At 38.1% G+C, this 144,179-nt stretch overlaps 3 protein-coding genes across 3 annotated transcripts in view; 2 read left to right on the forward strand and 1 right to left on the reverse strand.

The window, feature by feature from the left end:
- The first annotated feature begins 42,321 nt into the window (after window positions 1–42,321).
- LOC149298910 (sorbin and SH3 domain-containing protein 1-like) lies at window positions 42,322–100,171 on the forward strand. Its single transcript, XM_089486768.1, has 33 exons — window positions 42,322–42,370; window positions 42,986–43,081; window positions 47,083–47,196; window positions 48,627–48,739; window positions 50,454–51,233; window positions 51,636–51,926; window positions 53,250–53,388; window positions 54,546–54,575; window positions 57,228–57,376; window positions 57,978–58,041; window positions 61,404–61,478; window positions 61,869–61,931; window positions 63,203–63,256; window positions 64,623–64,752; window positions 65,938–66,052; window positions 69,800–69,883; window positions 75,647–75,712; window positions 77,579–77,671; window positions 80,121–80,158; window positions 83,257–83,432; window positions 83,903–85,273; window positions 86,174–86,259; window positions 89,075–89,242; window positions 90,642–90,688; window positions 90,947–91,061; window positions 91,142–91,267; window positions 91,993–92,187; window positions 92,572–93,264; window positions 95,598–95,696; window positions 97,329–97,388; window positions 97,837–98,027; window positions 99,725–99,837; window positions 100,104–100,171. Exons 1-33 carry the CDS (start codon window positions 42,322–42,324, stop codon window positions 100,169–100,171), a joined length of 6,051 nt encoding a protein of 2,016 aa, XP_089342894.1.
- Window positions 100,172–108,685: 8,514 nt separating this feature from the next.
- Window positions 108,686–137,340, forward strand: LOC149298911 (PDZ and LIM domain protein 1-like). The gene is made up of 7 exons (XM_089486923.1): window positions 108,686–108,781; window positions 122,067–122,218; window positions 123,662–123,746; window positions 127,652–127,845; window positions 132,456–132,601; window positions 135,640–135,751; window positions 137,154–137,340. Exons 1-7 carry the CDS (start codon window positions 108,686–108,688, stop codon window positions 137,338–137,340), a joined length of 972 nt encoding a protein of 323 aa, XP_089343049.1.
- Window positions 137,341–142,290: 4,950 nt separating this feature from the next.
- The window catches only part of LOC149298912 (lymphoid-specific helicase), an 8,569-nt gene continuing 6,680 nt past the window's right edge, over window positions 142,291–144,179 (reverse strand). The window contains exons 16-21 of the mRNA XM_089486769.1: window positions 144,053–144,172; window positions 143,854–143,970; window positions 143,445–143,604; window positions 143,022–143,118; window positions 142,702–142,778; window positions 142,291–142,373 (exon numbers count right to left, since the gene is read on the reverse strand). Coding sequence (XP_089342895.1) covers window positions 142,291–142,373; window positions 142,702–142,778; window positions 143,022–143,118; window positions 143,445–143,604; window positions 143,854–143,970; window positions 144,053–144,172 — 654 coding nt within the window. The remainder of the gene's footprint in view (window positions 142,374–142,701; window positions 142,779–143,021; window positions 143,119–143,444; window positions 143,605–143,853; window positions 143,971–144,052; window positions 144,173–144,179) is intronic.

Here is a 144,179-nt window from a genome sequence, read left to right on the forward strand (position 1 = left end):
ATCTAAATTTGATTACTTTTTATATGTGCATTTTATTCTTATGGATATAAAGTCTAAACATTCTTGAAAATGTATTAAACGCACTCCTTGTTTAACGTCCTGGAGCCTCAAACACCTATTTATATTATCTTAACATTTATTAAATAAACATTATTAAAAAAAAACTGGTTTCACATCCACAGGTCATATTGTTGTGATAATAGCTTTAATTGCCTTAAAGGGACACTTTAATGCATATGATAGCTGTGTGTTAAATTTACATTGTGCCCCCCTTGCAAATGCATGTTGGGATTTTGCAGGAACCCCCATAGGCATTTTTTCCATTTGTAAAGTACTTTAATATGCATTCTTGTTTGGTAATGCTGTCGGGGACATCTTAAACCTTTACCTTGGGAACAATACACTAAAAATTCATCCAAACATTAGGATATTAATACATATACTCAAGATGTTTTCAAGTCAATGCTAAGGATGCATTTATGATAAGTTATTGCTGCTGTTCGTGACTGGAGTATTTAGAATTGAATCTCCCTGAGATGATGATTTATTAGAGGAAAAGGAAAAGGTGTATTTGTATGTCTGGTCTTCTCTTAGTATGTCACGTGTTAGAATATGGAGCGACATGCTCATATCGGCAGAATCTGTTAGAAACAAACAAAAACATTTACAGATGTCTGGCTCAGTGTATTAGAATCAGTGTTTCCATCATTCTTAATTTTTACTGTCATTTTTTAATGTTATTGATGTAACCTCTAAAATGAGAAGTACGGCAAGTGTCAAAGGGGGCTTTTTATTTATCCGAGTTTTTGTATAAGGTGTTCTTTCTTAGCCTTGCCGTCGACTAACTTCTCACTTCTGTGAGAGTCTGTATTCTGTGAGAGGATTGCTATTATCCAGTAATTACTACAAACTGTATATTAAGGCATTTCATTCATTGGCAGGGTAGCCAAAATGTTTTTTTTCTATGGATAGGGTGAGAATAGAAAAAAATGACTTGTCTACTGTTCATGTTGAAAGTAGTTCTGATGTCAAACAGAAAAATCAAATCTAAAGCTGGAGCTCTCTTCTCAGACGTATGGAACTAATTTACTGATTTCCGTACCACGCACATCATGTCTGTAAACTGGACATGAGCCTTAATGCTATGTGAACAAAACCTTATGCAGATGCTGAAAAAGTCGGGGTTTTGTTTGCCTAAAGTTTCCGATTTGAAGGGCTACCCTTTTTGCCAAAACTCTACACACCTCTGGTAGCCTAACATTTCATGAAAAGCTCCTTAAATCAGCAGAATTATATAATTTTATTCCCCCCCCCCCCTCTCAGGTCAGGGTAGGTCAAGAATCAAAGGAAAGTCGAAAGGTCATTCAATTTGTGTCCTAGACAGGACTGATCCACAGACAGGAACGATTCTTAGACATGTACACGTAGCTCTGGCTATTGCTCTGTGTACAGATGCTAGCACACATTGTGGGCCATCTGCAAGTAACTAATGCTACATGTTCTACAAAATTAGGGATCTGTGCTCTGCTGATCCTCAAGCTGTAATGTAGTTCTATGCATATATTTTTGACAGTTCCTAAAACATATTTCATGCAGATTGCAAAGGGGGAAACATGATACATTTCACCCTAATATCATTAGGCAGTGCAAATATATATATATATATATATATATATATATATATATATATATATGTGTGTGTGTATGTATATATATATATATATATATATGTGTGTGTGTGTAATTAAAAATAAAAATAAAGGGTAGAGGGGAGCAGACAGTAGATTGAGTGGAATTTGTACACCATACTGGATTATTCCATGCTGTCACCCAGCTGGAGCTGCCATGTTATAAGGTCTTGAAGTGGCTGTGAAAGGATAGGAATTTTGGAGATAGGACACTGGAAAAGATCACACAAAGCCTGTGAGGAACACAGTTCTTTCACTAATGGTAAGAAGAGATAACAAACACAAACAATGAAACCATAAATACCTCTGTGCCAAACAAAGAACTAATTCCTCTCAATAACCCATGAAGGCCTTGGCAGGCCTGTCTTTGTGTTATTAGCACCATGTGCATAAAGAAATGAAGGATGTTTTATCATCTTATTGTCATTCCTGAACTCCATTTCTTTAAGATGAACTAAATGAATTCATCACCTTAGCTGTGATTATCTCTCACATGTCCTTCCAGGCTTCTGTCACACAGTTCTGAAACTTTACAACTTTCTTGTTAACATTTCAGTCTTAAAGGGGTAATATTGTATCTGCTACCATAAAGATAACTCAACCCACCCATTACTTTAATTATCCATATAGTTTACTCTGACAAAAGCACCATAGCCATAGAATTATATTTTATAGTTTTGCCCATTTTAAAAAACATACAATTTGACGGCAGTAAAGAACCATTCGGTTCTTTCTAATGGAAAGACTCCAACCTTAATAGGTCCTTGATCATGTTATTCATTCAGCATAGCCTCATGCCTGTCCCATGCATGTTTAAATTCCCTTACTAAATTAGCCTCTACCACTTCTTCTGGGAAGCTGTTTAACTTGTATACCACCCTCCCAGTAAAGTAAATCTTTCTTACATTACACTTTTATTTGTTTTCGCTTCATTTAATGTGATCTGAAAAAACATACTGTATAATGACCATGCAAGAATAACACGCAGGCTTAATTTAAAACGACTATTATGTGTTCCAAAAAGATTTACATAGGTATTATGTTGTTCTGACTATAATACACACCTTCTTTCTAAATGTGTTGAAAATGGTGGTGGCGTCTATGGCAAACCTTTATAATAAAAACTTTTTATAAAAAATAATAATAATCCAGGCAGTGTTGGTGCAGTCATACTAGTTTGCGTGTGTAAATTGTAAATTACTTGTAAATAGCAGTACACACGTATTATGGGCAAACAATATTTAATGCCCCGCACATTATTAGAGTATAAACAGGCAAGCGGTCTACTCGTCTAGCATATACCTACCTGTTTTACCTCCTTTTCTAATAATGTCATAACCTTTGCACACACAGAGTAAAGTAATGAAAAGCTAACTATAGTACAAAGCACAATAGAAGTGTATCAACCATGGAAAAAAAAAAAGTATTTTTCTTTTGTTATTTCATGGGTTATTTTTGGTCGGCTGGCAAAGTGACACAAAGTCGCACATTTCTTCTCTTGTATATGTTGCATAAGCACAGCCAGCTCCCATCCAGCTTTTTTTCCTTCTGCCCTGTATTCTAATGAGTAGGCTGAGCTGAGTGATCTGGGAGGGATCCCTCAATGAAATCTCTACGTGGTTTCTGTGTCAGGCTATTAGTCTGTGTTCAAATGAACAAATGCCTGGCTGTTTCATAGTAAAGGACTACACAGAAGGATCTTGTTACGCTGGATTTCTGAAGTTCTACACTCAGGAAGCCAAAGTAAGTTGTTGGAATCCGTGTAGCGTTCTGGGATGCAAATATGTGCTTGCTCTTTATGATAATGGAGGTTTTTTTATTTTCGAACCAAACTTTTGTGCGAATGGGATCCTTAAACGTGTGGCAGTATGACATTATTTAGTGGATTTTTTTTTTTTGCTGGGTTGCTTTTAAAAACCAGTCCATGAGAGTCTTACACTTTTAAAGTAGGTAAGCTGCATGTTTCCTGCTAATGTAGACTTTGTCCCTGCGCTGTTTAACTAACATAGCTGCAGTAGAGTATGCTGCCTATCTAAGATGATATGCTTTTTTTTAATGCACGTGACTAAACTGTTTATTTACTTATTGCTCATTTTTGTGTGCTTTAGAGATCAATGGTCCATTTTCCCGCAATCCATCTGTCTACAGTTGCTTTATTGGCATCTAATAGATGCGTAGCCATTGACCTGTCTGAAACTCTGTATCAGCCAAGGGATAATTATCCTACAAGACAAAAATATCTTATTTTTAATTGTCTTTATTTAGTACCAGTCCCTTTCCGGATGTCGGTTATGTTTATTTAGTTTACTGTTTTACTTTACAATGTTCTATTGTATTGTGTCCTACGCTTTTTTCCTCCTGTTTGTTTTTTTTCTTTTTTTTTTAACATCTGAACCATGCGACATTTGCTAAACTCAGCAAATAATAGAAATCCCCTATGTATCCTGGAAAACTGCCCAAACCCCATTAAACTACACTTCGCAGCATGTTCTATTCTTTACTCTAACACAATACAGTTTGTTTGTGCGTACATGTGTTTCTTTTTTTCGATCAAAAAATAAACATCTTTGAAAAAATGTGAGACCTATAGTCAGATGGCAACTGTGACATTTTTATTGTTCACCGTATGACATGTATTAACGTTTGACATCATACACAAAAATACAAAGATTAAGGATGGATGTGCAACACTGGGAGTCTCCTTTTTGGCACTGAAAGTGTTAAGTGATGGGTGATTCTTATAGAACTGATATGTTTTGTGTGTTTGTGCATTTAAACTTTTTTTTTTTGTACAGAATCCAGGGTTTTTTGCTAGATTTTTCAGATTGGTGGCATTGGTGCTTGCCATTTTTAATATTCCCAGTTTAGCAGCTTTTTTTCCCATAAAAAGCTTTGCAGTTCTCAGAGCCTTATTAGGCGCAGTGTGAGGAATTCAGTGGTGTAATCCTAGAACATGTTTAAATGAGTGACGTGTTCATGATTCCATCTCTAGGCCATGCCTTGAGTTTTACATGGGCTCTTTTAGTGACTTTAGTGCAGGCTTTAAGAGACTTAACCCACTGAGTGCCGGGGAGGGGAGCAATGCCATATTGACCTGTCAGACACTTGAAGTTTCCTCTTGATAAAAACAAATAGTGTTTCAAAAGACTAAAAAAGAAACAAAAAAAAAAGAAATGACAGTAAATAATAATAATAAAAAAACCCACCAAGGAATATTGTACTTATTGTGTTGGCAAATTCAAAGTACTAAGGAACACTATATTTATCAAAGAGAGGGCATTGAGTTTTAATAGTCTGTATGCTCTTAGTTTGCTATATTTTATCACTAAAAAGACTTACTAACCTTAAAGAAGCTTTGGTACTAGCCTGGAAAGTATATTTGTATCTACTCTATCAAGTAGATACACTAATTTTCCCTTTTGTGCCAGTCAGTGAGGAGTCAGGAGAGGACTTGTGTGGGCTGAGGGGTCAACATGACTCGAGTCAATAGAAAATTGAGCCCATCGGCCACAGAGTTTAAGTGTACATGTCTAACCCTTCGTGAATCAGGCGACTGGAGCTAAAAAAAACTACTTTATCCAGAGGTTATAGATCCAAGCTTGGTCATAAATCAAAACCTTCTTAACCTTAGTCATGCTTGTGTAAGAGGGCAGAGAAGCAAATTAGAACGACCCGCTTATTGAATTATTAGTATTAGCGTTTATATAGCGCCAACAGTTTACACAGCAATTCTTACATGCATACATGCAAATGATGTGACCGTCTAAGACAAGCCGATACATAAGGTAGAGAGGGCCTTGCTTGCAAGCGTCCGGTTTAACTAGTCTGTTAGTGTGTAATTACATTTATAAAATCTGCCAGTCTACCATATGACAGACATGTGATGAGAAGTAGGCAAACACGCAAAGGATGGAACTTATGAAGCTCCATTACTGCAATCCAAATAAAAGCCGACCTGTCACACGTTAGTCCTTGACAAGAGCCATGTAACTCATTATTCCTCAATTATTCCATGCAGCAGATGTTAGGATATCATCCGGATGAGCCATACTTCCATGCAGTCATGCAACAGGCGTGATATGGTAAAGACAGAGCATGTTAATGTGAGATGGACCATTAAAGCCCATCGTTACACCAGACCTTGTAATCTGATTTAGATGAATGAATGGTTTCCTTTCTTTATAGGGTGGAGATTCTTCTACAGCAATTTAGGGGTTTTGGTTCAATACCCAAAGATGATTTGGGCATATGCAAGTTCACACATCTGAGGTCTTCATAGTAAGTTATAGGCACAACCAATTATCATTCAACTATAAGGCACTAAAATCCAGATTCATTTACTTCCTAAGAAGGAGATAAAACAGGGGGACAGAGAGGGTAAGGCACCTAGTCCATCAGCATACTCCAGCAGCCTGAAAAAAACATGCACAGGTAATAATATAAGGTGGGCTACGCTTCATAAGGTGTCATTATTTTTGCCTTTAGTTGGTAACCCATGATATAAAAATATCCAGAATGTGTGAAAACAAAAAATCTAAATATTACTATAGGAAACAATGGAATTACGTAAAAACATTACTACAGGAAAAAAATGAATTATGTTATTGTCTTTTAAAAACATCTTTCAGTTGAACTGGAATGCTGCTCATACATTGAATTTTTTTATTTTTTTTAACTCATTTACTAGATTTTTCTAAAGACAGCTTTCTTTTCTATTAATCTTTTGGTTAATGGCATGTTTACCTTTTTTAGGAACGGTGTTGCTGACTCTGATTGACTGTGCTTCATGGATTAAACAACGGGCCAATAAATATTCCAATTTAACACAGAGTAACTACTGTTTATGTTGGGGGGAAAATCCATGTTAAGTGACGTCATCCTGTCTGCAAATGAACTATGGGTCACTGCCACCTGGGAATGATGGGGCCAGCAATATTCCTTTTAATAGAGCTTGACTCCCCCCTATTTGAGCCTGAGTTATTGTCAATGAAGAACATGTGGATAGATTACAGCTGCTGTGCTGTAGAGTGGAATAAAGCAGCAGATGGGCCCAAGACTAAACATTTTGTCCTTGTAAGGGTGGTCCATGTGATCCAGTGGCAATGGTCCATAGAGTGACCGATTTGCTCAAATTGTTTGCATGTGGCGTTGGCGAACTGTGCTGGTGTGCCAATCGATAGCTGTGGGGGAATAGTAAAATGTCCAGAATCCGCAAAGAGGTTATGATAGACCTAATAATCGGATATCTTCTGAATGTGTTGTATTGAAGTCCCAAACTAAATGTTTGAGATGCTGTTTATTGCCCCCTCCCGCTTGTTCAAACACAACGCTGTGGCCCATTTGACAGCCAGGAGCTAAAAGGCAGGGGTAGCAGAAACATCAGTATTTTGTTCAAGATCACAAGTTGGTATTTTGTTTTGGGAGACATTCTTTTTGTTGCAGAAACTATTCAAAGACGTTTTCAGACAGAAAATTATAAGCAAAACAGTTTTTTCTTGAAATGGAAATGGTGGTCTATCCATCAAAATTCTTCTTTTTTCTTGTAACATAATAACCTAAATGATTCTATAGAGCTTGTTCATCAGACCTCGAGAAACCAGATACGCTTGTTAATAAATGAGTTCCATTGAAAAATGCATGAAAATGTCTTGTGTCTCATATGAGATTAAGATTAAAACATTGAATACATTCCTGTGTTTAGAACAATCAAACAATTATTAAGTGTCCTTGGATAGAGTTGCAGTGCTTTTCATATATTACATGTTCTGCTTTATTTTGAGGTTACATTTTATTTCCAAATTATATTAATATATTTGCATCCCACCATATCCCAGCTTTTGTTGCTTCCCTTTCCTTCTGATCCCAGCTTTTCGGCAGCGAGCCTTATAACCGAATTATTTGCGGTCCTCATCACATACCTCCACCTCTTCTGCGATTTGGCTGCAGCAAAATACACCTGGAATATTAAATCATAGCAGATAGGTAACTGCATTTTATGATAGAAAAAATTAGTCTTAAATTATTTTTTCCTGGGTGATTGCTCATTATGAAAGATTGGTAACCTTTTTGTGTGTAGAAAACAAGATCTAGAGATAGCATAGATAAATGCCAAAAATGATAAAATCACTAAGGGTTTCACAACAGACAGATTGAAATTGTTTACTCAAACTACCCAAAAACTCTCCTAGTGGCAAATGTTTGTATGCTTTAGGTATAAGTATGTATTTTTCTGTTTTCACAGACTAAATGATGTTGTTATATATTACATTACTTAGCAGGGTTCCTGAAATGTAAAGGACAGCATTTGTGAACAGAATGCACATCCTCTCCACTGATTGGAGGAATGGGGGAGAGGCTGCGGTGCGCGCTGCTGCTCCACACATTTGCGGATGTATACCAAGAGGCCAGAATAATGCACATGGATCTGCGGAGAAAGAGAAGCGTTTCTGCACCTCTTTCTCTGGGAATCTGTTCGCATTATCCTGGTCTCTTAGAGTATTTCTGCAACTTTGCATTGCTGTGATGACCCCATGAGGACAACCTCTCCGCTATTCCTCCAATCAGGAGGGAGGGTGTGAGCAGAGGCTCTGCTCTTTTGTGGAAGCGCTCTGGGAGGCCAGGTTCAATAGAGCAGATAACATGGAGAAGCGGACCAAGAAAGAAGATAGGACAAGAAGCGAAGGTGCAGAAAAGCAAATGGGGACACTGAAACAGTTGGAGAAAAAATTCACATACCTCCATTTCAGCTCTACCTCAAGACACTTGTTGCAAGGTAGCTGTTTTGGGTAAAGTCACACCTGCCATTCATCCCACTTAAGGGACCAGCCTTGCCCCTCATTGCCTCTTGCCACAGCCCCCCAACACAGGTGTCCTGATGTGGAAACCTGAAATATTGGGCATTGTGCATGCTCATGCTCTTATTGAGTAATGTTTAAATTAGGTGTTAACTGGATTTGACCCCCTGCAAAAAATTGAAAGGCATTAATATGGTTTTATTTAAATGATATTTTCCCTATAAACATTTTTTCCTACTGTTTGCGTTTTGATTGCCCTAATATCACTGGAACATGTATTGTTGTAATACATTCCTCTTGGATGGCCTTTCCTTAACACAGACTTGATGACCCAGGGCAGGAAATGGATTTGTTTAGTCCAGCAGTGCATTCACTGGAGGCAGTGATGTAATGTCCTTTTGAGTTGCTTTCCCACATGTTTCAAACATCCTGGAGACTCCTTTTAAGTTTTTAAGGGTGATACTGTTATCTCATTTAATGTTTGTGTTTAGAATATGCCACAGTGTGCTCTGACTTCCTTGCGTCAAGGATGTAGCAGGCCATTCGGCTTTCTTCTTAATACCGTTGGGGTGTGGAAGCAAAAGGGTTAAATGCTATCCGTGTTAAGTGCAACTGAAGATTAGAAGATCACTGGCTAGGGAAATCCCTCCAGAGATAAAAAGTACATAGCTGATTCTCGGTATGTTGCTTATAATCACTTTAAAGAAAGTTGGCCCATAGAGATTGTCTTGTTTTTGTGTATTTTTGTTGATGTTTTTGTGTCATCAAGTATTTGTTACGACTTTTGACCTGTAAATGTTTCTTTTTGTAAATTATATGTTTCATGTGTGACGCCTCCCAAACACATTGGAATATGTTCCTTCTACTAAGCTCTTACATGTGTATGAAAATGAAATTAATATTAAAAGGGGTACAGTCTTTTAAATGCATATTTAAATCATGCTGAAAATGCAGTTAGGTTATTTTGTCGCTATACGTGATTGAAAATAGCATTGGTGGCCAGTTGCTGAATGAAACCACCAAGTTCCTGCTTCCCCTGGGCGGAACAAGCGACATTGCTCACACAGCAATTGCCCCCCCTGCCCCTGGATTTTTGGCAGTTTTTTTTTTATTCCGGCATTTTGCCGATAATGCCGTTTTCGGCCGATATGTTTCGGCCAGTTGTTATTTCGGTGCTTCCCTAATGGTTTTCAGCAATGAGGCAGAAGTATAAGAAAATCTGACTTAGGATCATTTAAAATGGTATTTTAAAGAATTATGCAGCATTATGCAGGTTACGCTTTCTTTCTACAGAAGCTTACCAAGGGTTAACCCTTCATAGTGTGTAGCGTCATCTGAGAGATGTCTGTCGCTTTATTTGACCTGCAGACTTGTAGTTGGGTAAATAACCCTCATTAGGCCTGGACTGCCCATATGGCACACTGGGCAAATGTCCCAGCAGCGGATCTGGTGCTGCAATGTGTGGCCGATGGCTGTATACGAGCGAAAACCACAATGCACGGCTATGCATATCGGTTCTCACATCAGGCGACCGCTGGCCTTGATATGTCAGAAACGCCTCGCCATCGCTGGTCTGGGCCTGGCCCTCATACACTTTCTATTCATTCCTATTATGACCACAGCTACTTATTTAGTGCTCCAATAAGGATGTCTATTCTAGTGGTTGTTCTTATGAAAAGTACACTATTGAACTTGGCACCAGAATCCAATATTTATATATAACCTAAATTGTTTATTAGTACCCTACATTACTTACACTAGCTTCATTTGAATTGCTCACAAATACATATTTATCTTGCAGTTTTGGAGAACAATTGCATGGTGTTATTCTGCTGTGTTAAGCTTTGTTTGGATCTTTTTTATTAATTTTGTTAATTTTCCTAAACTAACAAATACTGATCAGAGAATATCTGTGCTGAATGTAAATATATGTAAATGCATGTGTATGAGAAACTGATTTTCTTGAATTGCTTGAATTTAACAGTTTTCTAAATAAATGCTGCATTGAAGGCACAGTTTACTGTCCTTTACAGTCCCACTAATGAATGCATATTAAAGTGCTCTGTCAGTACTTCAATGTGCATTCTTGAAAGATGAAAAATAATAAAATAAAATATCTACCTGAGATAGAAGCTGCAGCCCTGCAGCTGCCCTCCTCCTACATGGTCAGACAATTTGTGCCATTTGTGAACAGACCCAAACCCTCAGCCTTCACCGAAGCGACCGCTGACGCTGGCTGGGCGTAATTTGTAGGGTGGGCAAAGGGGCAAATCCGCATATGGGGATTCTGCAGAATCTGCATTTGGAAGAAGGCCAGCATGAAAATTTAAAGGGACCCCATAGCTATCACATGCATTAGAGTGCATATGATGGCTGGAGTAATGTTTTAAAAGCAGCTGGAAGCATAGGTACCTTCAAGGGAAATACTAAAAGTTACATCTGCTAAACTTTCTTTGCGTAACATGACAGAGTACAATTAATATTTTGCCTATGTTGAACAGCACATTTAAATTATCTAGACTCTGATTTTTGCTAAAAACAAAACAAAAGGTGTCCTTTTTAATGGAAACCACTGCTGTCCAGCTGGTTCCGGGCCAAACAAAAAAATCCTTGACTCCAAAGCAGTTGGACTCTAGATCAACATTACCTTATCTACTTTTACTTGTGAAAACTTTTCATGACTACAAAACATCCAAACATGTTATAATATAATATATTGGTTGAGTTGGACAAAACAACTTCAGATGTCAATCTGTTCCACAATTTAACCACCTAACATTAAAGAATGTAGCACTTCTTCTTTTACCTTTTCTCTTTTTTGTCACTGGGATTCAAAAAAGTTGAGCTGGCAGGTGTGATCTGTGTCATAACCAGATAACATAATGAGATAATCTGATACTATCAGAGGCACAAACTCCTCATGTCCCCTGATTTCTATCTACCTATCTATCTATCTTGGCTAGTGCATCTTTATACTCTGCTGGACCAATACATTGCAGTGGTAGGAGCTTTGTCTACACAGCTCATCTGTACAAGCTCATTGCTTGAATCAGCTGTTTAAATACACTGGAGTTTTGTTAGAAACATACAATTTAACAATTGAGAAGAACCATTCAGCCCATCTAGTCTGCCTTTTTTTTCCTGATGTAAAGACTTGGACCGTTTATCAGTTCTTGGTCTTTTATTACATTTAGGATAACTTATGCCCATTCAATGCATGTTTCATTTGCTTTACTGCATTGGCGTCTTAAACTTCTGATGGTAGAGTAAATAAAAACTTCCTTATATTACATCTAAGACTCTGACCCTTGAGTTTTAGATTATGACCACTAGTGCTAACATTTGCTTCTATACTTTATATCCCTGTAAGTATTTAAATGTTTCTAGCACATGTCCCCTTTCTCTTCCTTCCTACAAGCCATACATACTGAGCTCCCATAGTCTAATACTTTGTATCCTGCAAACCATTCACCACATTACTAGTGTTTCTCTGAACGTTCTCTAATATGCCAATATCCTTCTGGAGATGGGGTCTCCACGACTGCACACAATACTGAGATCTGTATAGTGGCAGAACCTCTTCTCTCTTTCTGTTACTTATGCCTCTAGCTATACAACCCGGCACCCTATTGGCTTTTTTCGAGGCTTTATTGCTTTCCTTGCTTACCTTTTAACCATGTTGTATACTAGTGAATAATTATATACATTGCATTTTAGTACTAACTAGTCTCTTTTATCTTCCATTTTTTATAGCATGAGTTGCATATCTTTTTATTGGCTTATATATCTCAGGGTTAGAAAGTTAGGAAACTTCAAAGAGCAACAGGGCTCATAGCAGAAGGAAAGTTACATTTTTTTGTTTGTTTGTCGAGTTAAATGTTCTCCCAAGGATTTCAATGAATCATTATCTCACAGTTTTCCATAACATACTTAACCACATATGGGAAACTTCATTGCTGGGCTTGAAATGTCAGGCATTGCTGAAATAAATTTCCTATTATAGATGACATAGAGGGTGCTGGAATACTCTTAGTATATTATACAGTACAGAAGCATACATGCTAGTATGACTGTATGTGTGGAATTCACATCAATATTTTGCTAATGGAACATGGTGACATTGCGCAACTAATGAATATGTAAAGAGGATATTGGTGTACAAACATTAATACACTAATTAATGACTGGTGTTTATTTTCATTAAAACTGGTTTGGTCATGGATTCTGCTTTTTTGCATTTAAAGTGAAGTGTTGACGGCATTAGAACTAAACTTTTTTTAAACTATATAAAAAATATTTCCCTAATAAGATTAGTATTATGTATTATAATTATTATACAAGTCAAATGTTCTTTGCAGCCTGAGAAAATGAGGAACGAATGTTGACGCTGTAGTACAACTTAACAATGCATTGGAAAAGCTAAGACTTTTGTTGGACTCCGGTGATCAGGTAATAGTTATGATTGCTGTTAGTAATATAGACCTAGCTATATCTGCTGATGCACTCCAGTGAGGGATCAGGAAACCATTATAGTTGCTTTTGATGCCAAGCGAGGGTCTGTGAGAAGGTTATGGGTTCTACTGGATTAGAAAATAGTTTTGGCTGCTATTGGACACCACTGAAGAATTGTTAAAAAGTTATGGCCTCTGTTGGTCTCCACCGAGCAAACAAGAAGTAGTTGTTTCTGCCATTGGACTCCATGGAGGGTTGTGGAATTAGTTATGGTGTCTACTTGACTCCCGTGCACGATCTGGAAATCGTCATGGTAATTATTTGACTACATGGGGGCATCAGGAAGTATCAGGGTTTGCCATAATGCTCTAGATGTGGAATTATCATTGATGGTCAATTTAACACCTATAGGGAAACTAATTTTACAAAACATACTTTGTGCATGATGAACGTTGTTGTAAACCATGAAACATGCAGTACCAGAATGTGTTGTCTATCTTTCTGTTTTTTACATAATGCTGTGTTGTCGCTACCCTGCCTCTTTCAATAAACAATAAACAGCTGTTGATCTGAATTATTTGTGTTCTGATAACAAGTGCTCGGTGCGCAGGCAAATAAGATTATCTCACTTACCCGGAATGGTCAGAAACATAATGAGGAAAGGAAAGAGACATCGTGTGTTGTCAGACACTAGGAATGCACTTTTACATGTGCAGCAATTAAGTTACATTTACTGTACTTCTACAATATTTGTGACTAGTGCTAGAAAGTGGAGGACTTCCATTAAAGACATTCTAAAAAGCTAATGCTGGTAATCGACTATAGTCCTTGGATCGTCAAAATGGAAGTCAAAATGAAAGCTCTGGCTGTGGCTTTCAGAGGTAGGGGTAGATGTAATGTCCGAGCTGTGATTGCAAACACAAACAGAACATTAAAACCAAAATAATTTATATAAGTGATGTGTGGCCTTGGTTTAAGTCTGTCTTATGCTATAGGCTGCAACCCTACAAATCTGCTGTAGGCAAATGGTTGTTCCACTGACCTCTGGAAACTGCTTAATACAGCTTAATTTTCCAACTAAGAGTTACCTAAAGACATGATAACCATGTCATCAGCAGATGGGTTTTTAGCAGAACCTTCAGCCTTGGTGGCTGCAAAGTCCTGCGGGGTTACTTTTGATTATACTCTTTTACTTTCATTAATTTAGCAGGATCTAAATGAAGTTGGTATGAAGAGCACATCAACCAACTCTATACATAGAAGAGATAACAAAATCTAAGTAGTGGCTCTTCAAATAACACCACCATACAAGTGACATTAGACAGGCGGTCCATTCCTGATGCATGATCTTAAGCTTTGAGCTGTATCAGAACCGTTTTTTGTGCTTCCAGGAATGTAATCATCTCTTAAGTATGAAGATATGCAGACTATACATGAACTCTGCTCCCAGTATATATATGAAATACCTTCCATTATGATGCACGCATGCATTTCCTTTTACAGTTGACATGTTTAGCTTATATGATACATGTTTCCACTTCTGCATGAGTAACCCTTTCACTAAAAATAAAGAAATGAATCGGGTTTCTAAACCAAATGGAATAAGATTGTTTCTTTTAAAACAGATGACATTACGAGAAAAGTTCATTAAGGGGAATATAGAAATATTGTTTGTTAATACATTTTCACTGGAATACAGTTATCACAATGGTATAGTGTTTCATAGAAAGCCAATTTGCAGAACATGTTTTTTTCTAATCTTATTATAATGTCCTCTGTTTAGTGTTTTTTCAGGTTTTATTTCACAAATGGATATACAAAGACTATGTGGGTTATTTTTCTCCTTTTTCCATAGTCATATTAAAAGCTTTTCTTGTAGGTTAGAGTAATGTTGCAAGGGCTTCTATAAAGCAGAAGTCAATTACTAACTGGCTGGTGACATCAGGCATGTTCATCTTCAGGTGTGTGTCCAGGTTGTGTTGGTTATTAATCCATTTGAAGTGTAAAATGTAACAGTGCTCCAGAGGTGTGCTCATCTTGTATACTTCAATGATCCTTGTTAAAATTTTGGCATGGGCAACGTCTTCTAACAAACAAACTGTATGAATGACAATAATAATAATAATGGCTGTATTGGCCCGATGTATAGGCCGCACCCTTATGGTTTGGTGCTATGTTTAAAGAAAAAATACTTTAAACAAAAAATACACATTAGTGTAATGGTAAAACAGTGTTTTTCCTAATACACAGGAATACATGTATTTTAACATTTTTGGTCTCTATTATGCTTCCCATATATGCCACTCTGCTCCCCAGATCTGCCAATCTGTGCCAAAAAAGTGCGGCCTATAATGGGGCCAATACGGTACTGCAATGTTGATGTGAAAATTAAGTTATGGATTTTAGTTTGCTAATATTCCACTTGGATGCTCATGACCCGTTCTAATGTATTTGTTTTGCCCAATGTCAGTTAGTTTAGACCACATATAGATCTCTACAGCATATGCTATGTGTATTTACATCATGTTACAAACAGCCTTCCCTTATGTTACGACTTTTTGTTTATTAGGTTTATGATCAATTTTACTTGTTTAAACATTTTTATTTGTAAAAGTGCGTATAGACCTTTAAGGCCTAAGAGTATATTGATTTGTCTCTGCCTAAGGTCACTTTGTTTAGCTGTGCTCCTAAATAAGTTTTTTATTAGATTTTATTTGTCTGGTATAAAAGTGCGAAACGCGTCAAAGCGTGGACCTTACTCTTGCTGGATTCTCTGTAATGTTGTTATTTTTCTATTGTCCAAGCACATCAAAAACTTTGGTTGATTTAATTTACCTCGCCCGGTTATTTTCCAGAGCCAGCATCTTCGTTTTGGTAAACATTTTTAGCCTCGCTATGTTATCCCCTTCGCGACCTTTGCCGGTTCAGGACCGTCATAACAAGAAGGTCACTAAATGACCTTTGACGGTCCTGAACCGTCAAAAAATTAAATAAGCTTAGAAAGTGATCAAGGATCACTTTCTTCGCTTAAACGGCCTTGCTGCAATGCCTCGATGTCGAGGCATTCAGCAAGGCCGAGATCGGCATCGGGGGCCATGTCTGGCCCCTCCCCGGGGCGTCAACAGCCGCCATACATTGTATGGCGGCGGACGCCCGTTTTAAAAGCGTTTAGGAGGCGATCAATGATCGCCTCCTAAACTTAAATGGTGTCGCTGGAATGCCTCGATCAGGAGGCATCCAGCGACACCAAACACTTACCTCTAGGTGGGCTGTGACCGCTCCGGAGAGCGGTCACAGCCGCCGCTGCCGGTGATCTTCGCCATCAAGCAAGATGGCGGCGGCCCGGGAAATAAAACAATAGAGACGAAAAAGTTCGCTAGAGGGTCTCCAGACCCTCTAGAGAACTGGCTCCACTTGCTGGTTGAATACAGGTACTGCATTCAACCATGCAAGTCAATGGAGCCCAGCTTTCTAATCACTATGTGATTAGTAAAATATTCCAAAAAAAAAAAAATGGAAAAAAAAAATAAAAAAAAATGTGCTAACATTTAAAAATAATTATGCAGTGATGTCACTAGATGAACCATCCAGTACCAGCAAAATGTGTAAAAAAAAAATATAAAAAAAGTATTAAAAAAATAAAATAAAATTAAAAAATAAAGTTTATTATTTTGAGCAAGTGCTAAAATTTCTCAAAAATCTCAACAAAGAGTTAAAATAAAAGCACTTCAAATACCCAAGGGGTGTCTAATATATAAAAAAAATGGCTGATGGGGTAAATTGGAGTGGCCTAGCTCAAAGATAGGGCATAGGTACAGACTGACCAAAATGGAGAAAAAAAGCGCACTTCCCAAATGTGGCATTTTAAATCTGAAACAACCCGACAAACTCATGCATGTCGGGTATCACTGCACTCAGGAGATGTTCCTGAACACACATTGGGGGGGTGTTTGACAGTGGCATATACCAGAACCTGTATATCTATACCTAAAGTACAATTTGTGTGAAAAAAAAAATAAAAAAATTACTATTACAAAGTTTGACAAAGTGTAGTTCTATAATTGGTGCATGGAAAGGGTTAAAATAACAGCATTTGGAATACCCTGGGGTGTCTAGTTTTCAAAAATATATGGTTTGAATGGGTTAAATTGAGTTAACCGGCTTCAAAGATATTCCAAAGAGGAGAGGGAGGCACAATGACCAAATGACCACCTGAATTACGCATGCCCCAAAAGTAGCCTTTTACCAGCCAAACAATCTGACAAACCCATGCATGTGGGGTATCGCTGTACTCAGGAGATGTTCCTGAACACACATTGGGGTGTTGTTTGACAGTGACATATACCAGAACCTGTATATCTATAACTAAAATACAATTTGTGTGGAAAAAAAAATAAAAAAATTTACTATTACAAAGTTTGACAAAGTGTAGTTGTATAATTGGTGCATGGAAAGGGTTAAAATAACAGCATTTGGAATACCCTGGGGTGTCTAGTTTTCAAAAATATATGGTTTGAGGGGGTTAAATTGAGTTAACCGGCTTCAAAGATGTTCCAAAGAGGAGATGGAGGCAGACTGAGCAGATTTGTTAAAAAAGATTTGGAAATCATAAAACGCTGCTTGTACTTATTGCCCTATAACTTACAAAAAACAGCAAAAAAACATAAAAACATTGGGTATTTCTAAACTCAGGACAAGTAGTAGAATCTATTTAGCTAGTTTTTTTACTTGCTTTTTTAGGTGAGTAAAAGATTTTTCAAATAAAAGTCATAAAATGTGGTTTTTTTCAATTTTTCACCATGTTTTTTTAATTTTTTTTATAGTAAATAAGATGATACGATCAAAATAATGGTATCTGAAGAAAGCCCATCTTGTCCTGAAAAAAACAATATATAACTTATGTGGGTACACTAAATGGGTGAGGAGAAAATTACAGCTGAACACAAGCACCACAAAAGTGTCAAAACAGCCTCGGTCCCACAGGGTACAAAACGAAAAATGAGCCCGGTCCTTAAGGGGTTAAATACGATTGCTGAGTCTCTTTATGTTGTTATTTATTGTGTTTTCCCTGCTACGCAAATATGCCAGTTTTCCTGCATTAACAGTATTTCAATTGGTTATCTCAAGCAGTAGCTGCAACACATAAGCCAGCTTATTATATCAATAAATATAACAGAATCCAGTCCACACGTCTGTGTGCTTATATTTTTTTATAAAGTATAGACCCAAAAAATACCCATTATCAGGTTGTAATAAACCGATCCGATTTATTATTTTTATTAATAAATGTTGCTGGTGAGCCTTTATTTAATGTGGATTCGTTCAGTTTACAAATATGGCAGTGGTCATCACATTCCCTCTGTTTGGGTAGCTTTTATATTATCATTGGATAATTATGTTAAAATCCTTTGTTTTCATAACCCTTTTCTCTGGTGCTGTTGCTAAAAGTTTATTATTGGGTCACATAGTATCTCCAGTGTCCTCCCAGCCCATATGAGCTTATGTCAGCGTCACAATACTTTTCTGAACAGGAATAGGTTAGATTATTTTAACTGTCCAAGTTGCATTTAAATTAAGAATGTCTTGTGTGTATTAAATAAGCCCAGAAGATATAACCAGTGGGGCCCTTTGGAATAACATTTTGCCAACAATATGATAAGTATTTCTTTTCTAGCTAGGTCTCTTTTGATGTCCATGTTTATGGGCTTCATGTACTGATGAGACTTAGTCCTACTACTCAGGGCTACCCATCTGTGCCTGGTTTCATTTTAACTACAATATTACATTTCTGTCGATAGGATTGCTACAAAAGCATGCTGGGTAAGTGCTTTGTCTTGGGATTTGGAAGCTGCTCTCCTTGCAAATCCCCCAACATTTCAAAAAAAAGGGACATTTAAGGGATGTGGGTAAAGCCATGGCCAAGAGGCAAGACATTCTATCTATTAATAGTTATTGATCTAATTGAAAAAGGTTTCTATAAGAATAAAAATGCACTTTTTTTTGCATCCATTTACATTTCTAAGCTGTAGGTTACTGTGATACACTCATACCCACCAAACACACTCTAAAAGTTGAGTGTTAAGGGAGGAATTAGGTCCAAAGGAATACGGGTCTCAGAGACGGGTCACTGTAACTCCTAAAATGGGGCTCGTGGGAAGTATGTCTTAGTTTCACAACTGCAGCTTTGGAAACTAAAAAAAGTTTAGCAATGTGTAACATGCATCATTAATGGAGAAATGTGCGAAATTGTGAAATTTAGATTTTATACACAATAATAGTTTTGTGAGCCTCATTGAATGAATGTGGTATGGAGGTCAGTGATAAGCTGCAAGTGCACACTTTTCTATTTTATCCCCTTAATGACAAAGCCTGTACATGTACACGCTCAAAATGCATTGTTTTCAATCGGTTTTGGGACTGCCCATTGTCCTTAAGGGGTTAATAAAGATGTTTTGTTTTTTTTAGTTCTTTTACTGCAACCGAACATATCAATGCTAGACTTCCATGGTGGTAAACTCACTAAATTATTCATCAAGGGTAAAATAATGCCATGTTAAATTGGATTCTGTCTGGAAATTAATTTAATATTTAATTTGACATTAACTTGATTCAGAGTGTAAAGCCAAATATAGTACATCATTAGTTACATTGAATTGCCATTAACAGCAAAAGTATTTGGGGTAACCCAATGATGTTCCTCTAATTCCCTTATTACATTTCTGTAAAGCAGGTTTGCTGGCTTGTTGTTATCTTCAGTGCTGCCCTAGGCATGACCAGGGCAAGCCCCAAGCCCCCCCATTTACAACCATCATCCAATGAGGGCTAGGATATGACATCATATCCCAGCGGTCCACCTATAAAGGACACAGGATGTCTAGGACCGACTTGCTACGAAGGCTATGCTGCTCTGTACAGTCCTCCATAGTGTAAATAGGACATTATGCTTTAATTCATAGAACCCTGTACAGACCCTGATGCCAGACTGTCCAAGAAGAATCTGGATGTGCAATCTGGATACATTTACTGATCTCCAGAATTATAGAAATGCCACATATTGATTAATCGATACATAAGAATGGAGAAGGTCATTGCCCCAGTTATTTAGACATTAGATGCTTGGTGTCTTTTTTGATAACACACAGAGGTATTAGAGAATGAAGTTAATAGAGAAATAAGGTATTACATGTTTTGTGATATAAGGTGATGGCTTTTGTTGGTGTTAACAACCCAAATCATTAAGTGGGAAACTTTGATGTTCTTCTGAGACTTTATGTATGCCATATTTTTCCTACAACAGTGACAATGTTTGCCCAGGTTAAATATAAAATGGAATAATCTCTGTGCTTTAAATTGATTTCATGTTTTTTTTTTTTTTAAAAGACATTTTATCCTTTTGCTGAACAGGCTCTTTGACAAAATATGTGTTAAGGTGATACTAAAGCCTCACGCTGGCAGGGTGCTGTTACTTGGGTCATGCTAGGGTCAAAGGTTGGACTGTGGTCTGCTCCACTCTAGTCGCCATTCTCCTTTCTTGAGGTGTACGTGTTACAGTGTTGTGTGTTGTTAGAAAACACTATGTATAATTTTAGTGGACCCTCATAGATCTTGTGTAAATTCTTTGTGAATGACTTTGTCTCTAGAATCAAGATTATATTCTGAATGAGCTTTAGACAGCGATCTTTAGAGTGCCGTGGTGTCCAGGGTATTCTGGTGCAGCAAGAAGTACCCACTACTAAAATCCCAGTATGTTGTAGCAAAGGGTCATATCTTGGTCTGTGGGTTTTTTGGGCATTCTTAGGGAACTAGCAGAGCGCTGGTAGCTTCTTTCACGTGTCACTATTTTCTCCACTTGTCCAAGAGCACTAAAAGCCACAAGAAACACGACCACAACAACTAGATGAACCAAAAAGTCTTTGGTGGTTGTACTTTCTCCAAGAGTTAAAAGAAGACAACAAACCTTAACTGTAAGACATCTGCAGAACCTTTAAAAAAAAATGTTCTTTTGGTTAGAAGCAACTGGGGAAAAAAAGTCCCACTGCAGTTGAATCAATAGAAGGTGGTGGCTGTTTAATTTTCCGTGTTTCAGCAGTAGGGAGTGGATATCTTTATCTACCTAAAGTATGCAGTTAAAATCTATAGCTAAATGAATATATTGCTGGAAAATGCAGGTATTTTGCACATCTTCTTTCAGGTATAGGTCCCATTAACCTTCCCTTTAAATCACAATGTTTTTACTTTATGTATTGTAATATTGTGAAAACATCACAATACATGTTTCACTACCATGTAATAAATACCATTGTTTATTTATAGCCATTAAATGAACAGACACCATAGGTTGATGGCATCTATTACATTTCCGTGAACTAACCGGTAGACATGTCCAGCTCATAAACATTATAGTTAAACATCTATCGTTATTATTGTATGTTAGTGTTAACATCGTCCTATTCCCTAGAGGTTTCCAGCTGAATAGGATAATATAAATTATAAATCATATAAACGGGAACATAGAGACAGTGTTAGAGGCATACATTCTTCCTGTCCTAGTGGTGAGGGTAACTTTATAGTAAATGGGGTCGGTCTGGCTTCAACTTCAACCAATATTGCAAAGGAGTTAGGCAAGTGGTACCTGTACTTTTATATCATGTAATATTGGAGCTTCACATAATTCCATAGGTGTGCCTTGTGTTAAAGGGACCGTTGCATCACATCTCATGGAGTCTAATCGCCCACCTGCTATGATATAGAGTGCTGGTACCACCCTGGACCAGCTACCCTAGGCTACAATACCAAAGAGGCACTCCATTTTAGTGGAGAGGTTTATGCTGGAAGCTGACATCCACTTTCACTCTAATATAATTGGGCCTGGCCTGATTTTTGTTTTATTGTGTTAATAAGATGCTTGATTAATAATGTAATGCATGATTTACTGAAAATTTTAGGTTTTGTTTTTTTATTTCCTTTTTTTCTTTACTTTTTTCATTTGATTTTGTGTGATTAGTAATGTAGGTCAGATGTCTAACCAGGACAATGCTGTGATAATTTGTGTCATTTATTGTATGCTTGTCTGAACTGAAATAATGTTGTATACAGTATGCTTATTAGAGGAAACCCTCCTGCACAATGGCCTTTATTCATTAGAATTAGCTATCCCCACCCCCAAAACAAAGCCATCAGCTCATATTCTTGGGTCGTACTAATTGGATGAGCAAAGAAACGTTTTGTTACCAACCGCATGTCTACAATGGTTTACTTCCATGGTTTAGAAATCCAGCTATGGCCACCAGACATCCAATGTTTTATTTGTGTATAAACATATATTGGCTACAAGTCCAGTTGGCATGTTGAGAGGGACATCTCACAGGCATGGCTCTGTGCAACTGTTATGGTCCCCTCCTTTTTCTGGATGATGTCACAATTCGTTTTAGCTGTTAAAACTTCTCCAAATATTTTGATGAATGTGTCAATATGTGTGTACAGAATGAAAATAGCTTTTATTTGCCTTTTCTTGTTATTACCACAAAGGTTGAGGCTGTTGATTCTAAGGCTGTTAAAAGACATTAAAAGACAAGTGAAGTTCATAGTCATCGGGGCTCTTTATCTCCATGTATGCTTCCCTTTTAGATGACATACAACAAATAAATTAACTTCAAACTATCTGCAAGATTTATGGTTATGTTACAGGCTGCCAGCCCCCATTCTTTAATCACTTTATCACGTCTGGAACATTTAATAAAATGCATCCCCTATTAACTTGTATGATTGAGCACGAGTTTCATGGTCAGTGCTTGGCAAGAAGAGTCAAAGTGTGACACAGCTGTACAAATTAATGTCCTGTGGTACAGAGGGCAAAGACGTTGCCATCATTTATTATACTCAGAATCACTCGTAGAGATTCTACAAGGAATAAACTGCCATTGATTTTAATAGAACATCTATATATAGAAACACAAACATCCTGGTGTTCTCCAAGAACATGTTTTTTGGAGAATGGAGAAATGTATCAACTTGCTTCAGCTACTACATTTTTCCATAGTATATATGTATGCTCCAGGGGACACTATTATGGAGTTTCTCTTTTAAATTATGGTATTTTAAGCTATTTTAATATTTGTTGCTTATTTCTATTCATGTTGGCCAATTACTTGACTATATTCACTAATCCACAAATGTAAACATACCTGGGAACTTTCCAGGTTTGACCTGGAGACTCCAGGTGAAATGTTGGTTTGCTTGGTCTTTGTCCCATTTTTCTCTTTTCTCCATTTCTCCAAAGTTACTACCCTCTCACTTTCTCTCCTACCACCCCATCTCATACACCTAGCCCCACCTACATGGTGGATAGCCCTGCCCCCAGCAAAGCCACTCCCCCTCAATTACACCTATTAAAAGAAGGGCTAAGCTGGCCTTGTGCAATGCATATTGAAATGACTTACCATATCAACTAATTTAACCTTTCATAGGAAACTCAACGGGGTTTAGAGATAAGATGATTGCATCTAGTGATTTCAGGTTGTTTTTTTTTTGAAAGGGGATTAATTGCTACAGATATTAAAATCTCTATTGGTAAAATAATTGCATATTGAATATTCATACATAGTAACAAGTCATCTTTTTATTTTTTTTTTATTCCGTATAACAGAATCTAAACTAGAATGGTGTCTAAACTAGAATCAAGTAACCATACAATGAAGGCCTACTATTAAAACGGCTTATCTGTGCTGTGGTAATGACTGTGTCTTCTTGCAGCATCGTTGTTGCTATTTTAGGTTCCTTTATCTGAGGTTATTGAAAAGATATCTGAAACAGCTGTAGAATCCTTCCCAACATTTTAACTGGCTAAAGAGGAACATAATTGATTTAGGGGCTGTGGCTGGAGGCCAGGCATAACCAGACTCCATAGAAGTATTTTTACTGTGTTTTTTTATCATGATATAGGTAAAGTGTAATTTGTGCACTGCATTGGGCATCACATCTGCATTGCTATGCCTAATACAACCAAAATATACTGTCTAGGATAAAAATGCCAAATATCTGAAAACTGAGTTTAAAATAAGAAACCTGGTAGTTGACGCTTTCAGTGCTGCCTGGCAATCAAAAATATGGGGGGAGGATGTACAAAATTACTACTAATGTATTACTAATAACTGGTAGGAATAAAAATTTCCAAATGACGACAAGTTTAAGGTTTTAGCAAAGTTGGAATACTAATACTATCAGTATAATTATTTCCAAACACTTTGCCAGTATAATGTTCCTGACACCCCAACTGTAGAAGAATGCATATTAAAGTAACCTGTGAGTACTTTAATATGCATTAGTACTAGGACTGATGTCTATAATGCTGTTTAGTTATAAACGTGTACAATTCAGTACAGGAAGTGGAACAGCAACTTTAACACAATCAATACACGCAACTGTTCTATTCTCAGTATTGTTGATAAAAAGAAAAGGTGCTTTTTATACTTAGTACTTGTTATATAACTATTCTGTGTATGATTTATGTGTCTGATCGCTTGGAATAACCTTGTTCCCGAACTAGTTTCTGGCTACATATTTGTGTCGGAACTTTCTTTTTTGTGTGTGTGTGTGTGTGTTGAAAGCGAAAACAGATGGACAAAAGATCAGAGCCACCGAGGAAGTTGGATTAGGTTTGACAGCAGGAGGATATGCATGAGAACACAGAAACAATGGTGGAACCACTCCCAGTGTCAGTACAGAATGGGCAGGGATGACATATGTACTTTTAATTCCAAGTTAGGATCAGTAAACCATTACTGCATTCACAACAAAAGCATCACGTGCAAAAAAAAAAGAAAGAAAAAAACAAACGGTGTGGGGGGGTTTAATTAACCATTTAAATACCAACTGGCCTGCATCGGAAGGCTTAAAAAATTTTAGAACCATAAACTATTTTAACAAGTTGGAAAAATTAATATTGTAAATAATAATAAATAGTAATAGCAAAGTCTCCAGGCATCTTATACATGTTAATACTTACGTCCCTTTAACTTTTCATGCTGTCACCTTTACTAATGAATGAGGGGATTCTTTCTTATTTGGAAGAAGACATCAGGTGTGTAACCCCTTGTTGGAGATTGTATTTTAACAAACTAGTTTAGATTGGTGACCCGTGCTGTACATTCAAGCGGACAAACATTAATTCCCTGTTCCGCTACATACCGATTGGTTTCTTCCTAATAGTGGGGGAATTATGAGACATTTTCCATATTCCAAGGGAATGCCAGTGACATTCAGTATGTAATAGGAATGTGCTACACAGTAAAAAAAAAATAGCAGAGGCTGAAATTTCTCATGCAACGCGACTCGTGACTCATCTGCTGTCTCTCTGCATATTTCAATAGCTGCATCATTCAGACGCAAAAATAATGTTAGTAATTTTTTTGTAACTGAACCAGCTATATTTTCCCAGCGTTGGATCTCTTGGATACTGTGTTACTACGTCTAATGTGCATTCAACTTTTCCATAGAAAACCGATTCTTTACTCGATTTGTTTTTACCTCTTCTTACAAGAGAGGGAAAGCTATGTGGGGCAGACCTAGAAAGTTCCCAAGTATGATAATACACTGCAACAAGTTTACTTATTGAATACTTTATCAAGCTACTGCAAAAGCTATACATAGCTTATATTACTATTTATTATTTTTATAGCACCATCAACAGTAGCATTGTACTATATACTCAACTTTTAGTATATAACTTTTCAAAACGGCACAAAATTATGTTCACCAACTAACATCTGCAAGACATATGAGTATATGCCCCAAGTGTTTTGACAATCTTTGCTACCTCTGTTATTTATTTTTGTTTCTTACTATCAAGCAGTAAAATTGTATATATTTGTAAACTGGCAGATACTTTGTAGTGTTTAGTTTTCAAATGAAACTATAAATATCTGTTACATTGAGCGTTCCCTAAATCTAAACAAAAACATCAATTTGTATAGCATGTTTAGCATTCAACTTTGCTTTTTGTCTAGGTCACTATTAATACAGCTTTTCAGATTTTGCTGGGAAGTCTCACCAAACTTACTGAATTACTACAATTGTATTGGTTTAGACGATTTGTAGATCTAGTAAATATATTATCCTTATACCAAAGTCGCTTCCTAGCTTCTGGGATGTATTTCATTTTAATTGGTTTTCAAGTGGGGTGCATTTTTGTTTTTGTGAGCCTATCATCATATACATGTACATATACAGGTCGACTTTAGAAACAGAATGTTGGAAACCTTTATTTTCTCTATGGTCCTGATGAGTGCTTGTATCTCAGGATCTGCTGGTGGCAACTGGATTTTTACAATATGTACTTGGTGGCCATCCATTGTGGCTCCTGCATGAGACTCACAGTTGGCTGTGAATCTGGAAGAACATATGAACATGGAAGAAAAAAGTCTGAGAAGTCCCTTACCAAGGAATGGTGTAAGACGTGTCCACCTGCTATGCTTAGTACATTGGTAAATATGGCAAGTGTAAAATCATGGGCTAAATTTACATAACAGCCTAGCTTGATCACAAATTTGTCTGAGTTAGTGGTAAAGCATGCTTGGAATGAGTGGCATTTTGACACGTAAAAAAAAATAAAAAACCCACTGTAATTAGTCTATTTTTATAGTTTCAGTGCTGAGCACTCTTTGATGTACTCCTGTAAATCTTTTCCGCCTAGTGATATACCGCAGTACTTTCCCTTGTTCTGACTACTGAGGGATGGCTGCTCTCTCTGGATTTGCATTCTTATGCCATATTAGGCAATCTTATTAAACATTTCAGTAAATTGCTTCACGGACTTAACAGGAGCTAAAATCATTGTGTTAATGTCAGAGGATTTATAAACTCTGCTGATGGGCTAACAAATTCACAGGACAAGTGCCGTGAAATGACAGTTGTGTCCAAAACAAGCTGTATGTTTTTTTTTTCCTCTTTTGTTTTAATAGTTTCCCGCTGCCTGCATTGTACCCGAGTTGTATATTTTTTCTTTAAGGTAATTTCGTAATTTATGAATGCATTGGATGACGTATGTGCTAAAGACTCTAAGGACAAATGTATGAAAAGCCGAGTTAGAAAGAGGTTTCATTGCCTGTTTGAATAGCCTTGTTGAGTAGCAAAGTGAGTGCGTTAAAACCATCACTCTTGTTTTAATGAATTAACCCCAATGGGTTGTGCTGAGAAATCTGTCCTACAGCATTAAAGGTACAGTTTAGTGTCCCATGTAGCCTTACCCACAAAGAATGCAGATCCAAGTACCTTGTAATATGCATTAATCAACCTGTTAAAATAATTTACTCGCCTAAAGGAGAAGCTGCAACTTCAAAGCTACTGATTGACGGCACAAATCGGCAAGTACATTTGCAGAAGATGTGTGTGCGTGTGCGTGTGCGTGTGTGTGTGTGTGTGTGTGTGTGTAGAGAGAGAGGGGGGTTGCAAGGGGAAAAACAATTATTTAAAGTAGCCACCGAGTCATTATATGCGTTAAGATGGATATGATGGCCAGAATGCATTATGTAAGTTCAATGCAGCCCTTAATGCCCTACATCTCACTCATGAATAAACCCCATTCACTTCAGATGGTCTTACATGATGATGATGTCATGTTTACCACTTTGTTTGGCTATGAGTCATCCCTGAGCTTCTCAACCATGAAAGCACCACACTTGGTTGTTCTCTGTTGACATCATGTGTTCTTTTTCCTTGGTAAAACCAATTTGACTGGAAATTGCCTCACCCAGAAAACAAACAGAACTCTTTTTTTTCTACAGAAACAAGGCAAAATGTGTAGCATTTGTTATGTCTGCAAATGCACTTCAGATTGGTACTTCTTGAATATATTATAGGCCAATGTGTTCTAATAGTGCAGCAAAAATACATATTACAATATACACTACCGTTCAAAAGTTTGGGGTCACAAACATTTTTTCCCCATTAAAATAACATCAAATGGATCAGAAATACAGTGTAGACATTGTTAATGTTGTAAATGACTATTGTAGCTGGAAACAGCTGGTTTTGAAGGGAATATCTTCACAGGTGTACAGAGGGCTCCACTAGGCCCAACCTAGGCCAGTGCTCGGCCTTCTGTGTCCGGCCTCTCTGGCACAATAAAAGGTGCCCTGCGCCGACGCACTGTGTCCTAAAGGCACACATGGGGCATGTGAATACTCATTCACGTATAGTTGTCACTGGAGCCTGACTGACATCAGGAAGAAGCAGAAAAATTGGGTGAACCCCCAAGCGACGCGAGGAGGTTATCCTGCAATATTTTGGAAAGAGCCAAAGATTAAGTGGCATTAAAGGTTTTATAGATGCTGAATCAAGTGCCGCTTGTCTGCTGCCAATTAAAGGGCCAACTTCTAAAAGACACAAAATATTCCAATTTAAATGATTTATTTTGTTATGGTGATTTATAGTTTCTACTTAAGGCTTTTCTACAAAGGTTATACTTTTATTCCTGGTGAATATTACCGTATTTGCTCGATTATAAGACGAGGTTTTTTTCAGAGCAAATGCTCTGAAAAATACCCCTCGTCTTCTAATCGGGGTCGTCTTCTAATCAGACCTCAAATAGAGGTCTGATTAGGAGACTAAGATCCAGATCCCCCGCACCGCTGCAGGGGACCTGGATCCCCTTGTCTCCCCCCCCCACACACACACACTTACCGGTGCTTCCTGCTGTATTGCCGGGGCAGCGGGTTGACGTCTACGCGATTCGCGTAGACAACGTCCGCTGCAGCCGGAAGGAGGCGTGGCTAGCAGCGGGGGTTGTCTGCGTCCGTCGCGTAGACCTTCCCCGACTGTCAGAGATCAGAGTTCCCCGCACCGGTGCCGCACCGGTGCGGGGAACTCTGATCTCTGACAGCCGGGGAAAGTATACGCGACGGACGCATACAAACCCCCGCTGCCAACTCCACCTCCTTCCGGCTGCAGCGGAAGGCGACGTCAACCCGCTGCCCCGGCTGGAAGCACCGGTAAGAGAGGGGAGGGAGGGGGGAGAGAGTGTGTGTGTGTGTATTAGTTAAATGGGGGTATAGGGTGTGTGTGTGTGTGTGTGTTAAATGGGGGCATAGGGCATTTCTGGAGTGGCGTTAAGGGGGCATTTAATAGAGCACTCTGCCTCCTGAAATGCCTTATACCTCCCTATATGCCACCCTGCCCCATAATATGCCTTTTAACCCCCTAAATGCCAGAGTGGCATATAGGGGTATAAGGCATTTCTGGAGGCAGAGTGCTCTATACAATGCCTTTTAACTCCCTTAATGCCACTCTGCCTCCTGGAATGCCTTATACCTCCCTATATGCCACTCTGCCCCACAATATGCATTTTAACCCCCTAAATGCCAGAATGGGATATAGGGGTATAAGGCATTTCTGGAGGCAGAGTGGCACATAGGGGGTCAAAAGGCATACCATGGGGCACAGTGGCATATAGAGAGTTAAAAGGCATATCATGAGCCACAGTGCCATATTGGTGTGGCAAGCCTGGGGGCAGATGTGCGTAACTGGGGGACAGGTTGGAAAATACAAGGAAATAAAAACAAAAAAAATATTTTTCTCAATCATAGCTTTTATTTTAAAAAAATAGTTTACATGAATTAACATTTACTGGTAAAACTTTTTTCCTTTGGGGTCGTCTTATATTCAGGCTTTTTCTTTTTTTCCTAAGTTAATATTCAGATTTTGGGGGGTCGTCTTATAATCAGGGTCGTCTTATAATCGAGCAAATACGGTATGTGTATATGGCATATGTGTGTGTCTCCCCTCAACTATTATATTACTAGTCCTCCATTATAGCATCCAATTATTTTGTGCCCTACATCTGAAATCCACTGCCTTCTTCCATCTAAACGGCTTTTTCTTCTACCTTAGTCCATCTGAATGACTTTCCTTGAAGCTTAGTTCATCTGAACCCCTTTGCTTTCTTCCTTAGTCAGGTTTAGGCTCAGGGCCCTGAAAGTGAAATCTGTTTCAAGGTCTTAGAAAGCCCACGATTGACAGCTACATTCCTTTTTGGCTTAGCAAACTTCATGGCTCAGATGCTAATCTCTGAGAGTTGGAAGAATTATAGTCCCAGAAAGCTCTTGTCCCTTTCAGATGCTTAAGGAAGTTGTCAGTTAACTTACCGTTAAATGCCAAAGAGTCCCAAGTTCAGCTGTCAGGTCCTCCCAAGCTGGAACTATGTTTACGTTGCTAAATGACACAGATGCTTATTCTCGGTTTGCTATCAGATAGCACGTGTATGTATAGAAGTTTTTGGTGTTTTTACATACTCTGCGTCAAGATTTTTACTCGCCTGATTCAGTACATGAACGTAATCAAGGAAATTGACCATATTCACAATTTCCTTGATTATTTTGATAATAATCGTTGATTATTATTGAATCTTAGAAGAACTGTTTTGTATTTACATTGTCCTCTCTAACTTCTCAGTCCCATCCAAGCCCAAGGTGCGCTTTTTTAAAATGCCAATTATTGATGGTCATGGGTTACAGCAGATGAAACTTGATAAAATAAAAATGTTCCCAAAATAATTTCTTTTTCCATTGTTTTTAGGTATTCGTGATGTAATAAAAATAAACTTCATTCAATAGCAACGCTTGATCTAAGGGCACCTGATTTGTTTCCACAGCATTGAGTGAAAAAGTGAGTATCATTATCAAAAATTGTACTGTTAAGTGACTCGTCCGTGACTGGCCCTGGAGTGTGAGTACTGCTGTTATGTGCCACTAGAGGTGGCAATGTATAATTTACTGCCATATAGAGTGGCCTCATTAGCCTTTTAAGACAATTATTTGTACATCCCACATACTGCATGGTTGCACTTTACATGCATACCTCTCAAGTGTCCCTCTTTAGAGGTGACAGTCATTCTTGTTGAGTCACTCTCCTCTCTCTTGTTGTCCTTGTTTTGAAGGAGCTCATATGTATGTGAATTACAGAAATGTGTTTACATGTGAATTACTTTGTAAACAGCCATTTATATGTAACAAAGGCACCAAAGAAGTCTTAATAAAGCCACCCCAGCAACAAATTGCCAGTGGTCAACGCAAAGATAGGGAGACCTGCTTTTGGAGGTCCAGATCTCTTGTCTCCCACTTACGGAACCACCAGAAGATAGGATGGTGCAGGTGCTGAGCAGATGGGCACCTTTTATTCAGGGAGTCTTATGGAAATCTTCCTCCCCAATGTATTATTAAGCCACAGACTGATGTTATAGATTAGTAGGATTTCCGGTGCTCTAATCCACCAAGTTAGAAACGACATAAAAAACAGAACTCAATCATTTAGAAGAACATGCACAAACTTCAGTATGAACCATCACATCACAGTGTGAATAAATGCAGTGAGTGTTTCTCAAAGACTCTACCAGCATACCTTTCCGAGCGTGCATCTTTTATGTTATAGATTTATTTTATATTATATTATAAGTGATGTTGTTTGGCTGCTCTATAGCACCATACATTATGTTTTAGACACCTTGGCTTCTTTATTCTTCAGAAAACAACCATAATTTGATTGCCAATCTTGCTGCATACTCCTCTGCTTCTTAAAGGGTTAAGCCCAGTGACCACATCTCTGTTGTCTTCCCACTTCTGTACGAGAATCGTCCAGTTGTGGCTATTTCAGTAATGTCAACAGAGGCATGAACATATCTGGGAAGTGAGCCGAACTCATAAAGGATCATGTGGCAGACTCCTTTACTACAAAATGGGGGCTGCTTGTCTGCATGCCACCTGCCAGACCTGACAGTTAGACGCTATATCATAAATAATACATGCTTTTAATTTCACAAGCTGTGTATAGTCGGTGAGGTCATTTTTGTAGGGGAGGAATGGAGGATAGAGGCATGTATTAAATGTACTAAGCAGCCCAATGGATTATTTTTTACACAGTGTACCCTGGTTTTAAAAAAACCAAAACAATTATTTATACATTATGAAAGACTTATCTAAGCACAGTCTTCTCGATAAGCATACTGAGTGTTTATCATATTGCCTTCCGGACAGACCTTCCGGAGCACTTCCGCAAAAGGCAGATTTGATGAATGAGAGGCTGTCTCCTTGGCTCTAGGATGGACTCCAAGAAGCCACAATAATGCAGACAGATTCATGGAGAAAAAGAGGTACAGAATTGCTTCTCTTTCTCCTTGAATCAGTCTCCAATCGGGGGAGAGGATTTCCCTGGAGGCTGCGCTCTTTTGGAGAAGTGCTCGGAGATGCCTGGTTCTCGGAGATGCGGACATTTTGTTGTCCAAAAACAAATGGAACAAAAACAAAACAAAAAAACTTGTCCGAATAGTTTTTGGTTCATTTGCATAAGTCTGATGCTCAAAGAAAAATATTTATTTTAAATAAATTAGGGTAACTGATTTTGGTAACGCCTAAAACCGGACTAAGAATAAAAACGAGTAGGAACAAGTAATTAGAGAGAGTTAGATAAATTATACGCTTGCTGGCACTCTTGCTGATTTAATGGAGAGTTTTATAATTCAAGAACATGAGAAATTATAAATGATCACAAAAAGGTTTACATTTTACAAGCGTTTTATGTCTTAGATGGTCCCTTAGATTGTAAGCTCAAGAGCGGGGCCCTCATAAGCACACAATTCCTGCCAGGAACTTAGCATATATCTGCCATAGATAGCAAGCTCACGGGCAGGGTTCTTATATCCCGATGTGTCTGTATGTAGTAATGTATGTTTGTTAAGTACTGTATGTGTTAACGGTCACAATTAAATGTAACAAATTAAAGCTAATATTATTTATTAATAATAATAATGTAATTATGTTCCTTTATAGAAACAATGTTTACATTTTGGCATGCACTTTGACATTTTAGTCCTCCATTATAGAAACCTGATGTAATTTGAACTTGTATACTGATGGTTTTATAGACTGTACAAGTGAACAAGCATTGCCCTGTGATTCTTTCCAGTGCTAATTATTCTGCTGTCAACAAGTGTTCATTCTCTCAGGGCCACAACAAAGTCAAACATTTATGTGTTCTTTAAATGGTTAAATGAGCACTAAATCTAGATTATGTCAATAAAACAAACACTTTCAATTTTGTGGAGCCACTACAGACATGGTAGTTCTTAAACCAAATCGGTGTAAGTATGACTTTTCGGCTGGGAGTATGACTTTTCGGCTAACACAGATGAGGTAATAGTAAGGATAAGCCCAGGTATCACTTATGGATAATCTGCCTTGTCCAAGCCACTGGTTATACTAGTTTCCCTGCCCACAACATATAGAAAATAAAATATAACCTTTATAAAACGTATTTAAAATATATTAAAGCGGTATACTAAGAAAATAATATTAAAAAATAAGTTTACGCTCTAATCCCTTTCAGTTAAATAGGGAGAGAAAAGCCATTAAATGTGTGACATCATGCTCACCATGTAGTAAACTATAGTCTGTTGCTGTGATGTAATTCAGGTCGGTTAATTTCTGTGATTAATGATTTATTTATTTTTTTAGATTTTTTTTTTCTTCTCTGGCCAGCTTTCCATCAGGTATCTTGGGCGACTGCACATCTGTCTGCCAGAAGCTTCTCTGTTTTTAAAGAAGTTTATTGGAAAAAGTCACAGTAATGTATAAAGTCAAGTGCAGCTTCTTCTACCCTTTTTATTTTCCCATTAATTTTGGCTACACTATAGTCATGTGATAGCTATTTAGTTGAAGCTTTCTATTTCACCCAATGCGTTTCTCCTAATATCTAAAAGTGCTACATTGTAATGAGATACGTTTTTATACATGCATTGTGTTTGCCAGGTGTTTTTATTTTTAATATACTGATCTTGTGGCATTTATTTCTGGGTCCATAAAAGAGTGCATGGGTCTGTCCCAGCATTGATCATAACCTCAATTTATTATATAAGGACCATGTGTGTTGCCTTACCTATCAAGTATGCTTGCTTGGGAGGGACAGTGTATCTTTGGGACCCAAATCCCTGTATTGCCCTGGCTTCTACTGCTGGTCCTCTTTTTCTGAGAGTGTTTGCTGGCTTAGAGCATTATATATATATATATATTTATTTATTTTTTATACTAATTTATAATACTAAGTGACATAAATAAATTCAGGCCTGTGTCTCGATACATTTCTTGAATTAAAGACGCTTGGAAACTCAGCAAGTTGCAAAATTATTACATAGCTTGGCCATCCACACTTCATTTATAATACAGGGTGATTGATTATCATGGCCCACGCCATGTGCCCTAGAGAGTATTTTGTGCTGCCCTGTGGATATGTGCCTTCTGAAGCGATTAGTGGAGTCACTGCAGAATATATATTACAGAAGAAATACATCCTGTAACAGAGGAAATAACTACATATTTGACTAGGTTGGTTAGAGTATACTATATTATCTAATCTTACTTTCAGTGACTGTACAATGAGTTAAAGAAGAATCTGAATAGCTCCGTATCATATTTTGTATGAGTTTACCTTAAAACATTATAATCCCAGCACTTCCATAAATCCAAACTATTTCAATAACATCTTGTTCACAAATCCCACTTGATCTGACTTAATGGGTCTCTAATCTCATTGCCTATGGTGCTAGAGTTATTTATACTTGCAGCGTGGCATATGGCTCTGTGACATCTGAATGGGCTCGTTTTTATCTCTCGGGGTAGAGCTGTCATAAGCTTGTTTACAAATTCAAGACATGCAATTCTCTTAAGGAACTGACACCACCTTCTGTAGACGTTATCAACCATGAACTCTTTCTTCCTCAATAATGATATTTAAATACCTTCTCAGACTATAAGTGCATACTTTGACTGTCTGTTAAAGCGATCTACTGTATCTACATCAATAAATGTTCCATGAATGCATATATACATGTACTGTATGTATGTCTGTATACATATTGAGCTTTGCAGTATATGGTTATACCTTTATTATTGGAGTAAAATTAGTTTTTCTTATCAACCTCTTTTTAGTCTGAAGCAATCCTCTGGAGGGTGAGCGTTGAGGTTGATGAACATTTGTTGGCGAGGAACACTTCGTCCATCTTAATTCATTTGCAGCTGTGGCTAGTATGGCGGCACCACAGGCCCTGTACCGGAAAAACTGCATTCTCCTTTAGTGCAGAAAGGTCTGATATTTACATGCAGAATGATTGAGTATCATTTCCGCATCCATGTACAGATTGCTACACTGGTATCCTAATAATAGATATCCCTACACATTATATGTGATCCAGATGGACCCCAAGGTTGTTTGATTTGTACAAATGGCACATAGTCCACTGTATTCTGCATGGAGTGTTGGAAAAACATAAGATTTCTTCCTTTCAGTTATTTCTGTTCGTAAATCATTTAGTTTTTAATGGTGATCTGTAGTGTGTTCATTCTGTTAGACCTGTGTGTCGTAAGCATCAATGGTCGTGTGCATTATCAACGGTAAAGCATTCCACGGCAGCCAAAGGTCCTTTAAACCCAGATTGTGATTATGGCATAAATCGAACCTATCGATTATGTGAATCTAGAGTCTAGGTGATATTGATGAAGGGTACGTCAAAGGGGTCAAATTAAGGTGAATCATTTTCTCCTGCAAGGAGGGCTGTGTTGGCCTTCCATAGTGTGTAGATGACACAGTAAGGTGGAACATTTCAACTCGCATCATCTGAAGAAAAACTCTTAAAACTAAAAAAACAAAACAAGTAATAGTGTAGTTTGAAGGTTATATCTACTCAGATCATTGAGCCATTCAAAGTGAAACCAGAAACTGAGGGCCAAAGTTTAGGTGAAGGGGCCACATGTTTTGCATGCTTTATGTACGTTTGCTGCTTTGGGTCAGAAGGGCGCCCTTGTGATTAGTAACACAGCATATCCACAAACTGCAGGGGGTATAGGATATGTGGAGAAGCTTAAAGGCGCTGTTACTCGTACAATGTTGAATTTAACATTTTTATAAATGAACTCGCCATTAGAAATATAATTCCTGGTATTGTTGAATGCACATGTAAGGTGCCAAGAACCACACTGCATGATTTCGCAATGCATTAAGACTATTTAGGAATATTTCATATGCTAGACTTTTGGAATTTCTCGATTTAGGCACATAACCAAGTATTCTACATTATATGTCAACGGTGTGGCTTTTTAACTGCATGTGGCTAATAAACAGCTAGTATTCTTTCAGATGGCGTACTTTTAAATAAAATATATACTCTCAAGACTATAGGATAATTTGAGGTGTCCGGTCTTGATTACTGGTGTACAGACACGTATACTATCGGTGGTGTCAGTGTCCAGCTACTTTGGAATCTGTCCATTGAAACATAACCTTTTGTGTGTCGATCCCCTTCTCACTGATGAACATATTCCTTTGATGCTGTCGAGTGGGCATTTTTTCCGTGTTTACTTTGTTATGTGTAGCCAGTATCTTTCTTGCTGACAGTTTCCATGTTGGAAATAAGGGGTGAATCGGCTACATTAGAGAGCTTGTTGCCCCTAGACATTTCAGATATGTTTTATTGTGGTTGATGTCCAAGTCATAGAATGTCAGGCCGCTGAAAGTAATAGCTGATCGTGACTGAATGACATCACTAAGAAACCCAGCTAATTTAAGCACAGAGGAGGGTGGGGATCGACAAGGTACTTAAATCAACTGAATTGAGAGGCTTTTCTCAACACCCAGGTCATTTGTGAACATCAAGCTTCCTCTTTAATCTCTTTCTAAATAAATTGAAAGATGCATGAAAAACCAATAGCGGCGTTCACGGAAAGGGATAGCGACAGGTAAGAGAATTCTATTTCTGTTCCGCAATTCACAACCTTGCAAACATATTTTATATTTCTCTTTTTGTTTACGTTCTTTTCAGGTTTCTGTATTTAATTTGTTACAAGCCAGGGCATTGCTAGGTTCCAGAAAAAACAGGGTTAATACCCAATCGTTAATGAGCTCAATTTTTTACCCTTTGGCAATTTACATGCATGTACAACCATACTTGTTGGATAAGTAAACTAATTGGAGTGGTGACAATTAGGAAAATTATTTTGTGACCTTTTAGTTTTACTGTTTGGTTTGGCATTTATAGGGAGTTTGCTAATCATATCATAAACTGCATATATAACTACTTATGAGTATTTCCACTAAGCATTCATTTTTATTAGTAGAAGGATTATATTTACAAAAAAGCTGTACTTTTTTCTTTATCATTGTTTTCATATTGCAAAATTATTATTTTGATACTTAAAATTAAAATTATCTGTAAGACCAAATATATTTTACATTCAATATTATTGAAAAACAGCCTGCTATACATTATTATATTATAAATAGTCCCTGGAGATGCCCAGCACTTGCTTCTTCAATTAAAAAATGTTTCCGGGCTCGTAATTTATTTTTTTTAAGTTAAGCGGCACTTAGACTCTGGTGTTGGCCTACCGCTCGTCGCGCCTCACCCTGTATCGCGCACCGTTGCTCATAGTACAGACGGGTCATGTGACGGCGTAATACGAGCAGCATGGCGTGATACAGGAAAGGAGCCATGTGCCAAATTAATTTGATATGGTATCTGCCAAGAATGGGCAGTGATGTCAGTTGTTGAAGAAACATTATTATGAAAATGCTATACATAACAGAAAATGTGTTGTCTTGGTTTTGCCATGCTCTAGGGGATAATTGAGCCTAATATAGAACTTGTTAGCAGAGTGGGCTGCCCTATAACAAATTATTTAAACCTTTTTAAGTACCGATTACATTTTGTCACAAAAGAAAGGGAATCAGAACGTGCTATACAATGTTCCACTGCAGTACATTGCTCAGTCTTGTAGGATAGCATGCCTGCGCTCCATTGACTTTTTTTATGTCTTAACATCATGCCATTTGAACAGATTAATGAAATTTAACGCCTACAACAATGTGCATATTAGCGGGAAGCTAAAGTTTTTCCCAAGATAACAACTTTATTTGTGAGTGTTTTGCCTGTAAAGCAATAATCCCCCATAGTTAGTGTATTAAATGGAATAAAGCTTTTGTGCTTATATAGTACCAATTTAACGGGTTTAACAGGTTTAATGAGAAGGAAAGAAACATATGACACACAACTTATTTTTTTTTTTTAAATGATTTATCCTTTTAACAAACAGTTACAAAGCTGAACAGATTAGAGAGCATATGATGTACAATCAAGATGTTCCAATTATTTCTGTAGTAGTAGTTTAATGAAGTAAAAAATGTACACCATACAAGCTTAACTTTTGAGTAATTTTACAAGATTTTATAATACAGTGGTATTGCATAATAACATAATAAGAATAAATAACATCATAGGAAATATCTGGTTTCTGCAGTAGGGGGGTAAAATAATTTTTCATACACCTTTAATTTGCATTTACTGTACTATAATCCTGACACTAGTTAATTTGGCAAGGTAATGGAATGATGAAACCACATTGGCAATTTGTTACTAGGTTCTGAAACCAGAGACAAAGTGCTTTCAAACATATGTGACTACATGGACTGGGTTAGACAGAACAGTTGTCAAAGAGAATGCAAGACATCAGGACTGTTTATTGACACCGTGTGACATCATTGCTGGGTCGCAGTAACCCTTCACTAGAGTTGGGAGATTAGAAGAAGGTGATTGTATCATGTGCAGTTTAGGGCATCCTAATGCATTGGGTTTTATGGGGTGTTTAACGTTTGTTAAACTTGTGATTTTCTGGTTATACACTACACCATAATAATTTGCCACTCTGCCCCCCTGATATGCCTTATACCCCCTTTATGCCACTCTGCCCCCACCAGACTTACCAGTACATACCCAGACTGGTCCCCCCTGCTTCAGACTGCCTGGTGGGGGGGCAGCCGGTGAACGTCTGCGCATCCTCTGCTGCTACCCGGCACTTCCGGGCTTCTATGACTGAGCAACGGAAGGTCATATCAAGCCAGCCCTCCGTCATAGAAGCCCCGGCGGAAGTGCCGGGCAGCGGAGGGTGTCTGCGTGCATTGTGCTGCCGTTCACCGGCTGCCAGAGAGGAGGGTCCAGGTCCCCTGCAGATCTGGATCGTAGTCTTATAGTCAGACCTCTATTTGAAGTCAAATTATAAGACAACCTTGAATATAAGACGAGGGGTATTTCTCAGAGCATTTGCTCTGAAAAAAACAGTGTCTTATATTCAAGCAAATACGGTACTTTGGCTGCTCTGAGCGGGTGCAGAATCAGAGTTTCTGTTTTCATGTACAAAGTATACCTTTCTAATATAAAACAAAACACCTCTGCTCTACAAAAGACTTTTCAGTTTTTCAAAAATGTATTTTAGTGAAGTACAATGCTATTGCTCTGGTTAAAGATATTGTGTTTTGTTTAGACGGTGTAATTAAGTACACTTTAAAATATAACATTTATATTATGACTGCTTGCTGTACAAAACAATACTACAACTAAAACGAAGGTAAAATCACTCATTCTAAATTATTATTTCCGCCCCCTTTGTTACATCACCTAACCTGGTGCCTCCTAAAAGCAGGGTATACTCCTGTAATCACAGGGTCTTGATCCATAAGTCATATATATATTGTGGGAAGTAGTCTGTTAAAAGAATCCTATCGTCACTGATACTCTATTGATACAAGTAATTGGCTGCCACCTTCATGTTGTTTAATGTTATTTTATACCGCAAGCTGTGTTTTGCTAAATTTAGCTTAGATTCCCTTAAATAGCAAACTGAAAATATCGGTGCATAATTTTACATTTTATTCTCTAACCCACGCTTTGTGTCTCCTCTGTAAACAACCAGGGTATTTCTGTATGACTTCATCTCCCTTGATATTGAATAAGCAGGGATAGAATTTTATGAGTCAAAGCCGGAGGAGTGAAGGACACCATACATGGGAATGAGTGCGGAATGAGGCCCGGGATGTTCTGCTACTCGATGTGTTGCATAGCTCCTGACTGAATAGTGACAAAAACCAACATCATGTACAGTACTAGTTAAACCTTTTATTTATTTATTTTTTAACAGAAACCAAAGCAAGAAAAACTCTAACACATACAAGATGAGTTCTGGTAAGCAAAAACACAAAAAAACTGTATACATACAAATGTACGTGAGTGCATGCACTTCAGGTAACTGTTTGAGTCCATCTGGTCCATGATTTTCCATGCATAGGTTTTGGGGTAGCCAACAGATAGGTAGGTAGCTGTTTTAGGACTACAACTGTCAATCATAGTCCACAATTATTATAGTGTTTTGGCTACCCATGACACTAATCACCATTTTCACCCTTTAAGTAGATATATACTCATATAAAATACATATTTTTAGTTCTTTGAATGCATGGAAATCTGTGCAATATGTTTTTTGTTGTTGTTTTTTTTGCTACTGAATTAACAAATGAGACGTCTGTATCATTTTCTTCCTCGTTATTATTGATGTGACTGTCTTGCAGTCTCTTGACTGATCTGCAGACCCCCATTCTACTACATATTATTGTTAGCAGGTACTAAAATATACTTTTTGTTATTGTACAGTACATTCCTTTAATGGTTTGCACTTCAGTAAAAAATATTTTCAATGTGCATTGAGGATGAAATATTTTTTATGCTCTTTTTCTTGTTATTTCAGAAAATGAAGTTAGCCTATCCAACAACGTTGTGAATGGGATAACCCCAATCTGCAACATGCAAGATAAAGGTATGCTTGTTTTATGCTTACTTGGTTGCCTTTAACCTTTTAATCTTCTATCACCGTTAAAGCACTAAGGTCCATGATGTTATTCACTGTTATTCCCTGCAGTCCTGTGTTTGGTTTCAAGGGATTTGCACAGCTTTGCAAAAGCAGATCTAAACCAGCTTCATACTTTTCATGTTTTGTGGTTTCAAACCTTGGATCTACATTAAATATTATCATGATACAGCCTAACACTAGCAAAAAAACCCTAAAACTTTGTCTTGGTGGTTGAAATGACCTCTGCATCCTGCTTGACGAGAAGACACATCCCGGGGCGCAAGCATAAGAATCGTGCTTTCTGGTATACTAATGCTTTCATTTAATTTTGCTGTCTACGACACCCTGGTGTAATTTTTCAATAGCGCATTTCACGTATTGAATTGAGTTCTAGGGAGATGTAACCCTGAGTTTAAGAGACAGTGATACAAACATACCGTATTGGCTCGATTATAGGCCGCACCCTTAAAGTTTGGTGCTATTTTTTATTTATTTTTTAAGATTTTTATTGACAAAAAGGCACAGCATGTAATAAATGCAGATGTTTCATTACATACACAGTCTGTCTTGTCGAAAGTTTGGTGCTATTTTAAAGAAGAAAAAAAAATTCGAGGAAAAAAATACACAAGTGGAATGGTAAAGCAATATTTTATCATTTTTGGTATCTATTATGCAGTTAGCATAGGTTATATACAAACAGAAATTTGGAAAGCCAAAAGCCATTTTAAGGTCCCCCCCTTAATTCATAATGCACCTTACTTATAGATATTCCTCTCTGCTCCCAAGATATGCCACTCTGCCCCCTAATATGCTTTATAACCCCTGATATGCCACTGTGCCCTCTGGGTATGCTTTATGCCACCCTGATATGCCGCTCTGCCCCCTCCCCAGACTTACCAATGTATCCCCAGACTTCATGGTGTCTAGCGGGGCGTCTGCTGCTTCTCGCCACTTCCGCCAGGGCTTTTATGCTGATGCTCAGTCAAAGAAGCCCTGGCGGAAGTGCCGGCAGCAGCGGAGGTTATCTGCAAGTGCCAGCCGGTGAACGTCTTCGCAGTGCGCTCAGACAGCCTCTGCTGCTGCTGACCAGTGGTTCCTCCGGGGTTTCTTTGACGGAGGACCGGAAGGTCATATCACGAGGTTGCTCCGTCGTAGAAGCCCCGGCGGAAGGGCCGGCAGCAGCTGGGGTTGTCTGCACGCAGACGCCCACCAGCTGCCAAAGAGGATGATCCAGGTCCCCGGCATCGCTGCGATGAATGATAAAGAAAAGAAAAAACACCTGTTCCGCATGTCACCAGCGTGGCGCATGCGAATTGCGCATCCCTGCGCTAAACCCCGATTATAGGCCGCACCCCCACTTTGAAGACTTAAAGTGGGGGGAAAAGTGCGGCCTATAATCGGGCCGATACGGTATATTCTCCTTACTGAAGCCAATATATATTGAGCAGCAAGGCTATCATGTTGAATATTTAAAAATGCTCATCCCAAAATATGTGATCTGTGATATGTGAGCATTTTGCCTCATATTCCCTCTAACCTGAGACATCTGGCTGACATAAAGGAGGGAGATGGTATTAAAAAGGTTCGAATTTTCTCCAGGTCTCGCTTAAAAACTGCAGTTCTACACATGGTTGGCACAGGCTGGGACCATTTAAAATATATAGTATAGGTGTGCTACGCATGAGGCTCCCTGTCACGCAATACCATTTACGCGTGTTCTTTGAAGAAGGTAAAACATATAAAAAGTCCAGAGTAAGAAATTCCAAGAGATGCATATAGTTCTCCTGCCATACATGTGGAATTGTATGATGTTTGTTCTTGTGTCTACCACGGTGCCTATTACAATATTAAGGTTTGTTTTACTCATTAACTGTTTCTAGCCAGTCGAAAATAGATGAAATGGATAGAGAACATTATAATTTTTATAGGAAATGGGTGAGACTGGATGGGCTTTTTCTGGAGGTGATTGTGCGGAGTTGAGCCTTACTCCTTTCGCATTTTTGGGGTAAATCTCATCCTTTGCAGCTCCAGTTCCAATGTGGACTAGTTCAACCAAGCAGAGAATAGTTTGGGGAAAACTAAAACTATTCATTGAATAAACCAGTTCTGTTTCTATATAATGAATATAGCGGAGCAAAAATGCATTTGCTATAGACTTGGCAGTCATAATAATTGTACAGCCGGCTTATGCTATCAAACTCAACATTAACTAAATGTGTCACAACCAAGATCGGTTGCTAACCCATCATTCCACGGTCAAGTATTCCGATTCTGTTAGGTGTTTGACTGTATATTTTGGAATGTGTGTGTTCTGTATACACTTTCTATCCTTTTCTGTTTACAGCAAACCAATCTACTTTAAGTGTACGCTCGGTTTCTGCTGTACAAATTATTCCCGTGAAGACGGTGAACAGTTTTCCTGATCTTGTGCCAGTTCCAGGTACCCTATGGAACCAAATTAAGGAATGCGTTTTCTCCATTTTTGCTTGGCTCTTTCACATGTTAAGCACATCAAATTATTTGTTTGAATGCTTGTGTTCTCATATTTGTAAATGATTACTTATGCGCCACTGCAGTAAGCCATATGAAATCGCATTCTTATTTAAGTTTGTGAACAGCTGCTTACGTTGCGCCTGCTGCATATCTGGCTGGTATTTCTGTAACCCCATTTCATAAATTAAAATGCAATTGTTTTATAATTTTCATTTGGCAGTTGAAATGCATTGCGCTGTATTTTGTACTTACTAGCATGATGTTGCAAAGTTATAAAATCTTAACACGTACAAGTTAACTAATCACAAGGACACGCATGGAAATTCCGTGTGTTTCTTTTCATAAGCTGACGCCATTAACTATGTTTGTGTTTAGAAGCCAAAGTAATTGTTACCATTTATCAAAACCGGAAAGCAGGAAAGCACTTGCACTGAGAGGGGGAAATAGAGGGCAAATGTATGTAGGGATCCTGCTGACTCCCTCCATGCGTTTGCAAGGGGAATAGTAATTCACAGAGGACACACGGCTATCATAAGCATTAAATTGCAAATGAAGGCTATAATGTCCCCTCAATCATATTAATCATACTGAATAAGGAAACAGGGTTATCACTATGGCTGTCAAAACTTTGTCGACAGGCCAAATAAGTATTTGCGCATCAGATGCAGAACATATTGGATGGTTCTACCACTGTCCCAGATGTCGTGCTGTTCCCAGCATTACCGTGCATGGAGCAGTCCAGCTGCAAATCCAACATTCTATGTGTTTCCAGCTCTATTGTTAATGAATTTACATACAGCATATTGGGGTAATAAAAGGTGCAGCTAGATGCTTAATAATTTGAATGTGTTACTTACGCATTTAATATCCTGCAATACTTAATACTTGTGTATTAAATTAAATACACAATATTTATATTTTAATAGCAAATAATGTTTAAAAGGTGTTATTTTACCAAATGTCCTTGGTAGATTCCTATCTGAATAGGATGATCTTTGTGTGTGCGTACATGTATTTGCTTTTTTTATATATATAAACATTATATAATTAATATAAACCTTATGTTCACTTTATTATTTCATTGTTGCAGGCTTAGCATGGGAAGCATGCACATGTTTTACTCACAATGCAATGCCCAGCATGACCTTATTTATTTCTTGTTCATCATCCTAGTATATAATAAGTTTTGTTTGAGAAAAGAAACAAGTCGGTGTCTTATTTCATGCCTATTGTCCAACGCTCCTGAGGATTTTCTTTTTGGGAGCAGTGTATTGAGATGTCGGATTAGACGTATGTTTTTTTTTTTTTCTGCGGTTGTATTACTTCTCTTACTGTTTGTGGATCTGTTATTTTCAATTAAGTAGCCAACAAAAACCATAGATCACCGGGCAAGTGTTATGTTAAAGACAAGTGATTGTAAATTTAGTATAATGTAACTGATTTATGTGCAATGTTGAATGCTCTAAGTCATTGTGTTGCAGTGTTACATAGGTTAATTAGACACACATCTGTCAAAACTGGAAACTCTGGTCATTAAAATTATTATCACCTTGCAAACCAAAATAATTTGAGAAAGTAAGGATAACCAACATAGCCTTCTCTGGCTGCTGCTTTTATTCTTCTACATGGGAGCTAAACATTTGTAGTATGATGTCCAAAGGAGAATGGTTTGCCTTATACACTATGCTTTTTGTACTGCAGTTGTCAAAATATTCTATATTAACGCTATATATAAAGTTAGTCCATGACCTCACTAAACATCACTGCAAAACTGACAAGATCCATTGTAAGTCAGTTAGAAGGTGATAACTTCTGGACATGGCTAATAAAATCTATATATGTTTTAGGAGACCAAAAGGGTATGCATTCCTAATGATCCATGTAGTACAGTGCAAAAAGATAGGCACCCGCAGTTTATGAGCTTTGACCACCAAGCTCCTTGTAATATGATCTGGACAGTGACATATCTTATTGGGGGTCCTGTTATTATGGAAATATTGGTTTGAGGTCCAGATAACAGCGTTTTTATTTTGAAGGAACACTTGTCCAAATACACTGCAAAAAGGTCTGCATAGTTCGATTTTAAAGCAGCATATAATCGGAATGGAGAAGAACTGACTTAATTTTTCACTTTTTTCACTTAATCAAGATGCCCATGGCTAAATAATAAATATTTACTTCTGAAGGATGAAAGAGCATGCCAATAATACCATATATGTAAAAAATTCATCATTATACAAAGTGAACAAGATTATTAAAATGTAAATATATTCAAGAGAAAATTACATTTTTTAAATGCAGACCAGATAATTTTTAAATGTGAGCAGTTTTTTTTTTATTGCAGAAAACGTTTTTTTTTTTTTTCTTCAAATTTATTTCGGAAACTATAAGTCATTTGTAGGAATATACCTGGAGGAACGATACAGTACATATACCGCAATTTCAATTATATACAGGATATTTTGCAGTTGATAATATTTAGCAATATTTATCTAAAATGTATTATACACAATAGCCTTGTCACTGTGGGAATTGTTGGTCATGCTGGACGGGGCTTAAAGTGAGGTCCAATCAAAGTGCAAATGTCGCCCTGTCCTGCCCATCATTAAAGTTCCAACAAGGACAAGTGTCCTCTGTTTCCCTCCCTGTCCCTTTGTACCCCGCAGCCTTTCCTTGTCCCCTCCAGCCCCCCTCTGATGTTCCCAGCCCCTCCCTGCCCCCTGTGTTCTTACCTAATCCCACCAGCATTCCTCCACTCTGACCACCATCATTCCCTCTTGCCCCTTGTTAGCAGGACTAAATCCCTGTCAGTGAGCGGAGGATCAGACTGACAGTCCTGTCTCCCCCTTTGACAACTGGGGCCACAATTTGTGAATGAATGTAACAACACTCTGAGGGGATTTTAATGCCAATTTAAAAGTCAATGCATGCTCTATAAGCATGCGATGCTGTATGCTGCAGCCTCAATGACAGAGGTGTCGTGGGGCTGCAAACAGCAATCAAAGGGTTCCCCATAGGATTCCCCTGATCTCTGTACAGGGGAACCTTACTGGTGATGTCACTAGTTAAATCACAGGGGTTCTCTGTGCTAATTAAGATCCATGGGGTCATAAAAGTCCACCAAGGGGATCTCAAGACAATGTCCACTGCTCTCTTATAGAGCAGCATAAAAAAATAAGTAAAAGAAAACATGCTGTTGCATAATGTTTGCATACGGTGGTATGAGGGGGTCAATGAAATAGACATAGATGTGAGAAGTACAAAAAGAAAGAGGGAGGAGTGAAAAGGAGAGATAAGAAAAATGAGAGATTAGAAAGAAAACAAGTGAGGGTGTAATGGAGGAAGGAAGAAACTGATGAAAGAGTGGAAGCAGGGATAAAGAGAGATGAAAGGGGGCAGAAGAAAGATGGAAAAAATGAGAAAATAAAGAGGGAGAGAGGAAGGGAAGTAAAACGTTTGGGGCATATACGCTAGGAATATATAGTCATATAATAATATATGTGATAATTTCCCTCTGCGCTTTTAATTTTTTATTACGTTTTGCTGTTTTACTATAGAATGTTATCTTGACCATACTGTTGAAATGATCAGGGTCACCCTGTAACCCTTGCAAAGCTAACCCTATTTTTTTGTAGATTTATAAAGACACATGACAGAGTGGATATATTATAATATACTTGTCGAATACGTTGCACCTATATGTGTGTATATATATATACATTTTAAAGTGAGAGGTGAAGTATCAGGACTGGATGGGAAGGTGGTGATTAGGATTTCAGTTTGAATTTACAGACATATCACCATGGGACAAAGAAACATCCACATATATTTTGTTAAGCATATTAGATACAAATTAACAAAACGACATCAAGATTTAATACTTTGTGTGAAATCACAGAACACAACAGTGAAATGCATTCTTCTTACAATCCCTTTGTCTGTTTTTAGATGCTGATCCTGCTAAAATTTGCACTGGGAAAGGAGCAGTCACCCTCAGGTCATCTCAGGCACAGGGGGACGTTGTAAAACGCCGATCAACTCTGGATATTGAGCTGTCACCAAGTAAGTTATAAATCTCAATGTGTGGTGACACAGAAAATGTCTGTATAAATAACAGTTTGCGGAAGGGTTGAACATTTCTATTACCTGGCTTTGCTTTGTTTGTTGAAGGTCAATCTTGATGAGCTTCTCTTGGGGAAAAAAGTACTGAGCTGCCCTGCATAATAAATCGATGAGATGAGAAACTTCCTTAAATTAGCTAGGGTCAGCTCGGTCTTTCTTGTTGTTGAAGCTCACTGGGGTTGGCCCTCAAAATGCTTGGTCAGGGGATTGTAATGTTTTGCTTAACCGCAGCCTCCCAAGTTAGATAATACAATACAAAGTCTTAGTCTTCTCCATTTTAGGATGGAAAAATTACGAAATCCTGCTCCCCTCTTGTGACTAGACCAATCACATGGCCCATAGGCCAGGCCTGGTGTTGTTGGATATGCTGTTTAAGGACATTGTGTTCTCATGATGTACACAGTACTACCTGTAACACATACAATGATATTTGTAAGGTCTAGATGACAGTGGACTAAGGGACAGAGCCCATACCTACCTACACTTAAACCTAACCCTTGGTTATAACATAGAATTTAACTATACCCATCTAGTCTGCCCATTTTTCTTGATGTAAGGATTTAAACACCAATCAGTCCTTGGTCCTGTCCCATTGTCAGGATAGCTTTATGCCCATTCCATGCATACTCCCTCACTATTTCAGCCTACGCAACTTCTGCTGAGAGACTGTTCCATTTCTCTACCAACTTCTCTTTACATTACATCCAAGCTATATTAAAATTTGGTTGTTTTTAATTTTTAATGTATGTTAAAGTGTAAATAACATGAAATCCCTACCAACCCCACTCTGACCATTGTCATGATCTGGATGTTACAGCTGTATTCTCTTTAATACCTTGTCAACCTCAACTCTCTTGCAATTTATAATTAATGTCATGTCAAACATTTTTGGAACACTGCTTATTAGCGGTTGAAAAACTCATAGCGTAAATGCCATATGCATTGAGATCACTGAGCCCGATTCACATCATGTTCACAGCTTTCAACCACTTTATTGTGTTTGCTGCCTTGCAAACTGTTAGAGTCAATTGACAATTCTGTCTTTATTTCTGTGAAAGAATTCTTTGTATCCACAAAGGTCAAAACAGCGAGAACTTGATATGTAATGCCAGTTACTATGGCACTTAGCATTAGCAATCCTATTCAGAGTCTGAAGTTGTAACAGTGTTTCAGTCCTCCGAAGAGGACTTGTTTTGTACTGAAGAAAGTGGACGCTTACCCTGTGCTTCTTTCTCTTCTTTTCCATGTGTGTTCTGAAATAAAACAAGGTGAACCTCCGTCTGAAGGTAAGAGCATTTTAAAAGGATCTGTTTGCTTCAAGGTAGTAAAGTAGCTTCGTTACTTAAAAACAATCTTCGTAATCTGCACAGATGAACGCCCTCCTTCAGTAGCTGAGTCTAATGGGGACTCTCAGCACTCATCCCTAGCGGCCAAAGGATTTCGCAGTGTGAGACCTCATCTCCCTTCTGATGGCAAGTCACAGGTACTGTTCAATGTCTATCTTTCTGTCGATTCTCTGTTTAGGAATTTGTAGGTTAACTAGCCCTTTCTGAAACTTTTATAAATTACTAAAACTTTCCACTATAATACTTTGAGTGTCTAGGTCTGATTAGTATTTAGGGCTATAGCGCTTCGCAGATAATGTTATTTGAGGGTTTTATGCGTGTTTCTCCATTATCCCAAGCTCTAGCCAAACTGTAGTATGGGATATTCTGCATCACCATACATATTAAATGGCCCTTACCCAGAACTCAATCTCACCCTGGACATAAAATAATAAAGCAGAGTGTCTTTGGGATGGTCTTTGGGATGTTAATTAAAGTTACAAAATTTGAACATGATAGGCTACTAAGACTATGGGAGAGCTGCAACTATGGGAAAACTGAACAGGGGCAAGCCAGCTGTTCCATTGGTTACATAGATTGAAAATCATTGGAAGATTATAACTACAACCAAGTGACTATGACATTATTTCGTCTGGATGCTTTAAGCAAATATCTGATATGGAACTTTATCTACTTACTTTTGATTTACTATGACTTATCATGGTGTGACTTGCATGTGTGTGTGTATGGTGTTATGTACTAAAGCGATTCAGAAATTGTCCCATTTCTATGTGATTATTTCATTTATTTGTTATTTTGTCTGTTATTCCATTCCTTTCTTCTTAAAACCACCAAAAATACTTTACACTCAAAGCCCCTCCTTAAATTAGTGTATACGATTATGTATGCAATTTATGATATAGTGCTGTTTGGTATAGAAAACAATACAAGAATAATTATTTTACCTTCGCTACTATCTTGTAATTGTTTTAGCAATTCTTTAGGAGTTTTAGTCAACCTCCGCCCTTCATATCATCAATGGATTGCAAAACATGCTGCGTGTACTTCATGTGCAAACTGTGGGATTATGTTACTGCAATCCTGTGCCTTTGTGACTTCACTAATTATCCACGAGAGCTTCAATGGGGACATGGGGGTGCGCCAATGTTTTATTGAGGAATTGGCAAAACTAATCCCCTGAATACTTTGTGAGCTTTACATAATGTATTCCAGATTATGGCAGGGAAAAGTTTTAGATCCACAGTATCCCCAAGCATACATATTATAGCTTTCCCTTTATTATTGTAGGAAAGCAATTGTCTGTTTCATGATTTTAAAGATAATATGATCGTGTTATTGGTGGGATAGGGACAGGACTCCCTACATGGCTCCTGTACTATGTAGCTGGCTAGCAGACCCCACAAAAAACATAGTGCTGAACCCCAGTATTACCTTTAACCTTTGGGGTCCACTAGTATTTCGGTGTCAGTGGCCTTGGATTTAAAACTGAGGAATATGACTTATCAAGTATTTGTTTTGTACACAGTTTTATATTTCATTTAGGAAATATTCAGTCCATCAGTATATTATTTAAACTACATTTTCAATATGGCACATAACAAGTAATTCATAATGTTCAAAGAAAGCACAATGTATGTCGACTGCTTAAATTAACTATTTATAATTCAAAAGAAATGTCATTTCCTAAAATATATAAAGCAACAGTAAAAATAATGAGAAGGAAATCCAATTGTTGTTCTAATGTTTTCACTGTAAGACTCCATTGACATGTCTTTGTTGTAATGGCTGATTTAATTTGCCGTTTCTTTCTTTTCTTTTTTGTTCTCGTATTCCTTATTTTAATCATTGTAGAGGGATCTTCCTCCCCCCATTCCTCCTCCTCCTAAAGAGGAGAGCTTTGCATGGCGACCACATACTATCACTAAACTATCCTATCTTAAACCAGTACCAATACTCGATTGCATTTACTTGAGTGCTCCTAAACCGTATGTACCTCCAACAGCACCTAGTGCTAACTATCACTCTTCACTTTCTATCCCTTCTGGAAACCAAGAAGAATCACGTGATCACACAAACATCCCAGCTTCTTCTGTCCACGTTGTACCAGAGCATGTCAGTAGTAGCTTCTTGTTATCAAACACGTCACCACAACACCCCCTGAGTGAGTCTAGCGGTTTGGATAAAAGTGTTGCTGGAATGAGTTCCAGTCATGAGACTAAGGCTGACAAAAAGGTCAGCAGCCTATATGTAGCTTGTTTATCTAACAGCACTGGCTCAGCTGCGTATGAAAATCCCACCAGCATTGCACATGATAGAAAAGAGGGCGCTGAATTGGAAGCTGATGTAACTAAATCACCAGCCACAAACATTGTTTCTTCGATAATAGACACCGGAAAATCCCCACCTCCTGTCCCTCCCAGGCCATTCTTTGACACTGTCCCAAGTAAAGATTCCATTAGCTATGGTGAAATAGATACTCTCCGGAGTCAATGTCCTCTTCATCAAGATATGGGAAAACGCGTAGAGCCAGATACACAGCATCCAGCTTGTGGTGTGAACATGACTGCAAAGGAGCCTTATTTTACAACAAAGCAAAATCATCCTTTAAAGCCTCAGGGATACCGACGCATGGTACATGTCTTCATTTTTATTTTATTTTTCATTTCCTGAAGTCACATAACTAACTCTTTCTGTATGACTGTTACCTTTCTCATGTAAACTGATAAGCTTTTTTGGAACTGTTGACGCCTCTTTGCTAAGTTTCTAATAAATGCATTCAACTTCTCTTGAAATTGATAGCTTTCCTTTTTCATTGTTGCAAAGTCACTTCTTTTCAGTGAAAGCTGTGTTTTTAGAGAAGTAAGTACCAGGAACATCATGAAGATTAGGACTACCTTGATAAACTGTTTGTGCAGGTTCAATAGAAGTAAATTCAGCATGGTTTTTATTAGACATGTCGATGCATGTCACCTCACAGCTCCACTGTTGGTGTAGTAATTTCCATTCTGCGTAACAACACCTTATTTCCCACAGGATGGCACTTCAGTCACAGCTCAGCCTGAGGTTATAGTAGTACCACTCATCCAGGTTAAAGCTGAACGAGAGCAAGAAGGCACTTCAAGCACTCCACCGCCACCTCTTGTACCTGCTGGCAAACTCTCGGCATCCCCAGAACTTGTCACCTCTCCCTTGGCTTTGCCTACAATTGATGATTTTATCCCCCCTCATCTGCAAAAGGGATCAAACCATATCCCAAGCCCTCCTAATTTTTCTGTTTCAAACAGTCAGCCACCATGTTCTCCACCACCTTCACTGGCTCCTCCAGTAAGGGAGGGTTCAAACCGAGTCTTGGATCATGAACTCAGTGGAGTCTACTCACACACAGTAAGCTGTTGATACCCTCACCATTTCCTCAGCATTTACTCACAAAGTAGGGCATCCTTACTAGCCTACTAAATACCAAGAGGACAACTCTTGCCCTGTGCCAGAAAGCATGACTTCTACCTTTGCTTTATTGCATGCATTCTGTAATTGAAACTAGTCAATTATTTGATGGACTTAGTTTAGTAACGGAAAGTAAATTTTTGTATTTGTATTGTGTGTTTTACATGTATAACTGGTCTTTAAGGGCAACTGTACACAAGGAATACTCAACCAATGTAGACCTTTTCACCACCATCATATTTGATGTATGTTTGTGCCATGTTGTGCGGTTTGCTTGGCTAGCTGTTTTCTTCAAAGGCAGCTTTTTTGGCTGTAGATTAATAGGTTTTCTTGACGATTGATGTAACATATCAATTTACTCGAAACATTAAAATTAGTCTAATCAAAAAATTTTGTAATTTTGTTGATTTCCTAATCTGAAGTAATATTAAAGGCCATTGAAGCTTTTTTTTCCAAAAAAGTAGCTTGTGACACCTCGTATTGTATCAAGATCAAATAGGTCTAGGTTTCGGGGACTGCTCTAAGTTTTTGGGTACCCTAAGCATAAAGGCTAATTGGGGCCCCATCTTTGATAGAAGTAATAATTATGCATAGATGAAGAAGGGCAATATTATCATAAATGGGTTTTAAATAAAAACATCTTACATTATTACATTTACATGGAATCTGTGTCAAAATTCCATAGATTTCTCCCCTTCCCCCTGTAAGAGGCTCCTTAGATCATTTTGCTTAAATCTACCTATATGATAGCACTAATTTTATTGTTTTAGAGAATGATATGGTATGGTTTGTATGGTATAATTCATGCAGGGTGCAGTGTGATAGCACACCTGCTTTACATAGTTTCAGATGACTGTGCAGCCGCCTTGTCGTCTCTATCTGGAGTGATGACGCAAAAAATATTTTTCTACTTGTTCCATTGATGCCAAGTGAAGTAATCTAGTTTCATTTGATACTGCATGTGTTTTGCATGTCTAACTCCGTGCTCTTAAAGAGGACCTGATTTCACAAACAAGGTTTGATTTTTATCTAGTAGTGCAATGTGTATCCCCCAAGTGCAAATGTTGACTGAGTTGTTGAATGACAGAATGTCTTCATCAGAGTAAATTAATGCCAGCGCTACCATCTGTTTTGGGCTAAATACGTTTCTGCAGCCCGGCGTGCCAGTCTAATAAACATGGTCCCACTATTTTCTGCTTTTAGGATCCTGTGGCTGATGAAGTTTATTTGTCCGGTTTAAGCAACGATAAACTATCCTCACTTACACCAATAAGCAAGCCTTCTGTGTACCCCTCCACCACCAATGTAAATCCTACTATTGTACTTTTGCAGCACAACAGAGGTAAGGCTAACCCGCTCTGTGTTTGTTTGTGATGATTTCTTGAACGTTTTCCATTAGGAATGATCTTGTGTCGGTAATGTTTTCTCTTGCTCAGGACAAGATCACTGATGGGGATACTAAAATGTGGGAGTGCTTATTTCTTTCCTTACCGACCTGTATCTTAATGGGTTATTTGCAATCATTTAATGGAAAATTTGTTTTTTTTATCTTAATTTATTTTTCTAATTTTCTCAACGTTTTAATGTTTTATTATTATTGTTTATTGTTTTATATAGCGCCATCAAATTCCATAGCGCTGTAAAATGGTACCCAAAGGATTATCTTTTTGTACCTAAAAGATAAGCATGTTCTCTGTGTTGTATATAGATCCAAGATGCATTTAAAGACTGCTGTGCTTTACTCACTGAATCGGGCCACCTTAACCCCACTCATCCAATATGTGGTGTACAGCATCATCATTTAAAAAAAGACAATCTAACTTTAATTCAGAATGCAACAGGCAAGGGTATTGCTAAAGGGAAGATAGGAGAAACTTTAGTGGGACCTGTCACTTTCATGCAGCTTTGCTTTTTGGTATACATAAGATTTCCAATTTGCAGCTTCTATAGTTTCTCAAACTATTTTATAAAGTTATTCTAAGACTCCAAGAAGAACATGTATAGAATTTTATAATTGCGTCATTCTTTTATATAAACTTTTAAAAAGATATATAAAATATATTAAACATATATATTTCAAAAGCTGGTTTAACTTACTACATTGTTATAATAACAATGTTAGAATTTAACTATTATACTATGTGAATAAATTAGGGATTAAAAGGTACATTCAAAGAATACTCTGATGATTAACAAGCTTGTGTCTGAAGGTGACAGGTCTTACAGGTAGTGCTGACAGTTACTACTGTTTCTGTATGAATTGGACTTCCAAATCCGTTGGTTTATGTTGCGATGGGCTAAGTACAGCACTCCTTCTGTGTTGGTTCTTAGGCTTCCCTCTATAGTGCTCATTAGCCAATCGCATCCTTGCAATGCTTGCTATATTATTCACATGTAACGTCACATTTTTCTGAAATCTTGATCATGTATGGAATGCATGGTTAATCTGCACGCTCCACTTGTCTCACGCATCTCTTTGCATTTTTTTTTTTGTCACAGAACAGCAAAAACGACTTAGTAGTTTGCCAGGTATGATATTAACACCTATCACACTTATTATCTGATTATTCACATGGAAATTGCTTGAAACGTACCCCTTTACCTGGGATGTTTGAAAATATTAACCGTGCACATATTCACTGATTGTTTTAACCTGATTTTGTGCTCAATTAATCACCTTGACGTTAGAGCTTATTGATGCCCCCTTGTTAGGTCAACGCTTAGGGACATTCTATCCATGGATTAGGAGTTGGAAAAGAGACATCGCACAGCTCTTCAAAGACTGTGCCTTAGTCTTCTGTGTATTTTTGGGGAAATTACTATTTTTAGTGGCACAGGCTTTTCTTTAAAGGTACACAAAATATTGTAGGTATTTGCTATGTTTTGTACTGTAGTGTGTCTCCACCTAGTGGCTGTGTATTGCTGTTTACCCTGAAAAAAATGGTAGCATTTTAGCGTTGGCACTAGACTGTCACACGGTCTAGCGAGACTTACCAGAAAAAGCACAAACCATTATGTGTAACTGAATATAAAATACAGAGTCATCTGCCAATTTGTCTTTTTCCGTGTTGTGTCCTAATGACACATCTGACTGGGATGTTCTGGACTATATGACTAATGTTTAGTCATTAGTAGAATAAAGTGAACAGATGACTAGCACAAATCTACAAATCTAATTGTAGCTCTGATAGAGCATTGTGTCCAGCGAGTATTTTAAATGAAGTAGAAAACGTATTTCTATCAAATAATATTAAAAGAGTGGAATCTGGGGAGAGATGTGGTTAAAATCATGCTAATTAACAGCAATATTAAAACTCTTGGGAGCATCTATGTCACCAGTGTCACCATCCTATGAAACCGAGCTGCCAAACCCCCTCACCCACCATTCTATTGCTGTGCCTCTCCAAAGGGTGAGGTATGAGATGGGGTCTTCTCCTGAACAGGATTTAAACTGGAGGGGTGGAAAGGGGCAAATGCATATGGGGGATTCAGCAGAATACCCCCCATGTGTCTAAAAAGACAGGCAACACCATATAATGACCTGAATGTCCCTTTAAGTACTTTTGATAAACAAGAGACCATAATAATGATCTTAGGTATCATATAACCACCAAGAATAACACTGGGCAAATACACAAAACACATTTTCTGCATTTAGTAACAATTATGCACAATCTAGGATCTTCAAAAATAGCAACATTGTAAACTGACACAGGACAGTGCAATAAGTTTGATGTTGGCTAAAATGAACCCACAGTTTCTGAGAAAAAGTGAAACCATACCATAATGTTTATTATCTAAGAGGGAATAATTGTTTGGAATTTTGTTTTAACTATATATATATATATATGTATATATATTTCTGTATGTTGCAAAAATCCCCTAGTTTTTCCAACCAGTGGTGAATTTGCTTCAATCTAGAGGCTATTCACTAAGGGTCCAGCTGGCCTAGAAATAGTCCATGGATAATTACGTTTTAAATGATCAACTTGGCCCATGTCACATGGGCCCATGTCTCTTGATTCTCAAACCTCTCGGATAATATTTTCCTTGAGCAATCGCATACATTGGGAACTTGGGGCAGTCTAGATGTTGCTAGGGTATTGTACGTTATCTACCAAGTTGAGTCTCCCCAGGAATCCATAGACTCAATGGCCAAAGTTGTAAAAGTTGGGAAATAAATAGTGGTGTCACTGAGTGCTTCAACTTATATACCAGTCACTCGCCTGTTTTTAGTGACATTTTCCACCTCGTGCTTGTGCTCCTCTGATAACCACCTTGGATGACAGACCACTGCTACATTCAGGAAGCTTAGGCCTACCAGGTAGGCAGCGTATGTGAGCTGAGGTGGCATTCACAAAAATGAACCAACTCAGCAGTTTAAGAAACGCATTGACAGAAGTCCAGAGTTACTAAACTGATAGGTCCAAATGCTGGTTTCATGTTTCCTAACAAGTTCTCTCCGAGCTCTGCTCTTGAGGCACATTCTGTCCATGGGACACCGGTTATTACACGGTCAGGGGACCTATGCCAAGTACTCACAGCTTGATGGACCTTTAGCTACAATATTAGGTGTTTCAGCTGGCCCACAGTGTGGTTCTTATCCATGCATTAAAAGCAACATAAGTTGGATTTTTTGGGGGGTTTCCTGCACTTATGCTTCCATGCTTAATAATTTTGCAGTTGGGTAGCTTTTATCATTACAATTATGTATGTGTCTCTCTTCCTTCCAAAGGGAATAACCTGATATTTTTACAATTTTAATTAGGTCAGTGCCCAGTAATAACTAGGTCTGTCTCTCTTGCGTTGGTGCCTCAAGTCTATTTACTCAGCCGTGCCACTTCTTATATTTTTCAAAAGAGAATATTTATTTTAGGCAGTTATCGAAGTTTCAAGTAGCGCCATGCAATGTTTTCAGTGGTAGTAACACACCTTTGCACTTCTGTAGTTTTATCATTGGGTTTTTTGCATAAGTGGACGCAAGTACTAGCAGGAAACGTGTTAATTACTCTTTTTTTATTCGTATTCAATAATCTATATGTGTACGGTTTGGAAGCCATAATTTATCAGTTACTATTGTCCTGTCTTGGAGACTCATGAGATGTTTGTTTTGCTTACATTTTTGCCCCTTTGCTGTTGACACAACCAGGGTTTTGATAGATATTCTTCTACAATTTCTAGATCCTACTATAGAAAGACCTGTAGCTGAGAAAACAGAGAAGAAATGTCAGGATAATACACAGACAGAGAGAATCACAATGGATTATCCCAGACGAGATATCCGAAGTCCTCCTGGGGATGTGACAGATGAAATAGGAATACCGCTACGGGTAAGAAGTCAATAATACTTCATGCTTTCATTAAGTACAGTATGTGCAGCTTGATTAATGTATCTAGTGTCTGTTTGTGTCTTTGTGAGTCAGTAGACTTTGTAGAATCTGAGTCAGTAGACTTTCTGAAACCAAAATTCTGGATCTTTTTCAGGATATGAGGGTTTTCTACATAGCTTTTATTTTTAATCAAACTAATATTTGGCTTTGTGTATGGACTGGTCTACTAATGTACCGTATATGTTCTTTTTCAATATCCTTAGCTGTCATTAAATGTGAGTATAATTGTGTCTATGACAGCCAACTTGTATGTTTGTGTATCAGTGTTTCTATCCAGGTGTATTTAAATGAGTATCTTAAGTTAAACCTTGTAACATTTTGCTTTTGTAATGTGTTTGAGATATACTGTATAATTGAAGAATTGGTGACTGGTCTGTTAGAGTGTGTGCTCATGTCACAGATTAGCTTTTTGTTTGTATTGTTGTTTGCATCTCTCCCATTGTTGTCGGGTATGTTGTTGTGTATGTTCAGTGAAGTCTCCGCAGGTGTCACTGTTTTTCTATAAACTATTTTGTCTAAGCTGTATTCTTTTTTTCCTTAGAACACAGAGAGGTCAAAGGACTGGTACAAGACTATGTTCAAACAAATCCACCGGCTGAACAGAGGTAATTTTGTTTGTATCATTTATTTGTCTTACAAACATGTTCGCTTAGACCTTCATCCTCCTGACCCATTCTTTGAAAGTATATCTGCACCTCCATGATTCCAACTATTGGTTCATAATAAATCCATATTATAACTTGATTTAAAAATGTAATGTTTAATATACATCTTCTTTGCAAAGCCAGTGGAGCCTTATTTTATAATTTGAAATAAATCTTCGCTACAAAATGTACGTGTTAACTCTGTGTTTAAACTTTATTGATTTGAATGATGTCTCATACACCATCCTATATACATATATTGTGACATATTCTGCCACACTAGAAGGTCAATAACTCCCTGCATATATAGCTTTCTATTTTATTTAGAATTTCTCTGGTCTAAATATAACAGAGAAACAGCGTTGGAGGAGGAGAATTCATGACCTCTTTGGTTTTGACCTAAACATATTCCTCAATATATTCTACCAGTTAATATAAATAATAACATTTGTGGTTTATTCTCAATGACTACAAAAACCTGTCTCCATAATTACAATTGTTAGCAATTATTATTAGCCCATCGGTTCCTTAACAATAGAAAATTGAGATTCCTTGTTACTAAGAAATGATTCTAGGACATCAATGCTTTGGGTAACTCTGATAAACAAAAAAAAATGTCCTATTACAAATATAACAAAATAACTGCTTTTTAAAGCTCTATCCAAAGCCTCTTCTTAAATCTTACAAGTGAGGGAGCATATGAATTTGATTTAAAAAAAAAAAAAAAAATCATATTGAATCGCCAAAATTTTCTATACTTCTTTTTACTAATTTCGGACATTTATATATTGGTGCTGCGCTACTAAATTCCTTGCAAAGCATCCAAAATGGAACAATTTCCAATTTTAGTCATGCGGACAACCATTCACAAGCTTAATCATAAAATTACAGTATGCTGATGTAATCAGACAGAACATCTGGATTATGCAGCAAAGTGGGACCATCAAATGGACATCTGTTTATAATGTATATGTGTTCTAGATTCTGGTGTATGCTACATAATAGTGTTGACCTGTTGGGTTGTTTTAACCAGATGCCTGTCCTGATGTGCAAGTATTCACATTATTCTCCCTATAGGGATATTGTTATCCATTGTCTTGTTAGAATGGTTCCTTGTTATGGGCACCGAGCCATCATGTCAGGGCATTGTTTCCAAGCTGCTGGTATCATTGATTTAAATTGATGACTGTTTCTGTAGATAATTAAGTTCTACACAGTGATTACACATGCATACTGCCATGTCAGTATAAGTTCAAATCCATGTAGTCTGAAATAGTTTCCAGACCCATATACAGGTTACTATTGTAAACAGAGCCGGCCTTAGGTGTTGTGGCACCCTGTGCGGACTACTCTTCTGTCGCCCCCCTCACTACCCCCCTTCTGCCCCTTCAAACTACCCCCCCTGCCCCTTCAAACTACCCCCCCTCTGCCCCTTCAAACTACCCCCCCTCTGCCCCTTCAAACTACCCCCCCTGCCCCTTCAAACTACCCCCCCTCTGCCCCTTCAAACTACTCCCCCTCTGCCCCTTCAAACTACTCCCCCTCTGCCCCTTCAAACTACTCCCCCTCTGCCCCTTCAAACTACTCCCCCTCTGCCACTTCAAACTACCCCCCCTCTGCCCCTTGAAACTACCCCCCTATTCCCCTTCAAACTACACCCCCCGCCCCTTCAAACTACACCCCCCCGCCCCTTCAAACTACACCCCCTCCCGCCCCTTCAAACTACCCCCCCCTCCTGCCCCTTCAAACTACCCCCCCTTCAAACTACCCCCCCTCCCGCCCCTTCAAACTACCCCCCCTGCCCCTTCAAACTACACCCCCCCCTCTGCCCCTTCAAACTACACCCCCCCTGCCCCCCACTTACCTTGTTGCCGGAGTCCTGCGGTGAGAGCGGGAGGCATCCGACTTCTCGCTCTGCCGCGGTCCCGGCATTTCATGTTGAGCGCCGGAATAGTCCGCCGCTCAACATGAGATGCCGGCACCCCGACGGAGTCACGGAGAGTAAGGGGCGCCGAGCGGTTGCTGAGAACTTCACGAGCAACCGCTCGGCGCCCCTGCCTGGGACTTAGATTAAAGAATCGGGGGTTTTTTTGGTTTTTTTTTTAAACTTTATTTAACATGAATGATGTTAAATAAAGTTTAAAAAAAAACAACAAAAAGAACAAACAATGTTTTAAGTTAGGTCCCGGGCAGGCGCCCCTGCTACCATGGCGCCCTGTGCGGTCGCACTGGTCGCACACCCCTAAGGCCGGCCCTGATTGTAAATGTTATTGTTTGGGTACACAGCAGATCACTCAAATTCTACCAACAACCTGTTCTTTTTAGTCTGTTGACCTACAATAACTATGGTGAATAACATCAGAAGGTGGTAGGTAAATGGAACAACCTCCCATCAGAAGTAATAGAGGCTAACGCAATGGGGGAATTTAAACATACACAATAGGCATAAAGCTATCTGAAATAAAAGATAAGACCAAAGTCTGATGAAGGTCTGAGTATTTGCATCAGGAAAGGTGGGCTTAATGGTCCTTGCTGTGAAGTACTATGTGCTATTGAAGCTATCAATGACTGTGGACATATGATGGGTCTCATAAGTTTACTCTCGGGGCTAAAGACACAATGAAAAACATATTCAAAGCTCCACAACATGAAATTAAACACTCACCCCCCAAAACCCCTTGTTTCTTGCTTGGATTCTATCCATTTCGTACCTGCTCCTCTTCCCTACTTGTGTTCAAAGAAGCATACAATCTATTCCCCTAATACCCACAACCTTCTTAAAGGAACAGCCTGTTCGCCTTACCTTTAGGATGCCCATGCCACTAACCTCTCCACATGGCCCTGGCCAAAATCAAATAATGCTTGTTAATGCCGCCCCTCGCCTTCTGTCTCATCCCCTTTCTTAGATGCTGTCTCATTCCCCCTTTTTCTCACAAGAATAGGGTCACTTTTTCATGTCAATTTTGTATATTTTAATGTTATATTTATGGCGCACCAAATTAACAACATTCAAAAGAAAGTTAACACATCGTGTGTAGTTATGGAATGACTAGTAACAGAACATAGACTCTGGAGATATCCGTTGTCTAAAGAACAAGAGGCTGTGAAAGCACAGAGAATACACATTTATAGATCCAAACACACAGATCAGAATCTGCCTTGGAATTCCATTTGCTACATTAAGCGTTTTGAAAACCATTGTCCTATGGGAATATTGTTTTTTATAACATTGTAATATATTTTCCATGATGCTGGCCATCTATTCTCCATTCCTTTAAAACTTTCCTTCCTGTGTTTTCTTCAATTATTGTTGCTCTCCTTAGACTCTCCTGAGGAAAATCCTTATTGCCCTACGTACGTTTTTCCTGAGGTCGCTGAGGCCAAGCCTAAAATAGAAGGTACCAGAAGAATTGCCAGGGTACTTCACTACCCTTTTGCAAACTTCACACATACAGCCCTATTTAGTTCATAAGGCCTTCGTTAAAGCAATACTAAATACAGAAGAATCGGACACTTTATTGGTTCCTATAGTGATTCCTCCATACTTAGTTAAGAAGGCCAATGGTTGAGCCAAATTCTGACCCAGTATGTTGTCCTTTTCTTTAAATTCTATATACATGGCTTTCTTTAAATACCATTTTGAAGATGCTTCTGTCTTGCTAACAAATTAATAGTTTTATATTTCGTTTCAATGTGCTAACATTATTAAGAAATACGCCATCAAGTGTAGATAAATGTGGATATTCTTAATGTCCACTGCTTTTCTGTGATGCTTTTCTCTGCTGCAGAGCCCAATCCTTATACTCCTACCTACCAGTTTCCTGTCGCTACTCCTAGTCCTAGTTCTGAAGGTACTGTTATAGAAAGGAATAAGATGATACTCCGTTCTAGGACGTGGGCATTGAACTCCAGGCTTCCAGAACTGCAAGCGGGCCAAGATTTCTGGATATCTCAGCTTGATTGAGCTGCGTCAATTAAGGCACCTCAATGGTTGAATTTGATTCAGTTACTTGAGTTCAAGCAAAGATATTCCAAATCCTGGTCAGAAATTTGTTGAAACTGTTTTAAGTCACTCAAGTTCAAGCAAAGATATTGCAAATTTCTGGTTTGTTTTATATCACTTGATGCCTAGAGTTTAATACCCCTGCGCTAAGCATTTTCCGCGATCTTACCTCATTTGCGATGTTTTTGTTATTGTGCTTTTAATAACACGGTTGGCCATGGGAGTGGATTTGCAGTGATCTTGAGCTGATTACGCGTGGTGTGGTTTATGTAACTCTGTAAATAACTTTTTGTATGGTGCTGGAATAATTGAATATGTGCCTCCAAACGCAATCTCAATTTATATGGCATCTGTATGTGCACATGGCGGACAAAGTTCAGTGGAAAGCAGGAGAAGTGATATTGGTCCCTGGTAGGCCACCTAGTAAAAGGCCACAGTGGGTGCAGACCACCCACAAGTATACCTGAATCAAACATTTTCCAGGAACCGGAAATTCCTAGGATATTACATTTTATGTATTGTATTTGGTGGGAGAAAGTGCAGGTTGATGTAGGTAAAGAAGTCTTTGTTTGTTGATAAGCAATTATTTAATTAGTGAACAAAAATGTGTGTTTGTGAAAAGAAAGTACAATTCTTATTTAATCAGCTTTGAAGTTGCATTCAGCTGGGTTAGTAGATGTTTAGATATTGTTGTATATTAAACAGATCTACAGACTTCATACCATGGTTCGTAGAGTTTTGATATCATCTTGCATGTTAAGCACATTCAAAGACTTTTGCCAACCCCATAATGTCCCTTACAATGGCTGGCACAAATCTTTTCCGTGGCCTTGATTAATGATTGTATTTTAAAAACAGTAAAAACATTTTTTGAATGTACTTATAGTTGCCCACAGTGCTCGACATTGGTGGTGTCTTTGCGGAGACATGGTCTATGTAACCTCACATGAACAACAGAAAACTACAGCTGGGGGCTGGTTAACAATTTAACAACAAGGGCTATACCCAGTTTAGTTTGTGTTTTATCTAATTTTCTCCATGTAACATTTTGCCCAAACTCTTAATCGTCCACTGTCCTGCTCCTAGAAGTGGCATTCCTGACATCTTTCTCTTTTCTAGATGAAGACTCAGATTCGTACCCACTTTATGGACGTCATTCCTACGTTGAAGATGGTGAGTTCTGAAGTAGTTTTGTTTATTTCTGCCTTTAAAGTATCTGATATTTTCCAGATTAACACTGACCACATCAGAAAGAGAAGTTATGGATTAAAGCAAGTCTGGCACTTTTTCTAAATACTACATGATGTCAAATACTAAAAGATGTCAAAAGTGTATCACAGTTTGTTGCGTACGGTGCTGCATAGCCGCAGACCAGTTAGGATGCCCATGATTTCCCCTGGCGAAAGCGCCTACAATGGGCACATGAGCTTAAGAACTGGCCGCGGAGCAATGGAAGAAGGTGTCCTGCTCTGATGAATCACTGGCCGGGTGCATACCTGGAGAACACATGGCACCAGAATGCATCCATACCCTTACGAAAAAATTACTGCAGTTTTTCTGAAGTAATACTGCAGTTTTTTGGACATGAAAAACTGCAATACTGCACTTTTACTGCAGTATTACTGCACATTTACTGCAGTGTTACTGCATTTGTACTTCACTGTACTGCAGTTGTACTGCAGTTATTTTTGTACGGAAGTACAAATGCAATAAAGCTGCAGTACATTGAAGTACAACTGTAGGTTTGCAATATAAAAAAAAAAAGTGCGGTAATACTGCAGTAAAAGTGCAGTATTGCAGTTTTTTCATGTCCAAAAAACTGCAGTATTACTTCAGAAAAACTGCAGTAATTTTTCGTAATGGTAGAGGCCCCACCTTGCAACTTACAGGACTTAAAGGATCTGCTTAGTGGCAGATACCACAGCACACCTTCAGAGGTCTAGTGGAGCCCATGCCTCGACAGGTCAGGGCTGTTTTGGTGGAAAAATAGGGGCCTACACAATATTAGGCAGGTTCTTATGGCTGTTATCAGGCATAATGTTATGTTATGTATACATACATATACATACATATATTTATATTAAAAACCCACTTTATGCATTTACCATGGGGAATCTCTACACTATTGCTGATCAGGCTACCTTTGTAAGACTTAAAATGTCTGACCTTGTGTGGATTTGATTGTTGTGTTGAGTCGATTGCATTTGCTCCAGAGGGCAAAAGCACCAGTATGTAGGTGAGGTGGAAATGGGCCTGTTTATCTTATTTTTTTAGATAAAAATCAAGGCGTAATCAAGTAAATACTAATTTAGTTGGCCAGTGAGAATATTTTATATAATGTTATATAAGGCTCCTTTCATCAATACTGAAAAATACTTAATGAGAACAATAATGTTCTGGAAATTGTCTAATTTTACCGTGCTTTGCAACATATTTGTTATTTTTAATTAAAAAAATGTATAGATGGACACACATATTTGCTAGCTTCACTTTGGTCTAATACCACAGCAAAATAAGTGTCTCTAAATTATATTTTCAGGAAAATCCCAGGTTTCTGTACCTCGTTCCAAGAGCGAGATGGATAACATTGATGTTGAGAGTAGCGTCCGCAGATCAGTCACATTGCCTCTTCCAACCAGATCTTCCTCTCTCAAACCTAGTCATGAAAGGTGAGTAGAAGATGTTCCTTACTTGGCCAACAAAACTGCAGAAATTAGATGGTGCTGTGGGCTCTGGTGTGATACGTACATAAGTTGTGAAGCTTACAACAAATAGACATTATGTTTGCCGGAAATATCCATATGGTGGCTGTGAGAAGGTAAAATTGTAAGCTTGTGAGCAGGGTCCTCTTGCATCGGCTTGTCTTAGTTTGTCAATTCTAGTTTTGTTGTATACATTGAATGCATGGACTTTAAGAAGTGCTGCCTAAATTGTTGACAGCATATAAATATAATATAGTATCATAGACATAAACATACCTGGAAGGTTTAAAGATGAAGATATATATATTTTCCTCTTTGATTCTGTTTTTTCAGTGTGTTACCTGCTTTGTGTGCTTGCATCTGTGTGTATGCTGCTATGGAAATTCTGTACAATTCTGTATGTGTCTTAATGTTCTTATTTTTGCCTTAATATATATATGTGAGCCTGCTAACGTGCTGGGGAAATACTGCCATGTACCCCTGTTTCGTGACAATATCGCAGGGCTGTATAAGCCAAATAATATCAATGTTGATCTTTGTACTGTTTTACAAAACCTCTCTCCTTTCCCAGTTTAACAAGCTTCAATTAATTCTCTTATACAGTGGCGAGGCTTTAATTAGGATAATCAGTGTGCATGGACTACTTGTAAGATATTTAATTTCCCAAATGTAAATCATAGGTAAAGGGTTAAACTGGGTCACATGTCTTACAAGGTCACTTAAAAACGAATCCAATTAAACCGTTACTTGTCATGATGTCCAGAAACCCTGGGAGCTGGTCTGCTTACGAACTGTTATAATTCCATGATGCCTTCTGAGCCAGCGATTATAGAGTTAACGGCAACACTGACTCTAGTCTTGGGAGGGACGATTGCTTCATTAGCCAGGAATATCTAGCAGACGATAGAAGACACATCTGCACATTTTACACGCAGCGTTCTGTTTCTTAGTGCATTCTGTTTCTTTCCCGTTTTCCAAGTGAGACTATCGTAAAAATAACAAGCCAGAAGCTATCAGAATCCCGGGCAGATTTCCTGCTTGGAGATGAAAATGCCTGGACAGAGGATTAGCTGCCCTGGAGCATTTCCATCAAAACCAGACGTAGCCTTGGTAACGGGGAGGTTCACAGTTAATTGGTTTTATTGTCCTCAGGAATGACTGGGATCCCCCAGACAAGAAGGTCGACACCAGAAAATACCGAGCAGAGCCAAGAAGCATTCACGAGTATCGGCCAGGGAAATCCTCGGCACTTGCCAACGAGAAGATGGTAATGCACTTAAGTGTTGGTTTCTAGTTCTCTGTGTATTTAACCATCCGTCGGTGCAATGAGGAGACTGACTGTGTTTAGCTGGCGCGGTAAGATCCAAAACGCCAGTAAAGGATATTTCTGATGATTTGTACGTTTTCAAACTTTGTTCAATTGGCTTGTGTGCATTGAAGTATACTTTGTGATGAAGTTTAAGCGTTAAGCTGTGTGACTGACAAAGATCATATACTATAATAACTTATAGAGTATCCCTTATTCCTATTGATTGTTAGCAAACGTTAACCTGTTTCTACCAGAGGTCTTGGTTACCTCGTCTATGAATTTCATGCTCTCGAGGACAAATGGTTAATGAGATATCCCAGTGAGTGATCTGTTATTGTTAATGTAATCATTCAGTTTTTAGTATATTAAGCACTGGAGTCCCTTTTTTTGGCACACAACGTGTATTTTAAGATGCTTTGTTAGCGTAGTGTTTGGTTTTACCGCTTGCTTTTTCAGTGCTAATTGTCAATGTTGCATTTTGTTGACTTTATTGGGCTGCTTACTGCTTTGTGTATTTGCAGTTGATATGCTAACGTTAACCGCTAAGATGTAATTTTTCGGAACAGATGACATCTGTATGACATTTTCATGTAATGTCTCTTCCGACAGTCTGTTGAGTTGTTTGTATTGGAGATTTTTGTTGCTGTGTACTAAACAATAGCGACAACGCTTCTAGATGCGGCTTCAAATCTGTGCTAGATTTGTCTCTATCCATTCGTGATTTATTTGAAAGCTTAATCCGTAAATCCTTCTTCTCGCTGTCCTGTAGGGGATTTATTTCATATGAATTCAATATAAACCTCACTCACGTTTTATGGTTAAAGTCCTGGTTTTTGCTCTTGAACTATTTTTACATATTTTTTTGTTTATGGTGACTGTAGCGTACAGCTCATAAGGGGAAACCGGAATTCAGAAGCGTGATACGTGTCTAAATCTGACTTCTGTGCATTGTAATGCAAAAAAAAGGTACCATGCCACCACTTTTAGGATTCTGTCGTTCCTCGTGGACGCTAAGTTTTTGGGGGGTTTTCAATGCACAGGAGCACATATAAACCTCCCTTGGGTGGCAAAAAAGACAACCCTTGCCAGACTGTCTCTCTTAAAGGACCCAGGTTATTAATCTAGCTTGACCCTACCTAAAATCACTACCGAATGTTCTGTAACATGATGCCCATGTTTTAAAGTCTAGTGCTGTAATGCTGTCTCATGGGTGCATTATGGTTTAGAAATCTGATATGACAGCCAATTATACTTCTAAACGTTCTGTTCCCTGCAGGAAGATATATATGTATGTGAGCAGTAGCAGTAGAAAAACAAGAATTTAATGCTATGAGCATGACATTATGACTCCATTTTAATCAGTATAATGGTATTTCTACCTTCAGCGCGTCTACAGTTTAAAGGTTCTAATTTCCCATAGAAAAGTAATCTTTAATATTCCAAATTGCCACTCTGTGAATTTTATAAACCTTTTTTTTATAAGATTGGTATTTTAAAAACTAAGCAGAGTGTAGAGATACCCATTTCATTTCCCAATTTAATATCCATACATGGTTCTCACTACGGGAAGTATTAGTTACTATGTGGGGGCGCAAAGTTAGTTATATGTTACTGTTTTTCCAAACTTATGAAAATCCTTGGCAGCGTAAAGTGGAATTTTATTGGATAATTAGATGATTATTCTGCTTCAGTGCTTTGCTGCACATTTAACATTTAAAAGTTACTACAAACCAGAGCACTCTGATCTTTGGTTAACCTTTGGACGCGTGGTAGAGTTATAGCACATTTACAGATAAAACCTCTTAATAATGTACTATATTATTTTGTTTGGTGTTTCTTAAAGGTTTTTTTGTTACAAAATACGTCAATATTTAAAACCACAGCACTATTTAATATTTTAATTGTCCATTTAGTCAACTAAATTAACATTTATTATTGACTAATACACAAAAATCTGTTTGCCTAGTGCCCCCTAAAGAAAACCCCTAAGCCTCAGAGTAAGATGTATAATCACATACGCTACCAGGACCTCAGATGTATCATCTTCTGGATCTGAAGTAGGGCCACCAATGGCCTTGAAAGCTAAAGTGACCCAACATCTCGTTCTACAGTGACATTTTCTCTCTAAAAGTTATCATAAGCTTCTTTAGACCATTGATTATTGATTTAATCTGCAAGGTCTTTCCTGTGGCAGGGTCTCGGCTTCATATATATCCCCGAGTATGAGCCGAATGGTGATTTATGCAGTCTAACCATCCAGGTTCATTTTATCTTAAAATCACATATTTCCACCATCTAATATTTTACAACTCAAAGCCCAGTAGAGATATATTGAGGAGAAATCACAATTCATCTTTGGTGAGCTCATTTTATGAAATAAAGCAACATAAGTTATCTTTTTTTTTTTTTTTTTGTCCACGTATAGTGGAATAGACGTATAGAATAACACATTTCTTCTGGAATATAGTTAAGGGATGCCACAGGGTAGACTCAAAAATATCGCACACTTGTAATATATAACGACGATGCCTCATTATTAAAAGTAAGAATAAGTATTATCTGCAGAATAGTAACTCATCCATTGGATTTGATAGTACTTGTGTATACATAATTCCATGTTGGCTTTAGTATCACCCCAAGTATGTAATGTCTAGAAGACACGAATGTAGTATCACCATTGAGTTAGTTATCTAGTAGGAGATCGCATATACCCAGTGTAATTTACATGAAATAAATGTCAGCCGCCAGCAATTATGATTATAAGTAGAATAGTGGGCTAGGAAAACATTTCCCTTTATTCATATAACAGAGCAAACCTAATTAAAAGATTCCATCAACTACTCCGTGACTTATTAGGCCATGAATGCAATGTTATAATCAGTATCATTTTGAGTTATTGCTTTTCATTATTAAAACAAGCGTAGAACTGTAGAGAATAGGCATATCTCCAATAAACTTCCTTTACCAAGAGGAGTTAAGAGAACAGTAAAATATGTAAAAGTTCAAACAGATGTCTTAAGCATTTGAGCAAAAAAACCATTTTCCCACAGAATCATGATGCATTGTGAACTTTCACTGCATTCCAGGTTGACACAAAAAAAAGAAGGAACCTTCTATCTGTATTGAAAATAAGTATTTTTAATCAAATCCTCACAGTTCGTCTGATAGTTAGGCATGGGCTTTCAGTTCTACGCAAAAAAAAGTTGAGTCATAAACAGCTGTATAATCCTTTAGGGTCTCGTCAGCGTGAAGTTGGAATCTGGCATGATCTCTGCCATTGTCCCTGTGGACATCTTAGGGCTCAATTGGAAAAAGAAACGAGAAGAGTAAATCCTCCTTCCACGACACTTATTACTTTCCTTCGCTCCTTATATGTGCCCTTTCTACACGTGTATGTCTTTTACCCATCATACTGTGAATGTCTTACTGGAATTTCTCTTGTATTTTTCCCGTCTGTCTGTGCCATCTAACTGCCTGGCTATGTGGAGCTCTGGTTCTTGCATATCCATGTTCTGTTAAGGATGCAGTGTTGAGTATAAAGCGTAACACATAGTAAATCTGCTTTCTTTCCTGTTCTGGCAGTAAGAACAGGTACTTGGGGGGGAAAAAAAAAACTGCATCTTTAACAGCCCTTTCTCTCTTGTCTTCTTTTTTCATAATCTTATTCTCCTTCTTCCTTCCATTTCCCTGTCATGAATTCTATAGACTCGGGATAAAAGTCCAGAAGAGATAGATTTAAAGAATGAACCTTGGTATAAGTTCTTTTCGGAATTGGAATTTGGGAAACCGGTAAGTAGGATAGATGTCTTATTGGTTCCTTTGTACTTTGCTACAAATCTAGATAGTACTAATAGATGTGGATGTGTTAAAGGATTTATTTGTAAATCTGAACTGTTTGTACACAATTCCAGCATTGATATGGTATGTGTATGTATGTGTGTGTATATATGTATGTGTGTGTGTATATATGTGTGTGTGTGTATGTGTATATATATATGTGTGTGTGTGTGTGTGTATATAATATACAATATGTATGTATCATATGGTGCTTATACCATATCAAAATGCATACTAGTCAAACAGAATATACCCACATATCTGAATGTTCTCCATGGAATGTATGGAAATGGTACCTAGCCCCTGATGTTATTCAGAATAGGATAATGGTGTATTTACATAATCCGCTTTATAAATGGAAGTGAAATATACATGTGTATGTGTATATACCCACCTTGTGTGTATACTATGGGCTCAGCCGTTTTAACTATATCGTCTCTAGATTTGTAGGATTACATCTGCCCGTTCGATTCTTTCTGAACGATTTAGAAAGGTACTTCTAATGACCTAATCACAAGCTAATAGAGGGGTTTAATAAATAATATTTGATGAATTTGTGGAAACTTCACTCAAGGATTCGTTGTGTTCTTTTGTTAGAGTAACTAACACAGTGGGACGAAATTATTTTGACTTACTAGCCAATATGCCTCTTTATACCTTGGAGACAAGAGAACCCTCCTGGATCTGGTAATAAAAGAGTCACAAACACTTTTGTTTTGGTGCTGTATTGGTTCATACAGAATGTGCTGTTTTATGGATAGTTGAGCTCCGTTGGCAATAGAGTCACAGGAAGTCTTATAAAAGAAAACAGTTACACCCTTTTCTAATCCTACGTAATGCATAGATTAGTTTTGCGATTATTGATGCAATGCCAACTCTGACCGCGTGCTTGGTCTACTAAATGTGTGTATCATACCCAGTGGCCTTCTGCAATTGTCCCTTTTTTACTATTACATTCACCCCCACTGTATTACACATTATTTTTCTACAAGCTGATAATCCTTATACGTTGTATATGCACCCTGTATCAACTTATTTTTGTTTATATATTTATAGTTACTATAGCCAGTCATTAAGAATAGTTTTCTTCTGCATCACTTTTTAGTTTTCGGTAGTTTAATGTTTTCCTGATCTTGGGGTAGGAAATAGGATACTGTAAGTGATAAAACTCTTCTCTTGGTTTAGAAGAGAAATTATGTAAACCAATGGACATTGTGAATGAAACAAATTAGCTAGGGGACAAGATTTTACAAAAACCTTTTAGGTGACATTGTGTCTCACCGAGAGCTATTTAATAGCCAGTTATTTAGCTGTGTAGGTTATTTAAAAAAATATATATTGTATTTAGAAACACATTTTCTTATACTTGGCAAACATAATGAACTCCTAGAAAAGTAGGATGTCAGAGGAGGAAGAAGGGAGAGAAGAGTTGATTCCCAAATATGTACTGTTGCTCATAAAGAAGGACACATGGGAGGTATAGGGGTGTGACCTAGGCCGGCATAGGGAAGCAGGTTGGGGGGGGGGCTCCAGTTTTGGCGTGGAGTTATTTTGCTACCATTATGTCACGGTCCATATGCCTGTTTGAATGCATGTTATTCTATTACGTATACTATATCTTAACAAATCAAGGTTTCTATGGGGGCATGCGTTAAAGTAACTTAACTCATTTGATGAGTCGCTACGTAGAATATGCATGATGGCCAGTAAAAGGGTTAATATTTAACGAGGCTCAGGGTCAGCTCATTTAGAAAGTTGGCAGGAGCCCCTCTGCCATATAACAGTGAGCCACGCTATTAGGTGATGAGTCTTCCTGCAGTATCGCTGCTCAATGAACCGGTTAAAAGGTAAATCGCTGATCTACCAAACCGTAGCATTAACACCGTCAGCACCTAGTGCCACGTGTCTCTAAAAGGCAAAGCTCTGATATGATGTGATATCCCGACATTCAGCGGTAAGGGAGGCAGTGCGGAGAAGTGGCTTGTGGCACTTTTACAGGGATTACTAGGACATCCCTGATTTCATTCTGCTTTACGGTAAAGTCTAGCAAAGTGTAGCCAGTGACTATTCTATTTGAAGAAAAGACTTCGCTAGCATTGGCATAAAGAATTCTCAGTGTGATGTTTGAGCAGGGAAGGTCACCCAAAATATCACGTGATCGACAATAATGGTAATGTCCAGGGTCTACAGGTAAAACATTTCTTGGAGCAAATTGAGATAAAAATCAGGTTTTTTGCAAATGCTGATCTACCTCAGTGTAGACATCGCTGTATTTTATGCTTTTTTTCCATGGGGCATTCTCTAAATATGACATTTATTGAGCAAATACCTTTTGCACACCTATGCTTATATCAGCTGTTTCTCTGGTGTCTACGAAAATAATGTCATAGGAGGGGACAATCAAGCTACAATCACAAATGAAAAACCCATGAATCTTGGAGATACATTGAATATGAATTCATGTTTGGTTACATACCCTTCAAAAATATAATTACCTCTGTGCCAATTAAACAGAAATTAGTCCGTTTCATCATTTTTTTTTTTTAGGATACAAGAAGTTCTAATATTAGAATTCAGTGTACTAAAGGGTGTCCTGGCAGGAAAGAATAAACATATTTTTTAGAAGATAAAGACACATAATTTTTTAAGGAAGCGTTTCCTTTCCAGAAATAGTAACGTCAGCTACACACTATATATATATATATATATATATATATATATATATATATATATATATATATATATATATATATATATATATATATATATAGCAAGTATACAGCTTATATCACTATGGGGAAGAGTATGAATTCTTAAGTTGAAAACTGTCTTGAGTAGCTACAGGAAACCGCATGGAAGGAGAATGATAGAGCTGCAACCCCTGTTTAACGACCCAGATGTAAAAGAAAAATATGTTGCAAGCTGTGAGCATTCCAAACAGCCATCTACCATGGAGGACATGGTGAAAATTGTGCATTATAGTACCATTTTACTGGACGTTCACTAGGGAGTCAGGCACCCACATATTTATATATTCGGAAGTTGAAATAAGCAGAAAAGAAAAAGCACAATGACACATTTACTTTATTCTGTATGTATCAGCACCATTTTTGTGACCCTGTGTACTTTTCCTAGTTGAGTGGTGCAGGTGACTAATCTCAGGCATGTAGCAGGGGATCTACCAGAGATGAGTTCTTTTATTCCACCATATTTGCTTTTGGTCATCCAAAACTAATTTCAGGACTAGAAAATAAATAAGAGGAGGCCAAATAAGAGAGTGTGGTGTGAAAGTATTCTCCCTTGAATAATACATTTGAACAACTCTGATCCACATTAAATGTATTTAGATGTTATTTTCTGAGTTTAGTAAACCGTTAAAATCTTAGTTTGTATTGCAAAATGTAGCAAAGGCCGGAGACTGGTTTACTTATCTGAGATTCATGTCAGCAAAATTCTGGCAGTCCTCATTGGAGAAACAGTCTCCTACTTAACTTTGTAACATTGTTGCAAGTTGAGAAATAAATGTCTCTTCATGTGATTTTTACTTATGAAGATTGATGGTGTTCCTCTTGCAGGAAAAAAAATTATGGGGGGAAAAAACTCTTAACTAACACAGTGAAACAGAGGGGTTTTTTTTTTTTTTTTTTTTAAAAACCCTTGGAATGGCTGGCACCTTTATAATATAAAATAAATTAAATCCTAATTAATCGCTACTCAATATCTATGCAAAACATTTGTGATTTATATATGGTGCTAATGTGTGTGGTTCGAAGCATAAACAGTTCATTTTAAGGAGATCTGGACACATTTTAATGGATAGTTTACCAATGTTTTCAACTACTTTGATCTCAACTAAACACAGGTTTACTTTCCTTTGAAAATAGCCTTTGTTGTGAGGAGATACTATTATTATTTTATTATGTTATTTGACTGTGTGCCCAGAGAGTTGAATCGCCGATTACTTTATTACAATATAGTGTTGCAGGGAGTAGACTAAACAATCCCTGTTACAAATACCCGGAAGGAATGGAAACAATCCTGAAAAACAGCAAAATCCGCTACCACTATAAATGTTTATATTTGATATCATAAATCAATATCTGAATTTGTTTTGCAAATGAGAAAAAAGCAATCACATTATTTTAAATCCTAGCGTTTTGTGTTTGTTTTCTTTAGAATGCTATATACATGATCAGGTCATTTTATATATGTTACTTAAGTTGGGTATTTATTAGTTATCGTGTTTCTCAAATGTTGATCAATAGCTGATATAGAAAGCCTAAATATATATATTGTCTGCAGTATAGGCACATAACAAATAGAACGCACATTGGTAACTTTAGATGTATACGAGGAAGAACATGCTTTAAAAAGAGAACACATAACCCATATTAATCATAACACCAAAAATGGGTATGGCGGTTCTCTCTCAAATATCCTTTATATAGTAGCTTATATTGAACATTAAATAAACTGGAAATATTTCTTTTACCGTGACAGCTTAGTTTTACCATTGCTTACCAAGCAGCGAGATCTGATCTTCCAACAGTAATTATGTGAATGTATCTTTATAATGTGGGAAGCCTCTTTTGTCTGTCTTAATTGTTATTTGTTACACAAAGGTACTTCTACATTGTTTAAATATGTAAGAAATCGAGACATGAGGTCAAGAGCTTGAAGTTGACACCACAGTTCTATCAAGTTACTTTCTGTAGGCAAGTGGCTCAGATCCATGATATGGAATATAGAATCAAAGCATGTTAACGCATTCGAAGGCAGCCATATACATATATAAAACAAACGATGGCTGTGTTTAGCCTTTATATATATATATTGGGGACAACAGTTTTTTCACATTTTTTAACGCTGGTGCAAGTTTGTTGAGTGGATCTATGATAAGCGTAAAACTTTTGTCTCAATACATTGCCAACATGGGAATTCAGCCATTTGTTAATGTGGTATGTATTTTTGATATTAAAAATGCTCACAGTATACCTTTTGCTCTTTCTTCTGGTTACAAAGAATATTATTTCTACTATGTGCTTCTTTTGCATCTTGCGCTTTGCTGGCAATTTCATCCCTGTGAAAAGTAATGCTCTAACTAGTTCTCATGGTTCACATAGCTAAATCTAAAAGGACGGATATGGCTTCTTGTTTGAAATCTTAACTAATCTAACCAGGATATTTTCAATATAGCATTCCCAATCGTCAAATTGATCGTGAATGCAGCAATCCGCATTTGCCAAAAGAAGGATCACTAAGATTTTTTTTGTCATATAATGCATTTTGGATAGATTACAGTGCATTAAATAAGTTTAAGACTTCATACAAGATGTCCCATCTCATGATGCATAACGGCACATCGGTATGACTTGGTTCATGAAGACAAAGACACCTCTGCATAAACACATTTATAATTTCAATGGGCTCACCTTTGTACAAGCACTGATGTCCATAAACTTTGGACAGTTATGAAATCTATGAGAATTTAAATGAGAAAAATGGTTTCTAACATCTACAGAATGCCAAAAGTCTTTGCATGACTGCTTACCCTGTCTGTTTTACTTGGAGCTTTCTCTTGCCTATTTTGCCTATGATAATCTTTCTCCAGTGTACATGCTAGAACCCTGTTAGCATTTTACTTCCAAATTCATATCCTTTGCAATATCTGTTGTCTTTCTTGACATCTTCATTTCCTCCTCTGCTTTCCATCAGCCTCCAAAAAAGATTTGGGATTATACTCCGGGGGATTGCTCTATCCTTAAAATAGAGGATAGGAAGGTAAAGACTCCTTCTTAATTGTGTTAACTGATTTCATAACTGTGTGTGATTCTACTAAATAGCCTAATATTTTGTTATATTATCGTTGGGTAAAAGCAATGGTATAGCATTTCTTTAGTTAATGAACATGTTTGTGGAATTATGTGATTTTAGACATCTTATTTTACTTAAGACACCCGTCTTGTGCCTGTTTTGCATAAACATTACGCTTTATTCATTTATTTTATGCATCTGATTTGATCTGACAGTTTCAGAAGGATTGGTGTGAGGTAGGCTCAAGACTGATGAGTTGAGACTCATCTATCACTAGCCTACTTTTTAAGGAACTTCATAAACGTTCTTATTGAGGTGTACTTTGAGAATTAAATTGTTTGAAATACTATTTATGACTAAGATACTAATTTAAAGATTCCATCCCCATTTATAGCACAGGTGCTTACACCATTTTTCAAGTATCTTAAAAGCACAGTCATGGATTTTGCCATGATTGTGTACCATATAAATAAAAAAAAAAAATGAAGTACATTATTCTCAACAATGATTAATGTGATTGTTGGCAGTAGAGTTTTGGATTTTTGGTAGACGTTTAGTAGAATATTTGGAGAAAGTGTGAAAAATTATGACATGCTTGTTTACAGTAGTGTTGGGGTCCACTAATGATGCGTGGATTGATAGAAATGTATTGTTTTTATATTTAAAAGCATAAGCCATCAACTTCTCCATGGAATATTTTTGTGGCCCAAACCTTTTCAAAACTCACTCTTATGGTATGCTGGTGCTGCTCTTACTCACAACATGCAGTGGTGATCTTCAAAGTAACATTTGTTCTATGGTCTTTTAAATGACATTTTAAATAAGTCATTTTGAGAGCAGACCTGGACAATCTATGAAGAAGAGCTAAGCCACAAACAGGAGCTGGAATGGGACCAAGCCATGTCCTTTCCCCAGAGGTCCCCTGTTTGACTAGGAGTGTGCCACAAGGACCACGTGTCACTCAAACATGCTGGGCTTCTCAATGTTACCACTTGACCCCCAAGTCTGTATTGTCTTTATTGGATTGTTTATGTTAGTGGACAGGTCTCGTAAGGAGTTCTTAATGGACATCATTTTATGTATGATGGCATGCGTTGTGCTGAAGTCTGTACAATTTTATATGTCAACTCTTAACGGAAAATTCGGACAAAAAATATTAGTACCATAAAGGTTGGTTCTTCTTGCACATTGTAAGATACCCAACACAGCCAAGTCTGTAGTTAATGGATTTTTTTTCATTCAAACAAGCATGTCTGGTTCAAAGTGGTAAAATTGGTGCAGTCACCATAGCAATCAGTTAAATTGCTATGCTGACTGCTCAATTTGTTTTATTTTGCAGCAGAATTGTTTTGGATGCATAATCCCAAAATGAGCACGTGCAATTGGGTTTTGTGTTGGACAATTACTTATGCTTGATGTATGTTTTTTTTGTTTTTTTTAAATGCAGTATAACAAAGCATTTTTCAGTTCTAATACTTAACTAGCGTGCCCTAAAATTTCAAAAACAATTGTGCAAATAGCAAAATGATCTAATTGGAAATTGTTCCTTCCTGTAAAGATTTATTTTCTCATTACTGAGATGGCTTCAAGCATAAGCAACCTGTAGGAACCCAGCTGGATTCCATTCTGGAAGTTATAACTCACGGCAGCTGGATTCCAGATTATGGCCGATTTAAATGATATGTCTTTATTCTGCAAAAATTTAGACATTATCAAACACTGAAATAATTGTGTTTCTTTCCAATGTTGTCTCTTCTGTACTGTCATATGTAGACAATTAACATTTCTCTCCATAGTGTATCTTTGATTATCCTCTTCTTCTTTTTTAACCAGACTGAGCTAGAGAAAGACCTGTATCAGTACGAGACTGAGTTAGATGCAGATTTAGAGAGAATGGACAAGTGTTATAAAGCTACTGGTAAAAGGGTATGGACATTTTTCTGTTGTCATTTGCTTGCCAAACATGTGTCGTATGCAGGCTTAGGCAAGAGCTGTATCGCTGTTAAAGCATAACTAATTGTAGCTGCTAACCTGACTTGCTGAACTCATTGAGAAATAATAGACATGAAATAATATGATGCGCAGCATGCAAATTATGTTACTATCATCCATCTGACTGCAACATGACTTTGCTTGCATGGTACTGGGAATATTCTAGTCTCCTTGTTGGGTGACCTTGGCAATCTTTTAGAAACACTAATACTTGAATTTTGGGGGAACCTAATGCTCCAGGGAAGGACAGCGCTTGTTTTATTGGTTTAGCAAATATCAAAGATAGCATTTTCATACAGTAGTCTTTATCTTTGCTCTAAAGTAATCGTGTAATTAGGCTAAAATGTGGTGATTGGACCGTTGGCCCGGCCCATCAGAAAATGCTGTGTAGTAGTAGGCAGCTACTCTCTGTATAATGAACACATCAAAGGCATCGATTTAATTTGTTAGGCCAGCCATTCAAGGCAAACTGACATGGTCCAGAGGTTAATAGGTTACGGGCAGGCAGTTATATTAAGTTCAAGCTACATACAAAATTTTGTGCATTCATCGGTAACAAGGGCCCGGTGAGCTAAAGCATCTTGAACATTCAGTTGAAAACATAGATATGTCCATTAAAACTTAAAAATTAGAACTAAGGTTATATACAGTTAAAATTAACCTAAGTGGGTAGAATGAAAACATGTAGGGAGTGAATGCAACAATTTCTATGTAAGGTTACGTAAATGTAATGTATACATACATCAGATTGCATGGCTGTTCGGCATCAAACAATAAATAGGCTGTTTTTAATTTTTGTGCATGGAATGCTTTAGCTTTTACATAAAGCTATTTTATAACCAGTTTCCAAATTAATTAAGATACTTAACTAAACCCTGTCTCTGGGTTCTTCCTCGTCATGCATGTTTAAAATGTTTTTCTGTTATCCCAGCATGAAAGATTTTGCAGTCTTAATAAGTACAATGATTTTATAACATTGAATGTGTAATTGGATATGTAATGTCATATTCCACTTTACTGTCTATCGAAAACCTCAAAATTCTCAATGCGTGTCCACAAGTCTGATGTCTTACCATTTCTCCCCCTCAGCTCAATAGGTTAACAAACAAAAATTAATACGTTCAGTAGCCACTTTCCATATTAAAGCCCCCCCCCCAAAAATCAGTGTAACTTTTTACATGTAGACAATATCTATCTGGTAGGCTGCTTTTCTGTTGCTGTATTCAAGACCCGCCAAAAAACGGGTTTTTCTGCCCAATGGTGAATTTTGAAATGTATTCACCATTTATTCTTAATGGATATGCATATAACTGTAATAATATTAATGCACATGGTACAGATCACTGATGCCAAGAATCCTATGTATTAATAAATGAACCACAAAATGTTACGTTTATAAATATTTTTATATTCAACGCATCCATAGTTTTAGAACATCTTTCTCGCTCCTTTCTTCTCTTTCTTGCTGGAGGTACAGTGGTATAATAGTGACAGTAATACATGAAGATCTTATGAGAGCACTCGATGCTGTAGGGCAAGTTTAGTAGAACTACATTTGTTCAAGCAATGCTATACTTCTAAGTGCCAAATACAATGGTCTGCTTAGTCACTCTCATCGCAACTTCTTTATTCATATTTAAGACATGCACATGCATGCGCTGTCTACACTGATGAATGTACAGACGGCTGATACTTAGTTAAACATATTGTAGCCTAATTCCCAAGTTGATAACCAAAAGTTAAAAAGTCCAATGCTATTGTAAACATCTGTGGAATAAACATAAATCTCCCAATTTGCTGCCTCTACAAACTCAACTTGGCGTTTTCGCACACACTGTACATTAGCCTTCTGTTTTCTCACTTCGGAGAGGGACTATTTAACCCTTTCAGTGGCCATGTGTGCGAGTTGCCCTCTGGCACTCAAAGAGTTACGCACAGTTATCAAGATTACGGGAATGTACATAACTACGGAGTACATGCACACTTTCTTCTTCTTCCGGAGGGCTAGGTGCGATTTCGGATCGTACTCCTAATTGGACGTTGCCTCACGTGATCCGGTTACCTCACCCTGGTGGTATTGCACCTTTTCTAATCGAAACCTGTAAGAAAACAATTACAGGCTTGCTGCTCTCACGCAGACTGTTTGTCTGAATGACTGCTGACTTCTTAAGCTGTGACTTACTAAAAAAAAAATCATTAACCCAGCTTTCCAGCTGCCGTGAAAGTCTTCTTCTGCAAAGTTTACTTTTTTTTCCCTTTCTGCTATTATTAGCAATATATGGGAGGAAATAACCCACTATAGTATAGCATCGGCTGGATGATATTTGTGTGATCCACTCCCCAGTCTCGCAATACTAACCATATTTTGTTTGGATTTTTGCAGACCTCGACTGTTAATCGTTCAGACGACCTTCCACCCTAGTAAGTTGGATTATACTTTATATTACTTTCACTTTGTAACCCGTCTGGATGATGTTCTTACTGCTATTATTGTTGACTCAATTATATTTAAAACAATGTCCATTAACCAAAAATATTAACTTTTTTCACTATTGAACATTAACTTATATTTAAAAATCACCATGATATTTAAAATGTGTGTCTTGACTCCGGTTGCATGTTTGCAGTTTTAAGTTGCTTTGTTGTTGTATTACTATGATATTTTATAACGCTAGTAGATCTCACAGTGCTTTACAATGGGTCGTACAGCCAATAACAGATACAAGCAGAGGCAAAATGTGTCAGTGGCCATGGTCTTTAGATCTTATGACCTAAAGGGTGTAGAACCCCGATATTTCACAAAATGCCTCGGTTGCAAACACTTTTGGGGTTTATTCGTTAAAGGAGAGAAGTTGTGGTTTTAACTCCCTCTCTTCACTATGCATTATGAAGGGCCAACACTTGCAGGTTGCTCCAGCAAGAAGGGTGGAAACTATCCTTGTATAATGCACAATTCAATGTGTAGATAGACGTTGGAGAAATCTGGATTAACTGTATATTATACAGGTCCAGCCAAGGTCTTCCTGCAGCAGAAGCTCACTGGTGTTGGACTTTATAACGTATAGTAAAGTCAAGGAGCTGAAACCACAACTCCCCTGTTACCTCTCCCAATGACGTGTCTCCCTTAATTTCCTTTTCAATCCATCTCCCGTTATTTCTGTTGGGTTCTTTAGTGACAGATTCGGACTCTTCAGATAGTACTCATCCTGGCCCTGCAGCAGAACCTGATGTAGGCTATAAAGCTTTTTAACTTGGCTTAATCACATCACTATGTTACAGCGACAATCCTGTGAATGAGTAAAACTCTCTACATGTGTCTCTCACTAAACTGGCGAGGAGACCACGCTCTGCAAAGTCTACTCTGTTAATCAGCCATTTGATGTGTCCGTCAGCTTTGGTGGTCATACATTCATCTCAACGTTATTCTGTACCTTGCAGCTTCAGAGGACTTTGCATTGATATCTGGACTTTCCTAGCCATTAATGTTAGCTGCTTACAGAAAAAAAAGAATAAAAAAAAAAAAAAAAAGAATTAATTAAAATAAGGGGAGTGAAACCGTTATTAACTGTCCATAGCATTTGTTTTGACGGACAAACCTACATGTGATCAACATACTTTAAATAATTAGCCAAGAATTGAGTGTGTAAAAATATCTACAGCTCTGGAATGTGTGTGGGTTTGGGAGCATGAAGGGTTTTAGAAAAAAAACAAAATCTATGTACCTTGTGTTAAAATAATTGTTTTTCAGCTGGAAACAAGTTCTCAGATGGACCTGTTTTGTAAGACTACATTTAGTATGTGAGGCTGAATTTTATTTTTGGTAGAAACTTATTATTCAGTGTTCAGGAAAGAGACAAGTCATATATTGTTTTACTCTTCTGAACAAGTCTGCATTAAAAGTATCACCTTATTTAATTTCACTTCAACCCCTTCTATATGAATCATACATGCGTATGGTAATAATATTATTACTTATTATTTATTTATATGGAAAATACTGTCCTATACACTAAATAAACCTTTGAGGTTTATGCCTATATTTTGATGAAAGTTGATCGGCTCTTCCAGTCTTTGTAGGGTGTCACGGTCAGGACTACTTGCCAAGCCGTGACTGTGTGGAGGGCGTGGGCATGAAGGGGTTAATAGCACCAGGCCTCTGGATTTACTAACTTCACCCCTTAACAAGGCATAAGTTATACCAAATTAACCCCCAAATCCTGCCTGTATCCCCCCAGGTAGTCTGCCACCACTCACGATTTTGATACCGGATTCGTGAGAAATCCGAATTAGAACCTTTATCTCTATATATATATCAACCCACCCCGGGCACACAACATATATATATACCCTGTAGAACTTAATAACAATATGGTAACGTGTTATCCTCTCTTAGGGTTTGTGGATATTGATACTAGAGCCCAAAGACAGACTTGGATTATGAATATTTTAATAACAAAAAGACAAAGATTACACAGTGCCGGAATTACAAAAACAAGACATACAAAATAAAGATAAAACAGCAAACAGTTCTTAAAAACAAAAGGGACTTAAACACAGGACCCTCACTCACGAGTTTCTCCAATAAGCCGGCCTGTGGGAACTCCTTAAGTCCAGATGGTTTCTTACGATGTTGTTCCGATCAGAGTATATCATGGAGTTCTGCTTTGAGGTCGCTGCATTGTCCCTAAATCAGACTTTTGCAAGCAAACGCCCCTCTGGCCACATGACTGATTATATGACACCATCCCCAAGAATCGGGTCCCATCTTTGATGTGCCAATAAGTGATGGTGGGGTAAAGGTGATGGAAACCCCTGCACTTAAGATAGGAATGGAATTCCTATAACTCAGGGTCCTTATCAGTTAGGCCATGAATCGCCACAGGGGTCCTTTGGGAAGATGACACCTCTTGCCAGAACAGATACAGAGGGCATGCACAAAGAAACACATTTAAATCAACCTCAGATTAATTCATTGAATGCTTAAGCAAAGAAACTAACCACCTCTGCTGGGTTACCCTTCCATGCATCCACTACGTTATATGAGTTAATCATGACATAGGGGTTTTGGGGAAAGGGCAGAAAAAAAAGAATAAAACCCTGTTATATGTTTCCTTAACTAATCATAAAACGCCAGTTTATTATAAACCAGGGTATATGTAGCATGATTTTATTTTTATTTAATAGTAATTCCTGTTAATAGTTTATTAAATTCTTGAGTGGATGGTTTACTAGCTGTTTTGTGACTGTTTTGTAACTGCATTACTCTTCTCCATGTTGGTTGAAAATGAAATCTGTTTTAATTTAAGTAACTACTGTATATTTTGAGCAATAATCCACTATAGTGACAAATGCTGCTCGCTTGACCCGCAGTGGGACGGCATCTTTATTCTCAGAGCCTTCAAATATTTGCATTCTTTAGAGATTATGAAAGCGATTAAACAAACTCTAATGAGCTGGAAAATAGGATTTGCCAAGAGTTTCTTCAGCCTGAAAACAAATTCCCTCTTTGTGTTTTCTAGCTCCTATGCACCGAGCTACCACTTCAACCGAGGTACAGAGGAGTCCTCTCCCGGGGATCCTACGCTTACAGAAAATGAGAGGCAGATCTACAAGAATGTGCTAGAAGGAGGAGATATCCCATTCCAGGGCCTGAGCAGCCTGAACAGACGTCCCTCCAGCTCTGCTTCCAATAAAGGTAGGCGAACCGTAACTAACTGTGTGGCTGGGCATGCTTGGACGGCAAGCAAACCTTTCAGTGGGAGAAAGCTGCTGTTAAATGAGAATGAGGTGGTTGAGTGGGATACCATTCCAGCAGAGGTGGTAAAAGTGAGGACATTCAAGCATGAATAGAAAAGTAAGACAAGACAATGCGACAACAAATGTACTCTTAACCTTTTAACTTTTTTTCTCCATTTAATAACAAAGATATGCCTGGGTCTATTATTTTACGGTTATTTTAATAGACTATGAAGTGCTGATTGATTAATTATGTATCTTCTGTTGACTTCATGTATGCATAATTGCATAATGTTTTCTTTTTGTGCTTGATCCATATTAATTAACCCTGTAATTAACTGACCTTTTCTACCTCGTATTTTGTCTTTTCCTATAATAACACATGCTATTTTAACAGCCTGCCTTTATTTTATTCTGCACGCCTACATATGGACCCCTCAGGTGGGAATGTACATGTGTTTTCACACTGCTCACTTAACAACCGAGTATTTAGTGCTAGTAACTCGTTAGGCAGCCTTAATAAACAGAAGTCATCCCTGTCTGCTGCGAAAGCTTGTATACCCGAAATCCTGCCGTCCAGATTCAAACCAAAGGTCGTTTGTCCGAGCCACTACACACAGAACCCATCAGTGGCCCAGCAGAAATCACAAAGCTGTGAGAACCTCCTAGAACCCGTGGCATCACTTGAAAACAAACAAACATTCAAAAGTAAAACAAGTGGGAGTGTGGAGAACATGTTGGCAAGGTCCAGCAGAGATTATAAGGTAAAATCGGGCAGTGCAATGAGCTTACAAGAATACAGCTTGAATTCTGCAAAATGTTCTTTCCCACCCGTCTTTAGGTCAAGCACTCCAGAATTCACTACGATGTATAGAGACATGCACCATATCAACCGTTCTACCCTGCAAAGTGCATCATCGTGCTCCAGTGTGAGAGACATTGCCAATAGTTTTGAAAGGGAAGGAAAGGACAGATCTTGCATTTCCGGTTACGGCTCTGAACATGTCCCAAAAGACACCGTGTCCTCCCGTGTCACAGCATTTGAGCAGCTAATCCAAAGGTCCAGGTCAATGCCATCTTTAGACATTTCCAGTGGTCAAAGTGTCTCTCCAACACCATCACAATCCAAAACAGATGTGCTGTCCGCTTGTTCGGCCGATTCCCTTTTAGAGACACCATTGAAACAAAATGAAAACGATAATGTCCATTTAAACATAAATACGGCCTCAACAAATAGTTACGTGGAGGAAATAAGTTCTGATTTGAGTGACACCGCCCTTGTAGATACACTTTTGAGTTCTACTGATGAGACTGACCACCTTTCAAATGCATCAAATGATAGTGGTAATGTTACTGTTAAATTATCACAGAAACATAAGCTCAACACATGCAAGAGTTCCTGTCCAGCCTCCTACACAAGGTTTACAACCATTCGGAGACATGAACAGAAGACGGTGAAGAATGTGAATGCCAAGCAAGATGCACAAGTGGATCGGCATATCTTCCAGAGAAACATCTATCTTATAAGTCCACTTCCATTCAAGATAAAGAAACCTTTGCACAAAAGTCCAAAAAAGCCTTCTCATGGCACAGAGAAGCAGAGTGATGTTGTTGGGTCCTCTCAAGAAAACCAACCAGATAAAAGATTTCAAGACACGCCAGGTGCTGAAGAAAGACCACTTCTTCCTACACGCCAGTCTTCATTTGAAATAGTGGAAAGACTAGGTTGTCTAAGCAATAAGGACCTTGATAGTGATAGTTCCAATTTAGAAGCCAATTGTTCTGACTTTCTCAATAATGGTGATATTGTCTCATTTCCTTTATATTACAATTTGGATTCAAACAACAACAGCCATCTGAGTGAACACGGAACATTTTCTGGAGGTGGAGTTTTTGTGCATCTTTCCGTTACCCTTCATCTTGTTTGACAGACCATCTACCTGTCTTCCACTTCCATTACTTCTAAAATCCACATCTGTGCTTGTACTCTGTGTGCCTCCTAAACTGACATCTACATGAGTTTTATCAGAAATGCTATGTGCAAACCAGCAGCTTGCAGCCCTCTTTAATGTTGTCCCAATAAGTATCAACTCGCTGAAATCATTGTTATCGGCAAAGGAACGAGTGTTTAATTAGCTATCCCACATTTCTAGGTGCATATTCAGGATGCTGTCCCATTAACGATTGATCTGGATTTTAATGAATTAGCAAATTACAACCTTAAAGCCTGCATGTTGTATCCTGTTCATTTTTATCATCCACCAAAGCCCAGCTTGTAATGATGTAACTAAAGTCTAAAAGTGGTAGCAACATTTAAAAGAGTACATTGTTGTTGCCCTTATTTAATTCCCATAAAGGCAAGCTGATTTCCTAAATTGCTGAAAAAAAAGTTTTCTTTTCTGATTTTATTTTGTCTTTTCTCAAAACCCTGCATCCGCTCCTGTTAATGCATCATTCAGATTTAGATTTTGTTTCGCTTGGGAATGCATCCTAATATTGCTTTAAAATGTATGACTTTTTTACTTCTCATGTTGTGTTTTGGTCTGTGTTAGCGGTATCATAAAGAAAGGCATTTTAACTCTTTGGTTGCAGTGATTTTGTCTATTATCCTTGATGCTGTCTTGTGTGCTAGCTTACTCGTATGGCTTTCTCCCTGTAATTTGTATTTTGAATTTACTTTGTTTTCTCATTTCGAAATAGATTCAGAATCTCCAAGACATTTTGCACCTCCAGAATATATGGATACACAGGATGAATTGGTTCACAGGCGCTATGACAGTAAAGAGGTATTTACATTTATTCTTAGTTCTGTTTTACAATTCTGCTAATGAAATTGGGCTTGTTTGAGAATGTATGTTTCTGGTCACCTGATAACCTTTGCATGATATTAATGTAATGTGTTATAACACGTAAGGGAAGAGACTGAAAATATGTACCGCCCGACTGTCATGGTTTTGGCGGGAAGTGGAGATGTACACGCTAGATGCGACAGACGATTTCAAAGTCCTTCGCAGCGATCTAGCAGAAAATACTTGGACCTGGTCCCCCTTGCAAGATGGGTTGAAATGCCTCCTTCATGCATATATGCTGTTTTGGATAAAAATTAACCAACAATTCACTGCAAATGTATTAAATCAGTAACCAAAGAACAACTTTAGTGAGGAAAACATGAGGAGATATGAGAAATACCTTTTTTATTATTATTTATTTATTTATTTTTTTCAGTTCCCTCCCTGGAGGCATACATATTCCATAAAATGTCAGTCCGAAGATGTGCATCCTTGTCTGTGTGTGACCATCGGCATCAGATACAGACGAGGACGAGCATCTTAGGTTTCATCCAATGGATATTTTATGAAATATGGATGCTCCCAGCATGCTATATGGGGAGTGTGGGAGCTGGAAAAATGTATTCCCTATATTATTTCATTAAAGTTTTGCTGCAATCTTGTTGTTGTTAGTGGTTAAGGAATTTAGAGGAACATTTTTTCCTCACTAAAGCTGTCCTTAATGTATATGAGCTCATAAATACAGTTGCATGGTGGCTATGATATTAGTTTTGATGGTAACTTAGAATTCTTTTTCCCCTAAAAAAATCTTCAGAAAATCCCTAAAAGAATACAGGTCCGCAATCAAGCAAAGGCTAATCTGATGTAATATTATTATGTGTATATATATAATAATCCATCTAATGTATCGGTTTGTCTTAGTCTGTCAATTCTCGTCTTGTCATACCCCTTGAATATATGTATTGTATTAAGCACTGCGTAAATTGTTGGCGCTATATAAATAAAAGATAATATTATATTATTATATCATGTCCTTTGCCTCTGTGGGTCTCTGGAGCAGAGTGCGTGTTGTGTTATTACTTTTAAGCATTACTGACTATTTTGTGCAGGCTACAGCATGTGTAGGTGAGCAATCATGGTCTTCCGTTGAAAATTCCTCTTTTACAAGTCTTTAACTTCTAAGGTGGAGCAAAGATAATCCAAGGAGGAACAAAGCTATTTAAATTGTCGCTACCGGGATCTGTTGAAACGTCTTTTTATTGAATATGTTATTTTACTAATTACGGTAATGTAATATTTGGTGTACTGGCAATGTATGTTTTGTGTCTTTCTGTATATAGAGTTTTATATCCATTTAATATCACATAGAGCTAACATTAAAGTATAAGGGGAATTCATCAAATAATAGGCCAGAATGTGTCAATTGATCCACATGGGATCATCTATATTATTTACAATAATGTTGTTATTAAAACTGTTTATATGCTTCACAGTAGAAATAAAATAAAAGTACAAAGCGGGGCAGAATTTGCAGCCTGGAGGTAGCCTGAGAATATCTGAAGATGATTAGTTATAAGAAGTATTTGTAAATAGTTGCTGGTTTCCCTTAATTTTTGGAGCAAAGTGGAACTTTTAACACAAATTTGTGGGATGCTAATGTTAGTGAAGATAGAGGTTACCCCATGTACCCCATTTAACCTCTTTATATTGTAGAGTCTGCCCTTTAATTCTGCATTCTTGTCTCTAGTCTCCAAACTAGCTTTTCATGAAGACAAGTCTTGCTGATACCAATGTTAAAAGCTGAAATTCTACAGAAGTATAAGTATAAGCAACTATATTCACAGGAGAATATTTTGAAGCCTGTGTCGTTCTGGGGTGTAGTTATATCTTAAAGGCTTTATTTAAAAATCACTGACCTAAAAGAACTAAAGAAAGAACATCAACAATAGAAGGTGGGATTGATGGTTCCAAAACATCTCATTTTATTGCAGTATATAATTGTTCCTCTTCACTAATCCATAACCATTACATTAGATTAGTAAATCTGGCAGTGTTCAGTGCACCTGTTCCACATGGTTTGCTAATCCTACTTTCATCTTCAAGTTTTGTTACCCTGGGTGAGGTTCATAAAAAGAGCTTGCCTTAGGCACTAGAGGAGTGGTAACGTACACAATTCTATTAGCATTCCTTTTTATTTGTAGTACGTAAAGAAAATAGCTTCATCGTTCATAGTAAAATGGAATGACCTCAAGTAGGATTAATTGTGGCAATGATAAGACGTGTTACTACATTACACCTGGAATTTTCACTCTGCTCCTCACCTCATTTCGAGGTGTCAAGCTGCTAAAAAAAATGGCAACCCACAGAATTATAGTTGACATCCACTGAAAAGACCAAGAGATTGACTCTTGAAGTATTACTTTTAGATGAAGAAAATGCATAAAACTGGTTCTGTAACATAATATTACAAGGGAAGAAATTCCTAAAAGAGTCTGGAACAACTGACCTGGAGTTGAGAAATGTGTCAGCATTGGCTAGCTTTAAATTTCTCCTTCCATCATCACGTTATCCAACCTTATAACAGTTGATATGGAGATAGGTGCAAAAACAGTTAAATAACAGTGGAATTGCCATTCAGTACATAGAACTCAGGTTATTGGATGAACCATTTTAACTATATCGTTTGATTTCATTGATGAATTCCCCTTTTTGGACTAATTAAAATAAACAAGGATACAAAGTTGTTTTCATGGTGTCTTTCTGAGTCCATCAGTCAGGTTATTCACAGCTCTTTTGTGCCATTTTATCTTAGAAACTTTTAGAGGATCAGCGAAGACTTAAGCGCGAGCAAGAAGAAGCTGATATTGCAGCTAGAAGGCACACTGGGATTGTCCCAACACATCACCAGTTTATCACTAATGAACGATTTGGAGACCTCCTTAATGTAGACGATTCATCAAAGAGGAGATCTAGGTCTGAGGTCTGTTCTAGTAATCTCAAGCATCCGCTTGATCCAATAGCAGTATTTTTCATTCATCCACTGTAGCCAATCATTACTCACTCATAGAATGCTATTGATTAGTAATTTTGCCAATTTGCTTTTTGTATTTTTCTACCTAATTTGGCTGATAGTGAAGCTGAGGTGGCGAGCTTTATGTTACAGCATGTTGGCTGGGGAAGGACAGAGTTCTCTGCTTGCTTCATGTGCGACACAATTACGTCTAATCAAATTCATTACTTCATGCCTTTATGTGTCTTACATCACACTACAAAGTAATAGTTTTTTTGTGTTTTATGTGATAACCCATTTTTAATTACTTTCTGTAAAAAGCATGATTTGTCCACAAACTAACTTTTCATCTATGTCATAAAGTAATTCATTCATTGCAACCATAAATGGTTATAGCAACTCCATGATTGTTCTCTGCAAATTAGGAATGAAGAAATTCTAATTTATGTCATATCATTGTTGAGGAAAAAAAAAGTAATTGGTAGAACATACGGTATATTAATGAGTCGCTATACCAATAACATTTCTATATCCAGGAAGTTCTTTTTTTTTTTTTGTTGCTCAGGAAAATTAATTTAACTCATGATTAGTATTTTGCTAAATAGTTTTAACCTTGATGGATCATAAAATTTTACAAAAAATGAGTTGCTTTCATTTTAAAGGCCTAACCATTCAATAGCAGTGTAAATATTCAGGTCTTGGCAAGCATTTTACATGTTTTTCTGTCAGGGCTGCCATCAGAAATTTATAACTAAGGTCTTAGACTCCTTCTCACCCCCAACATTCATGTTCCCTTTTTACCTCTTTGACTTTTTCTGTTCATTTGTCTCTTTCTTTGATTTTCTAAGCCCTGTGGGACCCTTTGTCCCACCTTAAAGGGATATTCTCACTATCTTTTTATTAGTATCAGATTAAAACAATGGGAAGCCTTTGGGTCTACAGATAAATAAAGTTTATTGGAATACAGCACTCTATCTTATGCTCAAGGAGAAAATATTTTTTCCATGGGAATTTTCCTTTAAGCCATTACCAATCTTTCCACACCTTTACCCGCCTTTTTCTTCCTTATTTCTATGGCTATGCCTATACACTCAAAGCTTAGTAAAGTTTGTTTAACGTTTAAGTAGCTGCAACCAACAGGCGTCCTTGTTTTGCAGGGATCTATTTAATTTTGTGTAAAAATAGATATTAAACAATCTCTCATGAAAACAAAGCGCTATGATGTTACTCTATGATGTATCACATTTAGCACACTGTGGCACCTAGAGATGCCCATTATCATGCTGCCCACTGTCTTCTCCTCCAGGAAACCTTTTAGACTAATAAGGTTCTTGACATGTATCTTATTGTGTCTGTTCTTCTATTACAGATGAGACAGGCAAGAGCCAAATTTGATTTTAAGGCACAGTCTCTGAAGTAAGTTAATGAAAATATAATCCTATTGTATAATGTTTCCTTGAAAAAAGTCAGTAACACAAATTTAATATTCAAGTGAGATTTACTAGGAATTTTACACTAGGTTGTTGTAATTGTTTATGTATACAGTTGGCGAAACCAGGATTTTTTCTATCACAACTACTGGAATCCTCTATACTGAGCTAACCAGTAGACATCTACATTGCTATTGCATGTGTAATTATCTAAAACAAATACATTTGATTAATTTTCCCACAGGGAGCTACCACTGCAGAAAGGTGACATTGTTTACATATACAAGCAGATAGACCCGAACTGGTATGAAGGAGAGCACCACGGGAGAGTTGGAATCTTTCCAATATCGTATATTGAGGTATTTTTATTACACGCTTATCTATTTTATTTAACGATCTTCACCTGTATGGAGCAAGTAATCATGTCTGTCATTTTCAGTTACTCCCACAAACAGAGAAAATAGATCCCCCGAAAGTCTCACCTGTGCAAGTTCTAGAGTATGGAGAAGCCATCGCCAAGTTCAACTTCAATGGAGACACTGCCGTTGAAATGTCATTTAAAAAGGTAACACATAGAAAGCAAGAAGACTTATTAGAAATAGTTTATTTATTAGAGTTTAGAATGGAGCTGTTTTAACACAATATGCATGGAAACAGTGTAGAATGGGACATCTTCTTGGTTCTCATAGTCAGCCAGTGTAGCTCCCCAGGAGATGCAGCCTTGCCTGTATGGTCATTCCCCCAATTCTGTGTGACGGTCTCAATATATTACTTCTTCTTGGAGTATTTTATTAACTTTATGAAGCATAAATATGTCCCACCTGCCCATCATAAAATGTGAATAAGCTTTGAAGTGCTATCAATATCTTGTTTTGTGTCATTCCTCTTCATTCCTCTACATTTACTTAATATCCTTATTTCCTGTCTGTGATGAAATGAATCAGACATAAATATCTGTTAGATAAAATAAAAGATAATCATTTTATCTTTTTGCAACCATAGTGAAATGTTTTAATTGCCCTTCTTTATATTGTGGGTGTCATTCCCTTTTGATTTAACCACACCGTCTTCCATCCTGATTTACACTATGAGATAGAGTTCTCAAGTCTTCTGTTTCTTACATCCTCTTTAGTTGACAAGAGCTAGCATCTGTCCTTCTTGTTACTTATTCCAGTCCTGTGTTGTTTTTTGTAGTAGCATAGTTTTTATCGATCTCTTTTATACATAAAAACTATACCCACACTATGACATAGTGTTGTACAGCACATGTTAATATTTATTATATTTTAGGGTGAACAAATAACATTAATCCGGAGAGTTGATGAAAACTGGTATGAAGGGAAAATATCTGGCACCAGTCGCCAAGGTATATTCCCTGTTACCTACATTGATGTCATCAAGAGACCGCGTGTAAAAAATTCAGCTGATTATATGGATGTACCGATTTCTTATTCGCCAAACAGAAGCACAAGCGCCTCCCCACAGGTATGTGTATATAGGTTGCAAAAGTGATGTAATACGCTGACCTTTATCAGTAGCATTGTGGAACAGCAAAATTATGAACCATTATTCTGGCATTGTCTTTAATCGCCTTCACATATGGATCACCCTAGATGAATTTGTATTTAACAAAACAAATCTAGGCAAAAATCCACGTATGCCAGATATTTATTTATCACAACATACTCTTCTTGTATGTGTACAAAAAATAATGTGATCCTACATTGGATATATATTTTCTTTTTGACCGTTATTAATGGGTAAGAGTTAACATTTTAGACCAGGTCACACTAAGCCCATATTTGGGAGTGTAAATCTTCATCTTTCACTTTGTTTTTTCTTTACTTTTTCCTTTTTTTCTTCTTTAAGCTTCCCTGTTCTAGCAGGCCTCGTACTGCAACTCCACCCCTTGTCACACGCCGAGCTTTCTCTCCTGAAGTGCAGGCCATGACGTCCGAATGGATTTCCCTTACTATGGGTGTTTCCCACAATAGCACTCCCACCACAACCCCTCCTATCCCTCCTTTTCCAGAAGCCATGCTTTGTACCATTGACTACATCACTCCCTCTGCAGCAGCCAGCCCAACATTCTCCATAACGCCATCTGTCAGTCTCCATTACTGCAATTTTTCTGGGCGCTCCACCCCTAATTCTGCCACTTCCCCATTACCACCATATCCGTCTAGGCCACAATCATCTACTCGACTAAGTTATGTTATTTCCCCACATGGTGATGAAACCATTGTTGGCTGTGCGTCCAGCTATGGAGGTTCTCCCGTGACGCTCACCACACAGCGTGACAACTTAATCTCAGAGCTCAGTAATGTTTTACATAACCAGTTTAGGTCTAAGGGCAACACTAATGGCGAGCGTGATGACTGGAGAGTAATTGGTCATAAAACAATGAATGCCCAAATCCCATCAAACGCAAAAAGTTCAAAGGACACAGGAACTAAAGTCACTGCCACTTCATGTGGGGAAGGCCATTTATCCAATGAATCTCTTAACATAGCAAATAAAAATGAGGAACATCTGAACAGATCACAGTGCAGTGCCAATAAGGTATATTCTGCACGTGTGTGCTTATCCTATGCATAAATACTTCAGACATTTAAAATGTTGATTGTAATTGGCTGTAGCATTCACTAATCATTCCCAACTGCATGAACAAGGTCCCTGGGACTATTAACCTTGATTTTCTCTTCTGAATCACATTTTATATGTTAGTAAATTAACATAGTGCAGTGTACCCTTTTTACAGTTTAATTTGTACAGTGCATGTGATTTGATTTACATGATTGCATCCGGTTTGATTTTACCTGACGAGACTTCTCTTCTTTGAAGACTGCAGACGCAGTTCCCCTTCTTCCACATGTCCTCCTTTCTTCGCTGTCCTCTTGTCCTGTAACTAAACCACCACCATTCAGGCTTAGAGGCAGGGTCAGTGTGTCGCAGGTAACTAGCTACTAAATGTTTGGCGATATACATGCACGGCATCCTGATGAAGTACTCAATAACAGAGCTGCATGAACTGCCTGGCTCCAAATATTTACTATGCACATGTGACGCAAACCTGAAATAATATGAAATACTTCTGCATGAATGGAAACGTAACATGGGCATAAATTAAACAACATTTGGGGTATAAACTGTTTTATTTGACTGCACCAAGAATCCATGAGTGAGAGTAGGAAGAATTTTCACACTGACTGCATTTTCAGCTCTAGCCCTAAGAAAACTGACAGACAATTATCTCAGACAAATATATACCAGCCTTACTTAAAGTCTTACTTAAAGACTTTTGTTTCTACGGGGCCAAATCGACATAATATCCATGCTACAACGTGTCACCGGCCACAGGTTCTGTATCGTTTAGATTACCTGACATTTGCAACAATGCATGGTATGTTCTTACAACCAAATGTTTTTTAGCCTAAAGGGCTAATCGTGGTATAATGCCATTAAAATTGCCACAAGGATGTGAGGGCAAAATGCCAATAAAATTGTGACACTGGTTATCAATTAATTATATTCAACATGGTATTTTACTTTGAAGGTAAGTGGGCATTTTGCTGTTGAGCTCTTGTTTGAAAACAATCCGATGGCATACTGCATTACTTAGTTACCCAAGTCTGTCTTGTTATGGTATTGGGAACACAATCCCCCAACCATTAAAGATTGTAGAAATGTAATTTACTTGGTTAACAGCCTAGACTGCCTGTTCAATGGTGATTTGGTTTACTTTGTCAGTACAAAAAAATACAATACAGCTTAGTAATGCCTTAATGAACCTATCTGTGGCAAAGTTAGAGGTATTTGTTCAGTGGTTCTCCATAACTTAAACACATGCCTATAATAACTCGTAAACCCACTCTAACACATACACACACTGCAAAAACTTACACATACATACACAAACTACCTCCATCCTCTCCATTGCACGACTAACCTTAGGCTCACCTCGACACTCTTACCACCATACACTGACATATATATGTTCATGCTAACACGCACACAAATACTGACGCCAAAGAGTACCTACAGTAACACATGTGCACTCAAATTCCATACAGTATTACACATTCATGCTAACACTATATGCTCACACACATACTAACATACAATAACACACACACACTCTACTTCTGTACAATGACAGCTTACAGGTTTTTAGTGCAGCTTGCACTTCCCATGCAAGCTGTCACATTGCTTCTGCCCTGCTACCGCATGGTCACATGCACCTGTGGCACCCAACTGGCTGTTGCAGATACATTTTCTTATGCCTAAGAATGTAAAAAAGGAATTATTAATAAACACTGTACAATATATTATTTGATTTATATATAGCACCACCATATTAGGGAGTGCTGTACAATGAATAAACACAACATAGCAAGTAGTGCGTCGCATAACAATTTTACAAAATAATCATAATAAACATGCTTTTCTCCAGACCTTCATAATTATTTGTTCCATTACGTGATCTCTTACCTATTGTTGAATTCCTGATTGCTATTGGTTGGTTCAGCAGCCTTTGTAAAGATAGGATGGAGCAAAAAGGGAGAGAATGTCAGGATAGGAAACGTGATAATGATGGGCAAACATCCACAAGCTATAAGTAATTTTAATAAGTATATTTTGTGACAATTGCCAGCAGGTCTGAAATGTATTTTGCAAAATTTAAAAGCATTTGCTCATCAAATACAATGTTTGTGCATGCACATTTACCTACTTATATGTGAAGTGTGAAACATATGCAGATGTATGGAAATTGCCGCAGTGATGTCCATACGGCATGAAGTCTGGCATTCCCTCTGTCTTGTTTTATTTATTTAATGTATATCCATTATGCATCCCATACTCATGATACTTTTTTTCTCACATCATCCCATTAGCCTTGCAGATCTGATGGTGAACAAACAAGAACAACTTCTAAAAGCCCTGTAATGATTACAGGCTCCCCAGTAAATACCTTGAACTCAAATTCTGTTGTGGTAAGCCAGTGTAAATGATATGACTATTCAATAATTTCACAGCTATGGTCACAGTTTCTATTGATCCCTAATTGTATAAATATAAATTGCATTTAAAAGGGATCTAATTTACTACTAATTCAAGTAAATGTCCCAGAGCTATTTTTTTATATACTTGCACTTAAAAAAAAAAAAAGGTGGCTTTAAAGATAAAAGTATTATACCCTAAATATCAATGTTATTAAAGGATGTGGGTATTAACCCAAAAATAGCCATTTGATTTAGTTTTATAGATATTAGGAATCCCAAATGTTCTTTGTCACCATATTCTATTTCCAAACACATAGCTTTAGTTTAGCTGCTTCCTTGGAATGAATGATTATTTATTTATACTGTTTTACGTGTGTAATCTTTAAAACTGTATAGTTCGTATTTCCCAAATGTGTGCTTGACGATAGCAAGAAGACTATCACATATTTAAAATTCCACAAGAGGAATCCCTTACATCACCAGTTTAAGAAAATACTTTTCATAGTATACCTTCATGTCAAGGACAGATTCCTTGGTATGCTGTCTCCCTCTGCAGGAAACCTACCATTAAATGATTTCCTTACACTGTAGCGAGTCAGACAATAGTGTAAGGGGCCTTCTCAATTTCATTACTAGGTAGGAGGTGTCCATTTTCACTCCCATTACATACCCACCTCTCACTTCATTTGAAGTTATTTTCGATTGATTGTTTTGTTTCATGATCGTAATGCCTTCTTTGGTGTCTTGGATCAATATAATTGTTTTATTCTTAAAGGAATTGGTCAATCTACCCATATATATTGTGTAACTGAATAACACAAGCCCCATCACACACCACATAGCGCTTAGAGCTCCACATTTGTAACATGTTGGGGGTTTTTTCACCCTCATTTAATAAAGATTATGAAAAATCACATTTTTAGCACTTTTTATTATTGTAAGTTTAACAGAAATATATTAAATTTTTTTCCATATTTTTTCAGTTTCCTACCTGCCACACAATTTTCCCAAGGACAAAAACTTATTTTAACGCAGAGGTTCTGTACCATCTAAAGGTTTAAATATTCCTCAGAAAAACAGAATGTTTGGGTAACTGTCTGAAATAATAAAATGGCTTGTTCTCAAGTCTAGGTGGTTATTCCACTTCAGATGGATACCTGGCATATCTTAGTGACTTAAACTTCTCTATTGTGGATTAGATAATGAATGAAGAATATCCGTGTACTCTCTCCAACGCAAAACAATCAAATAAATATAGGCAAGTAGTTAGATTACGTATCAAACTTAGCTGTTGATGAACCGCAGTTACGTTGACTGAGCGATTAGGTTAACAGAGGGTTGTGTGGCGTTATAGTTTGACAATCACTGTTGGCTATAGGGTATTCGCTGTCCGCTCTTGCTTTGTGGGATTTATTTTAAGTAAAAATTGTTGTAAGGTGCGCTAGCACTACACAATGCTTTGGATACAAGCAGGAAAAACTATTTTCCTTTAAAGACTTCCCTTAGCATTTGCTGGTCTCAGATGTCTGAAACGCAAAGCATTGTGTATCTTTGTATATCGCACAAGTATAACCCAGTAACCCATGCTAAATGTGTCCCTTATAATGTGCTTGATGACCACAGCATCCTCCGCATACACTGAACACAGGACCAGACCTCACAGAGTCTGAAAAGAGCTATGTGGTAAGATACCCTTGACCCGCTGCAAATAGCGTGGCCCCTGGTGCATAGATTTGACTTTCCTCTGTGTTTAATATGTCTTCTTTCTCGATGGTAAACATGCTCTTACATGCTATGCTTCCCCTCTAACCATTTTAATGCATGATGATGGAGAACGTCATACCAATATTTCTTTGCTCGAATGATGGCGTATTATTTTAACAGCAACACGCTAGCTGCATCAGGCACCTACTAGCTTTTTTGTTGTATCTTGTGTACTAATTTCAGCCTTCTATATCTTGCCTGTCTTTCCATGCTGGCCCCTTGGATATCTTCTGCACTCCACTTCATGGATTAAACTGGATCTGCACTTGTATACTGGACTTCTTTTATTCGATCTGAAATGTCCTCAAATTCTGCCTGTCTCTTTTTCTCTTGTTGACTGTCTAATGGTGATGTGATCTGACGGCAGGAAGCAGTTTGCAATGAGATAATAAGCATTGCAGAGAAATCTGTCCGTTACTGCAGCACTATCTCTCACCCCTTTGACTATCGACACAGAGTGTCTTCCTATGACAATAAACAATGTCTAATCATTTCTCAGCAACCGCAAGCACAGCAGAGAAGAGACAGCATAGAGAGAAGTCAGACTCCTCAGGATGCGTAAGTCACCAATTCCCTTACCTCTTTATCCTAGTTTCATTGAAAGACAGCACTGTTACTAAATATCCTCCTTTAGATTGTAAGCTCACAAATGGGGCCCTCAAAAGCCCACTCTGTGTGAAAGTATCACAAGGTTAAATGGCAGCACCTGCAACATTCTCAACTTCTTTTGTGTATGTATGTGTTGACGTAATACTAATCAAAGATCAGAAAGCGTCAGATATTTTGATGCTCGCCCAAAACCATCCTATGTTTATTTACCTCTGTTGTTTAGGTTTGACTGAGGTCAATTCAACCTAGTAAATTTTAATAAAGTAATTTACATATTCATTAAAGTCAACTTAACCACATTTCACATTAAGTCCAACTTCCTTTAGGAACAGTGAGCCAAATTGAAAAAGATGTCCAATTTGACAAAATGAATTTAATTTCTTAGTAAGAGTTAGATCGATCCAGATTGGTCAAACTCTCAATAAATGAGTGAATATTTGTAAACGTTCTTAACCCCTTCATGACTTTAAAAGGGTCTAGAAAGCGATCATAGATCACTTTCTTCGGCCAAACGGTGTTTCTGTAATGCCTTGATGCGGCCCCTCTTCTGGATGTCAACGTCCACCATATATCATATTGTGATGGATGCCTGATTTAAAAGAGCTTAAACGGTGTCACTGAAATGCATTCAGCAACACCGACAGCCCAACCCAGGACACACTGAGACCCCTCAGGAGAGAGGTCACAAGCGCCACTGCAAGAGATTTCGCTTAACACAAGATAGTCGTTTTTTTTCCATTGGCTTGTGTAGATGAGTGAAAGAGTTAAGGTAAAGCTCAGAAAAAGTCCTTTTTCTCAATTTTACACCATATTTTATGCTTTTTATAGTAAATTATATGATACGATCAAAATAATGGCATCTAAAGAAAGCCCTTTTTGACCTAAAAAACAGTGAATAACTTGTATGGGTTCAGTAAAAGGGAAAGAAAAAACCACGAGCACTGCAGAAATGTTAAAACAGCCATTGTCACGAAGGGGTTAAAGTCTGCTTTTAGTGCAAGGCATGTTTGTTATGAGGCTCATTTCTCATCGTGAAATCTAGGTAGTATCAACATGGCTATAGAAAGACATGATGTCAGCCTATATCAAATTGCATATGGCACATCCAAGAGATAGGAAACAACTTTTGGAACCAGTCGCTAGGTCGTGCCCTTACTCGGCTCCAACACAACAGCATTTTTTCCATTACCTCCATGAGCATGAAAGGAATGTGTTTCAGCTAGCTAAAGAGATTACAGGACACACAGACTGCAAAGTCTAGATTTTCACACAGGTGCCCCGGGGAATGTTAGATCTGGATGATGTCATCATTATCCCTAGGTTGTGTTGCAGCTTGTTATTGAGCTCATTGAGAAGTCCCACCAATGAGTGGATATTCTGCGTAACTTAATTCCTACATGTCGTCTGATACCCATTCCTTATCTCTGGCTCATTCATTAGCAGTAAATACTGGTATGTCTTTGAGAAGCAAAGTTCATGTTTGGTCATAAAGATCTGTTTTTGAATGTATATTTTTATTTATTGAGCCTTAGCAGATGTACGGTACTTTAGAGTTTGCAGTACAATAGCAATGAGGTACAATAAGTGCAGTCATAAAGTAAGTATAGTAATCATACAACGTTTAAAGCATTTTTTTTGCTTTGCAGGTTTTGTTATCAGGCCTTGTACAGCTACTTGCCACAAAATGAGGATGAATTGGAGCTCAGAGAAGGGGACATTGTTGATGTTATGGAGAAGTGTGATGATGGTTGGTTTGTAGGTAGGTAGATTTTATTTCCATCATGCAGTTTAATTATAACCTTTATGCTTTGCATTTTCTTAGTAACTTTGAAAATTCTTATAGGTTGATACAAACAGTTGTGAAGGAATTTCCAGTATGTATAAGGATACCATTACCAAAATTACTAACATAAAATTATTAAAAAATTTAATTTAGACATTTTTTGTGGTATTGCCATTAATTCATGATATGTTTTAAATATAAAGCATCATTTTAACTTCAAATGTTTCTCTTCCTTACAACAGGTACTTCAAGAAGAACAAAGCTCTTTGGTACATTTCCAGGCAATTATGTAAAACTGGTATACTACTAAGGACGCTACAGAACACATCATCAGAATTGTGACGCTACATCCCTAGAGAACCTTGCTTGTTGGTGTAATGCTAACTGAAGTCTATTGCTGAATGTATTAAATAATGTTATAGATAAAGATATTTACATGTGTCACTGCTGAGTGCTACCTTCAACATTTCTTACAGCCGAGACAGTATTTCTTACTATTTTATTTTCAGTTAACGTGTCCCCTATTGGATGGTTTCCTTTTTGTTGTAAATCTTCCATCGAATGGTTTTATATCTTTAAAAACATTTTTGTTCACAGTTTTGCATTCGAATAGGCTATGAAAAACACATTTGCAATATCCATTTTAAATTATCTATATAATGGTGACAGGTAGCCCGTTTTGTAGGCAATGAAACAGAGCAGGGTTACACCTCCATCCCCACGAAAAATGTATGGAAATGTTTTTCTTTGCATATCTGAAAGTAAACATGGAAAAAAAACATTAATTTACAATAGAAGTTGTTTAAAATACACAATTTCTCTAAATGGCTTATTTTAACAAGAACAAATAACTTTCACAAGAGTTTGTTCTGAGTTATCAGTGGTTTATATAAATGGATAAAAATTAGGGGATTCAAATAAAACAGAAATGTAAGATGTTATTGATTTTAAAAGTCTACTGGAACATAGCCAATACCATAAAAATAAGGATAATGTTAATCCGCCTGAGACCGTACAGGCCCTGGAGTGTGGTGTGTCGCATGCAGTCTGAACAAGTTATTTTTAAGAGCTTTTATTTCCAATATTTCTTTGGAGTTATGCAGCAATGTATTCATATTGTGTGCTGCTCTCTGCCTGACCCAAGACAGTGGTCCTCAGAGCCTCTACTCAACCTATATGTGAATCACTAAGCTCTATAGCCTAATAGAGTTAAATAGAGCTATTATTAGTCTTAGCAATATCGCATTGTATTTTTAAGTAGAGAAAGTGAAAAGTGATAACTAGAGGTTACTTCAATGGGCCTTGCTGAGTGTCTCTACTTACTTTATAAAGTACAACATCCACCTCCCTGTAGCTTGTGTGGGGTAGAGTAAGGAAAAGCTACCCCAGGCCTGAGTACAACAGTTAGCAGTATTTTGAGTCTTTAAATAGTGGGTGGTGTACATGTGTCATGTATGTGATACTGTCTTCAGGGAAGTAAGACGCTCGTCTTGGTTTTTGTAAGTGGTTAGAAAGAATCTAGAATCAAATACATATCAGCCCCGCAGATCAGCTTTCGTTGAACTCATGCATTGTACACAACTGTAAATACATTTACTACATAAAACAAAAAAAAGGACTGTAAGCTTACAACTTGCAGCACAAAAAAGATGGAGAATGTTCTTTTGTCATAAGAAACTATATTTAATAATGTAAAATGACTATTTTTTGCTAGTGCTTTTCTACAAATTTATTAACAATTGCAGCTATGTTGGCATGACTACCATTATGTTTTGATATATATTACTCATGTTCATGGTATTAAAGATAATTTTTTGGTGTTTATTTTTTTTGCCATGAACACGGACACAGATTCAAGATAAAAATGGCTCCTGACAAGTTAGTGATTGTACATATGTATATTTGACTTTGTAAAAACATGTATGTTACCTTGTATAGAAATATAATTTAAGTGGAGCGATGGGAAGATAAAGCATTTAAGTGTCGGGGGAAAGAAAAGAGATTTTTTGGGGGAAATTAATTTAAATGAAGGAGACAGAGATATATGTTCACATGAAGAGTTTAGCACAAAATATGTATGACACAATTAACAAAATAACACTGACCACTTTTTGAAAAATATATCCATTGTTTTATTAATGTTTTAACCTCCAACTGCATTTAAGCCACAGCATCTTTGTTATGAATTGGGTAAGTCACAGTAACAGTCATAACCTTCCTGATTATATAGACTTGTACACGTGCATCACTTTGCTCCTCACCTTAATAGTTATGTTGTGTTGTTTTCATATTGCAGTGCATTATATTTTGAATCATAATAAAAGAAAGCATTGAATATGTGTTGTGTTGTGGAAATTGGGTAGCACATTGAAAGCCATCCACATTCCCAGTACTTTGATGGGTTGGGTGGGATTTATTAAGCAGTGCGTGTCCAAAAGACAGAACCCTCAGTAAATTATTTGATCTCCTCCATGCCAAGCCCTCATCCACCCACTCCGGATCTGCCAAGAATGTTTGCACTGAGAAAGGTGGAGGCATGTTCTGGAGTTAGGGATGAAGAGGTAAGGCTGGACTCACCTCTTTATGTCCCCAATTTCAAGGAGGTGGTGGGGTTGTACAAGGTCACATAGCATCACATTGTGTAATCCTGTGGTAGTAGCAGCTTGCATGTAGTGCTAGCAGCATTAAAGACAGGCTGAGCAAATTATCTGCAGCCTTTAGAATAAATGAGCTCAGAATCAATATATGAATTCCATTTGTACAAAAAAAACAATGTTTGGGTTATCACTAGTATTGAATACTATGGTTTTACGGCTTACAATTTGCATAGACACATATTCTCCTTTTAGGTTGCCTTCTGCTTTAATTCAACCATTGATATATTGGTATTCTATATGACCTATGTGGTTTCCACCTTGCACACGCATTGAGGGATGCTGAAGAATCCCCCTATATGAATTTGCGCTTTGTCCGCACCCCTAGCGCTCCTTGGCTTGCTGCCTACATCCACATGGTGTACTCACCTTCAGACAGCACATGGGCTGTGCCTATGCCCAGAAAGTGCTCCTTTTCATATCAATGAGCGCTTTTTCCTGCCACCGATTGGCCGCTTTAAGCTACCAATCAGTGGTGAGTAAACAGCACCATGGAGGGGACATTGTGACTTTACAATGGTAAGTGCTTAAAAAAAAAAAAAAAAAAAAAAAAGTAACCGGTTTCATGAATGCACATTACAGTACTTACAAAGACCTACAAAAAAATATATATATATACCGGTGTGTGTGTTTATATATATATATATATATATATATATATATGTATATATAGATATATATACACACATTTTAATTAATCATTTTATTTTGTACTATTGAAAAAAAAAAAAGGGGTTTTCTTTTTGTATATTTGTTTTTCCCTTGTCCCAAATGTTATCTGTGGGACCAGTTTCAGTCTGGTTTGAGCTTGGCTAAATGAGGAAATCCTGGACTGACAAGCACCAGACTGTATCTTTCAGAATTCATGAGAAATATGCAACTAATGTAGTAAAAAAAGAGTACAAAAAAGTAAACTACACAAAAGCGGACAATAAATAAAACATTTGCAGCATATATTTAAAATAGCACAGGATCTTGTTCAGTATTTTATTGCCCGAGTTTCCAGGGACCCTCTTCAATGCTGCTGCATTTTTAACGTGCACCTCAAATACATGTTCAGGGGTGAGCCTAGGGCTAGTGGAGCCAGGGTGCAGTATTTCTTTGGTGACCCGTCCATAACGAACACGCACACATGTTAACACGCAAACTCTCACTAACCATAAGCTCTCCAGTGACATTAAAACACCTTACGCTGACCAAATCCATCAATACCTAATACTAACAGACGGGCACAGCCCTGGTAACACCATACACTAACACACTCTAACGCTTTACAGTAACGCACACAACATGCGCTCGCACGTGCCAACAATACACATGCACACCCACTCAGACACCCTTTGCGAGCTTTTGTTGTCACACCACAGAACCGTGTGCGGCATGTTATATGACCCTACAGGTCAGCGAGGTATGGCAGTTTCCAGATTTCCAGTTAGTTTGAGATCTAAAAGGAAATCACTTTGAAGGCGCGGATGGAAGCGGAGAAGTTCGGAAGTGCTTTGACCACTTTTAGTTGGGGCACCGGGTAATATGGGCACACAGCCAGTATTGCTTATTTTTACCCCTCCCCAGATTATGTATGAGAAAAGGGCGAGGGGATGTAAATGCCAAAATCACTTCTCCATAGTGAAAGCCAGTGTTTAAGGAAGCACAAAGGGGTGAAGTTGTTCAAGATCCAGGCATTCCACAGTGATCCATGAAAAATGCATTGTGTGTGTGTTTAACCTCTTCAGTACTGGAGTATAGAAACCTTTGTGAATGTGATGGCCTAATGGAAAAAAAAATGTGCCAAGTCGATGAATGGGTGTGTGGAACTACGGGCACTGTCGAGGACATTTTGGCAACCCTAGCTATGGGTCATTTTAATGAAATAATTTAGTTATGCTGTAAACTGTAACAGTGGTAGTTTCCTGTTCTCGAAGATGTTTGCTTCCATGGCAACGACTGTTTTCCATGTGCACACCCCACCCTATTAACCATCACAGAGGTTGTTTTATGGACATCAAAGGTATTCCAAATAAGCTCTTTTAATGATGTTGATTTAAGACAAGGGTGGGGAGCGACATTGTTCATCGCATAAGTTCTGTGGAAAAAGAAAATCTAAATATTTTCATACGCCGCACCATGCAAAATCCATTTCCTGCTTATTTAATACATATTAACGACTCTCGTTCTGTATAGCACTGCGGTAACCTCACTATTAAACACACTTCTAACATTCTAAACTCTTTGGCAGAGAGGGAAACCGAGGCTGGAAAATTTTACATGTATGACATCATAATAATGATCTACACCTCCTACAGTAATAAGAACTTTGCACTCTCTAAGTTCACGGTGTAACATGGGAAACTAAATGTAAAAAGCAAAGCTACAGATAACATTAAAGACTCTTAAAAAATATATATATGTCAAATTCTCTAACGTGATATTGAGAGAAAAGGGAATTAATATTCATTCATTCATTTCTACTTGTTTTTTTAAGAGAGGCTTCCTGTAGCTCCGCAGAGGCACTGATCTCCCCACCAGCCCGATACGGCTCAGCCTCCATAGTTTAACCCCTCCTGTTTTTCTGTATCTGTAAATAGGCAGAGCATAGGCATAATACATCATATGTCACAATGCTCAGTAGTAAGGACAGTGGCAGGGAGCAGGCGGCTGGTGGTGCTGCCTTGGGTTTTGGCCTATGGGAAATATGCCACCTGCGAACTGTACAGAAGTGCATGAATTAGAATACAGGGGGGGAAAATGTGTTTTTCAGGGAAACACCTTGCTTTGAGTGAATGGGGTGGCAGGATCAATATTTTAATAAAAAGCTAAATAAGCAAACGGCTTTTACTTGACTCTTCCATTAAACAAAATGATGCCATTAAATAACTAGGGATCACATAAGAAAAAGCTTTTGAATTAGTGGGATCGGAGGTTCATTGTGATCATCACACTTTTTTACGATTTCTATTTCTCCCTACCTCTTACCGGTCCTGTGGTGGGGGTACAAGGTCTGTTTCAGTGCTCTATCATGGTGCGCACAGCCGAGGAGTGCCGAGCGCTGGGACATCACATCATATAATAAATAATAATTATCCGAGAACATCAGCATCCATAGCTGGCCAGCTTCGCGAGAGAGCACTGAAACAGAGGTCTGTACTGCGGATCCCACAAATTGTGGTGGCCGGCACCTTGCCAACCCGATTGCCGCCTGTGTCATTGGACCCAGCAGGACCCATGTAAGGACCAGCTCTGCATATAAATATGTACACAAATATATATGTACACACAACCGTATTTGCTCGATCATAAGACAAGTCCCCACCCCCAGAAAAAAAGACCTTTTGTTACAATGAAGGTTGTCTTTTATTCAGACATGAGATCTGAGGCATTCCCTCCCCAGCCAACTAAGCCACTTTTGTATCCCTGTCTACTTTTCCGCAGCTCTTCTCGTTTTCCTGTCTTCTTTCTTCGTCTTTTTCTCCTCAGTATCAGTTTATCCAGGTACTTCCACAAAACAGCAGAGTCTCCGCACATACCCTCTCCCCAAATGGAGGAACAGGGGAGAGGCTGTATCGGCGGTGTGCACCATGGCTCCACACCTTTTACCGAAGTACTCCGAGGCCAGAATATTGCTGATGGAAAGAGAAGCGTTAGATATGTACCGTATCTATATATACACACTTTATTTTGTATTTTACTAGAATAAGATTTTTCGGTTTTATACAGGCAAAAAGTATAAAAAAGGTTTATATTGTTGTTAACAGGTTAGACACAATAAGGGGCTTTTTGGGGGGGTAAGTACCCCTGCCCTTGTTCCATTATGCGTGACGGATTGTATATAGCTTCCTGCAGTGAGCTCACTGATTGCAACGGGATACACATCGGCTCCTGTCCGGAAAACTCATAGCATTACCGATAAAAGATCCTTTAAAAACCGGGAAAGAGACGAAACCACAGCATCATTACATATGGTGGGTAAAGGTGGTGGAAAACCATCCCAATTAAAATTAAGGGGGTAGTAGAAGTATATATATATATATATATATAGCAGCAACAATGTTTCCTAAAATGCTTCCAAAAGTTGCTTTTGCCCCATGCTATAGATGGTTTTGCAAAAATTAATTTCTGATATGCAAAAATGTGTACTAAATGATGCACAATCATGCCATATAAAGCTATGTATAAATACCTGCCAACTTTTCAAAAAAAGCTCAGCAAAATTAACCAACAGTAGTTTGGTTGGCATTTGTGTTTATTTATATAATGGCGCATATCACGTGCGATTCCGCAGTTCTTACTGGGGTAAGCTGTATCTTTTGGATTTCCCAGAAATATTCTTAAATACTTTCCTTTATTTTCGGTCCCCATAATGAGTGTTAAACGGGTGGCAAACAAATCGCATTCAGACACGGTTTAAATTGAGCTTGAGCCTGGTTTGTGTGGGCTTTTAGGGGTTAAAGGGGCTTTAGGACTTGTATAGATTTGTGTATTTATTTGTTATGATAATTTCCAAAGTGGTATTAACTGCCGCCACTTTTTACCACCCAATAGAGGAAGAGGACGGCTACTAAAGTAGTAAATGGTCCGCAGGATAACAATTATCAGGAAATACTATGGGATCTGAAAATGTATAGCTCGGAGGAGACGCCACATAGGAGGTGTTATAGATACATTTAAATACATTAACAAAGTGCAAGAAAGACATTATTTCAAAGGAGGCAAAATGTAAGAGCAAGGGGGATTACCATATTGGCCTGATTATAGGCCGCCCCCCCCCCCTAATTATTTATGTCTTTAAGGGGGTGAGGCCAAGGTTTAGCATAGGGATGCTCAATTTTTATCGCCCGATGCCCGGGACACGACCTTCGGGCGCTCCGCCATAGAAGCCCCGGCAGAAGTAACGGGCAGCAGTCGCCGTCTGCATGCATCGCGCAGGCGTTCACCGGCTGCCCCCACTAGACAGCAGGGAGTCTGGAGCACGGGAGGCAATCCTAGGGATGCATGGATAAATGGGGGGGGGGGCAGAGTGGCATATAGGGGGCATAAAGTATATCTGGGGTCATAAAGCATATCTGGGGAGAACAGTGGCATATATAGGGAGCAGAGTGGCATATCTGTGGGTATAAAGCATATCAGGGGAGCAGAGCGGCATATCTATAATGTAAGCTGCATTATGAATTAAGGGGGGTGTAAAATGGCTATTGGCTTTCCATATTTCGGTTTGTAGATAACTGCATAATAGATACCAAAAATGATAAAATACATGTATTCCCGTTCATTAGATAAAATACTGCTTTACCATTCCACTGTGTATTTTTTCATAAAAATAGCACCAAACTATAAGGGTGTGGCCTATAATCGGGTGCGGCCTATAATTGGGCCAATATGGTATATAAAAGTCAGAGGCTTAGATGTAATGTAACTTACTTTACTGAGAGGGTGGTAGATAAGTGGAACTACGCCCCAGCCGAGATGGCAGAGGCTGATACCGTAAGGGGGAAGACATAAGCTAAGCTGAATCTAAGCAAAACCCTAGGACTGATTAAGGTCTGAGTCTCTAAATCACGAAAATGGGCGGACTTGATGGGCCGGATGGTTCTTAGCTGTCTTGAAATTCTATGTTTCTATGACAACTCAAATCCCATGAAATTGTGAAACTTTTATCAGACACTGCATCTGTCTGCGTGTCTGCCCAGTGGCTGTGCTACATCTCAAGGGTTAAGTTACAGTCTCTCACTCTCTCTCCCCTCTGTTTCTCCTCTCCCTCCTCTCTCTCTTATTAGCTCCCATGTATCCATTGAAGGTGCAGCGTGGTCTGTGATTAATCGCATGGAAGCATGGATGAGGTATGACCAGAAAGGAATGCGGAGTCTGGTAAACATCCCACGGATTTGGGATCCCTGCTCTTCCATACAAGGACAGAGCGCAGTGTCAGAGCGGGGAGGGATCCCGACATCCCCGACCAGCAAAGCCAACGAACCCGCAGCCGGAGGACGGAACCTTCGGATCGCTGCTAACCCTCGGTCTGGGCGTTTCCAGCCGGAGACCACGCCCCTTTCTGCTACAGGGCTCAGTAATCAGGAAAAAGTTCTTGCATTACCCGATCGCTCGCTGCCTGCGCCTGGAAGCGGGGAATTAAAGGGACCGTGTCCTATTTTACACTCTCACCCTATAACCGAATCATGTCCACCAAACGCATCACTATCGCCGGGCCAGCGCCGTGGGGGTTCCGGCTCGTCGGAGGAAAAGATTTTGATCAGCCCTTAACTATCTCAAGGGTAAGTGACCCCGTTCAGCGCTGGCATCAGCTGTGTGTCCAGCTGCCTCTGATTCATTGTATGAACAATGATCTGTATTCAGCTGAAACCGTGCCCCGTACATTAAACTTCACCGATTCACCGAGTATCATATATTATTTTATATAATATATGCTTTTTAGATTCATTTAAAACAATGTTTCAAAGATCAGTGCTTTAGTTGTACGTGCTATTATATTTTTAAAATAAGTACTAAAAAATGTCGTTTTTAGCAGGACATTGTAGTTTTCTTGGTCATTCTATACATTTTTTTTATGTGTGGTGGGCTTTTCTGGCCCTTTTCTGCTGAAGTCTTCCATCAGTCTCTGCTTTCTTTGACATCAAAAGGTGATTAGAGCCCTCTTCACCTTTTTGTTTCTTTAAGTCTTTATATTAAGCGCTACTTATATCCTGTTTCCCAATTGTACAGCGCCGTGGAATATGATGGTGCTATAGAAAACAATAAATAATAATCCCCTCCCTGTGGGTATATGCACACGCCTAAAGCTGCAGGCTGCGCCCCACCTTTCCTCTATATATTCTTATCTATACTAGAAAGTGAAGTAATAAAGAGGTCCGGCAGGCGCTGAATTGTGTCAGACTTTCCAAGAAGTACTTTCCAGGCTATAGGCAGCAAAATTAACGAACTTTTCATCAGATGAGTGAATTTTAGGGCTGCTAAGCTTTGCTTCACAGTCATTCTTAGTTCTTTCAGCTTTTATTCTTTGCCTGTTTGACTCAAGTTATCCTGCTCATTTTGCACTTAGGGGACGCAATTGGACAGCCTGCTTTAAAGTTCAATTGGCTCTGATATACTTTTCTGGCGAACAAATATGAACTATTCAATTAATATAGGTCTTATGTTATACTTATACAAAGCATTTTAGGGGCCTCAAAGCATAACTAGGTGGAGGGTTCTGTGTTCCAGATGTTTTGTGGACTGGTTTCTGTTGATAGAGCCCCCCACCATCCAAGGAATAGTTGACATCCAGAGTCTGGTCATGGTGGTCAAGTATTGTACAGCACTATGGAATATGATGGAGCTATATAAAACAATAAATAATAATAATAGGTTGAGGTGTGTGTCTGCTAGACTTACAGGAGTAAGGGGTATATAAGTGCACCAAGTGATTTCCTAAACCTAATAGTGGCAGGTCACCTAAATTGAGCTGTCACTTGACGTAGTCCACTTAAAATCTTGCCAAGTTGTGCCTAAAAGGAACCAGAATGTCAACCTGTTTTTCTTGCTGTAAATTAGCCCTGCTTGTGACAGTTAAAGTAGCCACTTCATCTGCTCTTACTTTGTCGCCATGAAGGCTGATAGATGGATCATCTTGTAGGAAATAAACTGTGAACTACAATTCACAGGGTTAGCAGCCAGTATGAAACTAAGATAGTCAACTGAGGTCCTCATGGAGTTAATGAACAGCTGGAAAGAAAGTTACCTGCTGAGTTCCCATGAGCATTTTGTTACCAGCAACCTCACAGGTTTCACACGATTGTGTTACACGATACTGAAGAAAATGCCCAATACAGTGCTGGCTTTGCCCTTCTTGGGGGATGATGCTCACTTAGTTATGCCCATTAGATTGGAATGGTATCAGAACTGGAATGCTCCTGCAATAAACCTGCAAGCTCAAGGTTTAGGGAATACCGTGTCTTCTTCGGTAACCTGTGGACCCTTACAAAGAAACCTGAACATTACATTTTTTTCATAACCTGTTTAGATTCTCGTGTTAACACTGCTAAATTGCCCGAAATTGACAAACTTGTCCGTGTGCTAAAGAGAGGTAAACTGTGAAGCCAACCGCAATTTAAGACAACTGACCATGTTGTAGCAATTCATCTGCTCATGAAACAAGGGCTTCAATTTTAAAAAACAGCTCCTCAGGAAGACCCCATTTGATTCAGTGGGGCCTGACCAGTTTAACCACCAACTACACTGGTTGAGTCAACTGACAGACTCATCCGTCAACCGTCATCTCTCAAGTGTAACATAGTTGCAGCCATATGTATGTATATGAAGTTAAACATGAGTTTTCAGCTGTAAATACAGTGTAACGTCAATGTTTATGTAACAGTACAAACCTGTGTGCTTGGAATGTATTTGTTACACTGTTGCATGGTGTTGTACCCACAAATCAAAATGTCTCAATATCTGAAACAGAACATCTGGAGCTCTAAAAGACCAGCTCAGTCTTGTTGTAGATCTAATATAAAATTCCCCAGTTTTTGTTAGGCACGGATATGGTTAGTCTTCTTTTTGGCAAGCTTTACATGTACCAAGCTGAAAATTCTGTACTTTTCTTGAGTGGGTGCGCTTAAAGTACATGACATCATACAGGAAACATTAAATCATCTGCCCAATCTACATGAATTCAGTGCTCAAGAAGCTGCATGTGTAATACAAGCAGTAAAATCCATGTAGAACTGTGTGTTCTCTAATAGAACATTGTTCGCACATACATTGCCTACATCTTCTAGGAAAATACATCTTCACTTCTCAACAATCTGTAAAAGGATTAACCACAAGCTGTTGTGTGGTGCTGCTTGGACTTCCAGCAGATGTGTGGAGGCCCTGCATGGCCCTGCCATGGATGATTATAGGTTCATGCATATTAACCAGGCCCGCTCTATTATTGACATTACGTGTAAGGATCAAGACCCTTTGACTAGGACATGTTTTATGAATATATGTTTTTTAAGCAACAACCCCATGTTCAAGTAGGAATATTGTTAGTGGTCATTTTTTACACAGTTTTTTTCGTGCTCTCCGTATACACATAATTTTATTCAACATGTCAACAAGCACATTTAGATCAGACATGCCCTGGCCTGGTCTCGGTGGAATGTGTAACACAAAGCTTTGCACACATAGCCCTTATTTTTCTGGATTTTTTAGTTTTATAGGTCTCATAAGGATTTTTTTCTAAAAATGAAATACATTTGATGTGAGAGCCTGGACCTTTTAACAGAAGAAATAATTACAGTGTACTATAAATGTGATTCAAATTACTCAGCCATCTCATTTTAGCTCAAATGGTGATTAGCAGTGGTGCCGTCACCATAGTGACAATATAATGTTACGCTTTTAACCCATATAACCATTTGGGTTTCATCAAGCATGAACTGGTTTTCCGTATATAGGCTATTGCTTGTTAAGTGTAGGACAACATAACAGAATAGGTGCCTCAACAAATGGGCAGCTGCTTAAGGTCCTCAACCTGAGGAGGGCTTTCTTTCTGCGTTTCCAGCCGCACACCCTGTTTTTTTTTCTCATATACGCACATGTACACTGAACTACTTGCGTTATCTAGTTGTCTTCCTCACTGCCAGGTGATATACTAGATGTGGAGTCATCTAGTATATCATAAATTGACCTGCTGAGTGACTGCCTCCCAGAATGGGTCGGTCTACTCTTTATTAATGCAGTGTTTGAGAATAAACAGAGTATATTCAACATAGTGATATTAAGTGGGACGTAAAATGTTTTGAAGACCTTACCTGATTTACAGCTATGTCTAGGTGAGAGTATATTAAGTAGATATGGTTTGTAGGAGCAGTGACATTAAACCAGTAGTTCTGATAGACTTCTGGGGTTCTGATTCATAGGTAGGTAAGCTGGCCTGGGGGGATAGCACAAGCTGGAACCAAGCAAATCCCAGTTAGATGGACTGCAACAGACAGAAAAAGTATGCACAGACATGGAAGGAGGCCTAGTTAGATTGAGCCGGACATTACAATAAAGGTCTCCATGTTGAAGCAGGTAGCCTAACATGGCTGCCTACTACCAGTGTGGCTGGTACAAATATCTGAACATCCATAACTGTGTGATCTCACAGGTGGTGCCCACAGAAATACCCAACCCCATAAAAAAAATAAAAACACACAAGCACATGGTTTAAAACAAAATATATGTTTTTACGTGCAGGGTGATGGACTTTTAATGCAAATTACTACTATGCCACCTAACTTGGCATCTTCCATGGGTTGATGGGCTTAAATAAGGCTAGAGCAATAAGAAGATAAGCTGTGTTAGATACCTATACATTTGTAATAACATGGGTGACATGATTGACGTTGTAAATGACTATTGTACGTGGAAGGGGCTGATTTTTAATGGAATATCTTCATAGGCTTCTAGAGGCCCTTTTTGAGCAGCTATAACTCTGACACGTTGTGTTTGCTAATCCAAGCTTGAGTTTAAAAGGCTCATTAGAAAACTCTTTTGCATTATATTATGTTACAAAGCCATTTCCTTATTTTCCATGAGCTGGGTGACTCAAAACTTTTGAACAGTAGTGTAATTGAAGTAGTTTGGAGTGTAACTGAAGCCTCTTTAGTTATTTGTAAAACCTTGTAAGCCTTGAGGGCTGGACTTCTATTAAACCTCTCAAGCCCACCTTCCCCAACGTCACGCTAGAGCTGGCCGACAGTGGGTCCTGCAACCAGAGATGTATTCTGGCCTAGGCCGACTAGGCCTATGGCAGCAGGTCCAGGGGGCGATCTGACCCTCTGCTGAGCTGCTTCTCAGTGGGTCTACAAGGGAGATCTCTGATATCCCCAAACAGCCCATTTACCCTATAGAGCTTGTGCCAGGGTGGTACGGCCTCCACATTACAAGACCTTGAGCACCAGGATATAATACTAGGGTATCCCAGCACTCCGCAGTGAGGACAAGCAGGTGCACTAGAGGTGCAACAATGATGCCAGAGATGTGTATTTCCTTTTTATATTTTTATTCCTGGGCTTTATCGTAGAGTTTAACTGTGCTTATGTGTGTCCAACATGCAATGTGTTGTGAACTGTCCCTGACATGGGCTTTGTGTGCAGGCTACATGTATGTACAGCTACGTGCGTTAGATCAATTTGGAAACTAGGAGCTTTTTTTTTTTTTTTTTTTTTTTTTTTTAAATTCATTCTTTATTAAATATTTCATTTAAGAACATTAAAACAGACAAAAAATCAACTTCATTCATAAAGTATTAAAGAGTATACGAAGAATATAATATATTACATTATCGAGATGGTATCAAAATTCAATCCCGTAATACTCTTCATACATTTCTTATACATATTCCCTCACATCCATTCTGCTTCCTAATAAAAGGGTCTAAAGGAGAACAAAAAAAAAAAAAAATAAAAAAAAAAGGGGGGGAGGGATTTCGAGAATTTTGAGAATTTCGGTTCCACGGAATTTAGAAAAAAGTATGTATTTAAGTCAATGCATAGGAGTTCTGTGGCCTTTAGATACTTATTTGAGACCAACGATGCCAAATCAAATCATACTTCTCTATTATATTAGCCTCTTTGAAAAAATATTTTTCAGCATTGCATTGTTGTTTTATTTGATTTTCAATCTCTTCCCACACTGGGAGAGTTTGACTCCTCCACTTTCTTGCCAAGCTGATTTTAAAGGCTAATAAAACATTAATCCAAAGGATTTGTTCGTTCGCATTGATTTTAGGAAAATCAATGTGAAAGAGAAAATTCTGCGGAGACAATATTATATTAAACCCAAATAATTTTAAAAATAAATCAGTTAATTGCCTTTTTATTTGAAGTAAATATACACAGTCCCACCATATGTGTTTATGTGTACCTATATCCATTTGACAACGCCAGCAAAGAGATCCCTTTACTGGTTGAAATTTTACAATACGGACCGGGACCATGTACCATCTGTACATAAGTTTAAAGAAATGTTCTTGGAGGTTTAAACAGTGAGTTGCTTTTCTAGTGACTCTCCAGCCCGTATTCCATACTTGTAAAGATATCGAGAAGTTAAGATCTTTCTCCCACTGTTTCTGGGCTTTACTTTTCTTAAGAATTATAATATCTTTTAAGAAATTTGAGATTCTAGAGATTGTTCTTTCAGAATTACAAGAGGTTATAAATTTATACCAAGGGGAGATATCAGGGGGAGGTTGAGATATTAGAAGATGTTTTATTCTGATATATTTAAATAAATCATTTGAGGGAATTCCAAATACCTCGATCAAAGAAGGGAAGGAGATGATTTGGGTTCCCATATAGAGATCACCTACCGCCTTTATACCTAACACTTTCCATCTATCAAACGTAAGATCCGGAATAAAGGAGGACAGAACCTCTATAGGGCAATTTTTTGTAAATAGTACTTTATCCTCAAACCTTTTTTGAATTTCATAAAAAGAAGATAAGATATTGTTAACTATTAAGCTAGGGATTTTTTTCTTTCTAAATTGTGTGCGAGACATCCAAAAAAATAAGAATGGATCACAATTTTTACGAGTGTCTCTCTCTATATTATACCATCCTGGTCCCTCTTTATATTTCGCAAGATTCCAAGCTATCATAAAGTTTATTTGGGAGGCTTCATATAGTCTTTTCAAATCTGGATAACCAAGACCTCCATCTTCTATATCTCTCTTAAGCAAATCTGTTGGTAGTCTAACCATTTTTGCCGCCCAAACGAAACGAGAAAATAAATTATCCCAATCTATAATCGTTTGGTTGGAAACTTGAAAAGGAATTAATCTGAATAGATAAAGAATTTTGGGTATGATATATGCTTTGAGAATATTAATTCTTCCCATCCAAGAGGACTCGAGTTTTCCCCAATTGAGCAACATAGATTTTACTTCTACAAATAGTTTTTTATGATTTACGACCGAAGTTTCTTCTATCGCTGCTCCAATTTTAATTCCTAAATAATCTATGTATATAGAGAAATCCTTAATCTGGGTCTGTGTTTGAATTAAATTAATCTGATTTTCTGATAAATAAAATGGGATTATCTGTGTTTTAGATATGTTAAGTTTGTAATTGGAATATTGTCCGAACTTCACCACTCCTTCAAGCAAAGCAGGGACAGATATCGATGGAGAAGAGAGTGTTAACAAAACATCGTCAGCATAAAGAGTGATACAATAATCATGTTTACCAATTTTTATGCCGTGGATGTTCATAGAATTTCTAATAAAGATTGCCAAAGGCTCAATTGTTAGGGCGTAAAGCAAAGGAGCCAATGGGCATCCTTGCCGAGTTCCGTTTCGAATAAGAAACCATTCCGAGTCTAGCATGGGTCCTTTTATTTTAGCAACCGGATTTGAATAAAGCGCCATTATTGAACAAAGAAAGAATCCATTAAGACCAAATGCTCGGAGAGTTTCTATCAAAAATCTCCAATTGACCCTATCAAAAGCCTTTTGGGCATCTAAGGCCATTATAACCGAGGGAATTTGATTTCTATGAATTCTTTCAATGATATTAAAGATACGTCGGGTGTTTTCTTCACCTGCTCTACCTGGGATAAATCCTGCCTGATCGGGATGAATAAGATCCTTAATTACTTGAGCCAGTCTAAGGGCCAAAATTTTAGCGTATATCTTAATATCGATATTAATAAGAGAAATGGGTCTATAATTAGAGACTAAGGTATGATCCTTTCCAGGTTTTGGAATAGGTGATATAGTTACTTCCAGCATTTCTCTCGGAAATTCTTTACCTAGAGCAATAGAATTAAATGATCTTATTAAAATGGGAGATACCACCGGGTCTAAGATTTGAAAAAATAATGCTGAAAAGCCGTCTGGACCAGGGGATTTCCCTCGTTTAAGTGTAGAAATTACATTCGAAATTTCTTGTAGAGAAAAAGGTTTGTTCAGTTCTAATAACTTTTCTTCCGATAATCTTGGAAGACCAAGGTTCTCCAGAAATTGAGTCATATCATCCCGGGAGACAGAAGATTCTGGTAAATTATATAGAGCTTCATAATAAATCTTAAATGCATTGCTAATTTGTTTTGGTGATATGCATGTATCTCCATTATATAGAATTCTTTTAATTTTATAATGTTGGAAACTAGGAGCTTTTAATAAAATAATTTTGTTTGTGTTCATGTTATTATTTGATTTGGAATATTTGCGAAATAATGTTTGAAAATTGGAAGTAATATAGTTAGAGACACAAGTAAACCTAGAGAGGCCTATAGGCGTCTTTGTAAAAAATCTCATTATAAATGCCTTCCAACAATACTGGCCTTTGTCCTGCTTTAGTGGATCAATGGAGGTCTGTGCTGTTGTGCAACAATCCATCCCTTGCTGCATGTCCCAATTTAAATGTTGGAGGGTATGTATAGATCATATTGTAGGAGCAAAAACATCAGCACTTAGCAGGGACATAGACATAGATGCTTCGGAGCATGAGCTTATACACTGGGCTGCGTTGCACCCTACTTAAGTAGGATTATTAGGGTTTTAGTCCTTCTCTCAGAAGACTTCACAGCCCTGTGTTGCCTTTAAAATAGTGCGTGAGTCACTGTGTAAACAGTAAAAGTGACAATGCTCCGTACACTGTGACAAGGACAAACAGGAAGAGTAACAATGGCTGGTTATATCGGCATGTTTTGTTACGCATGCTGTGTTTCTGTTAACCCCATAAACAGTGTTGTTTACTATGCAAACAAAGATGTGAATGTGATATTTGTAATCATCCCTTTTGTATTTGCCTCCCAACTACCCTAATTTTTTCACACGGGTAATTGTGTTTACCAACAAATAGAGATTATTGTTAAAACCCACCTAATGTTATTATCATTTAAAATCAAATGATCTCTGCCCTATTGTTAAATTGCTGATATGGTATTTTTTGTATGGGTGGGTGAAGAGATTAGATAATGCTGGGTCTGCCACAGGCTGACACCAATCACAGCTTGCACAACTTGGAACTTTTAAAGAAAATATCTCAGAAAACTGTACTAACAAACCAAAAATCTATAGGTAGTCCTAATGTATTTAGTCACCTCAATATGATCATACTTGACTACAGAAAAGTAGGGGCTATTGGGAGCTCCTCTTTGTAGACTCTGCAGCGCTGTGGATTTCCCTGCAGGATAATCAGGTGACATTAGAGCGCACATCTGCAGTTTACACTGGCTTTCCGCGTCTCCCCTGTGTTGTTTACACAGAATGTCCAATCTTTGCTTACCTCATACCATTCCTCTGTGCTGTAGTTTACACAGGATGCCTCCTTCCCTGTGTGCGCACTTTAGTGACAAAGGACTAACCTTTTTTTTTTTTCTTGCATTCCAACAAATGTAGCCGCCCTGTTTACAAATGGATTTCCCACCCTACTTCACCAACTTTGCTCCCTTGCTGAGTCAAGCAGTCTGGATAACGTCCCTCTTCAGCGTCCATGACGCTCTGCCTTCATCCTTCCCCTGCTAATACATCCCTGTCCTCGTCGCCCCTCTGCGCCTATCTTATATACTTGTTGTGGGGCCGGTGTGCAGCACAAGTCCCAGCAGCAGCGAGTGCGAGGTAATGCATCTGGGGTCCTAGCAGGGCTGTTAGAGATCCCATACTCGGGTCACACGCATTACTTCATACTTCCTGCCGCTAACCTGGCTCTACACAATGTGTGACAAGCAAGAGTGGTAGACAGCCTGACCCTGACAGCCATATTTGTTATACCTCTGATGGCAGCCCTGCTTTCATTGGTTTACAAAAAAGCAATCATCCACTTGTGTTGATGAATGCTTAATGTAGGGGAGCTGTAGATCACTAGCATCTTTATGTTTTAGACTAGTGTGCCTGTAACTGTAAAAGGTACATAAAACATACTTTGTGCCTGTTACGCACTCACTCTAACACACTTACACATACACATTCATGCTAACACACACTTATCCGTACGTATACTCACTGTATCATACATATATACATACAATCTCCATTACCCTCTCTTTTACTCACTCCCTCACCTCGCCCCCAGCTTTCATCATGGCCGCTCTAATGTGCTGTGCAGGCCGCTTTGCTTTACCGCGGCGTCACGTAACATTGCGTTACGTGACCCTGCTGCATTTTTAAGCATTACTGATTAGATTTAAATCGCTGCTCATCCAGTCATTGTAACATATATTTCTTTACAAAACACTACATCATGATCTAGATACCTGGGTGTGGAAGGAAGGAAGGAAGGAAGGAAAGTATGTTCCGAGAGAGTGGGAAATAATGTGGGGAAGAAGAAGCTAATGAGGTATTATGAGAAGTCAAAAGATTGACCAAGTGCTTATGGGAACTTGCAGAAATCCTGATATATGTGAAAACCAGGATATAGTTGTATACATATTTTAAAAACTCTTCCTACCATATAAACTGACCGATGTCTTACCTCCTAAGTGTCCCTGATGAGGAAGGATAGTCCTTCGAATCCAAATCCCCCTGTCCCTCTCTTCACTCCACGGGTGTATATGATGTGTGAGAGGTTATGATAGAGTAAGCATGTTTTTAATGTAAGTGTGTGTGGGGGGGGGCTGAGGAGCCACTCAACTGTACCTGCCCCTGGGCCAGAAGGTGCCAGCCCTCCCCTGGGTATGAATGTATCATGGTGTACTTCATCCTTACCAGTGAGGTCAAACGGCCCAGCAATAAAGCAGCCATTTTTACTATATCTCTCAGGAAATGTGCGTAAAGAAAGGAACTGTATATGAAGCCAGGAGCACATAAAGTCCTGTGGGTCTAGGAACCGCTGTGAATATGTGGAATTTCAAGAAGAAAGTCAATGGCCAGAATCTCAATACTTTGAATTCATAGTCCCAAAGAAGGGGCCTCTAAGTTGTTGAAAGCTTTCTGGTTATGGATCAGTAGGGCTGTATCTATTTTTGTGGCCTGATACACCAGTATGCATTTAGTGTTCCACATTCTAGCCCGTGAGCGAGATGCACACATTGGAGCCTGTCCTGGAGAGTTCCAGCGCACCTTATTTAGACATGCTTCCTTACACCAGCACTTGCTTATTCAAGCTGTATTTTTATCCTTGATGGGAAAGTAAATGTGCACCTCATAGTTTCCTTTGAACCAACTGGAAAATCTAATCCATCACCAGTCATTATTCAAAAAAAAAAAAAAGTCTTTATGACTTGTAGGTCTTTATTATAACCATTTACAAACGGTATGTGAGAGTTTTGATGGCGAATAGTTGCAGATATATGGGATTTAAAATGAATGAATGATAAGCAAATGCTTCCTGTGATGAGAACCAGAGCTGTGAGGGTTAAACCTTGTCAGTCGTTACCTGCTATGCCTCTTGTTCGCTGCTGTGTGAAGGTAATACAGCTTTTTGTGTGTATTTGTATCCCACGAAGAACCATCTTAGATGTAGTGAAGGGGTATAACAAGAGGAACCATTTATTAGTATTTGAACCATTAAATATCAAAGGAGGGCAATAAATGGAGCAGGTATCAATTCAAATGAAGCAAGGAGGGACCATTATTCCCAAGTAGGCAAATGTAAACTCGCTCAGGGAGAGAGCCAGTTCTTTAAACAGTGGGCCTGCCTTACCCATGTTATGCTATGGGGAGGGTGACCAATCACGTTAAGTTTCTTGAGGGGGGTGCCTACAAATTCCAGCGATCTGATGCAGAACCCAGAGGAACGCTCACAAATACTCCCGCTTCCATGGTGCCCGTTCCATCACACTTCCAGTTAAGTAAAAATCCCAGGTTGTCTTGGTGTCTAAGTGCCTCATATAGTAAGTGGTGAACTAGTAGCTTTTTGACCTTCCCTGCACTGCTACAAAGAAATGAAATGACCTCAATGAATGACCTGAAACTTTTTTTGATTAATGAAGCTGCATGGTTACTAGAAAATGTGGGAACAATATGAGAGACAAGAAAAAGGAAGGCTGTTTAGGAAAATAGGTATCAGAAAGAAGACATAAATGAGGTTAGAATTAGATAAAGGATTGGTTGAAATAAAAGAAGGCCATGAAAACTGGGAAACAGAAAAGGTTGCTCTCTCTTTCTCTCTCTCTCATTGTCACATGGGTGCAGTATTTGTACAGTGCCTCTCCTCTGTGTAACTAACGCATGCACATACTAACACACCAACTTACTCTTATATCATACGCCTACACATATATACACACTCTATCTCTTTCCTCTCCCTTGCACCACTAGCCATACACCTTACATTCCAATGCCATATGCTGGCACACATTCACGCTAACACCATACGCTAACACTTACACATACGTACACACACACACACACACCATACACTTACACATACATAAATACACTGTCTCCCCATCACTCTTTCCTTGTGCAGAGCCCTGTCTTGGTTGCAGCTCTCAGTGTCCATGGGAGTTGCCACACTGAAGCTCCCTTCTACTGCTGGGTCATGTAATTATGCTGTTGGGCACCTGGGTGCTTTGTTTATCTTACTGTATCTTGATTCTGTGCTTTGAGTTTTTTATTGTAAGAATACTACTAATAAAGTTTCCTAGAATACCTTTAAATAACTATCCATTTCAAATGAGTAGGCTTATGAATAAAATTTTCATGGGAAAAAGTCTAACTGTTTATTCAAGAACAATAAAAAAATACCGGTATATAAACATTTGACAAAACTGGTTTGATTTCCATTTTGTTCATGTGAGGTGCCATTTCACACTGAAGCACGTTCACCTAGTTCAAATTACATCTGGATCATTTTGGGATTGATAAAGATACCGGATTTAATCACTCATGAGATCAAGCTACAGATAATAGGAGACACTCATCAGATGACTGGTTAGGTTGAGTTGATTCCACTAAAATATAGAGGACTTTAGGAACTTTGTTCTTGCTGTAATAGTTAAAACATTATCGTATATTAATGGTAATCACATTTCTGTCCCTCGCATGTTTAAATTCCCCATTGTACCCATTTCTACAATGTCTGCTGCAAGGTCATTTAACCTCGGCCAACCTCTAAGAAATAAAAGCTTTCTAGCATCATTATTAAACTTCTCACCCACTGAAACTTTCCTTTCTACAAAAAGAAATAATTACATGTGCAGTTATTCTTTTTTTATACTAAGAACTTGTTTCCCATAACCTTTACACTGATCTTTATCATATACAATAGTACAGAACAGGCTCTCCATACCAATCATCTTGGCATGTATCATGCATTCCAACTTGGCATAGACCATCAGTGGTGTTTTCCCATAGAGTATGGTTTAAAAACTCACTTTATTATGTGTTCTAGTCTTTGTGCTTATTGTGGCATATTTGCAATTCATTTTGTCAAAGTTTTGCTATTGTGAAATTGACATCAGGATAGCAAGTTCACCAACAAAGGCTCCCCGAACATCTGGTAAGCATTTATTAGCGCTTGTCAAGTTGTATTAAAAGTAGTGAAAAACACAATCTATATAAAACTAGACTGTAAGCTTGCGAGCTTTTGCTGTAGCAGAGAGAGTAAAGTGTAAAACGTCATTTTGCTTCTATTCACACAGGTAACACCAGGAAGTAAAGCCGCATCTGCGGATCTGTGCATTGGAGATGTGGTGGTTACCATTGATGGGCAAAATACAGATGGCATGACTCATCTGGAGGCACAAAACAAAATAAAAGGCTGCGAGGATGATTTGGTCTTAACTATAAACAGGTAACACATTGGCTTTTATATGTGTAAAACCGCAATGAGGCAGAGAACAGAGACAAAGGCACTCCCTTTGTTATCTGACTTTGTGCATGTGAGAAGCAATGGCATGCGCAGAAGTGCAGGGACTGCTATAGACTGACCACTCCGGTCATCGGGTTTCATTACCAGCGGTGACCCCAATCATGGCGATATAGGCCCATTTTTTTTAACTAGGAAGTACCAAGTAGACTGTTGGTCATCTATGCACATTCATCGGTCGTGATTGGGTTAAAGACATGGTGTTGTCTAAATATAGCAAGCTAGAACTCAATAAATAACATGTTTAATTTGTCATGCCATTGTATATATTGTATGTTTCTTATGTGTTCAGATCTTTTCTAAAATCCTATATTTAACATTTCTATACTGCAGTGTTGTACAGATTAATATATATATATATATATATATATATATATATATATATATATATACACACCCCGTATTGGCTCGGATATAGGCCACACCCTAAAAGTTTGGTGCTTTTCTAAATAGTTTTTTAATAGATATGCTGTCACTGTCCTCCCCCCCGAGATATGCTGCCACTCTGTCCTCCCCCGCCCCGAGATATGCTGCCACTCTGCCCCCCCGAGATATGCTGCCACTCTGCCCCCCCCGAGATATGCTGCCACTCTGCCCCCCCCCCCCTTACCAGAGCAGACTCCCGGGTGTCTTGCGGGGGACATCTACGCAATACGCGTATACAACTTACGGTGCCGGCACTCAGCGGATGTGCTGGCATCAGAAGTTGTATTGCGTCGATGTCCCCCGCCGGCCCCGCAAGACACCCGGGAGTCTGCTTTGGTAAGTCTTGGGGGAATTCCCGGCAAGGGAGATTGTTAAAGCACATCGTGCAGACGTGCCGGCAGCGGAGGTTGTTTACGCGCATCGCCGTAGCTGGTGAACGTCTGCGCGATACACTTAGACAATCTCCCGTGCCGGCACTCCCCCCGTGGAAAGTGCCGGCAGGGGAGGCTGTCTGAGCGCATCGGAGAGTAGGATACGGGTCCCCTGCACCGCTGCGGGGGATCTGTATCCTAACCCTGCTGCCTGCCCGGCGCCCGGAACCGCATGAATCTATGAAGTAATTAAATTTACCTCCAAGGAAAATATCAAGTGGCGCGCTAGGGGGGTTGTGTTGGCAAAAATAGTGCTGTCATCAACCAGAAATGTTCTAAATATTTTGATTCTGTTGCCAGTTTTTTGCAGTTATTTTGTAGATTATAATGTTGCATGTTTTGCTTTCCTACACTAAACCACAATGTATTCATCTTGGTTTCTCTCCCCTCTGATTTTCATTATGTTCCATTGCAAAGCCCAAATCATACGGTGTGACATGAAGGAGTCTTTCTTTTTTGGTTGTATATTTTTAAATGATTTTAACAGAATTTTCTTCCTTTTTTCCCCCAGAGCTGAATCAAAAATTTGGTCACCTCTTGTTTCCGAAGAAGGAAAAGCAAACCCATATAAAATGAATCTTGCATCTAACCCTCAGGTAAACACACACACACACACACACACACACACACACACACACACACACACACACACGTATCTATATATAATCTCAATGATTAATAATTATCCATACATTTGTTTTTTTGTAAGTTCCAATTAGATAAAACATTAAGACAGGATTGAGACATTAAACCTAACACCTAAAGTAGTTTATTTTGGTAGTAACATTCTCTGGGAAAACGAATGCTGCTACATATTACTTGAATTAGTTCAGTTGTGTTTGTGCCATTCAAAGATATAGAGATGGTGATTGAGTGAGTAGGTCAAGCCTTGGTCTCAAAACAGTTTTGGGGATGTTTCCTTAAAACTACACTAATATAATTTGTATTAGTACATCTTTACTAACTTTCACTGACAGCATTTTTACCCCAGAGCTTGCCCTTATATCAGTACCTGAGAATTCTAAGCTTAGACCTTTATCCAGTTTTGAACGGTCCATTTTCAACCACCGCTCTTTAAATCAACAAATCATTCTTCAACTCTTTCTTTCAGTTGTAAATCAGGTAGTACATTAATATCTTGGAGCATTCATCTTGTGTTTCAGTGCATTCTAATGAAGCTGTCCCACCGGTAGCTACATTAACATTTAGTAAATCTCCCCATAGGTAAATCAGGATCATTACCTATCATGACTACTAACCATTTTGGACATTAAAGTATACTTGCCATACAATTAGCTGTGGAAGCCAGTGACATTTCAGTGGCTTGCTGCGGTACATTTTCTCCTCATCTGATAATCCGTTCTGATACCTGGAGTCCCCGGGCAGACCAGTCGCTTTTCTAGATGTGAATACTAGATAATGAAGATTTATGCCTAGGGCACTTAGAGTTAGCTGCATCTTAAACTTACAATTGAAACGTTTCCCGGGGTCGATCCCATTCCGTGGATTTACACAAAAACCAGTTTTCCAACTTTCCAAATCTACTGCAAGAATTCTTCTTTTTTGTTTTTGCTGCTTGCTTTGCTCTTGTGTAATAAAGCACAAACACCACTGCCTGCCGCACTGTTCCACGTACGGTCTCGTGATGTATGGATGTTGGTGTATAAGTATGTGTGTATATCTATACTATATAAATGCACACATATACTTCTGTTGCATGTACTTCTATACTTGCCTTTGCCAGTATATAGTAAGAAAATCATAAACATATGATACTACAGCTTCACTTCTGTTTAACTTTAATTGTTCTGTCATCCTCAATGCAACACGTGATGCTTTGGTGGGTGACTGTGTGACCACCTAGCCTCTTGCCCCTAACTAGTAATTAACATACACATTAGAACACACGCACACTTATTCACTATAACACATTAAAACATACTAAAACACATACATAATAAACGCAATTCCATTTTATTGCTGTCTTGGTTAAAGTTCATCTCCTGGCTGATTTTGCAGTTTTTATCTGGACACACCTCATATACTTTGATCTGGAATAACTTCAATGTGTCTCAAAATCAATACTGTATATCTCTCAAAATAACTGATAATGCGTTAGTCTAATATTGATCCCCCTATGAAAATGACACCTCAAATGAATGAAGTATAATTTCATGGAAGGGACAATTGTGTCTCTGTATGGGTTAAAAATCAATAGTTATTGAAAAGTGCTTGAAACTGCTCTATCACTCGTCAACCTATCTCTATGACGGAGCAAATTGAAAGCATATCTGGTAATTTTCAATATATAATATTAGCAGACCTGGTTACCAGCCCTAGAACAGTGGCTTGAAGAGATGCTAGTGGCAGGGTGGATTCATTTATTGATATTTAACATATGTAACATTCAATTTAACATATCATCAGATAACAGAAGTGTTATGGAGCATGAGCGTGCACACATGTTCCATGTATATACAAAGAGAGCGATTTTAGTCTTCTGACCACGTGTTGAATTTTAGATCAGTACTATATTTCTATGTTTACTGAAAAAAATAGCATTATAGAAAACTGCACACTTCAGGCTGTATTTGAATCAGAGGTTGCTATTTTTTTTATTTCCTGTGTAGAGACCTCCTTTTGCTTTTTTATTTATTTATTTTTTATTTTATTTTTTTTAAACTATGGGTTTCTGCAAGTAAAGACTTAAATGTTATCACCCTTAAGGCAAGATTTTTGCATTTATAACCGTGAAAACTTTCAGTTCTGTCATAAAGAACATGAATGAAGCAGAAGTGATCACTTAAAAGGTTACATTCTTTGGTTATTGCCGTGAGTGTTTGTTCTTGTTCTGTTTCCGAAGAGACATGATGTCATTGCATCAGACCTGGGTGTGTTTGTGAGGATTGGGTGTGATAAGAGTGCAATAAATGGTACAAGATATAACAGGACTATTGTTTAGTGTAATCAGCAGTTTAATGTCAAAGGAATTTTTGAGATTGAGGAGCTGCCCCCTCGGGAATCCCACTGGGAATTTTAGCTTCCTTTTTTCCATCCTCTAACCTTTCACAAAGCTATTGAATTTCAGTAAGTAGTCTTAATATTTTAGTTTTTGGTTCCACGTAAATTTAAACAAGACTTTGATTAAAGAGAATCCACCATGCAACGTTTTTAGTCATTTTTAGTTTTTTACCATTGTTTCCTTTGAATAATACATTAATAGAATATTTAATTTATGGCATATTGGTTAACTCTGGGGCCTTATGTAAACCATGGAATATCACCCACTGCTCTCTGAAAGACAAATAAAGAAGTAGGGCGCTCTAACGTGGACCACAGGGTGCATCCATGCAAACTGCCCCTCGTATTGTAAATCAAGTGTAAAGGTGCAATCCCTGAGGGCCAATTTTGTGACTTACAATGGGTACGGTGGCCCCGTAGTCCTAAAATCAAGCGATATAAGCGGATATGCTCTACGACAAAGAAGTTTCTAATATTTGCCTAAATCATATATCCAATTAAAAGGCTCTTTGTCAAACTTAACAATGTTTCCATACGTTTCCAAGCAAATGGATTTATAAGCAGGTTGTATTTCTTTAATTTCGAAAAAATTTCTTGAAGTGCGGCTTTCCATTTCAGTTATTTTTTAAGTTCAGTTAAGTCCAATCATGTCAGAACACTTGATAATGGTGAGATTATTGATAATGGATTGTGTTTATACTGTTACTCTCAAGACTCTTAATTCAGCCTTTATCATAAAAAATCATAAAAATTGCTTATAGAGAGTCCTCAATATGATAGTTGCAATAATTGGTTCAAGAAAAGCAATACAATTAATGGGATGAAATACTCAAAGTCTATTGTCTAATCACATAATACATCTCCGCTATAGAGAATCATTATTGAAGTGCACACCCAAATAAAAGGTCACCAAATCAGGATAAGATATCATATAAATGTAATATCAATTGACAAATGAAGATTTACATAAAAGTTCATGTGTACCACAAAAACATTTTTTTGGGGTTGAAACTGTTACATTAAATTGGATACTGGTAATTGCGCCATTGGCATCTGTAATTAATTATATTACACGGTAAATATTAGACTTAGTGTTAGCATGATGCCCTAGCATATTATGCAGAAAAATTCAAGCAACAAATCCACACAAATTCCAGACTTTAATTTCAGCAGCAATCTGTATGTTCCAAACATTTCATTCAAGAATGTATGGTTTACTCAACTCGTGTTTAGTAATTAATACAGATAAATAATTCCTTACCAATGTGGTGACTATATATATATATATATATCCATAGTCAAGGAGTGAATAATACATAAAGGGCTCTTAAACATTTGGGGATCCATGTCCATACATATATACACATTTCTATTTAAGAGTCTCTTAATGCTGCACTGCATGACGTATGGCTGACTTGTCACTTCACGCCTGCATGTTAGAAACACGTCTGATTCTCCTTCTGGTCCCCCTTGCATGCAGGAAGTTAAACAAATAGGAAGTGCACATAATCGAAGTGCTATGCCGTTCACTGCTGCCTCCGCTTCAAGCACCTCAAAAGTCATCACTACTCAGTACAACAACCCGGCCGGCCTCTATTCCTCTGACAACATCAAGACCTTCAATAATACTTTGGAGACCAAATCCTCCCCTGGTGCCCAAGTACCGACTACACCGTAAGTATCTGAGATCCGCTTCACTGCAGGGATAGGTAGTGTGTGATATTCCGGTTACTGTATGATATACCATATGATCCATAGCCCACATCAGCAGCAATGCCATGGCCTGCTGGTTTCATCAGCTTCATGTAAAAAGTGTTTGTTCAGCTGGATCCATTAACAATAGGAAACCTAGCTTTGAGTCCATACGATATATGTGTCCATATGAACAGGGAGATTGACACATTTGGTACAGTCTTTCAGTGGCAGTGACGAAATGATCATTTGTTGCGGTTCTTGATGGTATTGCTAACATATTTTCTCTCCTAATATTTGTTCTACAGATGACCTTCCAGTGGGAAACTAACAGTGTATTTTTTTTTATTTGCCAGAGACCTGTCAAATTTCAACGTGCTTTCAGTATGACTTACCAGCCTCTAAAATCACCATCAGGCTCCATCAGGTGCTCATTCATTCCCATGATCAGGTCTTTGTTAGTAGTGATCATTCATTTAGGGGAGTATAATTGTCTACTCCCTTAAAAGAATGTTAAGCTGCACATGTCTTATAGATATATCTTTGGTGCACTATAGTGACCAATGTACTGATACATTCTGCTATCTAAATTGCTAGGTGTACATCAGATAATAACTTGGTTTATGTTATATATAAGACTTATTCACAAGAATAGTCCAGGGTAGATAGTTCTCATCATGGATGGCTTAATCCAAGATGTTCTTTCTTACAAGTTGCTCAGATCATAGGAACAGTGTTTTAGGTCGAACTTCCTCTGAGTGTTCTTTATGGAACTCTTGATGAAAAGTTTACCTTAATAAAAATGCAAAACACCTACCTTAAGAATATTAAAAACATAAGAACTGTATACAAAGAGCTCTCATTAACAAATTTATAGTTTTGTTTTTTTTTAGTTTTTAACTTTAAAAAAAACAGAAAAGGCTACAATACTGTAGATTTTAACCAAAAAAACCCAGAAAGGGCTACAGTAAATTGTTCTTCCATTTGCTATACCTATCCCATGTTAATATTTTAGGGAGAGGGTCTTACTCCCCTTTCCCGATGCAAAGTAATTAGCTTACACTTTGTAGATGTCTTACTTGAATTAAATCTAGATAGATATCTGCAGTTAAAAAAGTTTGCTTTTTGTGAAGTTAGGAAAATATGAAAATAATGTGAAAAGTGTGCAAATTGTCTAATCATCATTAATATTTCCATTTCCCTCCCTTCTGTTGCCGAAACCATCTTACCTTTAATCTCATGCTGCTCCATAGCCCTTTGTCTCCTTCCGCTATGTCTGTAGCGCCCCTCGCTTCTGTCTATAACCCTCTCCAGTCACGTACTTCTTCCTCATCATCTTTGCAAAGGAGGCACAGTACCTCCTCTATCCCAACTCAAGTACGTGTCGTTCCTGGACAGTTAAAACAAGCCGCACAGATCTGTCCCAACAGCCCTGTGGAGGTGGACATACCTGGACTCAAAGTCACGCACGTCCAATTTAACTCCCCCTTACAGCTCTATTCCCAGGAAAACATTATGGATACTTTACAAGGGCAGATCTCTTCCATTAACCCATCCTATACAAGGTAACCTTGCCTATGCATGCACATACGGGGCACGGTGCATGTAGATTGCTGGCACCATGGCGTAGCGCCTCACCATAATTTCCTTCTCCGTTTTCTTTCTAATTTTTAAAAGCAAGAAACTGTATGGCTTTTTTTAATCTGTACTCACTGTAGATTTATATTGCATCCCACAGTGAATGCACTAACATACAATATTATGAACATGTGTAACATGACCATTCTGTTTTAATACAAGATACGGCACTAATGTTTGAAAAAGAGATTAGACTGTTTATGTACATTAAGGTGCGACATCTGTTTATAACATTTTTGGCTACAGGTTACCACATGGTAAACGTAGACAACAACTGAAATGTTCTTTTTTTATTTGGTTTTCCAAGTTGCTTGGTCACGAAGACTATTGGTATATAACACAGATATGTCTGATTAAACAAGCACACAGTTTGGAGGACATTGTTTAAACACTGCTATCGGGTAGAAATCTGCATAAACCCTCTTATTGCAGAAAATGTTAATGTATGCAGTTTCCTTATGTATGTCATATACTGTCATAAATTGCAACAGTGTTAAAAGAACGATGATCGTCTTGTTAATGGAAGGTATGAATGTAAAAACCCATGTATTATCTACTATTAATTAACATCAGTTCTTAGTGTCCTCTTCAGAAAGTGCATAATGTTTTCTGTTCTTGCCTGCAAGAGAGGGCTTCCGGAAGAGACTTTTCTAGTATATCAGTTAGTGAGGCTGAGTGAGGTCACAGGAGAAAAAAATTAATGAATTTAGCGTTTTTGTAGTAAAGCAGAGGTGGGTACAAAGCTAAATCCAGCACATTTTTAGAGCATATTGTCATATTATGTATAATATATATATAATTATATATATACTGTGTGTAATTTATGTATATCCATTAGTGTTCCTTTGTGATCAGATTATGAAGCATCTATGAAAAAGTTGTGCAGTAATTGGCTAAACTTCGCTGGTCGGTTGCTAAAGGGAAGGTTAGATAGAGGTTCATCCAGTAGGGTCTGTCCACAGGTGGGATACTTGAGGAGAGAATTCTGTTTTGAAAGGGTATCCGATACCGATAAGTCATGCAGGGTTTTTTTGTTATGTTGGTACCGAGGTCTAAGTCGATATTCAATACTATTGGCAGAATCAAAGAAAAAACTTAAAATCCATGATGTTGAGATCATTAAGGAAACATCGTTTTTTGTTTAATACAAACAAATAAAAAAGTGAATATGTGATATTTTTACTGAAAGAGGAATGTATTTACAGAGCCCGGAGTTGAACGCTCCAACTCTTTGATATCATTATGCATTCTGGAAGCCTGACCCTATGCATAGTTACTGTGGGAGATTTCCTAAAGGCAACTTATATACATAACTATGCATTATGGAGGGTCAACCTTGTGATCCGTAAAAGAGAAACTCTTCCTTTCATAAGGTATAAAGATCAGAGAACTGAAAAGTTATCCTCTCCTTCAAACTCCCAGTTAAGTGAACTCACCCCACAGTCTTTATGCAATACAATAAGGAGTTGAAAGATCATGTATGTACGTGTTGTGAATGTATTGTACCCTGCAATAATGTTACGTATCGATACGGGATTGCTAGCTTGCTTACATTGAAATGTTATCAATTGTAGTCTTCTCGTGTTGTCAGAATGCTTAGGAAATATTCTTAGGCTGGCAAACGTATGCATAAAAGTGTGCGGTATATGCTTTCATGTGTGTGCCCTGTTTGTATTGCAATGCGATGGCGAGTATTATCTTCCTTACTGTCTCAATTTTCTGCTCTGCATTACTGCTGTGAAGCGCGAGTCTGTAGATATTTTCCATGATTGATTAAGTATAAATATAAATTAACAAAATAACCAGAGGGTACAAAATCCTAAGTGGCAATGACTTCACTGTACTGACAGTATACACATTATGTATGATAGCCCATAACAAACAACTGGCTGTCCAGTGAATCAAATAAATCCTCACTTATACATGTAAATATTTCATGGGCTCCTGCAAAGTATTGGTCACCTGAGTAACAACCGAGGGTCATCACCGAGGTTTCACCCAGATAACCAGTAAACAGGAAAACGGATGCGAGGAGGCCAGCAGGAAAAACATGGATAACTCATGGAAAAATCTACAACTCCTTTCCATCACCATATTTTGATGGCGGATGTCAATTTCCATTGCTGCATTTCGGAAAGGACCATTGGCAAAATGTAAATATATACAAAACTGAATGACATAATTGGTCTGTTTGCACCATACAACTGATAAGTCAATGCTTTTGAGGTTTTTTTTTCCAATAAAAAAGCTTAAAAAGGTTAATGAAAAATCCTTAAATATGCTATAGCCATTGATAATAAAGCTGTTATAAATTGGGCCTAAAATAAGGTCTGAATCGTGTATATGCTGGCCCGCCTAGATCTCCTGAAGTTGCAGCAATGAGAAAAAAGCATTCCTGTCATTTTTCTGTTTTTCTCGGTGCGTTCAATGCTCAAACCTAGTAAAAGTTTGAATATAGTTATTAGTCATACTTTTGGCTGAAAAGATAGAGCGAAACCCTTAGGTGATGAGAAATGTTTCCACCGTGACACCGTGTTGTCTCGTTCATGGGACATGCTACCATGTGAACACTTCTAGAACCAATTAAATTAACAATAGAAACTGACCACTTTTTTGAAATGTTTTGTGTTTATTTGGGTATAAAAAGCTTTATTTGAGCAATAAACTGTATTAACAGTCTGGCAGTTCTCTGAGAAATTGTGACATTATTTTTTTTCCAGCAAAGAAACTAATAAAATATTACCCGACTAATTATATTGAACTTGTTGAAGAGCGTCTCACAACCTACAGGATAGGTTGTAATGTGTGTTTTCTTACATATAAATACATTGTGTATTATGCATGGTTTCATGGAGTCAAAATTGAACTCCATGTGCCTGGTATTATTTCCACATATTCCGAATCTGGCCTCATGTCTGGATGGCTGATCCCCATTTACCTTTTGTTCTATACAGTGTGGAGCGACCACAGCCAACGAATACTCGAGTCATTGATTCAGAGGTCTACAAGATGCTTCAGGAAAACCAGGAATCGGATGAGCCGCCAAGACAGTCAACTTCTTTCCTAGTGTTGCAGGAGATTTTGGAGACGGAAGAGAAAGGCAAGTAACGAGTATACCGTGGGTGTGATATGTAAATCCTTGTTGTGTCTATCAGGGATTCAGGTCAAAATGAGAGCTTAGATAAAAAAAGACTTGGACAACTATGAATGTATCTTTGTGCCATCCAGCTGAACCATTTCTTACTGAATACTTTTGTGCTGCAAATCTATATTAAAAACTGCCCCCTGTAAACAAATACTTATTGTTGTCATTCTCAGATGTTGACTTAATTAGCTCCTAATGGTGGATTTATGCCCTTATGGGTTATATTTTCTTTTATATATAATTTTTAATGTATATTGGGTAGTAGATAGTGTGGTGGGGGTTAGTTAGTGAGGAATTAGATAGGGTTAGGTAGGGGGTTTCAAAAAATAGAATAACAAATAGAAATTTTAACATTTAAAAAAAACGGTAAACATGATTTTTAAATCATATTTCATTTCAATTGAATTTCATTAAAAAAAAATATATACCGGTATATATTTGTGTGGGTATGCTAAATAAGAGAGGGAAATTACAGTTAAGGAAAAACATGGCAAAAACGGGAACATTTCTCTGGCCCAATGGTCCGTATGGTGGTGTTAATGACACATCTAGGTATTTCCCAGGCACTCTGTATTACGTGTACAATATCCCTAATTACGGTATATTTGCACAATGGCATGGTGACTGTTACTTTGTTGGATTGTTGCTACACTATGTTGCAATCATGAATAGATATTTAAACAACAAAACGGTTTTCCTAGAATGTAATTAAGGCTGGGAAAGTGGCAGATATAAACATCCTTTTCTAATTATAATTATTGGGGAATTTATGTTCATTCCAGTTTGAGACAGGAATACATACAGACATTTGATAAAACACACATGGTGAGCTTAGTTGGCTTCTAGGAGTTTCCCAAATGCTCTGAAACTCAGGCCAAAGGTGAACTAATAAGTATCAGCAGATATATGTTCCAATTAATATATGAGCGCAAAAAAGAAAATATGTTCGTTTGGTTGGTGAGGGGTTCAGACTTTAGAGGCTCCTTAGATAAGCCATTGTCCAAGATGAATTCAGAAACCAAAATACACATTTCTTGAACAATTCCAGCTTCTTAAAAGGGAAACGCCAGTTATCATCCACACTATAATGCCTAATAGCGGTGTGGTCGATTTAAATTGTGGCTGGTTCTTTTTGCAAATCCCCCTCATCTCACGTATTTTGTTTGCAAGAAATGAGTTCTGTGGATAACATCTCCCTGCACATGATATACAGCACTTACCTCCAGTCGGCTCCATTACTGGCTCGTTGAATATGGCATGCAAGGGTCTGTTCAGACCACCAAGTAGTCCCATTGTTTTTAATAGAAGCACTTTACTGCCACTGATTGGATGATTGAAACAACCAATCAGTGGCAAGAAATATCAGACCAGGGGGAGGTGTGCAGCTGCAGCATCAGGGCTACAACTTCTTAGACAAAGTACATAAGTACCAAGAGTATATTAATGTGAAAGATTCTGTAATGGGAGTGGCAGAGACATTACTGTCCCTAAAAGCAAAATGTAATGTAAAGGCATCCCATACCGTCAGTGTTTGGTGCCCGGCTTAGCTTTAGTATTATAAATTGTGTTTTTTCTCTAGGGACATGGACATTCAGGGATGTAAATTTAAATGGCTCAGTAATATAACATAATAAAACATATTAGGTCAACAACATGCCCGGTGCAAAGGGGCAAACCTAGTCCAAGCAAAAAGCATGGGAAAGCTTGGGTAGCGACCCAGGATTTTAAATGCAGTTCAGGGAAAATTGTCCTACTGCCAGCCCTCCCCTGGGTGAGTTACTGGGAGCCAAGTAAGCACAAGTGCAGCTTTGAAACCCCTTTTTGAAGATCTACGGATGTCTGTGTTTTCTAAGCCCTTAATAATTCACTGTGTTGGCAACCTGGAGCTCCCTCTTCCAGGGAGGCGGCTTCACATACAGGCAGGGCTATCTGCATGTCAGGTCTAGCCCCAGACCGGCTTCAATGGGTGAAGTGTGGGAGAGAAGTGGTCCGGGAGAGGACATGGGCAAACACCGCTCCCCTGCCCAAAGAAACCCATTCCTCATTATTTCCCCCATGTACTAAACTAAATAATACATAAATCTGTAAGCAGTGCAATATATATATATATGCATTGTATCATACATACAATTTCAATTTTTGTAAAACCTAAATATCTAATGATTTTATACATTTGTTTCATAAACAGTTTTTGGTTTTAAGTAACAGTATAATTAAAAAGATACACATTTTGGTTTTGTTCCTGTGACCAGATTTTGAGGGAACAGATGTGTTTTCAGATACTGCAAAGGGTCACTTTATAGATCCAGGTAAGACGTGTTACATAGTCCGTGGCTCGAGCACAATGCCACGGACGCTGCATCCGCTCGTCACAGCTGTCACCGCGTGCTCTCGTCCTGCTGTTAATTGCATGTTCTCCCATTAAAATGGGCAGGTCTTCCGGTTCGCTGGTTGCCAAAACAGTCCTCAAGGCATCATCTCGCTACTGGAATGCTTTGGAATGTGGCAGTTATTAAATTCTGCACGGGTGATGTGCCTTGAGGACTGGGTGATAACCATTCCTTTAGTTTACATTATCAACTGACAGGAATACAAAGGCTGCATGTATCCTTTAAACATGTGTTCATCAAATTTAAATTAATACAGGATTAACTCTTGAGAAAAATGATGTATTGAATGAATCTGTACTTGAAGAATAACAAATCTCCAAATGAAATTCTGGTAGTTTTAATATAATAATTATAATGTCAACAATGCCAAAACATGACAGTCTATTTATTTGACTTTGTAAGAGACCTAGTTAGTATATCGCTGAGCATGAGTAATGGGCACACCTGTGAAAAAGCAGCAATATCTTTAAAACATGCACGCTTTAAGCTGAGACAGGATGCATTGCAAGACAATTGTTACATTCGGGTATCTCTTGATTCCAGGAATACCAAACTATCGCTGTTTCTTTTCTAAGTTTTCGTTTATGCTACTAACTCTTTCAGGTGAAAAACCATCTGGGTTCCGGAGTGTCAGAGCTCCCACCAGTAAAGTGGCTGCCTCCGTGGGTAGTGGACAGAAGCTACCAATCTGTGATCAATGCGGATCTGGCATTGTGTAAGTAACAACTTCTACAAACACATATAGAAATGATGGTGAAAATATCACTCTTATTATGTCATTAAAGCATCTTGATGTCATAAAAAAAATTGTTCCCCAGTTTTGCCTGGTTTAGTACATTTGACTCATCAACTTTGTGGGCCGTGGAAGTTTTATTCCACAAGAACGTATTTCCGTTTGTACGCCAGCGTGCAGGGGCTTTATTTAATCAAACACTTTTTTTAATCCCAATTGAAACCGGGAGGCTAAGGAGTTAGGATTCCCTACGTTTTATTTCTTTGCTGTGTTTATTGGAAGTTTCACATGTTCGCTTTGACAATGTGAGTCCTCTGGAAGTATGGTGGACAGGGCCGGCCCTACAATGGAGCCGACTGGGGCAATTGCCCCAGGCGGCACTTCACCGCCCCAAGCGGTTTTTTTTTGAAGCGGAGGAGAGAGAGAGGGGCACCGAGTGGTTTCCGCTTACCCGCTCGGCGCCCCTCTCTCTCTCCTCTGCGGCGAGTTTCCCTGTTCGGTCTCTGTGCCGGCTTGTAATGCAGAACGCCGGAAGTGACGTGAATTTCCGGCGCTCAGCATTACAAGCCGGCACCGTGGCAGCACAGGGAGACTCGCCGCAGGTAAGTACCGGTGGGTGGGTAGGTAATGACGGCCCCCCCCCCCCGGCGTCGGCGGGGGGCGGCATTTTAAACTTCACCCCAGGCGGCGTTAAGTCTTCGGCCGGCCCTGATGGTGGACAAGCAGGACACATCCCGCTCTGTCCTGAGCTCCTTTTCAATGTGAAATAGCAGCCATGCTGAGCTCGAGTTACATCTTTTCATTGTTTTGCTGTTACGGTTGCAACTTCAAACTTTGGAAGTCCGTAAGATTTCACTATAATAAGCTTGAACACGGAGAGAACTAATACAGAACCATTTTCTTTCATTTATATCTTGAATTGGGCTTTGTGTAGGAAGCACTATTTGTCTATTTACTGAAGATGCTGTTGTGTAGCTAAGCATGATGCAGTTGTGCCCCCAATTTACTTGACAGACACCCTAACTCGTTATCATACTGCTTAATTCTTAATCACCCCGACAGACTTTTTTGACTTTGCATTATCATGTGGGGGATGTTGCTAAACATAAAATCGGTTTCCTTTTAGCTGTAGAGTTAAATTTGTTTTTCAATTATAACCGTGTTTTGTTTTTATATTCTGTTTCTTTAAATATTGTGTTTTATAGGGTTTGAAGCAAAAGCCCTATTTTCTCCTGGGTACCGTAAATGAGAAATAGGGAAACGCGAAGGGAAATTACTACGGTCCTGTAAAAACGCACATTCCTATAGAATTTCACTGTGTATGCGATGTGTTAAGACTTTTCTTGAATACTTTAAACATTGAAGGTTTTCTTATTTCTTTTAGGGGAGCATTTGTGAAGATTCGCGACAAGCCCCGTCACCCTGAATGCTACGTGTGTACCGACTGCGGGATGAATCTCAAGCAGAAGGGCCACTTTTTTGTGGAGGACCAAATGTATTGTGAAAAGCATGCCCGAGAGCGAGTGACTCCACCTGAGGGATATGAGGTGGTAACAGTCTTCCCAAAATAAACCATTTCTTTATATCTTCTACACTGATGTATCAAAAAAAATGACATTTTTGTACCCATTTTTATGCTGAGCATGTCTTCTGTTTACCCAAAACATGATTTAACTTCTGTTCTCAGCCAACGCTTTCTAGGAAAATTATCTGTGGAATTTTTCTTTAAGATCACTTAAAATCAACATCTATGATGTTTTTCATCTTTGCATTTGTTGATATTCAATACAGAAAAGAACATTTATTATACAAAATTCAATGGCGTCTTCATACATTAAAAAAAATAAAAAAATTTAGTTTCATGGAAATCATACAAAGTGGAGTTCAACAACATTTAGAGAGCTACACTGATTACTCGTTACAGGGGCTAATACTGTGTGGGGTGTCCTACCCACAGCAAAATCAAGAATATGGGCTATAATGACTCAGAATAGTTATCTAATTTTCACATTCATAATGTGAAAAATCACAATACTAGTTTACAAAAGTCCCATTTTAGTAAAGTCCCATTTACTAAGTTAGTCATGCAAAACAATTTCTCACCGTTGAGATCAATTGATTTATTAAATTGTACCTGAAAATGTGAGCTAGAACACCGTTTCAACTTGCAAATTTCACCTTTTGTTGTCCAAGCCCCCCAGCCAGTATGTGGCAGAGCAATTAGTTAAATACACCCCTTGTCTTGACAATCTCTGTGATGTAGGACATTGGGTGTTTACAGTAACTCTACAAGGGCAGAGAAGGTTCAAAATGTATCCCTTTAAACTTATTCTCCACCATTACATTATAACAACCCCTATATCCCCCATCTATAGTATGGTAGCTGGGGTGGGGGAAAACATTCTATGTCCGCAAGAAGACATTGAAAATGCTTGTCCACCAAAAAAAAAAAAGCAAAAAACTTTATGGCATACAGGAAAGATGGCATTATAATAAAATGAGGGGTTAACAAAGTGTAGGTCCAAAAGGTGCCAGACAAATGGGGGAAAACTTACCTGCTGGCTTTTATCCATGTGACCTTTTCTACTTATTTATAGCTTTCAAATAAGTTCTCACTTCAATTAACTAAGGTATTGTATTTACATACTATGCTGGTTGTTTTTTATAAAGGTGCAATGTGCACCTTGTTGGTCTGTTTTGTTTACTTAACAAAAACATAGCCCATGGTTTAAATGATGTATGGCCTTCATAACTGCATATTCACTGATGCTTCTTGTGGAATTTAGGCAAGAGTGTAAATACTTGTTTTAAATGAAGGTTTCAGAAAGCCCATGAAAAATGTTGAAGTTGGAATACACTTGTCTTAATGCCTTCACACCATCATAATGATGTATAATTCTGTTACATACATCAGGTGGTGCAGGCATCGACCCAGAGACATCATGCTTTTATTTGAGAAAATGAATGCTTAGTGTATCCAAGATGAAAAGTTACCATTTGTAGAACACCTGGTAGAATGTGTTAATAAAGCCAAGATCTTTCTACAGGTAACCACTGGCAAAAACAATTGGTTGAGGAAGGGGACTCTGTGCCACTGTGGAGGTAATAAGAGTACAATAAGAGTACACACTGACATATACCGGAGTTAGACTTCTGTCTCATTGAACTCCTTTGGCTGCTTCTTCTGCAACAAGAAAGCATTAGTATGTACATGTTCAGTGGCACTCTAATTGGATAAAAGCAACAATTAACTAGACACTAGCAAATTATGATACAGTATACTTGTAATTGGCTGCACCTGCACCCTTTGATTTCAGTGGACCCCAGCTCTCATTTACTAAAATGTAATCCCTGCTTTCAGTAAATGTAGCTGAGGGAGACATTGAATAAGAACACAGTTCTTATACAACAATATCTTAAGATAGTCTTAAAGTTGGAGTACATCCTACCTAAATCCCATCATCCACCATTTGGTTATTGTATTCTTCAGCAAGTGCGTTGTATTGTACTCTTCTGCAAGCTGAAACTCTGCCCAGTTATTTCAGACATCTTGGATTTGGGATGCCCCATTAAATAATTTTTAGGTTTTTGTTTTCTTTAAGACACTAAATATAATGGTGCAGGATGTGGAAATCAAAGAGGAACTATTTGTAGTTTTACCTACTACAGGTCTCTACAAACTCTGTGGCCTACTCTGTAAATAGAGTTTGAGCTTGAGTTCACCATTTACCACAGATAGCTTCGCTGGCCCTATATATAATGCACTGAAATTTCGGCAAGGTACCCTCAAACGCTGAATTATGCAGCAGAGTGCAGTAAAGGTAGGAATGGTAGCCTTGAGTCTTGTCCAAGAGTTTTGTTTCCTTTGTTTGGGAAAACACTTCTCTCAGATTCCCAACAAGAGATGGAATCCATAAACTGAAAGAGCTTAATCTGAACATTAAACGTGTAAATAACAGATTATTTCAAATGTGACAGTTCTAATTTATAGCAAGAGCATAATATACCGATTCACTTACCCACTTAACTGCAACCAACTCTTAAGATTTAAATAAATTCCTTATCAGCCGGCTTCTTGTCTAACTTGGAGTGACTAACTTTAGAGTCTCATATTATTCTGTTATTCAATAAAGACTTGGAGTTTTATATGAGAAAAGAAAATGTGGTGGTAGACAGTCAGTAGTCAGGCTAAAAATGACTACTGTCTGCATATTTAACCCCTTAATGACAATTGCCGGTTCTGGCACGGCACGGAAAAACAAGTCGATTATGACAAATGACGTGCCAGAACCGGCACGCCTTTAAACGGGTTCAGAAAGCGATCTACGTTCGCTTTCTGCACCCAAACGGCGTTGCTGTAATGCCTCGACCTCGAGGCATTCAGCAACGCCACGATTGGCACCAGGGGCCATCTCTGGCCCCTCCCCGGGGCGTCAACAACCGCCATACATTGTATGGCGGCGGACGCCCGTTTTAAAAGCGTTTAGGAGGCAATCAACGATCACCTCCTAAACTTAAATGGTGTCGCTGGAATGCCTCGATCAGGAGGCATCCAGCGACACCAAACACTTACCTTTGGATGGACTGTGACCGCTCCGGAGAGCGGTCACAGCCGCAGCTGCCGGTGATCTTCGCCATCTGCAAGCTTTCTAATCACAGTGTGATTAGTAAAAATAATAAAAATAATAATTAGAAAAATAGTAAAAAAAAAACCAGTAAAATGTAAAAATTTCCCTCTGTCACTATCAGGGGAACCTTCAAGTTGAAAAAAATATATTTTTTTTAAAAAAAGGCAAAAAAAAAATAAAATTTTTGTGAGCAAGTCCTAAAATTAGCACATTAGCTTAAAACAATTCTCGCATGGAAAGAGTTAATACTGGCATATTAAAATGTATGATTTGATGGGGTAAATTGAATTGGCCGGGTTCAACAATGTCCCAAATAACACGGGGGGGGGGGGGGTGAAGGATGGCCACACATCTAATTTCCAATTACAAAAATGCACACGTACCAAGTGTGGCCTTTTAGTTCCCCCAAAAAAATGACAAACCCATGCATGTGGGGTATCACTGCGCTCAGGAGATGTTGCTGAAAACATATTGGGGTGTCATGTGACAGCGGCATAAACCAGGAGCTGTAAATTCATACATAAAGTAGGTGTGTGTGGGAAAAATACACACACAAAAATATTACTGCAAACTTTGAAAAAATTCTGGTGGTAAAATGTGTGCATGCAAAGAGTTAAAATACCAGCATTTAAAATACCCTGGGGTGTCTAGTCTTCAAAAATATATGGCTTTATTGGCCACACTGAAATGGCCCGGCTCAAAGATGTACCAAATAGGGCATGGGCAGTGGATCCCCAAATGCCAAAGTTCAACATTGAAAAATGCGCATGTCCCAAATGTGGCCCTTTTGCCCCCAAACAGCCAGGCAAAATCATTCATGTGAGGTATCGCTGTACTCAGGAGATGTTGCTGAACACATATTGGGGTGTTTTATGATAGTGACATATACCAGAACCTTTTAATTCATACCTGAAGTAAAATGTGTATAGAAAAACAAATGCAAAAAAAATTACTACCATAAAGTTTGACAAAGGCTGATGGTAGAATTAGTGCTTGGAAAGGGTTAAAATACTAGCATTTGGAATACCCTGGGCTGTCTAGTTTTCAAAAATATATGACTTGATGGGGTAAATTGCATTGGCCGGCTTCAAAGATACCCGAAATGGCACACGGGGTGAAGAATTACCAGATTTGGAAAAAATGGCTTTGAAATAGCAAAACGCTACCTGTACTTTTTGCCCCATAATGTGTAGAAAAAAGCAAAAAAAACATTGAGTATTTCTAAACTCAGGACAAATAGTAGAATCTATTTAGCAGGTTTTTTCATTACCTTTTATAGATGAGTAAAAGATTTTAACTAAAAGTTAGAAACAGTCATTTTTTCCTAAATTTTTCACCATATTTTATACTTTTTTTAATAGTAAATAATATGATACAATCAAAACAATGTCATCTAAAGAAAGCCCTTCTTGTCCTGAAAAAAATATCTAATGTGTGTGGGTTCAGTAAACGGGAAAGAAGAAAATTACAGCTAAACACGAGCAGCGCAGAAATGTTAAAACGGCCATTGTCACGAAGGGTACAAAAAGTAAAATCAGCCTTTGTCACGAAGGGGTTAAACAACAAGATCGTGTATATTTTTTCAGCAACCTCTGCATAAGAAGCGCATTACCTTTGAATATGCAATTAACTTTTATTTAAACATTTTTCAATATAGCTATTAAGATTAAAAACTTACAAAACATACAAAAATGTCAGACTTCCACAGGAAGTTTTTTCTCGACAGTAGACTTGCATTCAAGTAACAAAAGTGCAGCAAAATAAAAGCATGAGAATATCTCAAGTTACCATCTAGTACTCCAAAACATTTTGAAAATAAAGCTACTTGTTTTAACAGAACGCCATTTCCAAAGCCAAAGTGTGGAGGGGAGGCGAATGCTTCTTCCAAAGCAGTTATTCTTTGTCTTCTGTATCATCAACAACTTGAAAGACTCCATGTTTTGCTTTTTCAGTCTTTATATTGCTTTCCATTTGTGCTGTAAGGAAAAGAGTTAAAGAACGTTTGGGTTTATTCTAATTCATTCTTGAACCTACGAGAACATTTTTTTTTTTTGTGTCATGATATGGTATCCTTGCCTTTCCGTGTGGGCATGAACAGCCGTTCTATAATGGGCAGAACCCATGGATGGAACTTATACCATGCATTTAAGTGCACGCGCAGTGCTATGAAAACTTAACTACAGATTCAAGAAATTCAAGAACCCGACTCCTAATCTAAATCCATTTTAATATAGTATTCTGTATACAAGCCACCATACCTTCCAGCAAAACACACTCTTATAATAGAGAATTTGCTCAACTCACCAATGAGGTCACTCCTGTCTAGTAGCAGCTCAAGGTCTTTGTCACTTATCACTTTTCCAGTTGAACCTTTCACTTCCCTAAGAATTCAGAAGAGCATATATTTAAACTGCATACTTTAGGAATTTTAACAGATACCATAAAAAAAAAAAACATGTAGTTCTAGCTTAAAAAATATTAAAGCCACGAAACAGCGTTTGAGGGTCTGCATGTTAATTTGCAGATATTAGTAAGGAGGACAATGAAAGTAGGGAAAACAAGCATGTAGCTTTGCGACTACTACGGTGAAGACTAAACAAAAGACAAAACATGGTCTCTGCTACCTTTCATAATCACGAGACTGCAGTAACTCCAACAGCTCTTTGGGATCCAGGCAGCTCTTTGACTGGTTAATTCCTGTTTGACCACCTTTGAATTTGTCTATTAGGAAGGGGGGAAAATTACATTAAAAGTTTGGTACCATCATTTATGGTAACCGCTAGAGCATTGTTAGTACTATGATTTGTACTGAATGTCATTCACGTTGCCTGCAAAAGAGTGCCAGGAATTTCATTAGGAATTCAGACAGTACAAGCAAAAAAGACAGCAAGTAGCGTGCCATTTTCAGAATTCTGTTTAAAACCATATAAAATGAGTAACAGAATTAAAGAAAGATGTCACAGCGACGCTCTCATGCTGTGGAAAACCCTGGCTTTAAACTGCCTAGAGAATTGTACATATAAACCACACAAGACAAAAGTGCTTACTCTTATGAATCACTAGTTTCTCAAGTTTCCGTTTAGCCGCAGCTCTCTCGACTATTTTTTGGTCGATGGTATTGGCCGTTACAAGGCGATACACAACAACGGGCTTTGTTTGCCCGATTCGGTGACATCTGTCTTGGGCCTGCAGATCAGCTTGAGGATTCTGCCAAGAGAAAAAAAATAAACTTAGCTCACTACAAGTGTTTACAGGAGGAATGGAGCGATATGGTTTTTATGCAGCCATTTGCAGAGCTCCAACCTTACGGTGGTTTTATACACGAGAGAAAAGTAAATACCACTGTTGCACATATCATTGAGGAGTTCCAAATAGCTCACCCCTTGCAGGTTTTAATTCTTAACCATCCCACAATGAATTCACATATTTATATATCATACACGCACTACGGCTTACCCAGTCACTGTCATAAATGATAACAGTGTCGGCTGCCGTCAAATTAATTCCTAGTCCTCCAGCTCGTGTGCTGACTAAAAAGATGAAGACATCTGGATCGGTGTTAAAATTCCTCATCTGAAAGGACAAGAGGCGGAAAAACCATTATGCGGTTCTTTTCTGAAGGAAAACAATCTTAAAACAGGTCATCAAGTCTTACATTATCCTCTCTTTCAGCATACGCCATTGATCCATCAAGTCGGCAGAAGCGGAACTTTTTGTAATAGCAATAATCCATTAATATATCCAACATCATGGTCATTTGTGAAAATATTAAGACCTACAAA

The sequence above is a fragment of the Sceloporus occidentalis genome, unplaced genomic scaffold (assembly GCF_023333645.1).
Source record: "Sceloporus occidentalis isolate IW3139 unplaced genomic scaffold, rSceOcc1.0.p SCAF_30, whole genome shotgun sequence".
Lineage (NCBI taxonomy): Eukaryota > Metazoa > Chordata > Lepidosauria > Squamata > Phrynosomatidae > Sceloporus > Sceloporus occidentalis.

Bases quoted from the DNA above. Each gene is read 5' to 3' on its own strand.
- LOC149298911 (XM_089486923.1), top strand. From the start codon at position 108,686: ATGTCCACCAAACGCATCACTATCGCCGGGCCAGCGCCGTGGGGGTTC. The intron at 122,219-123,661 runs GTAACACATTGG...TTTTTCCCCCAG, and splicing joins TTGGTCTTAACTATAAACAG to AGCTGAATCAAAAATTTGGT. The intron at 123,747-127,651 runs GTAAACACACAC...CCTTGCATGCAG, and splicing joins ATCTTGCATCTAACCCTCAG to GAAGTTAAACAAATAGGAAG.
- LOC149298910 (XM_089486768.1), top strand. From the start codon at position 42,322: ATGAGGCTCCCTGTCACGCAATACCATTTACGCGTGTTCTTTGAAGAA. The intron at 58,042-61,403 runs GTAATTTTGTTT...TGCTCTCCTTAG, and splicing joins AATCCACCGGCTGAACAGAG to ACTCTCCTGAGGAAAATCCT. The intron at 93,265-95,597 runs GTATATTCTGCA...TCATCCCATTAG, and splicing joins CACAGTGCAGTGCCAATAAG to CCTTGCAGATCTGATGGTGA.